Here is a 144179-nt window from a genome sequence, read left to right on the forward strand (position 1 = left end):
CTGCAATCCTGTGGATAATTCTGATTTTGTCTGCATACCTCTTTCTTTCTGCTTTATTTGTAACACTTGCCTGCTGAAGAATCATCTTCCTTACTATTTGTTTACTCATGACAGGCTTTTCTGAAATCTAACAAAACTGCAATCAAACTAACCACATAATTAATAAAATACCCTTTGCTCCGTGTAAAGACAGCATTATTTTGTTAATACTAAAGCATTTTCTGGAAAACTTAACCAACTTTATCAGGAACAGTTGCTCATATTATTCTCCTCTATTTCCATAATCTTGTCAATAAATTGCTTTTAACAGTTCAAGAAAAAAAAATCTCTCTTCAAATTTAACTTATTTTCAAACAAGGAAAAAAATTTCAAATGCTTAACATGAAAACTTGTTTCTTTTAAAATTAGAAAGCAATTAGAGAATCTTCTAAAAGAGTCAATTGTCATGTAGCAGCCCAATGTTTTGCCATAGACTGCATTTTTCTTTTTTCTTGAGAAGGAGTACAGTGTTGCTATTGTTCAGTTTCATGTTAGTTCTGGCTGCTATTCTACAAATCCCAGGGACAATAGGGTAATTTAGAGGCCCCTTTGCAGCTGGGTGGGAAAGGAATTGCAACAATAACGTTTTAAATATTCTTAAAAAGTACTTGATAGTTTTTTAACTTGTTCTGGTGAACTGATCCCATGAATAAAGACATGTTAAAAAAGTCTAAGGGATGCATTTGAATCTTATCTCACTTCCTAAAATACTTAAGAACCAATTTTCCTTACATCTGGAATGTCTTTAGTCAGTCTGGCTGTTTTAATCTGGGTGAAATCTGAATGAGAGCAAGTAATCTAGAGACCTGCAAATGAACCTTTCTGAAATCTTTAAACCACTGCTGAAGTCATCAGAAATACATGATCATTATACACTGTTATGCATCCAAACTCTCTTCCAAGTCTTAAGGGGCGAATGTAGCCAGAAAGTCAGCTTCCCTTGGGGCCACCTGCTAAAGTGACAAAAAAAAGTCACACAAAACATTTCCTTGCCCTGGGAACTGCTGAGAATTAATTTTGTCCTCTAATATTCTTAAGAAAATGTAAAATTTGTCTCTAAAGAAAAAGATTATTAAAATCTCTTCAGAAAATGAAGTGTAGACTAAAGATTTTTTTTTCTGTAGCAGAGTAAGGTTTTCTTAATTTGGTTTTTCACATTACAATGTCCTGTGGGTCTGAGTTGCTTTTAAAAAAGAACAGAGTAAATTTGTTTTGTTTTATTTCATGATGCAGAGAAACATAAAGGGATTTATTAATTTATTAGTTCATTTATTAATTAAATTTTGAATAATAATTATTTAATAATTAATTAAGAAAATGTATTAATTTTCACATGTGAGAAGTCAAGGTCAGTGTAAGCAAATGAATATCCATTGATGTTGTTTTTCAAGGATGCAGATTTTATCTGGAATTGAGTTTCATCTGATATTAATTTAAAAATGTTTTCTTCCCTAGAGACTTATTGTGCAAAGAGGAAGGAAAATTACTGGGAATGTCTGTCTGGATGTGACTGACCAGAAGCATGAGCCTTCTTCCATGATGTCAGAACTCCAGGCCTCGTGGGTGTCTGGTTCCCAGTGGGAGTGGAGAAAAATGTAGCCGCAAAAACCAGGTGAACTGAAGCATGAGGCCTCATTTTTCATGAGAGGAGAGGATAACAGCAAGGAAAAGCTGAAAAGAATTGAACCCAAATGTTTAGGAAGGAGACACTACTGGGCCTTGCTGAAACTTGGGAAACAAAAGCAAATGAAATGTTGCAGGGAATGGTTATGAGCGCTGGAAAACTAACTGTAGTCACAATCAGAGGTATCGTTACAATCAAAGTATCATTTAAAACTTTGATATTTATGAAGTATCAAGTGAAAAATGAAAAAATTAATACAGCACTAGGTGCAGTTTTGTATTAGTAACAACATCACCATTGGCAGCTGATCTGCACGTGCCTTGGTTTGCAATAGTGGCAGGAGTTCTAGAAGCTCATTAATTCATTGGCACAGATTAGAAAAATGGATATATTCTTTTTCTGTCAAAACACAATGTGACCCAAAGCAAAAGGAGTCTCTGTGCTTTCACAACTCATGATGAAGTGCAAACTGAGTTTTCAAAAGCTCCTTTCAGATGTACTTAAGGACTTGCTGGGGGAGAAGTGGGGACATCTACTGGAATTTTAAAACACTTCATCATATGTTTCCAAGGCTGCTAGTGAGACATATTTGGTTTAGGTCTAAAGTTGGATGAATAATGCAGAAACAATTTCTACTTATATTTGTGCAAATTTGCAAGCAAATCTTCAGCCATCTTGGGGTTGCTTTTGGTGTCATTTCCTGCACACACTCAGAGTTATTAAACTTTAATCGCATAACTGTTGGCAGAAAATAAATGTTAAACTCACACAGGAATACTATGAAAAGTGAATTTCTAATGTGCTTTCTGTAAGCCTGTGTACCACAAAGCTGATTCCATGAGTTATGTTCATTAGACTGGAGGATGGAAACAATATTAAGTGATTTATGGGATTAACTGCAATTGAACAGTGAGTTTGTGCTTGGAGTAGCAACTCCTTACTTTAAAAGAATTAAAAAAGAATTCAATGAGGAAGGAATAATGTGAAGGAAATTGCAACCCACTCCCCACATTTCATGGTAAGAAGGAAGGAAACTCATCCATCATTAAATGCATTCATTAAAAATTATTCACTCAGATCCATTTAAAGCATGTTCTAACTTTAATCTCCTAATTTCTTGGGGCTAGATTGAGATGTGTCCTGCATGCCCAATAAGAGTGTGAAGGCTCTTCCTGCATCCTGATGTAAGTTGCTTGGACCTTGGGACAGGGCCTGCAGGAGCAGCAGTGTTATGGATGTGCTCCCTTCCTCTCCCCAGAGAAAGCCTGGGGAAGGGAGGGAAAGGGGAATAAGGTTGCAGAAGGGGAAGCTGTTCCTCTTGATACAGAAATTCTGATTGCTTGGTTTGAATGGAGGTCAGGGTTTCCCAAAATTTTACTGCTATGACCAGAGAATAAATAATTCCTGCTTGGACAAGGAAGGTGTAGGTGAAATTGGCCTGAAGGGATATTTTCCAGTGTTATCTGTGTGCCACTGCAATTTGCCTGTCCCATGCCCTTCAGTCTATGCCTTATTTTAACCTTTAAAGTTCAAAGACCTTTTATGTCTTTACAAAGTTTAGGACCTGATTGTGTGATGTGATTGTGTCATGAAGTTAAAAGTTGTTGAAAATGAGAAGCAGGAGTTTCCCCACTCACCTTAAACTAAAAGCCAATTGACCAATGTTTGAACTACACTGGTACTTCACAGACTCGTCCATAGAGTTTCACAAACTCTCTATTTTACTGGGCTCTGTGTTTTCAACCTTTGCATATGATGGACTAAATAAATTGTGTGATTTGTGGTGGGTAATGTGAAATGATTGCTCAGCAATATTTAGAGTAACAGGCACAAGAAATGCCATGTGCAAAATGGAGGATGTTGTTCCTCTAAGTCCCACCACCATTTTTCTTTCTTACTAAGAATTGCTTTAAATATTAAACATAGCTGGTTCACATTATTGTGCTGTGTTTTTTTACTCATTATATATTTTGTTAAAAATTGTCAGATCTGTGAGAAACTTTCTGTAAGACTTTCCACCAAGCTGTTCTTAAGGATTTTCTGCTGGAATGATAAAAGAGAACCATTTGCTACCTGTGGGATCTCAGCACCTCAGGATGGAGGTGCAGAGTGGCCGAGACCACCCTTGGGGGGCTCGGGAGTCCTGGAATGCTGCCAGAAGTGTCTGGTGGCAGGGCTTTGATCCTACACAGGAGACGAGACCTGTATGAGGACTGGGAGGAATTCACTGGGTGAATGGTGAAGGGATAAGTTAGTTAAAGTGTAAAACACAGGGTTTAGGATTTTGGTACAGGGGGGTCTAAAGAAGTAAGATGGAGGAATTGGGGCGTGTCCTGTCCTTCTTCTTCTTCTTGGCCTCCATCTTCTGTGGTGGTGGTGGCACTTTGGGATTGGTTATTACTAAAAGTGCACCGGTTAATAAGGGTAGAAGGTATTGGGGAGAAATGATAAATATTGTACACATAACTTAGGGTATAAAGATAAGTGACCGCCCGGGGGCTTCGGCAGTGTGCCCATGGCTGGCTTGCTGTGCAGACCTCTGTCGGGCTGAAAGAAAATCTTTTAGATAAACAATTAATAAACACCAAGACCGAAACAAGATCAGAAGTCTCTCCTCGTCCTTTGAAGCGCCGGGCTCTTCAAGGCCATCTCTGGGCCTTTCCAGGCCACCTAAACAGCTCACAGAAAACCTTACAAACCTAAACAGCTGAAAACTTTACAAGCGGCGTCCCTGAGATATCGCCGAACATAAATCAGCCGGGAGAAAAATGAAATTTACAGCTACCCATCAAAACATACATTTACCACCAGTCTTATCCTTGGTATTCTATTCTTTCAGCCTTCAGTTGGGTCCTGGGAATCAAAGGAGATCTCAGTCACCACAGCTTTCTCAGTAGTGGAGTTTGTTTTGCACACTATTTGCAGTGTGCTCTGGTTATGAGACTGTTTAAAGAGATCACAAGTGACAATCTCACCTGCTGCTCATTGGGGACAGTTTGGGTGTCAGCATTATGGTGAGAAAGGCTCACATGACTGTTTTCTGACTTTAATAATAAGTTTAATCCTCCAGATTTGTTAGTAAGTGTTAACTTTCCTGCACTGTGCCTCTGATTTACTAAACTGGCACATTTCTTTCAATATATCAGTCTCATTTGGTTGGCCTGCTGCTCCCAAGTTTTTCTAAATTTATCCCAAATAACACGTTTTTAATTGAAAAGAGATTCCCTGAGTCTGTATGCATATCCACATCTATTTCTAACCTTTTTGAGGCTTAAACCAACTCCTATTGCAGACCCTCCAATATCCAGGATCTGTGGACAAAGTTCTTGTATATTTTCAATTAGTACTTTTCATAATTACACTTTAGTGGATCAGGACATTGCTAGGGAAATGTATCTGTATGTTAGAAATGCCAGAAGCTGCCTGCACAATGGTGCTGGCAAAACTTCTGGCACATTTTCAGAGTACACTTTAGTAATACATGCACTTACACAAGCTGAAGGCATTAAAGTAAAAATACTTATATGTTAAGCTAGTAAGACAATAAATGATTGAGGATGCAAGTACTAAAATCTTCCCCAGACAATAGCACATAATATCCAATTAATAGTTGTGGTAAATCTGTCTGAAATGTACTCCATATAATTTCTGGCAAGAGTTGCTTTCAATAGGAGATTACAGAAAACATTTAAAATAGCTGTGAAAAGTACCCTGAATAACAAGCTCGTTATTTACTATATTCATTATTTACTATATTTGTACTTTGTTGAGTTTATTTGTTGTACTGCCTGTTTAGATTTTGTGGATCCTTTTCTGTCCTTCCTGCACAAAAGCCCAACTATGGAAGGTTTCTGAGAGCAACAATTGTGATTTTATAATGAACCACAAGAGGGGGGAGAATGAACATAAATGAAAGAACTTGATTTTAGTGAACAACTGTTACATTTATGTCAATGCTGTATCAATGCTTAATTTAGGAATCTCAGCCAGGTGTTGGCTGTGGAATGAAGAGTTTGAACTAATAGTGAGATGTTCTCCCTAAGATTCATCTTTTCTGGTCTGCTGATTTATTGCTGAGCTTCTCTGAAAGCTGTGGGCAAACCACACTCTCAAATGTTTCTTGCTATGCTGAGTGTGCTTGTCCCTTTTCTTATTGCCTTGATCAAACACAAACAAATGCTAATGAAATGATAAAAATAGAGATCTCTGTGACCTGAATAATCACTTTTATAACTTCCTACCCTGCCTTTTAATTTCTTCCCCACATTTATACAAAGGAGCTCTCTAATTCAAGTAATCAAGGAATTCCTCCCTGGTGCATTGATGAGTTTTTGGTGTCAATATTAAAAATAAATCAGCTTAGTCTGGTGATTATGGACTGATAAAGGACTGGTGAACTTCCATGTGGTTTCAGCCTGCTCTTTAAAGACGGCTCATAGTGCCCTGGTCATTGTGTGCAGAAGCAGCTGTACTGATGGCAAAGTTGGGAACTCCTGGAGATGGTACCCTGGGACTGCTGGGACCACACGTCCCTGGATCAGCCCTTGGGAGAGGATGCACAAGCAGCTTTGGTAAGGAATCAGCTTCCTAATCCCAGGACTCTGGTGGCAGCTGAAGGGTAAAGAAGGAAAACAGATTTTTAGAAGTCACCCACTCCACTGTCCACTTTTTTTATTTCAAAGTGTATACAAGGGACAAATATTATCCCAGTATTTGGTCCTCTGTATCTCATGTTCCTCCTGGCATAGGCTGTCAGTCCTCTGGGAGAGGGATAGGAAAACAAAGATTCTTACTTCCCCCTAGATTAAGAAAGAAGCAAAGCAACAATTATAACAGTAATATGAGGATGGTATTGCAGCAGGTGTTTGCAGCATGGCAAAAAAAAAAAAAAAAAAAAAAAAAAGTAGAATAGTCAGAAAACCTCAGCTTTTCACTGCAAGTAATTACAAGTAGCTCACTAGACTGTAACTCTGAGAGAACACCATGTAATGTTATTAGGCAAAATGATAATGTCCTTAATTTCATGTTCAAAAGCTGAATGGTTCTGAAGGAGGCTTGCAGAAAGAAATTAAGATAGTTGTACTAGAAGAAGACAGAATGTTGATTACCAGCAGTGAGGTATCCAGATTTGACTAATGGCACAGTTATTGTATGCATAAGCCCTAATGGTGTTTAAGTGGTTGCTAGAATGAATGCAATTAATGTAATTTATTTGTCAACATCCAAACACTGCAATACTCAGAATAGGATTGGAGGTTCCTTGCCTAGCACATAACCCTATGAATATTTTTCAGTGTCTCTTTTCACAAGTACACAAAAACAGTGACTATGTGGGTTTTTGTGTTGCTCTCTTTTTTTTTCTTTAATGATTCTCATGTTTTAAGGGGCTTCATGTACATAACTCCACCGATTTAAACTGATTTTGTTATTCTTGGTTTCGGGGATTTTGGAGGGATATTTTAGAATGTTTTGATCTGTCTTGCCACTTGAGGACAATCAATTTCATCTATTCTACATCATGTCCTGAACTGTTTAGAGAGGGATCCTCCTAGATAGTCTGAACTACTGTAGGGTTAACAGTAAATTGATTACTTTCCTAAATTGGTTCATTGATTGATGGTGATCGATGCTCAAAAAAAAAAAAAAAAAGAAACCCCGTGTATTTCTAATGTGACTTTCTTTCAGCTAAAAGCTGGAGTTAATCATCTTTGAGGTCTTGTCATGCTGCATCAGAGAACCTTGTGTTAGTGGAGAACTTTCCCTAAGTGTGACTGGGCTGTAATCGAAATCTTTGAATGACACAGGTAAAGCTTCTGGTGTTTCTCATTGTGTGTCTTTTGCTTTTGATTTCACCTTTTTATAACTTTCTAACCATTTCAATATTTTCACTCTGCATTTTTTGGGGATTTTTTTTTTTTGTGGGGTTTTTTTGTTTGCTGTTTTTAGATCTAAATACCTCACTAATTTCAGGTCTGAGAACAAAGCACCAGTGGTCTTCTTTCTTGGTATTTCCTACTTACCCAAGGAGACAGGAGCATCAGTCCTGTTGAGAGATGTTCCTCTCCATGGTCCTTCCAAGTGTGCAGAGCAGCTGTGCTGCAATGCTCTCCCCTCTCCCTGCACTAATGTGGAAATCCCCCAAGCTTTGGCATTGTTCCTTGCTGACTCAGGGAGAAAGCAGAGTCATTATTCTCCTCCAGATGAAAATTGATTGATATATTAGGGTTAACAGCAAAACTTTATCAGCCTACACTTCAAGTAAGTTATTCAAAAATATTGACAGTCTCTCTGAGCTACTGCTGCCCTCTGCACTGAGGACTGACACGGCAGGGCTGGGATGAGACACAGTTGCCTTTCAGTCTGGATCCACATCAATCACCTTATTGTGGAGCCACCAGTAAGAGACCTGGGCTGTATATCAAACTTCAACATAAGCAGCAGCTGTCAAAGCCATCAGATTAATTATTGCTCATTCATCATTTCTTGTTCAAGGTGGAAAGCCTTTCCAAACCAAGGCATAGAGAACTTGAAATTGCTGTTTAGAGCAGTGGACATGGATTTTGAAGAAGGTTTATAGATTTTACAAATGTTTGTTATTTACATGCTAAATAATTTTTAGTGTAGTGTCTCCCTGCCATACCCAACAACACAGGTAAAGGGATATACCAATGCAGTTCCCATATTAAGAGGGGAGCTATATAAATTTATATAATTGCTTCCTCTTCATTCCCCCTGACTTGTATGGCTTGTTTGGAGGGACTATCATGTTTAGGAGAGCTTAAAGTAGCATGAAAATATTTCTCTTAAGACTTATTACTAGAAATGGAAGGACTTTCTTCCTTGTCTTTTTCTTTTTTTTTCTTTGTGTTTTTTTACTTCTTTGTCCTCTTTGGCTAGAGAAATGTAGAGAGAGAGGAGCACAGATAGTAGAGAAACTCCTTGTAGTGGAACAAACAAACTGCTACTTTCAACTCTGTTGTGAAAAAATGGAAGACTAAAATTTAGCTCTGATTCAGAAACACTAAATTACTAATGGTTTTTTTAAACAATCTGCTGTATTGAAAGAATGTATCCTCGTGCCTATGTGCCTCTGAGTTCCTCATGGCATCTCACAATTTTTGAATTGCTTCTTTTTGGTAGCTTGATCCTAGGAAAGCCTGTAAGAAGCTTTACTTAGCATAGTGGTCAATCTCTACTGTGCATTATTTCCCATGCCTGCAGTCAATACAATGATAAACCTGAGGTGCTCGAGTTTTTGCCTCCAATAATCACAACTAGAAAACCACAAATGGGCTTTTCATTTCTCCCTTGCAAGAGCTATAAAAACCAAGGTAAACCACCCTGCCAAATCACTTTTATAGGGACCTCACTTTCCTGTTCACTAGTTTTACTCCAAATAATTAAAAGCAGCACTTCTGCCCTTCACTGTGGTTTCCAAGGAATTCACAAGGTGCACATGCTCCATCCAAAGTCCTGAGTGAGACCAAACTGGAGGTCCTTGGTGAGTTCATAGCCCAGGGCTCCTGCACCTGGGGATTTGAGCTACAGTGTCCACAAAGTCCCCTTCTCCAAAAGATGGAGGCTTTACAATGCTGAAATGAGCAGCCCACATAAAATTTAATACAGTGACGAAGATGAATTTAGTCCTGATATTTTTTTTTGTTTGCTTCAAATAGGTTGGGTTGTTTTTTTTTGTTTGTTTGTTTGTTTTTTTTGTTTTGTTTTTTTTTGTTTTTTTCTAAGAACATATTTCTGTCTGTAAAAGGTCCTTAAGCATTCTGCATTCTCCTTGCTTTCCAATTAAGTTTCCTGGTGTTTCTAATGTGGTCCTCTGGAGTGCTGGAAAGTAATAGGAACAAGAATGCATTTAATACCTGGCCTGGTGTCTTGGCAGCAAAGCTTAGCACTCCAGTGTGGGGAGTAGCAGGTTCAGGACCAACCCCAGGAGTCTCAGTACTTGGACTGGCAGAGGGCTGGTGTAATGCACAGACAGTGAGCTCATTCTGCAGGTGGAGTGTTCAGCTGCATTGATCTTGTGGCAAACCCAGCCTGCTAAGGTTTTGGAGAAACATTGGCTCTGATCTGAAAGGAAATTGTGCTGCCTTTCCCTGTCTTTCCACTAGTTTAGCTTGCAAGCTCTAATAACATTGAGACATACTTTGAGCAAGGAGGCTGACGCAGCTACAGAGACAAAAAGTAATTTCCTATAAATAGTAAATACAATAAGCAAAACTCGAATCTCTCATTAGGTAATTGTATTTTCATGGGGTCAGCTAGCCTCCCTGGCCAGGCTGAGGTCAATTCTAAAATATGTGCATTATATACATTAGGCATTTGTTAATGAGCCATAAATTTCATCAGCAAGTTGGGTGCCAAAATCAACTCATTTGAGTACATGGTTTGTATCTACAGTGGTGTCTTATGGATTTGTTCCATGGCTGAAACAGCAAGTTTGTGTAGATGCCACGAATGGCATACAATAAGGGGAAAAAAAGGAATACCACAAGCATCATAGATGAGCATAAATCTTCTGAATTTTGGTTACATGAAACCCAGAATGCAGTGGGTTCCAGGATAACAGTAAATAAAGGGGAAGGAAAAAATTCATATTTCCAGAACCAGGAAAGCGTGCTCAGTTATTATTCCATGTGATAATATCTGGTCAGTGCTACTAATTATTTCCTTTGACAAAGGATGAAATGAAAAAGCTAATAAAAAAACTAAATACAAAGTAAACACTTCATTTTAGAGCACCATTTCCTAGGAGGGGCTCAGTGGGGCTTCACTCTAAAAATTCACCAGTATTTTGGTCAGATCCATCACAGGAGCCCTGGTAGAGCAGCAGCAAGATGACTCCTCTCAATAATTAAGCAAGAAGTCCTCATGCTTACTTCTCCTGCCAGCCTAGTGTGTCAAATGTAGGATTTTGTTCCCAAGAATGGTGAGCCTAAAAATGAGAACAGGCTGAACAAACTTTAAACCAAACCTTCTGATGATGGTACCATAACACTCTTCCCTTGCAAGCACGTAAGCAAAATTACTTCTCTGCTTTGGAAGTAAGGCTTGTGTGTCCTTTCAACATGTAGGCTGAAATACTGCTTTGCTTTATTTAACCAACACAGGTCTATGGACAGCAGGATTTTGGCCATTTTTTATTGCCCATTAAATTGGAAGAAGTGTTTCAGAGTAGCCAATTTGAAAAGGAATATGAAATAAAATAAATTCTTCAGATTTCAGGAGTGTTCTCCTTTCATTCATTAAGTTTCCATAGCTGAGCACTGGATCATTGCGTGCTTTGGCAGTGGAAAATAAAATTTCAGAAAGAGAAAACTTTCCCAGTAGCACATGTTGGATCAACACTATAGGCTCCAAGTTGGGTTAAGCCAATTGTAAGTTTGACAGCAGAATTATATCAATCTCTTTGAACGAGTAGTCCAAGGAATTTATGTAGAACCTTGTGAGCTGTTCTCTTAGTTTCGATTCAGTAACTTTCATGTAAAGCAAAGGTGAGGTTTTAGTAGGCAATAGAATGAACAAATTATTGGGAAAAAGATTACACTGTGCCAAGAAATGTCCTGCAAGACATTGAATCCAAGTAAGGCTGGCAAATGAGTGAGGGGAAAAAGTGATCCCCTAATTCTTCATTCCTCTTTTCCAGTGGAGCAGAGGATGGGTGAGTAAAGGAAGCTAGTCCTTGCTCCTGTGTACCCAAAATTCAGGCAGCAAGGAACTGAATAATTGATATATGGAGAAAGGAAGGATATAGGTATAAATTGACAGTTCATTAGTAGAAATTAAAAACATGAATTCTTTTCTACATGTATCTACTAGTGAGACCCACAGAACCCCATCCATCTACATCAGTGGGCTTTGGGACAGTGCAGACATCACCCTGTTGAAATGAGCCTAAAGGAACCTTCAGAGAGGCTGTTTCTCTTCTGCTGCAGGTAATAGTGTTACAGTCTAAGAGTTGAGAGGCTTTTTATGAATACAACTTGAGAAGAAGCAGATCCTGATTGCCTCTGCAAATGAAAGCAGTGAGACAACATAGGTTTTCAATACTGTTAGCTTCCAGGTTAAACAAGACTGATTCCCTTTTTGAAAATCTCTGTACTGTTCAAATTAGTGCAAACAGTATCATGGGTTTCTTGGGGGGGAAAAAAGTCAATGACATATTTCCCCCTTTATCCATCTAGCTCTGGGGAATGTAATGCTGCGGAATATGCTGGCTTTTGTAAGAGATGTAAAACAGAGTCTGTGATCATTTGTGGTCATTAAGGATAACTTTTTTTTCCTTTTTCATGAATAGAGGTGTTAGTGAAGGTGTTCTGGCCTAATTCCAGTGCCAGTAATTGGATTTTTTTTTAAATTTTTTTTAACTTACACACATTCCTTCAGCAGTTTCATTTAGTTCTGTGTGCTGGGCTCAGTTCAGTGCTGCCACATTGGCCCCCCTCTTTTTTTTTTAGCTAGACTGATGCAAACTGACACTAGGACAACTGTAAGCTCTCTTTCCTCTCCCATATAGCCCTTTGTCACAAGAGCACAATTACTGCTTAAAAAAGTTTTTTCAGATGTGCTTTCAATAGTGTGTCTCTACCACCTCTCCAACAATATTTGATAGGGGGACATTTCTAGAAGGCAATATTCAGTAGGAACTCAGAAGGTGAATGGATTATCTTTTAGGCACTGGACATGGGTGGCTGACCCATTCTTCTGACACTGATTTTTAGCCCTGTACACAGAGACACTCTCAAGTCAGCTTCGGCAGGAGGTGTAACCCACTGTGTGCTGGATTTGTAGTGATGGGTGGTATCAGCAAGAAATAAAGATAATTCTGTCTCTCTGTGTAATCTAGTAAAACACTTCCAAAATTCATCAGAGAGGAGATAGGAGATAAGCAAACTGAAGGTAAAGGTACAGTGTTAGGTGGGAGAAAGGAAGAGACACGAGGCACATGAAATCATGAAATGCATTAGAAGCTGAATCAAAATCTTATACTCTGACAGATATGAGGACATAATGGAAAACAAGGTTGTTGCCTTTTTGCTGCTATGCCTAATTGAAGTCACAAAGGATGAAAAAAGGTCAGACACTGTGTAAACCTCTCATTTTTATCTACACTGAATAGTTTCCAGTGTGCTGTATGGAACCAGCTTTAGCTCTTCTACCCTACTTTATGGAGGGGCTCTTCAGCCAGGCATGAGATACCTCAGAATGCTTAAACTGCCTGGGAGTGGCTCAAGTTTGATGAATTTCTAAAAATGGGTGTTTTGGTCTCTCCACAGAGATCAGCAGAGCTAATATACAGCAATGCAACCAGGCTCAGGGATTTCCTCAGGCATTCCTTGTCCCGTGTGACTTCAGGCACATCACAGTCTAAAATCCACAGGTAGACCCTTGCTTCTACACCAGAAAAAGTCCATTTGCTCATGGGGGAGGGATTAGGGATTGCCATGTGTTTAACTAGCCTGGAAATTCCCCAGTCCGTCTTGGAATTTGTTATTAAACAGGAGAAAACCCAAATTAGAGCACAGTCCAAACCCCAGCGTTAAAGGCCTGCAATGAAAACTTTGTCAGGTACACCCTCACACCTTGGATGACAGAGAGTGCCTCTGTCCCCAGGCTGGGACCATCAGCAGGACTGGAGATCACAGAGGGGCTGTACTGAGAACAGGTATCCAGGATAAGCAAAACCAAAATATATTGGAAAAAGAAGTGTGTAATTCTTATACAGATTACTCTTTCCAGGAAAATAAGTGTGCTTGCTACTAGAAATTTCCATTGTAGGCTATCAAGGGTTAAAAAGCATTTGAGAATCAGCTTCTATTGGACTATTTTGTTTGGCCAATATCTGACATGGGTTGTACTGAGCACGTTTTGCCACCTGGCCAATTTTTTTTCCTGCCAAGCTATTCACTCAGGCTTGTGGTGTGAAAAATAGATGTTTAATAGTCAATGAAGTACTATAGTGGGTAATAGTTTATAAATTTCCATGACTTATTATGCTCAGCCTAAGTGACTGTTTATTAAGTGTATTTAAAGCCCCCCATCTCATTAACTTACAGTACTGGTGATTCCCTCCTCCCACCACTGGTGTTTTTAATGGAAAATATTCACACGTCTTTCTCCTAGGGCATGTGAAATGACCCTGTGGAAAAGAGACTGCCTGGATAAGAGCAGGACATCATCCTTGGCTAGGTACAATGTGTTTATAATTTTTGGAAATAAAGTGGATCTGAAATATGAGATATATATGTTGTGGACCAAGAAAAATCTATAAATATCCTTTGTAAAAAGTACAGCTGCCAATATCCCACCCTTCTCTGCTTTGGGTTCACAGTGAATGACACGGGCAGTTTTATCAATAAAGCATGTCTCATGTAAAAAAAATATTAAACCAGCAACTTAATTATGAAATACTGCCTTTATTTTCTTAATGGATTCCACGGTACTTCGGGGAAATATTACATACTAAGATTAAATAAATTCTCTGCTAACAAAAACCAGGCCCAGTCTTAACTTTAGGGATCTACTATTAGCTGTGCAATGGGAAGGTGAGTTTCTGTAGCAGGGAAAGACTGCTAATTATAAAATAACATGTTTTGTTCCCCTGTATTAACCTCTAGAATGAAAAAGGTCATCGTTGCTCTTGATAAATTCTGTGAAATCTCTCAAAAGGATCCTGCTGACATCAATGAGATAAGCTGCTTTTGTCATATATAATATTTTAGTAATGCTGTGTAAGTGAAACTCCAGATTAATCCCTGAGGTGATTCCAATGAAGCTACTGGGAACCTGATAACAGTAAAGTTTGGTCATCTAACACTTGTCTTCATGCTGCTTACATCAGTTTCCTGAAGGTCACTTGGAAGCTGAAGACAAACACGAGATAATGGAAACATGAAAACATAAAAATGGGTAAATATTATGATAATGTGAAGAGATGGCTCTAATAAAGGTAAAGGAAGTTGTGCATAAAATCCCCTCCACTAGAAAGCATCTGAGAATACAGTTTTTCTAAGCTGGGATGTTAAGCTGACACAGATGTTACAGAGGAGCCCTTTCCATGCAATCTCAGATGCCACATCTGGAAACAGCCACGAACATCAGCTCAACCTGTGACAGCAACGAGTGGAGCAAGAGCAGGGCCACCTGTGCTGCAGGGAGTGAGCAGCTCTCTGCTGGCCTGCTCCCAGGTACTTCCAAACAGCAGATATAAAATACGTGCCCCCAGTGTTGAAGGAGTTAATGTGACATTGCAAAATGAGCTTTGCTATTTGCTGTTTTGTTTGGCCAATAGCTGACACAAGCACATTTTGCCACCTGGCTAATTTTGTGCTGCCAAGTTATTCATTCAGGCCAGTGGTGTGAAAAAGGAGGCATTTAATAGTCAACAGAGCACTACATAGGGTAATAGTTTATGATTTTCCATGACTACTTAGATGCTCCTCAAATTATTCTTGATTGAGCAAATTATTCTTTTTTAAAATCATCCCATTCATTTATTTACTAATGACTCTATCCCTTCTCTCCTGTGCACCATTTTTTTAAAGTGGGAACTATCAGCCATTTCCATGTTTGAGAGGATTTAGCCAAAGGAAAACTATGAGCATATTATAGCTCAGATCACAACTTTGAAAGGCCTTTTGCCAAGATAATAGAGGTTGCATAAAACTGCTTTCTGAGCTTTCCAGGGAGCCCTGCATAGGGGTCAGATGAGCTGGAGAGAAACCCTGACACCCTGGTTCAGCAGATGAATATATTAATCCTCTCTGCCTCCCCGTTATTTTATTTTTTCAGCAGGTGGTTGCTTCGTTGGTTGGTTTTCAAGATGAACCACAGGCTGATGGGCCCATTCCAGCAGGGTCAGCAGCTAGCTGAAAACCCTTCAAGGTTTAGACAGGGAATCCTTGGCAAGGCCATCCAAGATTAGTGTTGGAACAGCAAACCCCTTCCTCAGAAGAGCCTACCTGTTAATAATTGAGTTATTTATCCTGCAAGGTGCTGGTAAAGGTGCTTAGATGTGTGCCAGAAACAGCAGTTTTGCTTTTGTGTGTATTTCCTAGGGTGCTGGAAGCAAGCAGGAGAGGCAATCCTCTGCCTGTCACAGCAAACACACAATGGCACTGTGTGTAAATTGATTTTCCAGACTTTGGCTAACCTGTGTTAAACCAAAGAGAGGAGAGCAGACCAAAGCATCCTGCTCTACAGATGTTTTAAGTTTATTAAGCCACAATGCCAGAAGCTGTCAGAGCAAAATAATGCACGTTTTTGTGAGTTTACCTGATGTCACATCCTTTAGACAAACACTGGTGTTAATGTTTATTGTATGGCTTAATTGGTTGGATATAGGATAGCAACACAAGGGTAGAGAGATGCTTGTTATGTAGGTCTTCGTGTTGTTTCAAAGTCTTTATTATTATGACAGCAAAGTCTTGTTCATTAAAGTTTCACAATCCATTTTCATTAGGATGAAACTGATTCTGTAAATGAACAGTTGCTCTGAAAAATCAAACCCTTGCAGCTATCACAGGGGAGGTACAAAGTCTGTATTAATTATCAGGAATATGGTGTCGATCGAAGATGTTAATTGCCCTGATGGTTAGTTATTTGGGGAATTGCCATGCATTTCATGCAGGGATAATAAAAATGAATTTTTAAACAAAGAGATCTTAAAATAATATATAATCTGTAGAGAATACCAACATCAAAGGCTTATCTCAAAGCTTTGAATTTTATCTTTGTGGTCCAAAATGTTAAAGATGAACTGAGCAATATTTCAGCTGGTTCAAGTTTGTGAGAGGAAAACAAAACAAGAGTTAATTAACTGTTATTACAAACCTTTTCAACTTTAATTTGACTTTCAAATATTAGCATTTATCTATGAACTATGCTTCTGGGTTTGACAAATTAGCTTTCACAGAACAAGTTTAATTAGGCTTCATTGTGCTTTTATGTCACTTTGCACAGTTCCAGACAATGAATGGATTAACTTACTAAAAGTCATATGTTTAAAAGAATTTGTTGAATGCTAAAAAGGTTGACAAAGTTGCAAAGCTTTACCAGCCAAATGCAGAAAAGATGCATCCTGTTTAGCATGATAACACGCATTCTTTGCAGAGAACAGCTGGTGCTGACACACACAACCCTGCCTGGCTGCTCTCAGCACCCACAGGCTATGTCACCACCCCCTCCCCATCCCTACCACCCTGGGAAAGTCTGGAGTGTGGGTTTACAACCACAGCCTGATACCTGTGAAAGACAGGAAAGGGGAGAGCTACAGGTGCACATGGCATGACTAAGCATGCTTGCTCTCTAGCTGGAATAAAATAATCTCAGTGTGAACCTGTATTTCTGTTTTAATTTTTGATTTCTTTCTTTTTTTTTTTTTTTTTGCCAGTGGTATTAGGACTGCTCCATATTTATGTCATGCTTATGAGAGATTAAAAAATAAAAAAGGGGAGAAAAAGCAGTATAGCAAACTGATTTGTCTCAACATAATCAAAGGTGAGAGTGGAGAGCATTGTAGAAGAGTATAAATAAATGTGAAATTCAGAAATATTGTTCTCCTTCAGAAAGGGATGTGTCACTGTAGAACTCACTAAATAGAGATTTGGTATGACAGTAGGTGCTGTCTAGAGGAAAGCTTGTTTTGTAGCTGGGTTATTAGACCTTTTCTGTTTTTTTCTGACTTCTCATCCTCCTCTCTAGCCACACATGCTTCTCTGTCCTGTGGTGTTCAGCTGCTTTTGTCTAGACAAGCTAGAACAGTCAGGAGACCCTGAAGAGATCTAAGAGGTGATCTAGTGAAAATTGTGCTTGAGAACAGAAAGCCAGGGCAATCTGTTTTGTGGAGAGAAAGAAGAACAGAATTCTGGGGAGAGAGCGCTGTATCAGATTAAATAATCAGATTTGTGGTGGCTGCATGTGGGGAGGCAGAAGTAAATGCTTTTAGAAGGTGGCAGTGCTGAAGCAGCAGTGGGTTTGTGTGTGTTTGCCCATCCTAAATCACATAGGCCTTTCCTGGTGGCCAGTATAATTTAGGATAACATCAGACTGTTCTAACTCATGGCTGGCTGGCTGCCTGCAGATTCTTCCAGGAGTGATGCTGCACCAGGATTATCCAGTCAGGACATTTACACTAAACATATTCTGAATTCCATGGTCAAGAAACCCAGTGTTTAGGTATTGATGTAGTAGCTTTATGCCAGTTAAGGATTTTCCCCATGCAGGAGCATTGCCTGGGAGGCCCTCATGGTTTCTTCACTGCTGAGAGTGTGTCCTGTTAGATTTTGTGTAAGAGTGCTGCTGGACACTTTAGCATGCACACTTTGCAAGAAGAAAGGTCTAATGTGAGAAAGTGACAAGAAAGGAGTTTAGGATTATAAGGAAGACAAAATAGAGGAGCTGTGTGGTGGACAGAGCCAGAGGCAACAAGGAAGCCATATTAAGCAGCAGTGAAAACAAACAAACAAAAAAACTAGAGACATTGCAGAGGGGAAAAAAAATGAGTGAAAAATATATTGCAGTGCAGTGGTAGCAAGCTCAAATGAAAGCTAAGAAACAAACAACAAGCATCAGGCTCCACTTAAACCCCACTAGGCAGCAAGATGAAATATGCTGTAGTGACCATTTTGTAAAGGGTCCTTTAGATTTAGGACAGAGAAGCAGTTCTAGCACTACGGCACACTATAAATTGCACATTTCCTTCCCTCCCTTTTGTCTGGCAAGTGCCAGTTACTCTGTTTTTCTGTATGCTCATTATTGGAATTTTCCAGTAACTGTGCACAATTCATATAAAGCAGAACTCTGGCTGAAACCAAGGTAGAAAGAAAGTAGTGGGAATATACAATATGCTCTTATACTTAAAGCCCCCATTCTCCTTATCAGGATTTATGAGTGTTCAAGAAGGAAAGGCCCACACTAAACACCTTTAACATTATCTTATGTTTTCCTAAAGTTTTACTAAAAGTAAAGATAAAATCTATATGGTTATATGTGTAAGATCTGGTTGGAAAGTAGAAGAGCAGTTTATGGAATACTACAAAACATTTGACATAATTTCTGTTTTATAAGGTTGAAAAATGCATACTGTTTTCAAAACACAGTCACTGTTTTACAAATCAGTTTTTTTTCCCTGTTGCTCATATTTTTCCCTTTTTGTACTGAGTCCATTAAAATCCATACTGTCTACACATGCTTCCAACTTTTCTCCTGCTTTCAGTCTCTCTTCTCTGCTTCACCTACATTGAGAAAGTGATAAATAATAATAATAAAAAATCCCCTTCTTCTGTAAGCCCAAGTAATAAAAAATACTTTATTTCCAGAGTACAAATTTACATGAGACTAAGCACCTTATTCTGCTAAAGATCTTTGACATGCAAGAATCTTATATGTACTATCTTGGTCTGAAAATACCTTTAAGTGCTCTGTTTGTTACTTATCCTGATGGACTCCAATGAGAGTTTTCTGAATAAAAGTAGTTTAAAATATGAAGTAAGGATTTCAGGATTTGGTGTGCTTACATGGAAATCCCCAGTGCTGGAAAGGTTTATACATTTCCTTTAAATGTGTGCACTGTAAGTGTGTCCTTTGAAGTCAGTGGGACAAATCCTCAGCTGATATCGATTGCTATTCTTCCACTGATTTCAGTGAAGTGATAACATTTATTCTAGCTGAAGACATATCCCATAGAGACTGAATGCTATTGTAAAGTTGCATGCTTAGAAGCTTTTTCCACATTTACCCCAAGACTATTTCCTCTCTGTTCCCAGAACCTTCAAGCAGCCTTTTATAGTATTTCATTTCACTGGAGTGCTGACACAAGTTCCATTTCAGTGATGGAAGAGAATCCTATACTTCTGTGGAGCATAAAATGTTATAAACAAAAGGCAAGTGATAAATTGGACCCACACACTATGCTTTACTTATATATTTTCTGTGTATACAGTGTGCTGCCTGTACTGGCATGGCATTCGTTCAGGTATGGGTTTCATATGTGAAAAGCCTGTACTTGTGTCATTTTTCACTCTCCTGAATTGTACATGGGTTCTGCAAAAATGTGGTCATTGAATTCTTTTATTTTTGTGTCCTGTTCAAATGTGAAATCAAGCAGGACTTTTTGTCCATGCTGTCTGACAAAAGGCTTACAGGGACAATTCATGCTCTCAGTTTATGGCTGTGCTGCCCTTTCTCTTCCTTCAAGTCTCAGGCTGATTTTAGAGCGTGTTGATCTGAAACTGCCCTCTGACACTTCTCCATATTTTCTCTTGCATCTTCTTGTATGCTCATACTGTGCCCAGTGGTGCAGGGGGACACAGTATGGGTCAATGAATGTGGTATAGAATGTAATCTTTTTCCCCAATGAGTTGCAGCTGGGCCAATTACTGAGATTAGGAGCAGGCCTGATGTTAACAGGCCACACCTGCAGCCAATAAGAGCAAGTGGTATAAAAGAGTGGAATGATGTGATCTGGAATCAGATGGCTCCTGCAAGGACTAGGAATAGTCAGTGCTTAGAGGAGCTGCCTGTGAGAAACATTGAGGAGGTATGAAATTCTGGTGGTATAGAATACTTGCACTGTAATGATAATGGAACTGTTGTAATATATAAGACAACACAGTGGAGCTTGATTGTGCCGCAGCCTACAGGTTTTTATGGCTTATTCTCTAAGTTTCTCCAGTCCTCTGGATTCTGTGCCTATGCTGGCATCAAAATGACTCTTTAGGCTGATGCTTGTAGATAGACCCTAGAAATGCCTTGGAGGGAAACAAAAAGAAAGACATTAAGCTGTTTTTCCAGATAAGCTCTTTCAGATGATAGGATGAAGCATAAGGGTTGGTACTGGGGACAGTTTTTGAGTTTTTTAAAGATAGCCATCTCCCTAATAAAAATACAAAAACCTGAATTTAAACGCTTCCGTACTGAAAATCTTGACAGAAAACTTCAGAGCAAAAAACTAAAAACTTTAGCTGTGTGTGAGGTGATTGGGAAAAGGCAAGATCATCAGACTTAGCCAAATCATTTTGACATGGCAGTCCTTGCATAACCAGAACATGAACCCAAGGGTCAGAATAAGTCTTTTACTGCTGAACCAGGGAGTATAAGTATTTTCACACTTCTTTTCTGGAAAACACCAAACAATCTTGGGTAATTAGAAACAGTAGCCTTACTTGTGGACTCAGCAGTGCATGAACTCTACAGCTACCTTTCTGTCCAAAGCATGGTTCCCAGAACCCAGAAGGTGTGGCCCAGGGCCAAAACCCCCAACCACCCTTACTCAAGGTCTTGAGCTGAGGGAAGAATGTGTGCCTCTTGCTTCTGAGGTAGCAACAAATGGGACTGTATTTAATCCAGGGGGGAAATCTTCATTTTTTTAATGGAAACTTCTCCTGTTAGCTTCAAATACCAAGTGAGGTCCAGTTATCTTCATCCAGAAAGTGATCTGCTGGATGAAAATGGGCACGATAAAAGGGGGTAAATACAGATTCTCATATTTTATGTGGAGAAGGGTGAATTACTCCCCCAGTTTGTGTGAAAGTATGAAAAATGGAAAGATGCATCCTTTGGAGATATTAATTCCTAACAAATGTGCCACTGCAAGAAGTTTGGGAGGTATTTATTCTACAGAGACAATCTGTTGTTAGCAAATTGTGCACTTTGCTCACCGTAACCCATTGTTACTGCAGATTTCACAGGTAGATTGTCACCCATTTGCTGAGTGGTTTTGTGCAATCTCTAAATCATTGCAGGCCATCTATTTGAAAAGTGTTAGTGGAGGAAGCATAATGTGCTTTCATGGTAATGTAAAATGCATTAGAAATGAATTGCATGATGCTTACCTCTCAAATTACAGAAAAGACAATGACACCCATATATGAGAATGCAAATTATATATAAAAATATCACAGATGAATCCCTGAGCTGTAACACTTGTTCATTTCTATAAATATTAACACATCAGGATTTATTTTGACATACCACTAAGATAAGTGCTAGAACTGACAATAATAATGTATAATTTATGTCCTCCATATTACCTTAACATCACTGTGCTTACATTATTGCATAAATTAATTTAATGTTTCTGACATGCAGCAGATTATTCAAGCATTTGTTCTTTTGTTTTCTACTGGTTTTTGTTGCTGTTTTCCAAATTACAGAATATTATTATACTCTAATGTTTATTTTATGGTACATACAATTCATAAAGTCACTTTAAAGTTCTGAAAGCTTTTATTTAGCACTCAGATAAACATGTGTTGTTATATGATGTGGAAAGAGCATTAAAGCTTTTGTATATTAAATAACTTTATGCTTGTGATGCAAATTGACAATAGCTGAGAAGTGCAAAGCTCAGGAGAAATTGAATCTGCAGCCTGTACTTTTAAGATACTTGGGGAATATAGGGTTGCTACTGCCCGTGTCTCTCATGTGAGACTCTCTCACAAATGCATCTAAAAAGTCCTAGATTTATCAAAAAATCTTTTGGTATTTGTTGCTCTGAACTACAGGTCTGTCCTTACCTGTCCCATGTGATAAGCTATATGTAATCAAGTGTGCATTTTCACGTGGCCAAACAAACATAAATTGATGAACTGGTGAACTTTAGGCTAGAATTCAACTTCTTATTTTACCCCCCAAAAAGGCAGAATATCCTCTCTGGACATGCAGTATTTTTTTCTTTAATTTAGAAATAAATATCTAAGAATTGATAAAACATTGCCTTCTTTTCTTTGCAATTAATATAAATGAAAACTTTCCTAAGGAAAAAAAAAAACCAACAAAACAAACCAAATCAGACAACATTATAATATGTTTAATTTCCTCAAACGGTTTTGACAATGCGTAATGGAAAGCATTTAAAACACTGAATAACTGTTACTTGGTAGCAGTTGTGCATCGTCACTAAATTTGGAGAAGAGAAAGTGTGATAAAGCCAAGCTGTTCACAGGCCAGGCCAGTAGCCTGGAGAACTCTGAGTGGAGGATTCCCAAGCTGAGCCTCTGTGACTCTCCCAGTGCCCTTTTCCTGGGGCTAAAGGAAACACAGCACCACATTGTGCTCTGAGAGCTCCGGGGTGTGGAGGGCAAGATACACATAGCACACAGTGTTTTTCCTGGTAGTTTTTTTTCGGTGGTTTCCATCGGTTTTTAAGTCTTCAAGGCTACATAATCACTGCTTGGTAGCATTAAAAAAAAATAAAATAAAAGGTAAAAAAAATCAAATAGGGGAACTGGCTTTGTTCTAACTCCATTGTGCATGTGCTCTGAAAAGCACATGCACAATGGCATTAGAATAAACTCCACTGTTTGCAAAAAAAGGAAGAAGAAAATAGATTTACATTTTAAAGGCCAGATTTACCTGTGCAGTGTGGTAGTCTTATATGCTTGCTGTAATATCTAAAAGTGCTATAAGCCTTATCGATAACCAACTAGCTGTTGGTGTGTTTAGCAAATTAGTTAATAACCTCCAAAATTAATAAAATTTTTTCAGTGCCAATACTAAATAGCAAATAACTGAAAGCACTGCAGGCTTGTTCCTTGTGCTTGTTTACTGCTTTTGTTTGGATGTTAAATAACTGTGGGGCTTCTCTGAAAAAAACACTGCAGAACAGCAGAGCTAAGGTCAAGATTATATGGCAGCAATTTGAAAGAGGCAGATGTAATATATGAATATTTTAATAAATAAGAATCAAACAATGCAATCACTGGAAAGACCCACTGAAGAGTTGGACATGTGAAATTCCATTGCAGCAATCAATTTGTAGGCACCTGATCTTCAAGGTGGAATCCGTAACCCTAAATTATACCTCTGGGTAATGACTAAGGAAAGTCAATTTTCTCAAAAAAATACGGTCTTCAAAATAACTGCCATTGTGCAGGGAGCTGCTGAGGCCAGGGAAGGGCGTTTGCTCCCATTCTGCAGCTGTTCCAGTGCCAGGTCCCAGGGGATGGGGAGAGGCTTCCATCTTCCATCCATGGGGACCCCCATTGCAGAGTGGTGCCTCCAGCTGCCTTTCAGGATCGGGGCTGGCTCTCCTTGCCAGCTCACATCCAGATGATGTGCAAACACATTGCTCATCTCCTGGGAGATTATCCCAGTCATGGTGATAAAAATTGCAAGGTCAGGGCAAGCACTATTCCGTCATCTCTGTACCCCTGTGCCAAAACCGATGCAAGGTGCTTGGCATCAGAGCTGAATTCTTTATGTTTTATGCATTAACTTCTTTTTGTTTTTTATACTTTATTTCTGAGGAAAATAATTTCTGATTAAATTCTTTATGAGATTTCTGAAGTTTAGTTTAGTCTCTTAAGGAACAATTTTGTAAATTACCTACGATGACATATCTGGGATAGGAGGAAAAAAATATTTTTCTGAATTGCCTTTTATTAACTACTTGATGTATTTTCAAATCTTGCTCAAGACTTTTACTCTTTATCAATGCAACTTGTTGATTTTGTTTGTTTGAGGACATCAGCAACCAAGGCATTTGTTTGCTGTGCTGAGGGACTTCAACAAAGCAACCTTTGAGCAGGTTTGCAGAGCAGCTCTGAAGCTGCTGATATGGGAGCTCTTTGGAGATGCTGGCTATGCCACTCTCAGTGGTGGCTGACACAGAGCAAAGTGCCCTGCTGGAATTTAATTGTTGCCTGTGTGTTTGTGCATGACACCAAACCCAAGAGCAGGCATCCTCAACGGATGCTAGGAATTATAGTTTCCCACTTCTCTGATTATTAAAACTTAAAGTTAAATGACGCATCTAAAACTGGTCAGTTTAAATCACAAGAAAGAGCCAACAATTTTTAAAAGGTGGTGTATTTTCTGGTTGCTTAAATCAGATAAATAATATGGAAGCCTTAAAAACAGTATTTCAAGGAAAAACATTCAATATTTTAACAGTGTAATTGTTTTCCTGCTGCCAACTGCTTAAGATGCTGAAATCTCTTTTTAAGACAGCTTCCCGTTTTCACTAGTCTGCTCTTAGTAGTGGTAGAAAACAGAACATTCCCACTTTTTTGGACTTATTTTGGTGTAAAATAATCCTTTACTTTACAATTGGTCTTTCTCCTGTATCAGCAGGAATAGTACCATGGTGGTTTTTTTTTAACTGAAGGTTAAGGACAGAGGAATAATTGAAAAATCAAAATACTGTTCTGCAGACACTGATGTGGAGCAACTTCTTCAGATTTTTAGTGATGAAGAGGCCCAGGGGAAATTATATTCTGTGTCATCCAACTACAAAAGTTGCCCTCTGACTAGAGCAGAATTTAACTGTGTTATATGTGCAGGGGGAGCAGTCCTGCCTGATATCTGATGCAGGAGCCCCAGTTGTTTCCCACAGAAAAAGGAGAGATCCCAGTTTGAAAGAGGACTACAAGCTGGTAGCAATAATGCTTGAGAAAGACAGAAAAGCTGAATAAGGGCGTGTAGGTGGTAGTAGATCAGCACTTTCAGCAGCACATAAGAAATGCCATGCTGCAGAAGTCCTTTAGGATGAGAGACGGGCAGCTGTGCAAGGACCATAACAGGTGATGGAACTGCAGCTGATAGCAGTTTTTATCACAGGCATCAGCTGAAATCAGAGCTGAGCTGAGGAACACAAAGGGTTCATGGAGGATTGAGGGAATGGGGAGAAGGTGATGTGCTTGGGGTTGCCAGAGAGGGAGGTGGTAACAGGATAATTTAACTTCTAAATTAGTTATTTGGTGTTGCCCCTACAGCAAGAAGTCAGGACAAGAAAGAAAGGAGAGACAAAAGGAGTGAGTTTTGTGGCCCTGGAAGCAGCATTGGAGGAGCCAGGTAAGTCTTTTGTTTGGTTGGCTGTTTCCTTGTTAGACAGCCCAAGGTGTTGACAAACCAGTGTTCTGCTGAGACTGAGAGCGTGCCCATGCTTGGAAGGCAGCTCTGAAAATGTCTCTAACTCAGTGATCCTGAGTCTGGACGCAGCTGTACTGGCAAAACTAACTCCCAAGAGAGAAATTAGCTGTGCTGGCAAAAGTTCAATTTTGCCAGTAAAACCACATCTATGTTAGGGCCTTTTGCCAGCACAGCTGTGCTGGTTGCAAATCCCATGTCCTTACACCCCTGACTTTCTGCTAGCAAAACTTTAGTGTAAGATTTGCCTCAGAAAGAAAATAATAGGGAGATTCACTTGTATTGATTCAAAGCTACTTGTTTTAATATAGAAAGTAAGGCAAAATCTCCATAATGGTATAGTTTATACGGTCTCCCTTTAGAGCTTTTCTCACTTGCATTTCTTAAATGTTGATTTTTTTTTGTGTGTGTGTATGTTGAGCACTTTAATACCAAATCATCAAAAATGCAATCTGGTAACCTGAACCACATTACAGCTTCAATGCATCTCTGCCTCATTCTGTGCTAAACCACAGTTCTTTGATAAAAAACATGATAAAGAGCTACATTGTACAAAACACAGTACAGCCAGCTGCAAATATTCCAGGGCTATCCGGTAGTAAATGGCATAAAGTACAGAATGTGTGGAAGCTAATGCTCTCATTCATTTCTGGATATATATATATATATATATAGTTAAAGTAAGAATCAGATGAAGAAAACCATGTAAAATCTGCCTACCATCAGCTGAAAGCATGAAGAAAACTGAGTTTTTATCACTTATCTGCAAAACCAGAACTCAGTGCAAATATAGATGTATTTTCAGAGCTCTAAACTGGATTTAAGAGTGAATTAAGGCTCTTGATTTTTTTCCCCTCTATGCTATAAAACACTGGTGTTGGGCCCTGCTTTTTGGAAGTCAAGTCATACTGATTTTACCACGTTGAGAAAGAAGAAAGGTCATAGAATCATAAAATATACTGAGCTGGAAGGGATCCATCAGCGTTTGAACCCAACTTGTGGCCCTGCACAGGACTCCCCAAAAATCTCATCCCATGCCTGGGAGTGTTGCCCAGCTGTAGTGTCACTAAACAAATCTTCAGAAAATGTTCATGCATACAGGAACTAGATGTGGGCTGTCTCCTTCAGGCCTGTGTAATAAATGAGGTTGATGCACAGGACCTGTCTGCCCAGATTGCTTCTTGGTGGATCTGGTGCAAATTCTCTTTCCAAATCGGGGAAAAAACCAAAAATCAAAACAATGAAGTAGCTTTGCAAATGCACAGACATACCCAAGTACACCAAGAACAGGCTGTTCCTGAGCTCTAATATTGCTGTGCTACTCTGATACAAAAGAACAACATGAAAGCTAAAATCAAATAATTTCAGTACAGGAATGATTGTGAACTGGTTTGCAGTGGAACTGCAAAAAGTGCTTGTCAGTGAAATCTGACATTTTCCCATGGCTTGGAAGGATCCCCTGTTTTTACTCTAGGGTTATCATCCATATTTTTTTAACAGGAGAAAATTATTTTGGTCTCCTGAGTGTAAACTTTTCTAGGGACCAGTGCACAAGCCCAGCCTGGAACTTTTCCTTCTATTGACAGCCTGTTTTCACTCAACATATCTTTGATACTAGTTCTACTTGCAAATGTGCTGATGTGGGAAGCTTTGCTGAAAAACAGATAAACAAATGTGATTGCATCAGCCTTGTTTTCTGGAGAAACTAGGATTAAAAATCTATTTGCATATCTCTATATACACAGAAGAGTGCTTTGGATGACCCCTTCCTAAAAAAAAAATAAATTGCTCAGTAGGTAGAATATCCTTTTACAAAATGTTACCTGAGTCTAATATGATGGTTGTAGGAAAACTCTCTCTTGCCAGGAATATCCTGAAGTAGTGCCAGAGGCTTGCTGGCTTTGAGACATGTTGGGAGTTATTCATAACTCAGTGTGGGTACCTACGAGCACTGGAATGTGCAAAGTGATTTTTCGAAACCCACACAGAATCTTCAGAAGATGGTCATATTTGATGTAGGCTTTTTCATGCTATAGAGACTGTGCATAAGAAATCACAGCATGCATAAATAGTGCCAGGACTTGAAATTCCAGCCTTTTCCCAAGGAGACAGATCCCACAACGGGGTTTTGTTCCTTGTTTTTCCTTTTTTTTTTCTTTTTTCCCTTTCTTCTTTTTCATTTGTGGTCATGCTGTGGCCAGAAGATGAGTAGGAAGTTCAATATTGTATTTTTGATACGGTGAAAATTAAATTTGTGTTGCTGTAAATCTGAGTGAACATCTGTGATGTTTAATTATGGTGGTAGCACCAAAGCATTAAAAAGATCTTTCTGCACAGTCACAATTTGTCAGGAAGAAAGCATAAATTCAGGTTTAACTGGTTTTTGGTTTGTTCTCCTAGAGCTGATAACAAAGTTTAGGCCTAAGACCAACTCTCCTGAGAAACAGCACATCTTCTGAAATTCCATTACAGTCGTTGACAACAGTGGTTGTTCCATGGAATTTTAATGGATGACCATTTTTTCTGTAAAAATTGGAAGCTTTATGAGTACATGCAAATGTAGAAATTTACCTGCTTGAAATTAATTTTTGTTTGTTGCTTGTCACATTGATGTTTCTTAGGCCAACAGAGGGAACAAACTTAAAGAAAAATACCAAGTAACAGTGTGAATGGGATGCCAAAAACCTCTGCAGCACAGTCAGAAAGGATATAAGAGACTTGACTTGACTCTGTGTGACAAATTATGCAGCAGAATACATAGATGTGACACTCAATATTTTATATATGTGTAATGAGCCCATCTACAATGGGGATCCCCATGGATGGAAGCCTCTCCCCTGGGACCTTACACTGCAGTAGCTGCAGAATGGGAGCAAACACCCCTTTCCATGGCTTTAGCAGCTCCCTGCACAGTGACAGTTGTTTTGAAGGCTGTCTTTTTGATAAGATTGCCTTTCCTTAGTCCCTGCCCAGAGGTATAATTTAGGGTTATGGATTCCACCTTGAAGATCAGGTGCCTACAAATTGATTGCTGCAATGGAATTTCACATGTCCAACTCTTCAGTGGGTCTTTCCAGTGATTGCATTGTTTGATTTTTATTTATTACAATATTCATATATTGTATTCTATACTTTTATTTTATTTTTATTACAATATTCTTATATTTTCAGTAATGGTTACTGAAAAAGAGTGGCAGCTGTGAAGGATTAAGGTCTCTGATGTGCAATGGGCATGGTATAAAGACTGCAGAGCAAAGATGAGAGAGTGCTGTCAGTATTCCTGCCATGGAGTCTTGGACTGCTAGTTAGAGAAACATCTATTTTTTAAAAAATTGAAATTCTTTTTCTCTAGAAATTTTCAAGTAGGAAAATGGATTCTGAGAAGCTGTACTTTTGAGTTCCATTTGATTCTAATTTCCTGAAGATGGTTGTAACTTGACACTTCTCCTAAGTCTCAGGGCAACAGATCTCTGAATACATTTCTTTCCATGGTGATAAAATAATCTCTTAACAAAAGCCTGAGTTTTTTGGGGACATTTAAGTCACAGAATGCTTCCAGCCTCTGATAACATTAAATAAATTAAGAATTTGTCTGCTCTTCTCACCACGGAGATACATCCCATATGTTTGTTGTGCTTATTGTCAGTAGAGAGAGAGGTCAAACAGCTATTCCTTCCTGTGCTGTTTTGTCTCAGTGTGCAGGAGATATGTCAAGGAAGTTTGGGGTCCTGCATTCCAGAAGTGAGGAAGTTGTCTGCTCTGTGACCAGGGAAAGGATTGCTTGCTTGGTTTTTTCTTCTGCCTGTGGAAGGTCCATTGAGGCAGCCTCTGTGTTAGGAAATAAATAAACAGTATCTTGGCAGCTTTTTCAGATTTCAACAGAAAATGTGAAGTTTGCAGGAGATCATTGAGATAAACAACTCATTTTTTGTGGTTGATTGCATGTTGTAGATGTGATAGAGCAATTTGAGCTGGCCTTGATTAGAGGTTAAACAGTTGGTTATTCCCTTACTTGCCTTGGGGCAGATGTATGTTTCCATGCTGTAATTTTTTGTTTGAAGTACCAGGTATAAACCAACAGGTGATGTAAAGAAAGGTTCATCTGCCTTTTACTCTTTTTTTTTCTTATCTGAAAGAGCATGGTCCTGATTTACAGAAATTCCCTTACATGTGACCTTTCTCTTTGCTTTTCCACTTTAACCAGGGTGGGTTTCTGGCCCAGGCCTTGGCTCCTTTCTGTGCAAAGGCACCAACTCTGCCCTACGGGCTGGGGTGTGCCCAGTCCATGAGGCCACAGCCTGCAGCCTCCCAGCCCTTGGGCAGGGCATGAGTGCAAAAAGAGCTTTCTTGCTCTAATGGCTGTGAAAGGCAAGCACAAGTGGAACATACTCTGCAGATCGATTCTGAATTGCTGAGCAAATGCTTTCAAAAAATGTTTGCTTTGTTGCCAGTTTCCTATGCCGTGGCTTCGAACCCTTCTGGCTTGAAAGGCAAAGGCGTTATTTCAAAACCTTTAGGGTTCTGGAAATCAATAAATGGGGAAGATTCTTTGCTTTGTTTTCAAGCAGCAGAAAGGGACGAAAGCCACCCCATCTGGATGCAGACGCAGAGAGAGCATAGAGGGGTTTTATTCTGTGTAAGCTCCAGTGCACAGAGCATCTCCTGGTGAGAAGAGGGGATATGAGAAGAGAGAATGAGCAGTTTAGTCTGTGTTTGCTCAATATCTCTAGGGGCATCAAACATGATAGCCTGAGACTGAAATCTGTTCTCACTTCAGTGGAGCAGAATTTGAGGTTTGATGGAAGGGTGTTGGGTTTTCCTTCTCTTTCTTGGGTGACCCTCTGTGGAAAAATTCCTACATTTAGAAAATACACTCCAAAACTCCTACTGAGCAGGGTGACTTGGGACCCATTCTGTGGGCTGCAAGACCTCTGGTTGAAGAGCACAATTGGGGTTTTTTTCTGGCTCCATATGCGGGGAATCTGGTGAATCAAAGCAGCAGTGACATAATATCATGTATATAATACCATGTGCTCTTACTTGCCCTCCATCCCGGCAGAGAAGGACCTGGCCTGTAGAAGAAATGTCTTTCTGATACTTTCACACTGCATGGGACACCCCAGTGCTGGTTGAATCCAGAGACCTGGCATGGACAAGGTCAGAGTGAAATCCAGAGGGTTCTTTGTGCTGTGTGTGTCATGAAAGGTGGCTGTTGGGCTGGAAGCCCTTCCCTGCATGGTGGGAAGGAGATGCTCCTGGAAGGAGGACTCACTTGTGTGGGAATCACTTGAAAGAGAGAGAAGGGCAGGAAAATGAGTGTCTCCAGTGAGACAGCACGTGGCAGGGAGGAAGGGGGACTATACAGAGTGCACAGAGTCAGGAGAAGAGTACTGCATTAGAAGAGAGGAAGGGAAGCAGAAGAAAGAACAAAAAAAGGAAAAGCAACTGTAATGGGAGAATTGAAGCCATTCTAAAATGTAAAATATACATTTTTCTAATCAGATGGAGCTGTCAGATTAACTCCTTTCTCCCAAATTACCAGGATAATCTCTTTATTCTGTTGCATCCCATCTGCTAGTCTAGCTGGCATGAGTTGTATCCCTTACAAAATGGGCATGTGTGGTAAGCAGAGCTGACCTGTAAAATAAGAGCTTTCTCAAATGGGATATGAGGAAATTGGCTCCACAGGCAAGCTTGCAGTCTCCTTTAATGAAAGTTTTGTTTTAGACTTTCCAAAACAGATAGAGGGAGGCCTTGCAGCAATTGCATAATTTTAAATATTAAGGGTGTAAATTTCATAAAGCCTCAAACCATGCACAGGGCTTAATTTTTCCATATTTTCAAGATGGCTTGTACATCGGCTAATGAAGTTCAACTTCGCTTCTGATGTTTTAGAGTTGAGTTTACTTTCTAGTACATCTTTCATGTCCTACCAGTTAGTTTCCAGGGTTACAAGCAGGGACCATAATAGAGAAATGGTTACATCCTGTTATAGATGCTTCTTTGAACCTTTGCCACTTTATGGATGTTCTTGTTTCCTTGTAATGATTTTTCAGTATTTAGAGAGAGAAGAATGTACAGTCAGTCTCTGCTAATTTTATTAAAGGTAGTTCTCAAAATGAAGGATGGTGTGGGACTGACACTTGTGTCAGGAACTTATGCACAGATCTGAGCATTGGCCCAGGACTGACACTGCAGTAAGAGCTGCCTGCATGACACTTGCTGGGGCAAATGAATAGTGTGTTATTTCAGAGTATTTTCTTTGACAATTGCCAGAAGCAGAGATAATTCAGAGAAGAGTCTTTGTTTCTGTGACTCCACTGTGGTAGGAAACCACCCTGAAGTCAGACTTTGCCATAAACAGAACAAAGACCAAAAAAAAATTTTCTCATTTTAGTGAGCGTGAGTGTTCTTACTGACACAAAAATAAAGTCTCTATTTTGGCTTGTGTCATGTTGAGCTGTTTGATAATTCAGTAACTAGTAACAATTGTGTGTGTTATATGTACACACATTCAACAGGATCCTTAAATAAATTACTTGCATAATTGTGCAAAATGGAAATGAATAATTTGTTGTCAAGTAGGTCCTTGCAAACAGTAATTTACCCAAGAAACTCTCAGGGACAGCAGGGAAACAGGAAGGAAAGAAGAGGGAGAAAAATTTAACAGCAGAGGAAGTGAAGCTACAAGAACACTGAACACTTGGGAACAAATGGGATGAGTTGGCCATGAGTGAATTCAGGTTTAAAATCAGGAACTAAACCATCAGAGCAGTGGGAAATTAGAACCTCCTCCCACGAGCCCTGTGGACCAAAGGTGCAGTTTCCAAGATGGAGATTTAGCCCCTTCTGGAAGGATTTTGTAGAGTGTACACCTGTGAGGGCAGGAGCTGATAGTCCAGGTAGCACTCTCACATTCTGTGTTTCTGCAGGAGGTTTGTGCATATGGTTATCGTGTGTCTAGCTTGGAACTGAACAGAAAATGACCATATTTTACTTATTTTCCCATGTTAAACAGCAAACTTGAGTATGAACTGTAGACAGGTGAGGGTTAGACTGAATGTTTCCCCAAAACCCCCTCAAAATAGTAATTTATTTCCAAAAATATGCGATTAATAATAAATGTCATAGCAATCATTATGAGGCTACAGCTCATCTTGCATTCAGAAATTGGAAACCTCCTTTGCTAAGATTTCTGGGTTTTTGTTATTAGCAATTGCTATTTTATATGCAGTCACATAGTAACTCTAGACAGTAAGTGGTAGTAGTCAAGCAGATTTAATTAGGTTTTTTTAAGAACTTTTCATGTGAGACCCAGTCCTCACCTCTGGTGGCAGAGGTACATGGACAGAATCTTTATTAAGGTTGTTAAAGTTCAGCGTGCAAAGTTGGTGACATTCCATTTTGAGCCTTTGTGTAGATCCACACATGAAAATTATGCTGTTTTTTTTTTTTTTTTAATAATGGACAAGTTTGTGCACAAGCCAATTGATTCCTAAATCCATCTGCTCAAACCAGTGTGTTATGCACTGTAAATCAGGAAACTCATGAAAAATGAAAAGTGCTGTTATCATATTAGAGAATTTTGCTCTCTTTGGCCATACATGCATAATGCCAGTTCCCATAATGGACCAGACTTTTCCCTGTACTTTCAGAAGCCTGCAGGCTAAATGGAAGTGAATGCTGTGGGCATTATGGTCTTGATTACATGGTGTATCCATTTTCATATCCTAGATGTCTGACCATAGCCTCTGGGCATCTGTAACAGAGGAGCAGGTCCTACTAACTCATGCACTTGTTACTTGTACCTGCAGCTGCACTTTATATTGGTTTGGAGCACTTCTGCTGTTAAGCCTGCTCTAAGAACTATTTTGAGTAAGTCCCCCTGAATGGCCAATTCTGTTCGGGCCATTAGGTTTCACAGGTACAGCTCCTCATTAGATCCCAACTATTGTTCCCTGAGAATGCCATGCTTTCCAAGTTCTATTTTCATTCCTGTTTCTCTAATAATCAGTGCCCCCATGGGCACCTAAAAGTCTACACAAGCTTAAATCACTCAGAACAATGTCTCGGTATTAGGTTCCTATCATGAGACTCTGAGGTGTCATGCAGAAAAATAATAAAATGTGTTTTTATAGAGACAGAATTGGAGGGTAAAGGGCCAAGGGAAAGGGATAGAGAAAGTGTAGTTTACTTTTTCAGTCCTCTGCAAAATGGTACCTTGCTTTTCATCCTAAACTCAATGTTTCTATTGTTGGGAGGAAAAAAGTAATAGAAAGGAAAAGTTTAGTTTTTCTACTAAATGTACTAGTTTCAGTTTCTGGAATTTTGACTTTTTGCTGACTGTTTAATTTTACCCACATTAATGTATGTCATTCAGATTTCAAGAGGAGATATTTTTCTCTAAGTTTTGGGGGGAAATCTTGATGGTGTTAATAGAAGCTAACCAAAGAAGCTGAAAAGTGGTTTTTGGTGGATTTGTTTTTTTTTTTTTAGTGATGTGGTTCTCTTTCCCATCTTGAAAGTCCCATTTGCTTACTTTCTTCTCCTGTACCTTGTCACTGAAATAATTATTTTTCTTCTTAGTACAATGTTTTCCTCAAAAGCCTAGTGAAGCTCAGTTATTGATAGTGTCCCTACTGTACACATAGCAAAATGTTGTCTTTGATCATGTCTGGTTGAAATTTTCATAAAGAGTTTTGTCCCAAGAAGTCTGTTTCTTGAGTCCTTGGGTATAAAACAATATTTAAACAACAATTGTGGGGAACGGGAGGATGTTGGTGTGAAGTTTTATGTTTTTAATTTGTGGGATATTTTTGAAGTAATTTCTCTTCAACTGTAGTATTTTTAAACAAATGCATTTCTATGTGGAGACCTGAGGCTATTTCCCCTGGCTGGCTTGCTTTATCTAGTTTGGTGTGCTGTTCTCCTGCATGGAAGCAGGCTGTGGTATTTCCATTTGCAGAAGCTGAAGAGCCAGTCCTCTTGGCTGGCTGTGCAGAGGAGTAATTTTCTGCTCCTGGCATTCATCAGTGGTGGTGCTGCTTGGTGTGTGCTGCCCCAGACAATTTGATTCCTCTTAAAAAGACTTTCTGACAGTCCCTGCTTAGTGTCCTGCCACATTCTTAACCAGGCTACTGCAAAGGATGAGGCTCAAGACATTCTTTCCCTATCCTTGAAGAAAACTGCTCTGTGTGACTAACCTACCTACCTCATTTTCCTACAAGGCTGTGGGGGCTTGGCAAACTCATGAAAAGTCCCAAGTGAATAGGCTGATTGGGTAAGGATGAGAGATGAAACGTTGTTGTGCTGAAAGTATCCCAGGCAGGCTTTGCATTGGAGTACTCTTTGTTTCCAAAGGCAGAAAAACCCAAAGGAAATATTCTGCTACCCCATTTTACTGACAAGTGCAAGTGAGATAGGAGATGCTCAGCTCAGAAATGCTCAGGAATCCCATGATAAAGTAGGAGACAGAGCTTGAAGCCTTTGTGTCCCAGTCAGCCTTCTAAAGAAGGACCAGCTTTTTAGAGGCACATGTCCTGAATACTCTGTTATTAATAGTGATTTACATAACAGCTTGTAGACCCATTTCAATATTACAGAATAGGACTCACTTTTTTTTTTTTTGTGAAAATGACCTGGATTTATATAAGCAGTAATAAAAAACTGTGGCAGAGAAGGGCTGTGAAAAGGGGGGGAGGGAGTATGAAACTAAAAATAAGAAATATGTACAGTACATAATTCTAACAATGTTATCTGAAAGACAGTAAAAATAGACTCAATTAGATATTGTCAGAGCTTTTTTCTCCATGCAGCTGCCTAGCCAAATATGACAATTTTTCAACAATATAAAAGTTCTAACACAATGCACGATACATTGTACTGAATTCATTAACACTTTGCTACCTTAAACATCATTGTAAAGAAGGAAAATAATGTAAGAGAAGCTTGTCATTTTTTGTTGTTGCTCCTTTTGTTTCTGTGACATGTTTGGAATTGCATGCCTGCGAGAGTTTTGTGATCTAAATTTAATGATCCTAAAAGGGATTTAGTAAGATATTGTTCTTTTCTCCTGCAGACATCCCTAGGCTGAGTGCTACATGAAAAGTGCGACTCAATTATACAAAAAAAATTTAATTTATCTTTAAAAATGAAAAGCCTTTTCATGCCGTATTTCCACAGGGATGTAGCCTTAGTGTAGAGCTTTCCTAGCTCTGCTTTGCAACAATGTAATTCCTATAGAGAGTTTGCATGCAGTGCATAGAATATCTGTGCGCACAAATGTGCCCCCTTTTCTGTGAATAAAGACATTATCATGACAGCTGATATATTTGGGTTCGATTTGGCAATGGAATCTGCAGATCTCTGCTCTCATTCAAAGTTGTAAATTCACAAAATTACTGGAGCAGACAGTTGGTTACAGTGCAGAAATCAAAACCTTAAAACCCAAATCTTCCGCATTAGACTGAAACTTTTGGTCCAGTTCTAACCCAAGTTTTTTAGCTACCATTCTCTTACAAGTATTACATTTGAGATAGACAGGCAGACAGATAAAAATTTGCAAAATTATTGGGGGTTAATTTGTAGTCAAAAGCAGGAATAACATGTTGAACATATAAAGTAAAATAATCATTGGCTTGGGAATGCTGTTGGACTTTAAAATATTTTTTGTGGATATAATGTTTTCTGTCATTTCCCTATGGCTTGACCATCCCACTTGAGCTACAGAGAAAGAAAACCCCCAGGAATGAAGAAGAATCTGATGCATTTTTGAGAGGAAATAAGGCTGATGGCTGAGAAGACATCACTTAATGGGCAATATAATAAATGTATAAAACTCTTATTTCCTCTTTTTTCCAGTTTAGTACAATGTGTACTTCTGGAAAATTATATGGAATAATGCATCCCAGGTTGGACCAAACTTAGCCAGGGTTCTTTTGCCTCACTCTTTAACCCTTATCCCTGGGCACCAGGAAAGATATTTATTCTGTGTGCTTAGAGTATGAGCAAAGAGGATTGCTGTGATTACTTAATCAGTATATGGGAGGTCTCTTCACTCCCAACAAGGAATTCATAGCTGTCTAGCTCCAATTTTCCTGTTGCTGAACTGTTGAGTGTCAGATTGATGTGGAGTTTGCATTGCTGTAGATAGATGTGTGAGCAAGTACTGGGTTCTCTCTGCTTCTCCTTTCCAAAGTGAACTTGAGAAAACTGCTGCTACTTTCTGACACTGGTCACCACCTCTCAAGGTATTTAGAAGTCCTGCAGATGTGGCACCTGGGGACTTGGTTTAGTGGTGGCCTTGGCAATGCTGAGTTAATGGTTGGACTCAATGATCTTCAAGGTCTTTTCCAACATAAAATATTCTATGACAACTGGGAAGGAGACATTGGAACACAAAAACTTGGAATTTATATACCTCTGGAGTGTTCTTCACAGCAATTAAGTAAAAGTTTCATCTTTAGTTGTGGCAGCTTTCCTTGAATTAAACTGGGTTTGACGTGGAAAGATACTGTACCAGTCAAATACTGAAGAGACTAGGCCAGCTGAAGAGAGAGTGGTGTGCACTGCCCACTGTATCATTAGTCTGAAAGAGCAGGACAATATCTATTAGGGAAGCATTAGACAGTGCAGGCAGTAAAAATGATGCTGGTAGATGGGAAACACCCTGTGCCAAGGCAGTGTTTTCATACTTCACCTTGTTACTGCCTACATGAATAAAACACCAGTTTGCACAAAGGAAAACAGTGGAATAAAAGGGGCAAAAATCCCAAATCAAATTCAAACCCAAACAACATAAAACCACCCCTAAACCAACTCCACCCACCTTCCCCCCCACTCCAAATTTGGCCTGGGCATCTACCTGAAAAACTAGAAACAACAACAAACTAGAAACCTGGCCAAACTAGAAGTATTTCAGTCACCACCATCATGGGGCCAAAATGACACACTGGCTGTTCTAATAGCACGTTACTTAGAAAACCAGATATTATGAAAAACATGTATTCCTGCATTGTAGAAAATACATGCTGCATTCAGCATTCATGCCTACAGATGTAAGAAAATTAACTCTATCCCAGCCAAACACAGTGTAGTGTGTGTCTCACTTTGGAAGAGGTCTATGTCATGGTGGAAAAACAGACAGTCAAAGAGCAAAATTTTTATTTTTTAAGATATAGAGGGACCCTTTAAACTCAGTCAATTTCTGCATAAGCTTACTGAGTTCATTCTTTGTACCAATCCCCACTGTGCAATGATTGCTTCAGTTCCAACTGAGCTGAAATTAAGCCTCTGTCTTCCCCTGAAGCTTTGTTTTCACAAAGCCTGTAATTACAATTAAGTTTAAACCACGTACATATGTATGTGTATCCTTGTGAAGCCTCCTATCTAGCATTGCTGTGTGGCCATGGCAGACACCTAGAATGTGCTGACATCTGCTGAGGATCTTGGCTGAGATAGCAGCCAGATTTTGGTTGTATTTTTGGTTATTACTTGCTAATAGTGAAGTAGTCCAGTGCTCTTCAGAGGGTAAAACAGCAACATGATTGAAGATGTGTGCTACAAAATTACGTAAAGTATGTGCAGCCATTTCTGACTGGGTAATGTGCAGTTTACAAATCCTTTATTTAGGGATACAAGGCCTGATATCCAACAGAACAAATAACCAATCAGCCTCAATAGTTGATTTATTTACCTTGTGAGTTTTATGGTAAGATTCAACAGAATTCAGTGGGTCTACGTTGCTCTAAATTCTGCTGATGTTCACTAAGGTGCTCTTTGCTGCTTTTCACATCGTTGCTGAGGAGTTTTGAACAGTTGAAGGATTTCTGTTCCAGGGAGGTTTGGGTTCTAATAGTGAACGAGTCCCTGATCGTAGTTACAAAAATGTCTGTTTGTTAGAGCTCTCCAAGTTCCTTCCAGATAAAAGATGCTAATAGATGTAAGATAATGTCTACATGCAAGAATGTCGTCATTAATAAATATTGAAGAACAAAAAAAGCTCTCTGTGAACGATGTAAAATAACACCAATGAGTATTTAATCTGCTTTTTAAATTGAATTTTCAGCTTAAAGAGGGAAACTTTTCTTCTTGCTTGAAAAATTAAAATAGAAAAATGAATATTGAAATGTATTGGCTTGGGATTTTCAACGCAGTTTAAATAACTAATTAAGAAAAAGTTGCAGGGAGGAAAAACATTAAAATATGCAATAATTTATTTTTAATAAGTGTAAAACAGATTATTTTAATTACCACATCTTTAAAAATATGGGGTAAATAAAATGCCTTAAATTGTCATTCATAGAGATCTGGAATTGAAGTGTAGAGATTAAAGCCTTTTATCAGTAGATGTAGACAAAAGACTTAATGAATAACGAACACAGAAATTAACTGAAATGACAGCTACATATTTTTTTGCTTGGTTTCCCATGTCCTCTGACATTTTTTCCCTTCTTTGGTTTTGCTTTTCAGAATAAGCTGTGAGCCAGGTGAGGTTTCATGGTATTTTCTGTACCAATAATTTCTTTATTCAAAACTTTCAAGCTGCATTCAAATTTACCTCCTTGCCTTTAGAGTAGCAGCTACCTGGTTGACCCCTTCTGCTGCACAAGGGCTTGAAGGTACATTCCAGTCTCTATAATTTTTTTACACTCAATTTTCAGCTGCCCAGGTTTCCACTGAAATCTTTATAAGCCACGGTGCCAAAATCACCTAACGCCAATCAAGCTTTGGCAAAGTCTGCATGCCCTGGCTGGAGTTAATATTTTATATTACTGCATAAATGTGGGGTCCAAGTGCTCCCTATTTATTGTGCAGCTTTTTCAGAGGGGTTTTGAGGAAGCATCGGGCTGTCTGTCAGTGCATGAACTCTGTTCCCTGAACCTGGGTGTCTCTTGGAGAGCTCTGTTTGGCAGTGAAAACTTCTCCCTTTTGATGCCACAAATTCCCTGCAGGAACAGAGCATGGCAGAGCCATGTTTGCTGTGTGGTGTCAAGTGGGGGTAAGGCTCCCTACTCTGTGCTTTTTGTGGGCTTGCTCAAAGCCATCTAAATGACATGCACTCTGTGCTGCTCGCCTCGTGTTTACCCAAAAGCAGAGTCTGACCCTGAAGTGCTGTATTTGTCCTGGTTGTTACAAGGTTGTAGGTTCAATGTGCATAAATGAGTAATTGTCCTTTAGAGGCCTGGGCTTTAGTTCACCCTCTTAGGGCTGCTGAGCCAACAAGCACAGAAAGAGCTGTACTTTGGCATCGTCCCAAAAAGTTAGAGGTCGTGAGCCAAAAACCCCGGGAAAGGCTTTCAGCTTTCCCGTCAGCCCAGTGTGCTGGGGTTCGGAGCTGCTGATCTCACCTGGAGCAGGGCAGCAGCACGAGGATGGGGGAGGGACAGCTCTTTCCAGGGAAGCAAGGTCTCCAAGTCTTCCAGCAGCCAGGGAAGCTGTCCTCCCAGCTAGCAGGGAAACAAGACATCTTTTGCCTTGGCTTTTTATGAGAAATGTTTGTTCTCCTGTTGGCTTGTTCTATTAAGCGTCTGACTTTCCTGCTTTTTAAGGGGAAGAAGATATGCCAAGAAACCTCTGTCACTAAGCCAGAATAGTTCTGTCATATCTTCCTCTCATTTTAGCACTCCAGCTATTCTTCTAAGTAGGGAAAAATAATTTGGGAGTCCCTGGCAGTTTTGCTGTTTTTTAAGGAAACATGAAAGACGGGAGGATTTGGCCCGATGGCAGCTGAAAAGCACTCAGCTCTGCCAGGATTTAATTCCATGTGAACTCTGACCTGGAATGAACACAACATATGTGCTACTGTTCCTCTATAATTTAGCATCCCTTTTTCCTGTGTGGGTTTTTCTGCCTGCCCTGTTTGTTACGGTTAAACCTGGCTGAGGGGTTTATCCTTTATGACTGGAATCCCTGCAAGGGAGAGACTCTCACTGCTTTTACAGCCCTCTCAGGACTCCCTTTGCCTTTGCTGGCATTGATAATGCTGCTGCTTTTGGATCCCAAAGCCTCCAGTTCAACCCCCCAGCAGACTTAGGTTCCACACAAAGTCAAAGGGCACTGCTCAGACTGAAGGGACTGGTTGGATGCTGCTGTGCAGACCCTGACGTGTTACAGGGGTGCTCAGTTCTTCAGCAGGAGCTCTGCTGTGCTGCTAGGGGACTGCTCAGGCACTGCTACTTAGAAATTACGTGGTGCTACACCAGCTCTGGGACTTGTAGATTTGCATTCACTCGGCAGCTTCATTAAAAATTTTAACTGGGACATATTTAGACTACTCAAGCTGCTTCTATAGAGTTGATTATTTTGTCTTGTCCTTAGAAAACAGCTTATCCTTGTGAAAATAACATATAAATTGTACTATTATATTTAGTGTTGCAAGCTTTGCTCTTGCTGTTTAGTTTTTTTTTTCCTTCTGAAGCTGTGGAATTTCTGTCAAATAATGTCTTATGAGTTAAAATTCACCATAGAAGGAACATGTTCTGTGTCTTTTCCATTTTTCTCAGTGAACCTCTGTCATTAGTGTGTTTATTGCCTAGAGAATAGAGAAAAGAGAGGAAGGATGTTTCTGTGAGTAAGACACACAGTAGTTCAGATCTGCCATTTCATCCAGAGGAAGTATTAAATCCCTGTGCACCTCCATTCTGTCCATGACAGGCATGTAGTAGGATCTGCTCATTCTGGAGCGTTGTTTGTGTCTTAATTTGTTGAAGAAAACTGATTCTGTCCTAAGAAAGCTTTTCTAGAAATACAAATGCTACTCTCATGAGCACAGGTGGTTTTGTGGTTTTCTGAATTCTTTTGCAAAACACTCTACTTATGGGAAATTGTGGTCAAGAATCTATGGTTTAATTGTGAGCATTGAATGGCAGAAAAAAATATATTGTGTAAATATTTCCTTTTCTAGCACTTAAATGTCCAGAAAAATCTCTCTAAATACAGGAACAGGAGCAAGTAAATTTTACACATTATTCCATTCACTTCATTTTACATTTGAAAAATCCAGTTTGTCTGAAATTGGATAAAGCTGCCACAGCATTTTTAGTCTATGATGGCATTTGAGACTTAATTCCTCCTGTGAGAGCACTGTTAGTTTCTGTGGAATCCTGCAGGTGCTCTGTGTTTGTGAAATCCAGGAGGTCTTAAATTTAGAGATGCTTGTTACAGTCAGTTTCATGCAAAGCCTCTAGTAAAGCAATCTGTCAATTAAAGAAAATGCCTCACCAGTTCATCCTTTTCAAGTTTCCTATGTATGTGTTAAAACAAACAAACAAAAAAAAGAGTGTAAGCCCAAATGCCGTTTGCTCTCTTTTATAATTTTCTGGGAGCAGCAGGAAATTATTTTCACACTTGATAAAGCTCAACCTTCATGATGAAGGCAATGAAGAGCAAACTATGCAGCAGAGCATAAGACAGCTTAAACTTGCAATACCAAGTAGTTTTCTGGAAGAACCTTCTCCGAGAAAAAGAACCTGACTTGTTTCAAAGGATTTTTGAGCAAGCTTTTCTGGCTTCTTATATTGCCTTTACATTTTGTTGTAACTCTGTGCACTGGAAATCTAATTTGGGGTTGCACAAAGGCTGTGACTGAGTGGGATGTCTGGGGGTGAAGTTGTGACTTCACCTCCTCTCTGGGAATGGCCAGCTTTCCTGATAGCGCAGTAAAGTTTGTTATTCTGTCTGAGGAATGGTGGAGGAGCCATGGGACTTGTTTACCCTCTTCCATCTGATTGAGGAGTCGGTGCATTGGGGTTTTTTTTTGCAGGAGGAGGGAGTTTGGCATTTTGTTGTGTCTTTTTTAAAATTATCCATAATATATGTCATGGAGCAAGTAAGGATTGAATAAATTTGCTGTGGCTAAGAAATCACTAAAGACTTTTTATTTCTTGACTGCTTTGAAGCCACTTATTTCTCTTTTCCTAGTTGCTAGAATTAATTAACTTTTACCCTTTACTCTGTAGTTACACACTGTAGGTCAGCCTTCCTGTCACAGGACACCCGACAATAATTCCCATCTGGTTCCGAGCTTTGATATCACAAGAACTGTGATTATTTAATGATTTTTTTAAAAAAGCAAACAAAGCAACCAAATACAGCATTCACTAACAATTTTGCTTTGCTACGGATTTTAGGCAGCACTAAACTCTTAGCAAGAATCGCACTTGTTGAACCACTTTGAAACATATTTAAGAGAAGCTAGTTAGTTTTGAATGAATAACTGTCGATTATTTTTGAGAAAACACTCGCTGCTTCTTTTCCCTAATATGTTTATGTGTTGCTAATGTCTCTCCATGCATCTGGAAGAGCTTCCATCTGCATTTCTGACGGCTGCCATAGGGTGGTGCCAGGCCATCAGTATATCCAGGACGAGACAATGGTCTGGGCTCTGAGCAGATCAGAAACCAAACGAGCTTTAAAATCTGATCTCAAATAATTCACAGTGCAAATAAACGAAGCAGCCAGTGCAAATAGTTACTTTGATGCCTTTTTTTTTTAATACTTAGCATAAAGGAAGGGTCTGTCTGGTATAGACTTCTTTATGTGTGCCTGATTGGGGGAGTGTATATATCTATATCTATTTTTATATATGTATGTGTGTGCATGTGTGTAAAGTTTGACCTGAAATGTGTTTTTGCCCTAAGGATACTGACGCCTTGTTTTTGATCACATTGTACTAATGTGGCTTAATTAATAGCCCTCTTAGCATCTCTGCTAATGTTCAGGCTTTTGTTGCTTGTGTGTGTATTTATTACAGACCTGCTAAGTGTTAAAACTGACTGGAGAGGAATGATAGATTTCCAGCTTTAAAGAAACAATATATATCTAATGCATGTTTAAGAAAGACTAATTTATTGCCTTAAACTAAGCTCACAATTGAGTGCCCAGTGAAAGCAATGAAATATTAATATTTTAGAGTAATGTTTGAAATATCTCCCATCTATCTGGTTCAAAAATCTATATTATATTAATTATACAGACATACCAATTTATTCTTTGAGCTATCTAAATCAGTTTCTAAAGTATTTGGTTTATAATAACGGAGGAGAAGAAATTAGGCCTGTGGTTAGTGAGAGGGATGTACAAATATTTATCAAATATCGCATTTGAAAAGGCTGCTGTCTGTGCAAGATAAAATAATAATAGTTGGAAATAAAAAAAAAATTATTGGCAATAGATTTCATAGATCAAGTCTAAAATTCTTGATTTCACATTTCTGTTTGTGTTCACATTTAATAAAGAGGTTAAAGGTTTATATTTATAGAAGTAGATCTTTAGTGAGGAAAACATTGACATTCACAACTCATTTGCTCTTGAACACCTTTTGTTAATGTATGAAATGAAATGCAGCATGTGGCCTGGCAACTGAACAAGCTAAAATTAAAAATGATTTAGCTTACATGCATTTGTAGAGCTTTTGGAGTTACATGGAGACAAACACAGTAATTTTTCTGACAAATCCTGGATGATACTGTATTCTTTGCCAGGTAGTGGTAACTTAAAAAACACAAATAAATAAGCAAAGCCCCCACTCCCCCCAAAACTTCAAATCCAAAGCAAATTAAAAAATACCTCCAAAACCCTACACCACAATTCTTCTTTCTCTCTAATTTAAAAATTGAACTAACTTAAACATAACCTACTGAGTTTAATGATCTCAAATTTGTGTGAATAACTTTGGAGAATTGACATAAATAACCAACAACAGCCAAACATAAATCCTTTGTCAATCAGAGTTTTTACCACGCTAATTTTCCCCTCAGTGAATGGGAATAAGACCCACTTGTATCCGAGATGATGCTGTGAGTGACATTTTGAGGCTAAAAGCCTCTAAATAATATTTGTAATAATTTAGATAGTGATTATCCTGTCTAGACCTTGTACTCTTTACTAGACTTTCATTTAAATGTGCAGATTTGGGCTTTCTGAAGTTTTACTTTGAGAATGTTTTCTTAAAGCATTCCAAAACACTGAAATCCTGGAATGGCAAGGGAAAAAAAATTCAAGCCAAAGGTAAAATCAAAAATTATTTATGGAGCGTTTTGTGTCTAATCCTAAAACTGAAAAGTGGCAGCAGGGATGAGCTTAGCTGCTTCTTGTGCCTAATGCTTGTCGTGAAGTCAAATTTGATTGACATTTCATCATAAATTTCTATTCCACATAACAAATATTTCTTTTTCTCTGTTTGCAAGAGCCTTTTAAAGATGCTTCCTTAAAACAATGTAACAGTCATTTGCAGCTTTTATGGCATCTAAATCTCTGCCTTTCTGCTGGTTTGGTTCTACTGACGTTTTAACATTGTTAATAATCGCTGGCCATTTGCGTGTGCTGGGTAAAGGCATAATGTGCTTTTATATAAAACACTGTTATGAGGGCTCATTATCTCGTGAGGCAGCAGTTGTAATGAAAATTAAACAATGGCAAACTTGCTTTGCCAAGTGTTTTTCAAATAAATTTAGCTGGGCTGCTTCCCAGCTCGTACCTGATTCTGCGGGGTTTATAGCAGAGCTGCACGCAGAAATTCCCTGGTGCAGTGGTGGGAGCTGGAGCAGCCTGCTCCTCACAGGGCTCTGCTGAGGCTGGGCAGGGGATGCTCCCTTCACAGGGCATGAAATAAGCGTAAACCTCTGAAAGGAGCCTCCGTGGCCCCGATAGCTAAAGGGGTGTTACAAGCGACCCTCTGCTCGCAGATCTGCAAGCTGCTCCTGCTGGTCTGGAAACCACTGGCTGCCTGCAGCCCTGTGGTTAAAAATCACCAGAATAGCTGCACTTCTCAGGCTAGGAAAGGGTTGAGAATGTGAATATGGGCTAGTCAGTGTTTTGTTTATAGACTGAAAAGTTTTACTAAATGCTCTACATAACGGACATATTTTTTTATAACTTGTTCAGTGTTTCTACATGAAATTCAAATGGCAAGTACTTTATTATTTAAGTGTATGATGAGAAGTCCAGGTTAGGCTTCTCCATGGTGCCTGCCTTTTAGCTGAGGATCTGGACATCTGAAATTCATGTTTAAAATGACTGTTGCTTAGCTAGCCAGGGCAGTTTGTGTCATTTCTGACACACTTCCCTTCTGTTATGTGTGCAACCAGATTTGTCCTAACAGGACTTGTATTCAACTCCTCTTTTATTTTAAAGCAACACTTAGAGGCAGATTGTTCCAGTACTACAGTAGTAAGGGAAACCACATTTCCATTTTCTTTTTTTTTTTCTTTTTGCCCATGTTTAATTTTGAAAGCCACCTTGGCGTGAAACAATAATTCAGAGAGGCTCTGTTTCAAATGACCTGTCTTCATTAAAAAATAAAATAACCAGGAGGTCTAGCACGTTATGTCACTAAGTCACACAGTAAGAGGGACCATCAAAGAATGGTGGGAATTATCACAGCAGCTTGCTCCTTGTTAGAAGCATTTACCTCATGACCCTTTCATTTGCCTACTGCCACTTTAGTTTAAGAGTGACAACACCGTATAGCACTCTGCACTTTCCTCCTCTCCCCCCCCTCGTCCTTTCCCTTAGCACCAGATGCCTTTGTAAAGCAGCCTGGTGAAGGAGTGAACAAAACCTTGTGGGATAAGTCTGACACTGGAAGTTAATGATTATCAGTCGAAACAAAACACTTGTTTACATGTTGTAGTCATTAGAGGTTCCAGTCAGTCATACCTCGGCTGGGATTCCTGCCAAATGTTTTGAGGGTTCTTTCACAAGCTGTGCAGTTTTGTAAATACAAAAGCACTCTTATTAAGCCTTTTTAGTATTAGACTGTGCAATTAAGACTACGGGTAATTAGATTCCTTTATTGGGAGTAGAATGGTCCAAGATACACACACGCAACTTTCTTAGCCACAGGATAGCATCGTATCTCTATTTGGGTGTTCCATTACAGATCAATGACTAAGAGAAACTCTTTTGTATTGCACACATTTTTTCTTTATTAAAAATTGTGCTCCAAACTTGGGGTGGTGTGGATTTTTCCTCACCTTATTGTCATCACCTCTGTTGGAGCCATAAAACTTTCCTTTTTGATTAGCTTGTCTCAATTTGCTGGAAACCCTTTTCTTGCTTCTCTTTTAGTATTGCTGGCTTTTCATTTCAGCCTTATTACAGCTAGGATTAAGGAGGTGATTTGACTATGAAGGAATTTAGGAAAATTTCCAGTAAGCTAAGGATGATTTTAAGTTAACTGCAGGATAACAGAGTTGTAGAAATGAATGTTTCTTTTAACACCTGTGAATTAGTCCATACCTGAATAAATAAATGATCCCTTTGGTATTTGAAGTTGATATAAACCAGCTCAAATTTCAACATTTTCTTTTAAACAGTCTAATCATGCAGAAATGCATCTAATACAAATAATCGTGTGAGTTGATGAACCTGTTTCACATACCCTTCTGCTCAGGGAGTATTCTCTGCATTGAGCAGGATGGTAAATTATTTAAGATTTGGGAGGCCATTTTTTGTAACTGTGAATTGTAAGACAACTGAATCATCCATACATATTTTATCTCTATTTTTTTCTTTGCCAGAGAAGATATCCGTTTTAGTTGCTCCAGTGCAGGACTGCTCGCTTTGACATTTCCCGGTTGTCTGTAGTGCTAGGCAATAATTAAATATCAGGTGCATAAGCTGCTCTTTAATTTGACATGTGTGCTCCAGGCAATAAACACATGCAGTGCAACGTGGGAGTGTAATTGCTAAGGAATAAAATCTTGTACCAAGTGAGATCATTGTATCAGGTACTGTGTGACAGCTCATTTGATCATTATGCCCAGGCTAAAGAGGTTGCCTAATTAGTTTCCATTAAAACTCACCCTTTAATCAGGAATTATTCTTGCATAAAGAATGTCACTTGGTCCAGATGAATGAACAATGGTTCCCCCTTGAGATTCAACTATCTGTTACACTTGGGATGCCATATGTCTTTTCAAACAATTCAGCTACCCCAGTACTCTGTGAATCTGGATCTTGCAGCGCTATGTGGTATTTGCATTTCCTCAGTACCAGCCCTACAGTGTTCTGTAGGAAAATCACAATGGTGTTCTGCATATACTTCATCAAGTCAGAGGAGCTACGTTCAAGCAGCAGGAGCTGTGCTGTAAACACACAAATGACTAATGGGCCTCTCTTAACTAATGTGTCTTAGTCGTTGTGTATATTTCATTAGTGACATACATGGTATACATGCTGTTACCTGGAGCTAGACTTTGGTTTCTCACCTAGAAACGTCAAGGTTCATCTAAATTTAATATTTTGAAGTGAAACAACTCCCTAGCTTTTTTTCTTCTTCCGACAATAGCTTTGTCATCTGAAGCTGATCACAGAAGTAGCTGCTCTTTCTTTTTTTCTCTCCTCCCAAAAAATATCTTTCAAGTGCCTTCCTCTTGCTCCCACAAGACATGTGAGGTTTGGCACATACTGGGTTCATGCACAGAAGTGGAAATCAGTTGGGTATGTTTCAATCTGAGCCGTTTCTGCAAGTTCCAAGTTGTCCAGTGGAGCTGACTCTTCTGCCACATGGAACCTGAAGTGAGTTTGAGTTCACTTGAGCTGTCCAGAAACTGCTCCTCAGGAGAGGCTTCTCCTGTGGCTGTACGGACTGTGGTAGGTCAGGTGGAGAGAAAGAGATTAGCAAGTCAAAGCTCAGCCCTTGCAGTCAGTGGCCTCATTGAACTCCCTTTATAACCTGCTGCACAGATGTGAACTGATTTAGTGATGTTTGAAAAATGCTGTGGGCTGGTCTGGCGGTTTGGAGTCCAGCGACAGCAGGAACTGCTTGGTGCTCATCCTTTCCCCAGAGGTGTCCCAGGACTGTCAGCTGAGCTTCCCTTCTGTAGTGGAGGGATGATCCTACAGCATGTTGATGTCCTCACTGACTATCTGCCAGTGTGGTGTCCAACCTTCTCCTAATCAAATGGTTTGTGAGGCACTCACATTTACAGGTCTCAAAACTACTTCCCTAGTTTGTTTGGTTTGTTTGTTTGTTTGTTGTTTTGTTTTGGTTTTTTTTGCATCTCAGATTGCTGCCGACCCCTTGCTGTGCTGGGAGGAAGGTAAAAATATTTTGTGAGTTTTGTGCACCCGAGGACAATGCCTTTTACAGAAACAAGAACAACCCAAGGTTTTGTGAAAGATCGCGACAAACACTAAGCAAGTATTGTGCAGGATACCTGCTCCAGGTTCATACATGGTAAATCTAAATGCTCTAACCTTTGTAAACCTGAGGCATACTTGCTTTTACACTGCAAGAGTAGTCAAGGCACTGGAAGGATGTTGGTGCAAGATAGAATTCAAATCCTTAAAGTTTCTTGCTGCTTCTGCTCTGAGTGCCCCTACTCCCCATACCCAATATATGATGTGTCACAGCCACAGTGAATGAAGCAGACAGGAAAGTGGCTAAATTTCATTATTAACATCTAGAATCAGGAGAAGAGAAATGGTTTGATGATCTAACGTGACTCTCTAAGTAGCAGAGGCTTTTAATTTATTGGTTTTTATACCTTGAGCTATGTGTCTAGGAAAATTAGTATTCTGTGTAGTCTAAGACCTGTCCACCTTTACCTAAGATGTTCTTTGTAGCTGTGGCCAATCTCTGATGCATCAGAGGAAGATGGAGAAGAAAGACTAAAAGCTTCTTTGAGCACAGAAACTGAATTCTGATCTCTTCTGGCTTCCTCTGGTTAATCCAAACTATTTTGGCATTCTTGCATACATTTTACACTCCCTGCTAGTATTTTCAGCAAACATTTTCTTACTTCTCTTCCATGTTCCCAGTGCCATTCCTGATTTCTTTCCACGTCCCCAGATTGTATTTGCCCGGGCTTCTGGAGAAATCTGTTGCACCTGATTCAGTTTCAGACATTGACTGGTGTCAGTTGCTGTCTCTTGACTATTAGTCAAAGAGGATTTTTTGCCTCTTAGTCACTTCAAACCCAACAGATGCCTAGAGGCGGCTCCATGCTGATGATTTATGCAAATACTTTAGTGAAGCTCCTAGATGGTATCCAGACTGCTCTGGTGGTATGCAGTGATAAAGATCAATTATTGCGAGAATGACATGAATTATCTGGCTATGATATCTTTATTTTTAAGGAGGTTATTGATAGCTTCAAAGCAAGGAGATATATAATGTAATCATGAATGAAGTGCCTTCTTAAGTTCTGCAGGCCTCTCTTGGAAACTTGTGTGCTGAAGAACACACACAAGCTCTCCATATTATTAACCTCAGAGCAATCCTTTGTCAACAAAAATTAAAATGAAAAATTAAATTAAAAATCTTAAATCAATTGGAAGTTTAGTAACATAATAGGGAAATAAAAATGCTGAGTTAATAATGGAAAAGTTTACATTAGTAATAGTATTATTTGGTACAAAGGGCAACCTGTCCAAGAGGTAAGTTTTGTTTTGTCTTGAATCAGGTTCACTTCTTTAGCCAATCAGTTTTTGTGCTAATCATTGTGGTTTATGTTATTGAAATTTTCGACCTAATCACTTGGATTTTCCCCAACCAACTAAACTTTTTCATTATAACAATGAATTCTAAAGGTTACTCACAATATGCTATTAAAAAAAACAACTTTAGAAAGAGCAACTTGAACTTACAGTTTAAAAAGAATGTTACATTTTAAGAGGAGTATTTTTGCAGTCTTTGTTCTCATACTCTGATAGTGGACATGGAAACATCTGAAATCCCTCAGACTGTGTTCAGTGCAGTAGCTCTCAGACTGTGTTCAGTGCAGTAGCTCTAGCATGTTCCCTCCTGCTTCCTCCTGTGTTTCCTCTCAAAACAAAATTTTTAATATTTCAAGCTCTCCTTCTGCAGATGTATTTTTATGACTGCAGTCTTGACTGTTGCCTGGTTTTTAGTCCTGTCATTGGGCCAGGTCTTTCTCTGTGTTCTTTCCAAAGCTGAATAGACAGAACATGGTAAGTAAGTTATTTCATAAGAGGGCATCCCATTGATTTATAATATTGAGACTATTATTTAATTTTTGAACTTTCTGAAGATAACAAGGTGCTTCCTTTTTAAATGCAATGCTATAAATCAATCTGAGCTCACTCTAGACTTGGCCCAGTTTTACCAAAAGGTTTATGAACTTTGCAAACTTGGCTCAAATATGGCTGAGAAGCTGCACTGAGAGGCATCACATTATGATTAAAATGTTGCTGTAGCCCTACTCTAAGTATTATCTAAATATCTTCAGCAACAATTTTAAACCAGAAATGACCCAAGAAAATGACTTCTGCTATAAGTAAATATAGAGGCTAAAACCAGTTTTTGGTGACCATTCAGGGCTACTTTTACTTTCTTTGAGCCAGGATTTAAATTTTACATCTTTTCCACAAATCACATTTTCCCGTTACAAATACATATGTTTATCTTAGTATTATAAAGTGGGGACTATTTTTATTACTCTCATTATTAATCCAAGTAATCTTTAGTGTTTCTATAAGAAATTCACTAGAGTGAAATCAAAACACTGTTCAGTGTAGAATTAACCTTTCCTATATGCAAAAAACAGACCAAGTTGCATTCAGTGTAAATAAAGACCATCAGCATTACTCTATGTAATATCCTGATACTTTACAGCCCTTTTGGACTTGAACATATCAGCCATACTTCAGAAGCCTCCATAAAATTGTATAAATGTTTTCTTTTGCAATGATTTTTCAAAGTTTCCAGTAACAATCATTTATTGGTCTCTTGTGAGTTGTACTGCATGGACTGAATATTATCAAGGAAAACAAACTGGTTTTCTTTTATTTCTCTGAAGTGCTTTCTAAAAGAATTCTATTCAGAATGTACGCATTGGATCATATTCTCCCCCTAGCTATGGTGTCTGATAAAATGCCTTTGACTTCATTCCCATCCACTTTGACTCTGGCCTATTTCCATGTACTCCAGGCTGCCTGTGAACTAAGGGGGGAAAGCTTGACCTGGGGGGGTGTGTTTTGCTTCAGAAAGAGCTGTATTATTTACCCTCAGTGAGAAAAGTACAGCAATTCACACCTTGCACACACTTAGAGTTTTAGGGTCCTGTTGTAAGAGTCCCCCCTGGAAAAGCTCCTCAGTGAGGAACTTCCCAGAACAGCCAGCACTGGCACGTGGACAACAGAGCTCAGCTGCAGCTCAGGAATGCTCAGGGGAGTGGCACAGAAATTGCTGTGCAGGTCAAGGACCAGGCTGAGTCCTGCTGTGGGAAGCACAGGAGCAGGGCAGGGACCCTGGGGCGCTGGACCCCCTGATTCTGCACTGATGGAAAGGACCAGGGCCGCAGAGGTCTTGCTGCAGTGGAGGACCACGTGTCCTGATCCACCCCAGAGTTCCTGCTGGGGCTCCTGTAGGACTCAAAGGAAAATGCAGAAAATAGGTTCAGGGACAGCAGCCATCCGTGACATGCAAGCGGATTGCCAGCCTCAAAACCAGCCAAAATTCTTTATACCTAGATCTGGCCAAAATTGTCCTCCACCTCTAAAAAAATCTTGATTTGGGAAAAAAAACCCCAAAACCCCTGTGAGTCTAGACAGGTTTCTCCATTATTTCCAGGTGTAGTCTGGAAGGCCTAGGCCAAATCTACATGATTAGAATAAAGAGCTGAAGGTATTTTGCAAAAAAAGTGGCATGCCATTTCCTAATTGCTGTCCCTGTGTGGCTGCTCTATCATGAAACAAACCCCATTCTGCTTTGGAAGAACTACTGTGGGAAAGATAATTTATTTCAATTGGAATATATTTCCGAAATTTTATCTGTGTGTTTAGTTAATGCTTTCCAGCCTTTCTCTCCTACCATGAATTTAGAGTTTCATGTTTTTGTTACTTTTGAAATGAATGCTGCTTTCAAAGTTTCAAAGATTCTGGAAAAAATAACAAGTATAATGAAATTCAAGATAACTGTTAGAATTGGGACCAATCTATGCTTGTTTTTTGAAATTTGCAGAATTTAAAGCATTGACAGATCATCCTTAAACACCAAATTAGTACAACTAGAAGTATACTGAAAAATCTCATTTTGAAAAGATTATGATGTATTCATTTTTGTATTTGCTCTAAAAATTTGGAAATTTTATATGTACTGTGCCTTCATTTTTAAAATACAGCTCTGTAACTGTTTAAAAGGCCAACTTTCAGGGGAGCTTACATCTTCAGTTCAAAGAACAGTATGCATTTACAGCTGACTACATTTTGAAAGCTTTTGCTGTTCATTCTTTCACATAGAACATTGAGCACGTAGTATTCACAGCCCTCATGATAATATGTTTGTTGGGACAAGGAAGGCATCTCTTTCTTGTTCCATCTGAGTTAATATGTCTGGTTTAGCCACTTGAGAAATAAAGTTGGCATCTGCAACCTCTTGCTTAGAAGATGTTTAGGTCCCATCTTCTGTGATCTGCCAAGAGTGGTCATGAAGGGGTCTCTTTTGAGCTTTGAAGAAAAAGTATTTTTATTCATGTCTTAAACTAAGTTTAAAACCATGTATCATATATTACTCTTATTTTTTTTCCTGTGTTTGCTGAAGATACCAACTGCTAAAATAGTTCAGATGTACATGTTAAATTGGATTGGGAAGTGAAGCAGAAGCACACAGATTTCACAAAGGAGATGTGGAAGATCTCTAATGATTTTCTTTAGGAAAAAAAGGCTCTAATATGGGTCTTAGAAAGTAGACTGTAAGCTTTCAATGGCAAATGACTGGAAACATATTTTTCATTTGGCCCAAAACATTGCAATAACTAATATCTGTAGGGAATAAAGGAAGGATCAATACATGCAAGTACTTAGGTTACTTCAGCATTTGGTAAAGTGGTACGTTCCTCTTAAACCACAACAAGACACTGCCATTATTCTACCTGGAAAATAATATAAATAAGAACTTATATGTAAAGATATATGCTTAAAGTAAACCACAAATTCATGCACATCACAGTTTTAATGCTTACTTACGCTGGCAAATTTTAAGAACTTGTTTGACATGCCTGCAGTTTGCACATTACAGCTTACAGACTGCTTGGCTGGAAAGTGGCACCAGGAATAGCGCCGAGGCTGGCTGGCTACTGCCACGGTGCAGGAAGCATTTGCGTGGGCACCCGGCGGCCCTGCTGCCACCCTGGCACTGGCAGGGGGGCCCAGGATGCTCTGAAGCTGCCAGGGAAGTTCAGAACACGATGTGCACTGTGGTTCTGGCTGGCAGCTGCACCGGCTCCTGGCAGCACATCTGGCACAAGGATGGGCTCTCCCCTGGGACAGCCAGGGCTCCTGGCCTCCTTCTCAGGAGTGGCTCAGTCCCTTCTTCTCAGGCTGGCTAATCTGCTGCTGGCTACTTGAAACAATTCCAGATTATTTTCACTATGTAACGTTTTAAAAATTTTATTAAGTTTTGTTGAGATGCGAACTGCCTGGATGTGCTCTGAGGTGGGTAAGAAACTGGCTGCACCAACAGGCTTGAAGGGTTGTTCATTCAGGGTCCAGCTAGTGGAATTCTTCAAGGGTCACTGCTTGGGTCAAGGTGCTGCAATGACCTTAGTTACTCAGCTGGAGGTGGGATGGAGTGTGCCTGCATTCAGCTCATGGGTGACACTGTGTCAGGCAGGCAAGACCAGAAATCCAGAGCTGCCTTGGCTTGCTGGAGCACTGGGCAGCAAGAATCTCATGGATTTCAACACAGCTTTATGCAGAGTGTCCTGTACCTGGGATTGCAGGCTGTTCAGGATGCACTTCTGTGGGAAAGAACTTGGGGCCTTGGCCAGTGACAGATCAAATCTGAGCCAGTTGTGTCAGCAAGCCTCTGCTATATCAGTCGGAGAGCAGACAGCAGGCTGAGGGAGGGGAGTGTTCCCTCTTGTGAAAGGGAGGGAGTATTTCAAGTGCTGTCTCCAGTTTGGGGCCTGCTGGGAGACAATGGTAGAGAGGCAGGTCCAGCAGAGTTCTGAAATATCATTGTGGAGGCTCATGAGGTGTGAGGAGTGTCTTGAGAGCTGGTTCAATCTGAGGAAGAGAAGGTGCATCATATTGCTGTCTCCAATTGCTTAACAAGTTTATGAACAAGACAGAGGACTCCTCAATATGCCCAGCAAAATAAAAATGGGCAATGGATGCAGGTTACAACATATGAAATTCTGCTTTGATATTAGGGAATTTTCCCACTGAAGGTGCTCAAACATTGGTGCAGGAGGGACAGGAAAATCTCTCTGGGGATAATCAAAACACCACTGAGCAACCTTGAAAAACATGTTGTAACTTTGAAATTGTCTCTAACCTTGTCTCTGCCCCTGCATTCAGTGGCATGTTTGGCCCACAGGTCCTTCTGAGCGCTCTTCCCAATTGTGTGCTTCTGTTTTATATCCATTTACATATTTCTAATAGCAGCCTCTGCAAATGGAAAGTGTCACAATAAGTTGTAAGCTTTAAAATGCAGATCTGATCTGAAGATTAGAGCATTATTTTAAAAAGTAATGTAACACGCACAGTGTAAAAGGCCTCCAGTGGATTAATTTTAGCTATGGATTATTTGTATTGATATATTACTATTGTATAGCAGCTTGAATTTTTTGTTAGATACCCTGTTGCAAGAAAGTCCCTTTTCCACACCTTTTTTTCTGTGGTGTAATTAACTTCTTGTTAGATGCTATGGTCACTACAATATACTCATCCAGGCTCCTGTCAGTGACTCCTGGTTCTTACCTGAACACATTATATGAAATTCAGAAGCTGCTTCAGTACTTCGGTGCAGGCCATTCTCCTTGAGAATGGGTCAGAGCAGTGTGTTTTTTCCTTTTCCCTAACAGGATGGAGGTAACCATGTCCTCTCTTTTTCTTACATTGTTTGGACTCAGAGGTGAGGAAATTGAATTTTCTAAAGCCTTCTCCTAGGAACACATTCCTCTCATTTTTTCCCCCATTCTGTCTTTAACTTGTGTCTCTTCATCCTGAGCTCTGAGATTTCCTTGCCTTCTTCCCATGTCTAGAGAAATGGAAGCAAACAGGAGTGATAAAGGGAAGGATGGATATTGTTCCTGGCGGTCTAGTTTGTATCCTGAGCTCTGCTGTCAGGGCAGCTCTGCATGGCACACTGCTATGTCAACAAGTTAACCCTGTGCACCTCCTCCTTGCTCCATTTGGGAGTAAGACAGGGAATAAAGGTTCAGGAAAGGAATAACAACATTAAAATAAGTAGAACTTATGCAGAGACCATGTCATTCCCCAAGGCTACAAGAGGCAAAAATCAGAATAGCTGGAAAGCAAGGTCATCAGAGGGGCTGATTGCAGAGCTGGAAACAGGCCCCAGGAGCTGTAACTTCCTTTGTGTTTTTCTTTGCTGAGAAATTTTGTGAGGAAGCTTATTAGAAACCTTCAAACTCATCAATGACAATAGCTGGCAGCTACAGAGAAACTTAAATTTTCACATTTCGGGATTCATGCAAATAGCTGTTTTTTCAATGAAAGAAGAGGAGTTAGCTCAGGTTTTTACAAAGCACCTCCTGAAGTGAAGATCACTAATGAGTCATTTGGAATTGTTGTCAGATCACTGGCCGGATAGGAATTTGCAGTCAGGCATTGATATTGCTGCCTGTTAACAGCAATCTCATTAGTAACAGCAGTTCTAGGCTTTATGTGTGTCATCCCCCAGTATAAAAAAAGTTTCTGGAATTATCAGGTGCTGATAATTATCATTATTATCAAACAGTTGATATATTTTTGAAATTAAAATATTTTCTGAAATTAAAATATTTTCTTTTTCAAAAACTGATTTAAAACACTTTTTTTTTAATGGTTCCATCTGTATTACTGTTAAAATTGACTAAGAAATTGTGGTACTCCTTTATCTTGAGCTATGAAGCTACAGGTCAGATCCTAGCGCATAAGACATGAAAGTGGGAGCTAAAGGGCAAGTGGATGAGCAAGCTGATATTATAATGGAGACTCATGGAACTAAAATTTTCAATTGTTGTTTTTCTAAAAAATATCATGAACCTTGCTACCTGTCCCTCAAAATATCTTTTTTCTGGTTGATCTTCTGTAATAAAATAGTTCCTTATGAACAGTCTGAAACGCTTTTCATTCGACTTCCAGAGGGAGTCAAATGCACAAATTTCAGGCTTTTACAAGCAAGCCTAGAGAATGGTTGAACAGCACTCAGGATATTCAGCTAAGACATGTGGCTTTAATCTTCAGGAATTTGATTTTTCTGGAGTGAATAACGATTGACCTCTCAGCCAGCTCTGAGTGCTGACTTTCAGGAGTGCTGTGCATCAAACCTGGCCTGGGAAACCCACAGTGGTTAACTTGCTGTTTAAAAAGATAAAGAGTCTATTCAATTTAGAAGACAATAATAGTAATTTAACATACTTGAGCTGAAGTAATTACCTTTCACCGTTTCCGCAGCCTGAAATTACAGTCTACAATAATTTTGAAATATTGATCCTTTCAGGCATCTGATGTTAGAAGTGTTTCTTGAATTGAGCATTGGGCTCACTGGAAGAAAGTGAAGTTTTTTGCATGCTGATCTGGGCTAATTTAGCTTTCTAAATACATTATCTACTGTGCTGTTTGAGCCTGTCTGGCAGCTGCAGAGAAGTTGCCACTGAAATTCCTCATACATACTTCTCAGGTGACATCAATTTTTTGGTTATATTTTATATTGTATTTGGTGTAAAGTGTGCATGTCCCCAAGAAAAGCTTTATTTCCTGGTTTTCCTGTGAGTTTTCTCTTGTTTCTGTATCTTATTGAAAGAAATCAGTTTTGCATGGAGAGCACCATTAATAATGAAATGCAGTCTGTGAGCTTTTTAAAAGTCTATTTCTTCCTTATAAATAAATGGTAATTTGTTTTAAAGCATCATTGCACACAGTGTTCAGCTGGCTCTCATGCATTCGATTATTTTAAATAAATGTACCATAAATGGAACAAGTTCTTTCTAATTTGCAAACGATATGCAACATTTTTCAAAAAAAAGGGAGAAAAAACTGTAAAATTTGTTCTTAACTACATCTCATTAATGTGAAGCTGTTCAATGACCTGTAAAGATTAAAGAATTAGTGAATTGGTAAAATTATCAGAATGAAAAATCTGTATAATTTTGATTTCAATTTAAAAATCTGCTAAACAGTCTGGGGGCTTTAGAAAAGTATATTACTTTTTAATATCGGTTCCACAAATGTCCTAATATCAGTGTTACAAATGGACTGAAATAAAGGCAACAAATAGTATGTTTAAATGTACAGTGTTACACTAAATCCTTTTTTTTTTTTTTTTTTTTTTTTGCTTTTCATTAAAACAACTGAAGACATTTAATTAAGTGACCACTCTGCTAAGTGGAGCAAAAATTAATATACATAAATGAATTTATGTGTGGGCAATGATGCATAATTAAAAATATGCTTCAAATAAGGAGTTGAGAAGAAAGAAAACAGTTTAACAAGAATCTTCAAGACTATTTCCTCCTGAATTTTTAAAGTCAGACATGCATAGGATTTACTTATTTGCAGCATTTCAGTTAAAACATATGACAAATGTGTCTTTAAAATGCTGGTGCCTTGGTATTATGGGACAACGATTTGCTGAAAGTTAGTTGTGACCAGAAAAAGCATCTCAATATCTTGTGACAGTGACGTGTTACTCAGCTTGCTGAAAAGGCTACCTTTAGGCAAATCTTATCTTTGACAGACTTTTATTCCAAAATTGCTGAAGCTCTCCTTGTGGCAAGATATGTCAAAGCTGGAGTGATAGAAGATATTTATATGTAAACTGAAAGATGATATGGATTATCAGTAACTTTAAAGAACGTTCCTTTTGACATGGGATAATTGTATTGATCATGTTATCTGAGTTATACCTGGGGTAGAAGTTCAGCTCAGTAGCTGGCAGAAGCTGGCCAAAAAAAAAGGCAAGTTTTCTTTCTTAAGTCAAAAAATTGAGTAATTTTATTTACAGATCCTTGAATGTTTCACATCAATTTATAGAGTCATCCTTTGTGGGACATAAGTTGTGGTTCCTTTTTTATGATGCAGAGGTCATGCTTTGAACAGCCATCATTCCATTCATCTGGGGTTTCAGGCAGATTCTCCATATTTTCTCTGTCTAGGGAGCAAATACCAGAATGGTGAATGCCGAGCTTCTTTGCATTGCCAACCTCAGATTTCTCTTAAGGAAATATATAAGGTATGTGGTAGTGCAAAATCAAGCTTGTTTTGCCTAAAAGTGGATTTGGAATTTGGCTTTGTGACCTTTGTGAGCGTGGCCTCTGCAGCCAGGAGGAAGTTTTCCTGCCCCTGTGTTTTTAATTATGCCATGTGTCAGTGGTACCCACTTGGGATTTGCATTCTGTCTGCCATAGTTCATTGGCATGGCCATTATTTGTGTTGATGCCATGTAGGACATAAGTTGTGGTTCAGTTTTTTATGATGCCATTGAAATCTCCTTCCTTTAATGCCTTTCTTCTAATCTCTGCCCAGTTGGTAGAATTTAGAAAAGTCTCATGCTTTTTTCTAACACTTCTTTTGGTAAGTCACAGCTGACTCCAGCCCTGTTTAGTGTTCTTGAGGAGAAACAAAGCAGGAGGAAAACTGCAGCATCCAGCCACACACCTGTGTCACAGTGAGGCTGCAACATGAAGGAGAATGGCACAGAGAACCCTCCCTGTAAGGATTGCCTCTCCCATTCCAACAAATCAGCAGCTGCTGTTCTGGTGATGTTCAGGTTCAGCTGAACTCCCACTCCACTGAAAAAAAAAATAAAATAAACTGCTTTATCCCCTATAGTATTTTATTGGCAATTTTAGTCAAGTAATGAGAGGGGACTTTGGGGACTACAAAGGTAGAGTCCCTAAGGCCACATATAAAGAGCAGAAAAGCAACAGTCCTTTACTATTTTTCACTAATAAACACATGTAACAGTAACTGCCATTACTTAATTACTGCAAAGCAGTTTTAAACAACTGGCTTAACACTGTATTAACACAACATAAAAACAACCTCACCAGGAGTATCACTCATCATTATTGGCTATGGCCCTATTGAAGCCAATGGCATGAAATTAATAGGTGCAGAGTTTGGGGTTTGGCCCCTTAGGCCCCCACTGGCCCAGGAATTCATTGCCTCATGCTCAGGTTTTCCATTGCCTTACAGCTCCAGCAGTCTTATTTTCATGAACTTTCATGGTGTTTCTATTTCTAAATAAGTGTGTGCAGCTTTTTTCAGGATACCTCTGGAGTAAGAGCTGAAATTCTTTAACTAGAGTGTTTGTCTACCTCAGACACCAGTTAACCCTGAGAGTGGGTAACTACAGAGCAACCTCTGCCTTCTATGTGTACAGCTATTCCCAGGGGGCAGATTAGATCTCACTGCTTGGATTTTCAGATACACTTAATCAGAGCCCTGTTAAAGCTGTACCTTTTCTGTGCCGTTCTGTGCTCTTCCAGGTGGTTTCAGTTTCTCTGTTTCTGTGATATTTTTCTGTCTGATTTCTTCTGATAGCTCACTCTGGAAGCATGCTGTGCCTCCCATGAATGTCTTTACCAAGATCCTTGGCTCCTGTGAGAGCAATGGAGATGAACTGAGCAGCCACCTCTCAGTTTCATCCTCTGTGCTCTTAAGAACAGTGAAATGAGGGTTCTTTTCCATGTAAGATGTTGCTTTCAGGGTTGTGAGTGATATGAGGGTGAAGAAGAAAGAGCTGGTAATAAGTGGCAGAAGGCGAGAGGTGCTTTAAGGCCATACAAAACTTGAGTAGGAGGCCATTTGTTCAGCGTGTGGCATTTCCATTGTTAAGAGATAGAAATAATAACACATTCTCCCCCATTGGCTGTCAAAAGCTCATGCAGCTTCCCCTGTTAAAAATTGCTGTATCATTTTTCATCCTGTAATGTTTTTAACATTCTTCTGTTTTAATTTCGTTTCTCAGTGTTTTGATACAGTGCTGCACAAAGGGCTTTTCTAATTACATGCAAGTTTTGTAAATATTGTGAAGGGATCTACTACATGACTGATGAGTTTTTTTTAAAGTGCATTAATACCAAAGGCAAAAAAGTAATTGTGAATTAAGTCACTTCAGGATATAAGGAGGTAGGGAAAAAAGGAAGTGCCACAAGGAACAGTTTTAGGATTAATTCAATTTACTTTATACCTTAATGGTCAAGACAAAAAAGCATTCAGCAAAGGATTTAAGATGCCAAAGGTGCAATAAAGTAAAAATAAAGAAAGTAGGCAGTTTAATTAAGAATTATTTAGATAAAATATTTTCTTTTTTTGTACCTATATTTCTGGATATTGAGCTGTATAAAGCTAGAGACACACATAGACAAAATATAGTAATGAGAAGTTATGCCTTTGTTTTGTGTTTTAAGGATAGAAAATACTGTAAATGAGAAGTATTTGGGAACATGCTAAATATTTCTAGCAGCATAATGCCTTGAAACAGGAAACTTGCTCCCTGGTGCTTTTTGTGCTGCTTGATTTACAGATGAAAATTGGCTCTATCCAGGTGTGAGCACTTCCTAATTACATGTTTTGTGATAGCAGCTTGAACCTGCCTGATGCCATTCTCCCTAAGCCTGTGCAAAAGAGAGAGGCAGAGAGTCCAAGGATTATGATAACTAAATTATTTGCTTTTGACTTTTTTCATAATACTAGAAAACATATTTTCCATTTCTAATGTGTTTAGAAGATCCCAGTCTCATGCTTGCCTTCCCTGACCACACTTGCACGTGCATTTTACAGAAGTAGAGAGTACAAGTAAAGCCCAGCAGAGTGGTTCTGTCAGTCTAGTTTGGATAGTAGATTTCTCACATGGAATCCTGAAATCCAGATAATGTCCCTCTTTCCTCATGAACAAGATCATTAGGAAATGGTCTCCTCTGAGTACCTCTCACAGCCAATACTCCTAAATATGGAGGGTCAGGCTCTTTTCTGACATTACACTGAAGATTTTATCCGCTGACTGAGTGGTGTGTTTTTCCTGTGGTTCTTTTTAAAATGGCCCAGTTAGAAGGGCAGGTGAGAATTATAAATACCAGCCATGGGAGTACCAGATAATGACACCCTCTGATGAGATAGCACAGATTCTGCGCTCCTCTTGAATCGCAGGTTTGATGGTAATGGGGGAAGGAGAAAGCCCTGGGCTCTCCAGGCTGATGAAGGGGTCACTGCAATCACCAGATCAGCTGGTGTCCAGCTGTGGCAGAGGGCTGACACTGTCAGCACAGCTTCTGTGTGACTCCACTTCTCTGCTGCACTCAAGTCTGGCCAGAGGGGAGCCCTGCCTGCATCTGAAGCGCTCCTGGGAGGTGCACTCTGGTCACCATCTGGCTGGTGCCACAAATTACTGTGGGGAGCAGGTTCTTAGGAGAGTGGGAAGGAGAAAGGTCAGAAAACATTTCCTGATCTGGGCATTCAGATGCATATCTCAGTTCAGACATCAGCTCTGCTTCGGCTTCAACCACATCAAGTCACTTTAGTTACTCTGGAAATGATTACTCAAGTCCTTCTTTGAAAAAGGCACTCTGATCTTTTCTACAGAGTTATGTGTGTAGATCTCAAGAGAAAGGTCCTATGAAAATGTTTACATTGGTTTTTAATGGGGCAATCTTACTTTTTTAGTCAGAATCACTTACTTGGAGACTTGCCTCCTTTGGGGATTGGGCCACTTTACCTGGTTTCAGGGTATTAACCAGCTTTAGGTGATTCTTGTTTGGATTATGAGATGAACAGATAAAATTTGAATAGCTCCCATTCTGTACTGGCTTAGCACACGATCCTTTTGGACTTGAGTTTCTCTCTTGCTTTCTGCATGTAAAACATTATAAATAAGACTTTAAAAAATAGGGTGGTGTTTTTTCCTCTTGGAATTTCACTGAAATTCCCCAGAAGTTTTTCTGATCTGGCAGCTGGAGGAAAGGGTATTAGTATTTCCCCAGAAAGGTGAAAATCTGTGAAGAGAATTAGCTGGAATCTCTATCGGAAATAATTTGGAAAATCATTTCCTCCTTGCCTAATGTAATTCCACCTAAGCTGCCTTTCAAGATGAAGGTTGCTGCAGGAAGGTAAACTTTTCATCTGTCATAAAGATTTGCTGCTGTATTACTCTGTTGAAATGTTCACATCAGATTCCAGCAATGAATATTTAGAGATCCAAACTCTGTAAGTCAGTTTGTATTGTAAATTCAGCATCAGTCTTCCAAAGCTGGCAAATGGAAACTCTCTTAATTATGAGAAATATTCGTGAATTTTAGATTTAGAAACAAAATTTGCATTTTTGACTTAGCTATTAAAACAAAGCATTCAGAGGAGACCAATTTTTGATTGCTAGTATTTTGAATGCTTTCTCTTCCCACCCCTCCCCTTCCCACACATATTTTGACAGTGCCTTTGGGAATGTGACTGCCCCCATAGGTGAAAATTGAGCAAAAAGAGAGAAGATAGCTGTTCAGCAGTATTCCAAATTGTAGAAAACAAAATGGAAATTGTATGCAAAATTGGATCTTCCTCTTTCCTCCCTCACAGAGAGAAAATTTCCCTTTCTACTCTTCAGTTTTTCACTCTCGTGAAAGACAAGTTTGTTCACCTATTACTGAAGTTGAAATGGTCTATTTAATCCAGAAGTAATCAACATTTTAGCTAATGGATCAATAGAACATATTTGGTGTAAAAACATTAGGGGTGGAGGAACGATTTGTTATAGTTCTGTACCAGAGTAGGAGGAAATTGTTTTGAGTAACTCATAACTAACAGGAAAAATTAACTTTTTTTTTTTCCCCCCAACCCCTGGTTTGCCTCAACTGTGTCTGTTCCCCTTGTAGTCACTTCTTCTGCAAGGGTGGGAATATGAGTGAGATCACAACCAATGCCAGACACAAAATTTTAATTTGCTAATATTTTCCTGCAGCACCTCACCGTTTCTATTTCTTCATGACACCCCTACTGCGGGAAATAAGGTCACACAACACAGTGGTACTTATTTCACAATACCTCCTGATGAGGAACATTTTACTATTCTCACATCTCTACCCTTTCTTCTCCGCCTTTCCCTGCCCTCCTCCCTCCTGCTCAGCCCCCGCTAATAGCCGGTCTAAATTTCCCAGATTAATCTGATGTGCAAGAAACACTGATACAAACTTGCAAATTTAATATACACAAAAGCAGAAAGGCTGCAGAATGGAAGATGCACATTCTACTCTACTTGCTCTGGGACAGACAGACTTATAAACAGATACACAGCTTTGCCCATAGCCACTGTATTCCACAAACCCTTTGAAATGTTTCGGTTTCATGTCTGTGATAATTAAAGAGCAATGACCTTCTCATTAGCGCCAAGAGGGCTGATGATGATTGTTCCCCATTTTTCTTAATGGATGCAAGCTACACGCATGATCTTAGAATATCAAAGCAATTCTCCAAGATATTTATTAGAGTCAAAATTATGAAAACACATAGCAAACCTTTAGTTTGAATTACAAGTGTTAATATATGCAGAACCAAATGAATAGCTCATCTTTCTTCCTCTCTTGTATCTTAAATTTTTCATTACAAATTTCCAGGGCTTCAAAGTAGTATCTCACAGTCGGTCCCCTTTTTTCTCTCTTGCATGACAAAGAGCTGTCAGAAATTGTTCCTGTGTTTGTTAGTATTTTTCTCTTTTTTCTCTCATCTAAATGTCAAACAACTTAGCTTAAATAAAGCACAGCATTCTTCATCTGGTGCTTCTCAAAAGAAAAACAACACCACAGAAGGCGTCTAAAAAGGCCCTAATTAATGTTTCTCATTGATTTTGTTTTAGTGTGATGTATTTTATGAAAAAAATATGAATCCAGAAGGCACTCTCATTAAAATCATTAGTGGCTCAATGTTAGCTGAAAACAGCTCATTCTTTGGTGCACTGTAGTGCTTAAAAGCACGTTCACACACAGAGTTTCTTATTTAACATCACAAGCTGGTGCTGGATGAAAACTGGCATTAGTTTTGTCAGGTACCATTGAACTGTGAGGAGCACAATGTGCAAAAGCTGTATCAAGGTGAATAATAAGAATGTACTGTTGCCAGAGCATGCATATCTCTCTAAGCCCTCTTTTATGCCCAAGAATTACAGAAACTTTCTGTAATTGATTTTTCTTTTACGCATTTGAAAAAAAAGCAACAGCCAAAAGAAGAGGAAATAATAACCCGGGGCCTGTTACAGCAGTGAGACCTAGAGTTGTTCTGTTTTTTAGCCAAATTCCTGCAAGCTGATTGCCAAGATAAACAGAGATGTGTTGCTGTCTGCAGAACAGTATTCACAGTTCTGCTGTAGTGCAACCACACAGGGACTGCGCCCATGTGCCTTCTCCTGCAATATTTTATTGCTAAAACTAAAAGAGGAAATTCTATGTGAATCTTCCAGAGGACTAAAAATAAGGAAAAAAAAAAAAAAAAAGAAGAAGAAAGAATTAAATGTGTAAGATGTTTTAACAGTTTTAAAAGAAAAGCCCCCCATCTAGCATTTTTTTACTCTAATTTGCTGCTATCATTATTATCTAAACAGGGAAAAATGAGCTTTCCACAGAAAATATGAGAGAATTCTTTCTAAGGCACTCTATGATGGGAAAACGCATTCAGAGCAACATTTCTTTGTTGTGAAATATGACTCTTTCAGACAGAATTATTTCCAGTGTAAGAAAGCAAGTGTAATGATTTAAATCCTCTGTGTTCAAGTAAAACTGACCATCTTCATAAATCAAGTGTTGTTTATCTGAGAATACTTCAGTAAGCTGGACAAATTCTGTGAAGTTCCAATAGAATAATGCAGTAGAAAGGGCTCAGAAATGGGAACTGTTGCTATTGCCACACTCTGACACAAGGCTTTAGAAATTGCCTTGGGAGTTTTTCAGATTTAGGATGTACAGAGCTACAAGTTAAAGCAGAAACACATTTTGGCATCAAACATATGAATCTCATTTTAAAAATAATGAAACAATAAGTAATGTTATTTTTTCTACCGTCTCCTTTGGATTTTTATAAGAACTGTTATAAGCTGCAATAGTACAGCTTGTAATAATATTTTTGTATTATGGAACCATACTAACAAATAGGACTAGTGAGCAGTAGTGTAAAAGGGAAATCAAAATCTCTGAATGGAACAGGATAGCAGTTTCAGCTGTTTAAGCTTTGTAACACATAGTGCAATGACTGAATTTTCATTAATTTGTGTCTTGCTTTTTAATGTGGCATTCATTATAAAACCACTGAGAGCTGAGTCGCTGTTGGATGTGTACTAATATATGGGATACTCTGCCAGGGAAGTCACATTTTTAGTAGAAGAGGTAACATTTATTCTGGTCTGATCACTGTTAATGAGGCTGTCAACAAAATTTTCTTAGAAAAATAATTACTCTGCAAGTAAGGCCATTTAGATCTAGATATGAGTAGTAAACCTGTATTAATTTAGGATTCAGACTATTTTAATGGTTTAATATTTTTTCTTTATGGAGAGCACAATAGTGAGGTCATCTGTAATAAAGATGATAATATTGAACCTTGGTAGTTTTCCTTCCTGTATCTATAGGACATTTATGGCTGAAATATGGTTGAGAGAGCCTTAAAACGTTGTTTTATGGCAACCTCTATGCAGTGCTATAAAGCACTTTTTGTTAATGGTAAATAAAGTATGGAAGATGTATGCCTTAGCATAGGGATGTGTTCTTCCCCTTGTGAGCAGCCTGACTTTTTAGCCATGTTTTGATTGCCATGATTACATGAGCTCCAATTCAACCCTGTGGCAAGGAGATGTAATTCCAGTGGTGCTGCTGGATGTATAGGCAGGCAAAGTGTTCCTGAGCTCAGCCCAAGAAACAAAGTACACATTAGAGTTTCCATGAGAGTTCTCTGACTCTTAAATGGCTTACTATCTCAAGAATTGCCTCATTAAAAATATATTTAAAATTCTCCAGTTTGCCTGCAAATAATTACTTTAGAGGCTGCTTCCAAAAGCTGTGAGGCTGTCACCAGTACAGTGCTGAGTTCCTTCAGAGGCCATGGATAAGAAGCATGATTGACTTTCATTATTTACTGAAGTATTGATTGAATTTATTAATGCTAATGAAGTTGTGGAGTATAATAGACACGGCACTGCATTGGAAAGATCAGATCAGGTTTTGAGTTAAAGTCTCTGCATGCTGTACTGATGGATGGGGATATCAGGCTGAGCAAGCTCAGAAGTAGTTAGACTGAACTACAGTTCACAACTTACTTTTGATCACACAACTGTAAAGCTGAAGTAATTCCATCAAATTCAGAGTGAATTTAGATCTTCTCTAAATGAGAATTTTCTAAGTTTGCAAAGTATTCATTTTTTTTTTCCCTTGCTTTTTTCCCTTTTCAAGGATGATCGGTCACTGCAATCCTCATATCCATTCAGTGGTAATAGTGAGCTCCCTGATGTCAGCTTTTGAATGGAGAAATATCCTTTCAACCTTAATGTCACAGACTGGAGAATACTGTTCTTATTTCACAGCTTGATTACTCTTACTAAATGCTGTTTACCATTCTTTTTTTTTTTTTTTAAGCTGAGCCTCTGGTTAGGTCCTCATGCATTTTGACCGTCTCACAATACAAGCCTATTACTGACTTTAAAAGTTTGCAATTACAAACAGCTAACACAGCACAGAAAAGAGAATAAAGAGACAGAAAGAGGGGTTAAATACATTGGTTAGAGATAATAAAGGCAATCCAAGGAGAGCCCATACTCTTGCCAATAGCTCTGTTATAACCTTTATCCCATGTTTTTGCTAAGGTGTGAACTATTACTTCTATTCCTAATATTTGCTACAGAAGTTACACAAGCTGCTTCTTGCTAAAGGAAAACCTCCAGGGACATGCATTTTGACTGATAATTGTCTCAGGTATTTTGGATGAGCCAAGAATCCATTGCCTCTGGGAAGGTGAAAAATTCTAACATTAAGAAGTTCCTGGCTCAGGTGAGTATAACTCAGTGTATATTTTCCCCTTCTGCACATTATGTCTGCATGCAATATGTGGTTCCTGTCAAAGTGCTGTGTGCTTTGACAGAACCAGAATATGTTTTTTATGTCTTTTGACTTAAAAAGCTTTACTCTGATGCACAATCATCAGGCATCCTTCAATAACTGATAGATAATATTTTGGCAGCTGTAATTTTCTCCAGCTGCATCAGAAAGCTGACTGATGGATGGAGAGGAGTCAGAATGAAGAAGTTTGCCTCAGATCTAAACCTAATCAATGCTTGGAAAGTTCTTGTGCGCAAGCAGCATCCCTTCTGTGGATTGTGTCTTGCACCAGTTGCACTAAAGTTATTAGATCCCTTGGAAAACATTTAGGAAAACATTTTCCCAACACAGTAAACCAGTTCTCACTGCAACCAGCAAATAGCTGAAACAATCAAGTGAATGTGCCCACCTAAGATTGAAGGGAGCACACAGCAATCTTTCTGGATTATTGCAAATCCCAATCAGAAGAAAAAATCTAACACATTAAGTAGGTATTTTGAGCCTTACTTGATAAATTACTTGAATTCCTCTTAGAATAGACTTTGCAATTTTAAAAATTGTAATTGTTTTATTTTGTCAGTCTTCTGACACTAGAAAAAAACTTTTTATAAAACATCTGTCTCAGATGATAACCTGCACTTATCTGATTTATATATGGATGCTATCCATTAAAAAATAGATTTCTTTACAAATCAAGATTTTTTTTCCCATTTTTACAAAGCCACTCCTTTTTTTTAGTCACAGCAGTACATTTGTTTTATTTTTTTATTTTTACTCTGAGAATTCCCTCAAATTCACATTCTCATTTCTTTTTTTGTTGCATTTGCAGCGCCGAATACGTGTCCTGTATTGTGCAATTCTTTATTAAGTGTATCAACAGTGAGCAAAGGGAATGTATTAAGCAACATACTTCAAACCCATGGTGTTAATTAGCTAGGGACAGGATTTAGCAAGTCACAGCATTTATTTAAACAGTCTTGACATAGCTCAAGACAGCAACAGCAAATTTAACACTTAAGGCCATATTAACAAACACAGATGGATTCAGATTCTCTCTTTAGAGCAATATTGTTGCTTAGATGATGCAGAGCAGTTGGTAACTTTTTGAAATAGCTTCTAGTTGCAAGTTGCAGGATTTAGCTGTGAGTTGTGTCCACTATATGCTATCCATGCAAATGCCTTGATTTGTTTTATATATCACTGTGGCACATCACTGATTATTTGGTGTCCAGATTTTTTTCTGCTGGCCTGATTTGTCTTTATGTAGCAGTTTATGCTGCCTGTAACAACTGCACTATAATATTTTTTTTTCACTCAGTGAAAAGATCTAAAAGTGAACCTTTATGCCTTTAAGAATGGAGGGTTTTTTCCTTACTTTAAAGCTGTGGGCTAAGAAGTACATTTTTAGCAATATGTGTAGCTGAATGAACATACAGCTCCTATTAGTGTTAATTGGAGCTGCACATTCTACTTTGGTCCTGAAGTGGTTAAATAGTTATGCCTAGCTGTTTAAGAGACAGTAGGAACCTGCCATTTGGAGCTGCAGAGCAGTGCCAGAACTTTTGGAACAGAATAAAACCTTAATGTTGAAGCAGTTTTAGGCTTATCTCTAACTTACCCTTACAGACTTCCGTTTTTTCTGTGCACATGCTGCTTTACTTGTACCTATTTGTGATGTTGTTCACTGCTTAATTAATTTACTAGCTTGAATCACCTGCCCATGAGGAGATATTCAGTGAGATGTGCTTTGCTCTTGAGACTTTTGCTTTATTATACTCTATATCTATACTGTGGCTTTAGTTTAGGCCTGATGAAGAGTGGGGTTAAAAACCAGCTGTGAACACTGTTTCTGTCAGATGCCTAGGGAGATTTGACTGTGTGTTACCTCAAGAATAGCTCCTTAATTAAATGGCAACTCTTTATTATGTGTAGGTTTGTTCTGTATCCCAGATACCTCCAGAAACATTTAAAGCTGTGCATATTTAGGAGATAGAGCTGTGGAGTCTCTGTTATAGCTTTAATGACACCACTAAATAAAGAGCAAGAGATGATATCAAAAGTGTCTTTCATTAAATAAAAGTTGGAAGTGAAATATTTGAGTAAGAGTGTGTATAAAAGTATCCCAAAGCAGAGTGATTTTTAAAAATCACTCTAATTTAATCCTTTATTGTGTGCCTATGACGTGCTTTTCAAATCTCTGTGGTTGCTTCTTGGTAAGGAGACAGAATAATTTGAGGTTTCTTCTTAGGTACCTGAGCAGTGAGTTTTTCATTTCTGAAACTTGAAAGGATTTCAAATATTGTTTTATACTTTGAATTTTATAGCCTTAGTAATGTATGTCTATGTATAAATATGCACAAACATACACATGTATGGGTAAAATTCCCCAAATACTAATCTCCTTTAATTTTCTTTTGAAATTACTTATGTCTGAAAATGCATTTGGATCTGTAGCTGGTTTTATTCATGCTGAGAAGTTAATTCCTGTCTTTTTATTCAGATTCTCTTCTCTCTTTTCCATCACTCTTTTCTTATTTCATCACTAAACCAAACATGTTGAAAATATCTCTAAGTGCAGAACCAATTTACTCAAGGATCCATTATGATCAGCAAAGGCAAACAGAGGAATTTATAGGGAATAAAATGTACCTGGGGACACATTGTAGTTGTGTCTAGGGAGTGGAGGGGACAAGGAAGAAATGAACTACCAGCTGGAGAATATGAAAGAGAAGATTGCCTAAAAAAGCCCTGGAAGCTCCTACATGACAAACAGGAGGAGAAGATTCTCCTGTTGGCATTGTGGTGCTCTGTCAAGTGAGCAGTGAATGAATTGGCTTAGATCTGGGACCCCAACTGATGTTTACTCTGCAGAGAGCAACCCAGTTGGGCATCTAAAAATAGCTCTTTCAGACTGCAAATATGCACATTGCACCAACCCAGGAGAACATATGAGATCAAGACGTTGAAGAAATGATGAAAAGCCTATGTAACACTTTATTTTTTTTTCCCCTCCATAATTTGATTCCTGCTAAAATTTCAATTACTGTTTGGTGATGTTTTTGGAGCTGCCACACAATTTCAGTCTCATTTTTCCCTTCTCTTTGCCTATTTCCCTCCTGTATAAGCCACTGTTCATTTTCATTCAGAGTCCTGCATGGGGGAGTCCATTTATTCTGTCTCTTCCCCACGGTGTTTCTTGTTTCCCATTCCCTGTTTGCTGTTTTAGAAATGTCTACCAGTTTGCTTTCTAGTAGTGTTTGTGGGCTTTGGCTCTCTGTGCTCTGGGTCTGTGTACTCAAATGGAAGAAAACCAACAAAAAAGCAAGCTTTGCCTTGAAAACAAAGTGCTTGGAGATGGATTTATCATCTGCTGAATGGTTATGTGAAATGGAACAGGGAGATCTGTCATGTTTTAGTTGCATGTTGAAAACCAGGAGTGAGAAATGAGTTTTTCTTTGCCACAGTTAGGAACCTGTACCATTGCTATGCATCCCATGTACTGTGGAAGTGCCAGCAGTCTCTCAAGTTTGATGGGTTCTTCAGTGCATGTTAGGTTGTTTTTCTTTGGCTTCTTGCTGACTTTTTTATTTTTTCTTGAAGGAAACAAATATACCTCTTGGCATTTTGGTTTAGGCTTCACTTGAGTTTTTCCCTTTCAATATGAAACTTTTGTCTTTCCATGTCCACTTGCTGTAATGGTTAAACACAGAACCATGGTGTGCAAACTAGACTGAGCGTTCAGGAATGCAAAACTGGTTAGCCTGAGATTCTGCCCAACAAAAGGCACTGCAACAGGTAGTCAGCTAAGGCCAGCAGTGGGGAGGAGTATGTAGTTACATGCTGGTTTTGACACATACAACTATGCTTTGGGGTAAAGAGTACTTTGTTTCTGATGAACAGAAAATAGAAATTCAAAAAACATGGTTGTAAGAGACTTACTAGAGGAAGAAGAAAAGAAGCACAAAGTAGCTGTGAAAATCAGCTTGCAATAGTTTATTTAAGGAAATAATTTTTGTCACTCTGATGTATTGAATTACTTTGTTCTCAAACTAATCAGTGCTGGGTGACATTATTTTCCTCCACAGATCTTATATTTTTCTGTTTTTCTCTGTTATCCCCTTCCACCAAACTGTCCTGCAGAGAGCTGCTCAAGTCAGGTCAGGCACTTGTTAGCCCTCATATCGGTATCTGAAATGCCTTTTTCTCTTCCCCTGCTTTTGCTGCTGTGCCCCTGTGATCACAGCTGCCTTTTGTTATCAAAGTTAACCTGCCCTTTGCTGAAAGGGAACTGAATTATAAGAGCTTTCTGTGCACAACTACAGAACCCAACTGGTAAGGCAGGTGCTCCTCAGGCTGATTTAAGTGTCCTCTTTCCAAGGATTTGAGAGATTATTCTGCATGGGCATTAGCTGTTGGATGGCAGCTTTCTGCCTGATTTGGTGAGAGGCAGTTGAGAAGGAAATAGGTAGGTGATACTTCAGCTCTGGCATTAAAAGGTCATCATTGCCAACATGGCAACAGAAATACCTACAAGATTATTTATTGGTTTGCTTCCTTTCCAAATCCAGCCTACACGTGCCCAGCTCTGTTTTGAAATTACAGTATGAAAGTGATTCCCTTAATGGTTCCTAAAGTTTCTCCAAGTTGTGACAAAGTCAGCAGCAGAGGCAGAGGGATTATTCTCCTCTTGGCATTCCTTTCATGTCAGCAGTAAACATTTGTAAAACTCATATGTACTCTGCCTTTTATTTTGCATTATGCTCTCTGTTTCTGACTGAGGCTGGCAAAACTTCCTGACAGGACTGCCATAAAGTAATAGAACCAAAAAGATGAAAAATCAGAATGATGATATTCAGTTACAAAGTAAGCTCTCCTATGATTATTCAAGTCTCAAAAAATCTGCCTGTTAGCAAAGTTTTCTGAGTCAGACCTTTGCTCAGTCTTTGTTGTACCAGAGCTCAAAACTGGTAATTGTTGGTGATAAAATGCATGGTTTGTGGTGTAACAATTTGGGCTGTAGGAACTAAGGACTGAGTGCCCAGAGTTCCTGTATCACTGGGGCCCCACTTATGACTAGGAATTAAATCCTCTTAAAATTCTGGGGACTTGAGCCCAGCAAGAACATTATTCTGTTTTACATAGGCAGCATAAGACCCTTCAATAACCTTTCACTGCAGTTTCTCCCTGAAAGTTCCAAGTTTCTAATTTGCTTGGGTCCTGTGCTGCAGGACAAATAAATGGCACACACAAGGACTGCAAGATTTGATCATAGAATTACTTTACACTCTAGAAAAAAGGAAAAAAAGATAGTGATTGGCTTGGGGAAACATAGCCAAGTACTGCTGTGACTTGTTGGATGCACAAACTGTTGCTCATATTTATACTCTGTAGCAAAACCAAAATGAAACAAAATATCTATGGTTGTAGTAGGAAGAATTGGTAGTCATCACATTATAATTAGAGTGGCAGGAAAGAATTTATACTCATTATTCACTAAAACAAAATAGATAAGTAGTTATTGATTAAAGGGTTGCATTCTTAATAGCAATTTATAAATCCAGGACTCAAAAGATAATGTTTGTTTTACTGCTTTTAATTATTTAACACGCAGTGACATTTCTGTTTTGCCAACAGCAGCACAATAGGTCCCTAATGAACTGAACTGAGTTACTAATAATTAAACCATCAGGCAGAAGTAAGGGGTGCAGCATGTTATTAGATTAACATTCTTAAATAGTCATTCTTCTGTTTTTTAAGAAGAAAACTCTGTCAGTCTCCTACCCTGCCCCAAACCAACAAGACATCAGCCTGCTTGAAAAAGCAAAGTTTATTTTTGGCTGACACTCATAGACTACTTGGAATACTGATAAAAAAAGCACCCTGAAGTTATTCATAGGACTATGATGAAAGTTTGGTTTCAGTACTTCCAAATCTAGCCTATAAACAAATAGAAATTGATTGTTTGATAAGAATGTTTGTCAAGATTTTTCCTTTCTCTAGTTGACTTCTCACTCTGTGATTATGGTCATTTTAAGTGAAAAAGGCTTGGAGTGCAATAAAAAATTGGTTTACATGGTTTCTTGAAGGGCAGTGTTGGAAGGCAGTGGACTTGTTGGAGAATTTTGTTCACCAGGGAACAGAGTACATTAGGCTGTGTAAAGAATAAGATGATAATAAAAGAAACCCCCAGTCTAATACCTTCAAGTAAAATAGTAAAATCTGGTGTTTTTTTTTTTTTGTTTTTTTTTTTTTTTTTTTTTTTAGTAGAACTGAATATTTATTCTTGCACTGTAGCTTCACAAATATATGGAAGAAATAAACAGGCTGTTGAAAGGGAAAATAAGAATAATTGGAGTTATGGAACAAGAGTAATATGAAAAGAGATGGAAAATACTTAGCCTTTTTATTTCAGAGCCTTTATTTCAGAATGAATAAGAAGAGATAAGATAAAGGGATCAGAAGAGATGACTGTTCTAGAGAAGGTAGATCAGGAAAACTACTCACTCTTTTTCTTAGTACTAAAAAACGAAAATATTCAACAGAATAGAAAGAATGCAAACTCAAAACTAAAAAAAAAATTAGTTTCAGCTTTGTTCCCTGGAAGAATTCCTTGATGAAAGGTGCCTCTGACTTGCAGAAGTTTGTAAGATTAATTTTTTTTAAAAAATTGACTGTTAACCTTAAGAAATATTCAAAACTTGCTGAAAATATCACTTCCAAAGTTCCTATTTTCATTTAAAGTTCATCTTGCTATTGGCAAGAACTTGATTTTTAGTCAGATTACTTAATATGAAGGCTTCACAGGAAGGGCCTATGTCAGAAGCTGGCGAGGGGCAGAGAGGGCGCACTGCTTTCTCTCTCATCCCACACAAGATGTTTTTGACGTCTCCTGCCTTCTCCATCAAGTTGGGAAATTCAGATGAGCCTGGCTGAGCAGTTAGACAAGTGCTGTTCGTCCCCAAAAGCTGTGATGTGACGTGTCTGAGGAGTGGACTGCTCCTGTTGGTGTTGGTAAGATGCTGTAAATGAGCCGAATGTGGCATAAAACTCTGGTAATAAAGTTGGCAATATCTTTTGTTTTTAAAGAAAACTCTTTAAAATTTCTTTGATCTCTTATATTGCTGAGAAACTTTCACAGCTAAGCAAAAGAGGGCTTTGTTTGTATTTAAAATTAATCTAGATTCAGTAAATGAGTTTGAGAAGTTTATGTAGCAAGCAAAATTTGACTAGGGGGCAAGAATCTGCTTGAAGTTGTGAGGAGAAATCAAATATGCCTTGAACCAGGACAAGTATTTCTTGCTTTATCAAATTTTGCCCCACTTGTAAGAAATAAATATTTATAATTTGTCCTTTTTTTGTGTCAAATGCTAGGGTAGACAAATGTTTCTGTCTACCCCTACAATGGAAGACTCCCTGGTCGTTATTCTTAGATTAAATGCTATTTGATCTACTGCAGACTGAAGTCCTCCACTGGTAAGCATTAGAAATTACTTTAGGTCAGTATTTTTGAGTGTTCACATTCTTTTGGAGGGAAAGAATCTTAAATTTGCCATTCAGGCTACAATATCTTCCATGGTTATTTCAAAAAATTGAAAAAATTGAAATTGAGTTCTCCAAGTCGGTACCTTCATTTGTAGGGCTGTTAGCTTGTCATCAAACATGGCAATTTTTTGTTTTCCATTATTCCTATAAAATAGGAATTCCTAAATTCCTTCCCATTATTGCTGTTTTAACCTGCTGAGGTCTGTATGTGAAACATCTCACCACTCTGAGGCTGTTAGAACTGTATATTAATCCTTACTGTGTTTCCTCTCTGGTTTTTGGCAGCAGACAGATCATGTTCTGAAGAGGCTCCAGGTAGTGGTGCTTCCCATCTGTGTTAATATGAAATTAATGAAAGTTTCTTATAATGCAGGTGAAAACTTTTGTTGTACCCCATATGCAAGTCTGGGTAAACTTTGACTTCTCCCCAAATACATTGTCTTTGAATACTTGCTTTAAGTAGCCTGAAGTCACTCACAGGTGCTCATTTAATGCTGCTTTAGTTTGGATCCGTTTGGATTTACCTTAATTCTAACATTACTGGGCAGTTTCCGTGGTGGAAGTGCTTTCCTCTGTGTGTTCCCTGGCAAACAGGCTGAGGAGCTGCCTGCAGAACAATCCTGTTACTGTGAATATGCACAGACTGCCTTTGCATCAAAGACAAACCAGATAAAGGCATTTTACTCTGCATTTCACACTATAAAAATCCATATTTTATTAGGGGAAACATGAAAATCAAGGTGGTTGTTTTTGCAACATTAGTAGTTGATAACAATGCTGGTTTGAACTTTTCGCTGCAAAGTGTTTTTAAATGTGATTACTAGGGGTTTAATTTTGTTCCCAATAAAGCAGATGTTGCTAACTTGCAGTTTTCCTGGTCTAGGAGATTGGGGAAACTCACCCTAAAAATTATCTTTAAATGGTCCTTCAGGCTCGGTCCAAATCAGAGAGTAGCAATTACGCTGTCCTTGAGTGGCCTGCAGTGGCCTGCACCAGATGTTTCACAAAAACTGCGACATAATTTTAGAACACAGCACACACTAAGGATAATCCATTTCCAGGTTTCTGTCTGTTTTTTTTCAAGCAGTCAAATTCCTTCCAAAATGTTTGCATTTACTCATGAATGTTCTGGATGTCCTTGAAAGTGGTATTGGTGGCTCCCCCAGTCTGGTGTTTGTGTTGCTGAGAGCGAGTTTGTGCAGGCCGTGCTTGTGGTGGTGTTTGAGGGTCCCCAGGATAAGGGAAGAGATGAGAATCTTGACTCCATGTTTCAGAAGGCTGATTTATTATTTTATTATGTATATTATATTAAAAGAAAATGATGTATTAAAACTACACCAAAGAGAGAGAAAGGCGACATCGGAAGGCTAGAAAGGAATGAATAATAAAATCTCATGACAGACTCAGAGAGTCTGACGTAGGTGGCTGTCATTGGCCATTAATTAAAAACAATTCACATGCTGGTTAAACTATTCTCCAAATCACATTCCAAAGTAGCAAAACATGGAGAAGTTGAAGCTTCTCAGCTTCTCAGGAGAAAAGATCCTGGCAAAGGGATTTTTTGTAAAATATGCCAGTGGCACATGCTGCTGTAAACCTGACCAGAGCATGTGCAGAAGGAAGCTGTGTGAGAAAATGCATTGTGCAAAAAGCTCTTTCTTTTGCAGGTTTTTTCTTTGTGAAATGCAGAGTGATGAGGGCTATTATTTCCTACTGCTGTCAGACACAAAATGCAGAATATTTCCATGGCTGCTACATGCATGTGATTGCTGCCAGTTTCCTACCAGCACTATGGGGATGGGACAACCAAGGGAATTCCTAGATCATAGAATGGTCTGGGTTGGGAGGAACCATAAAGCTCATCTCATTCCAACCCCTTGCCATGAGCAGAGACACCTTCCACTAGACCAGGCAGCTCAGAGTCCCATCCAGCCTGGCCCTGAACACTTCCAGGAATGGAAGGTCCACAACCTTTCTGAGCAACCTGTGCCTTACCATCCTCAAAGCAAGGAATTTCTTCCTAAGGTCTCAGATCAGAATCTGCATCAACTTAGACTGAATTGTTGAGGAGGTATTTTTTTCAAATCTTCATGTGATTCACTTCTCCCTATTTATATATTATGTTGCTTCTGAAAATCTGGGGGATCTGAAGAGAAGCAGTGCATGGGAGAACTTCAACCCACTTCTGCAAATTTGTGAAACTCAGCTGGTACGTGAGTTACTCAAACTGAATCTCAACATAGAATCTTTTGAAATTTTCTCGTCTGTCAAGAATATGCTATTTCATTTAAACTATGAAAAGACTAAATAGATTCCATAATTTAGTAAATATTTTGTCTTCTGACAGCTCCTCTTTTTCGTCTACTCTTTACATTTTTAAGAATATTTTTCCCCTCCTTGATGTGATATTTTGATGAGATTTAAAGGTGGCAAAAGAAGTAATTTGGGGAAAAAGTTAGAGTTTCTTACAGTGATAAGTTCCCAAATCCATTTTTCTTTTTTCCTTCCTTTATGTTTGTCATGTAGGTATTTCTGTTCATTTTAGGAAACTAATCTGAATATTTGGTAGTGACTGGTTGGACTAGGGCTCTTGGATTTGGGCCCCTTCTGAATATGAATGCAAAGCTGAAAAAAGTCATGTTGAATCTTTTAGTTATGTGCTGAATCAGAAGGTTCAGGAAAAGTTCATTTTATTTTTACTTTGTTGATATGTGATTAGCCAGAAACTATGCTTTCAGAACCTGCAAACAGTCCATTTATTTGCCAGCACCAGGATGAGGCTCGGAGTTCCAATGAAAACATCTTTTTGTCTGCTAATGTAATGGGCACTTATTTTCTGCATCTTCATGTTCCTTGGAAAAGCATCAGGGTTTCATTGTAAATCCATTATGTCTCCCTTGGTCAGAAATTATAAATGACAACTAGTCCCAAGGTAAAGAAAAGAAAGTATTATTTTGTCGAGTAAAAAGGGGTTAAATCACTTTTTATCATGACTGTCCTCCTGGTTATGACATATTCAATGTATTATTTAGTTTAAGTGCATGATTAAGATAGAACTGGGGTTCTTCTGGGGAGCATTTTCACACACGTTGTACTTACAGTACCTCATTCTGTGCTACAGAAGAAAGAAAAATGACATGTCCCTTTGTGAACCTATCCTTTTAAAATTAGGTTATAGATTATATAGTGGTGTGAGATCCTCTAAGAATTTCTGGGTCAGAGGTACTTTGTTTTCTTTCTTTTATACAGCAAAACCCTTGTATCTTTATTAAAAATTTATTTGCTGTCAATAATTAAATGCTTATTATTTGATCTTTAATGGGGTCATGATTCCCATATTCCCATATTAATGAAATAATGCAAAAAGTAAAAAATGCCTTTCAGTCAGAAAAAGTACTTATTATTCTTTCTTTGTTCTGAGTAAAATAGTTTATCTTAAATTAAAAATTAAAAAAATGAATTTTCTTTAATCTTAGAATTAAATTAGTGCTAATTAGTTCTATTTTCTCTACAACATTCAAATGCTAAAGTCTTAGTCATTTCTTCAGAGTATTAATAGTGCCCTTTGGCTGTAATCAAGATAATCTTCAATTAAAAGCAATACAGTTAACTGAGTTACATTAACAGTTATTGTTCTCAAATCACAGGGTTAAGAACACAAATGCTGTGTGTTTTCAGCACGGGAGCATTGCAGGGGTGTGTGATGGTGCAGGGACCTGTGATTCACATGTTAAATACAGAAAAGCACTAACCCAGAATGTTCACTGATGGGGCCCTTCAAACAAAGCCTTTCCTCAAGGTGGTGATGTAAACAGAATTCAAAGATGCTGCAGCAAGCTAACACACTTTTTGGATTTGGCCAATGTCCACATGGTCTCCCCCTGTCCCTGCACACCCCTCCCCTGCCCTTTTTGCTGTAAAATCTGTAAACTATGGGGCATTTTCAGTGAGTGAGTTCTGCTTGATATTCACAGCTGTTATTCGTCTTTGTGAGAGTTAAAGAGCATTTGCCAGTCTGCAATAATTCATCTTATTTTATTAATTATTTTTTTTTTAGTTCAGAAAATTTATAATATGCCGTAATAGGGGATTTTAGTTGAAAATAGGAGTATTTCTTTCAAATTTATTAGTGTAGCCAATGTGAAGAAATTGTGGTCCCATAGAAACAAGGAAAAAAAGTGTTTTCATCCATGCTCAAAGAACAGCTCTTTCTGGTTTCAAAAGCTAAGACAGAATATGGGAAAAATTCTGTTAATGTTGCTGTGTTTGCAAACAAAAAAACACAAACATCTTGAGCAAACATAACTAATGAGGGAAACCATGCTGCTTGCTAGCAGATTACCACTCCAATAGTAAAAATAGACCCTGGCTCTGTCTCAGTAAAAGTTAATAACAGTTGGTGAGACAAAAAAAAAGTTGAGTTGCAAAAATATTCCTACTGTATTTCCATATGCACCTGCCAATAGCACTTCTGCAAATTCCAGCCAGAGCAGAAAGCTCTGGGCACTTAGAGTGGGCTCCAGTACCTGGGCTCTTAGGTCAGTTTTTAATACTTAAGATGACCTACCAAATTAAAAATCTCTGTTTATTATGTTGTTGCTTTGGGGGTTTTTTAAGATTCACGTTGCTAATTTGCAGAGTATGATGGTGATTCTTCTATGTTGCTGCCCTTCAGGAGCTAAAGAGGTCAATGTCATAACTGGGCAGATATTGCCGGTAAACCAAATTTAAGCAGGTTTCCAGGATTTTAAAATCTGTTTTCTCAAAGCATAAATGCAAGCAAAGATTTTCTTTGAACTAGCATTTGTATTCTGTGGAGCAAATACTCCTTTTTGAGTTTCAAAATGCTGGCACAGACATTGTGTATTGACACTGAGGCAATAAATCAAAGGGGATGGACAAAGATATGAAACTGTACCTTTCAGAAAGAACAGTGTGTCTGTACTTGCAAAAATAATTGCTTTCTTGGAATGTGACAAAAGAAAATTGAATATAAAATAGGGTGTTAACAGACAACAAATCTAATTTTTAGAGTATCCTTTTTTCTGCCTCAGTCAGGAGGATTTCCTGAGGAGTCATATATCTTTGGTACAAAATGTAGTTAGGTAGGTAAGTTGGTAGTTTAGTGCTTTCTTCCTCAGAGGAAAATTAAAATCTGCTAAACTTTTCCAGTATTTTGCAATGTTCATCCCATAATGTGGCTGGGACAAAAAAAGCCCAAAACACCAAGTCTCACTATCAGATCATTCTGTAATTCAAATGAGGCCGAATAATTATGTGGAAAACTTCTGTAGGGTTTTATGTTTGTAGAACTCTTTTGTGGAATTAAGGATACAGGAATGAGGTACCCTAATTTTACTCTATGGCCAGTATGTTTCTTTTCTCTTTCTTCTGTTTGTATGGTAGGTACAAATTTTAGCAGCCAGACTTCATGAACCCCCTCTGTACTTAGAGGAAATGGCATGGAGAGATTTTATGCAATTTCTGAGGGTTTATATAAATTTTTAGATGTTTCTGTAGGACAGGGTACCTATATATTTGTAGGGTGGAGGGACAGAGGTAATTTGTGGGTGTGATTTTTTTTTTTTTTAGAAAGAGGGAACCTGATTTCCTCTCCTGATTTATGAAACCTCTTAATTTAGGGGGAAAAAATTAGATTGAACTTGGAGACAGGAGTATAGCAGGCTGTATTGTCATCCCAGCCATTGGGAATCCTTCACAGTGCATTTAAGACTGGTCTGTGTATCTCAGTGAACCTTAGATCATTCTTCTTTGTGATATATTTCATATATGGTGCTTAGTCCCATCTCTTTTTATGAATTATTGTCGTGCATAGAACAAAGAATTACCACATATCTCTGTTCATTTATCAAGATACATTAGGTAAAAATTACCTTTAGTATCATTGGATTTATCTAAAAAAGATTGCCAGGATTCCTCCAACCCTTTTTGGAAAATTGTTTAAAATGTGATTAAGTTTTGGGGGTTTTTTTTCCCTTTCTCCAGCCTTATGGTTTTTAATGTCTCCCTGCACAAACAACTGCTCAGATACATGTTTTATATGAGTACTTATTTGCCAGTTTTCCTTATTAGCCAGAAGGAAATATTAAAATGAATATAAATGTCAGCCTGAAAGCTGTGACATGGCAAGGGTAGTCAGACTGAGTAGCTGATCTGAGTCATTATATGTAAAAAAAAGAGAAAGACAGCCAAAAAAAGCCTTTTTTCCCTAATCACGTTGTGACAAGGATGAGGAAAAAGTGTTTTGTGTCACAATCTACAGGACCTGAAAATACAAAATTCAAAGTTCATTCTCTACAAAGAAATGAGGAAAAGAACCAAAGAGCTCCACCAACCCCTGAAGCTCTACTTTCAATTAATAGAGCTGTACATTAACTCCTCTGATGTTATTACATTATGAAATTCACAGCAAATTAAAGCAAAACCTGCTCTTTGTTGAATTTTTAGTCTAATTTGAAACCAGAAATGAATTAGGAATGTTTATGTGTGTTTGCAGAGAAGGTAATTTGGTTTTGGTAGCTGACAAAGGAGGGTCCTGAGCCCTGTCGCCAGGTGTGGGCTGCTGCGGCTGTCCCTGGCTGGCGAGGAGGGCAGCGAGGAATTCACGGCAATTCAGGCTCTGCCAAAAGCAGCTCAAAAACCTCCTCGGAGTGCAGCATCATTCTCCATCTCTACTTTCAGTGAAGGATCTCTCCCTAAGCAAGCTCCTTATCTTTTTTTGATGTTGCAGGGTGTAGTTTAAGTGAGAGTGAAACAATAATTTCCCAGGTACAGTTAGTGATGTGCAAGAATTTGTCTCAAAACATTTCAGGGGTTTGATTGACGAAATGAAATATGGTCCTGACGTCAATTTACCGAGATTACTTTTTAATGAATACTACTTTAAAAGCATATGCAAAATTAAGATCAGTCACTAAAAATGCATTTGGATCTGACATTTAAAGAATGATATACATAATGTATTGGAAATTAACTTTTATAATCTACAGAAAATTATTCTTGTTGCTGGCTCTCTCAATTTCTGAGAACTTTGGCAATGAAATTATTAATTACAAGCCAAAGAAAACTGAATTTTGTATTTTTTTATTAATATTGCCTGTGTGCCAGATAATGACCTTTTAAAATAGTGTGCATGGTTAGTGAGTTATTTTACAGTCAAATCCTACTTATCTCGTACATGCAACTTTTTTCTGAAGTTAAGGAAAGGGTGTGTCTTGCAAAAATAGATTTTTCCAGAATTTTCCCATGTGCTGTGCATAAAGATTATCCTGGATTTGTACTCTGTTGCCTTTCTTTAGAATAATGCTATTCCTAGTGAAGACAATGAAAAAGTTCACAGTGGCTGTAATGAAAAAGTGAGAAGTCCTTTGACTATAATTTTATATATTTATATATAAAAAACTTAATTCAGGATATATTAATTTACATTATATTTATCTGCTTTGAGTCTTTTGATGATAAAGCAGTCTTTTGATAAAACACTGAATGTAAAGCTTAAATCAACTGCTGAAAAAACTGTTTTATTTTTCTGCTTTTGAAAAATGGAGGAAGCTTGACAGTAGCATTTCAGTGTCTAAGCAGTTATCAGGAGTGTCCTGAACTGCTCCCTGTAAGTGTCAGGTGAAGGACAAGAAGAAATTGGCTTAGTTTGTAGAAGGAGAATATCTCCATTCATGAAAAATAAAAAAAAATCTCATTGCACTGATAGCTAAGCAGGTAAATAAGTTTTCCAAAAGGAAAAAATGTACCTGAAGATTTTAAAGAACTGTTAGCTTTTCCTGGTAAATGTTTATTTAAGTACAAATAACTTTATCTCAGATCATGGTCTTAGACAAAGTGATCCTCTGAGCTCCTTTTCAGCCCTGCAATTGTTTGACTTAATGATTGCAGGAATTTATCAACAAAAAGCTTATCTCTTCTTGTTCTGTTAACGAGGTTTGTGGTTTGATGGCAAAAATATTCCTTCTCTTTTGCTCTCTTCTCCCCTATTTATATTTTGAAAGTGATGGCAACAGTTTCACAGCTTTCTTTTGATGATGATTTGTCATTTAAAGAAATATCACAGTGCGTGTTTGACTTTCTGATATTCCATGAGTCACTGTGCTCAAGAAGTCATTGTGCACACAGAGTTGTACTCTGCTAGCCTTTATCTCATCTACCAGCTCTGATTGCCCTTAAAGGGAAGAAATGCCAAAAATGCCTTGTGTTTCATGAGACAGGACATATGGACTGCAGAGAGTTTAATTTTCTCATTGGCAAGAGGAGTAGGTGGAGATATGGGGACTTCCAGGACAGTCTGTGTTATTGCAACCTGTTTTTCTTCAGAATAAAAGCAAGGTGGAGATTTTCCTGCGCAAATCTTAGCTGAAAAACTGCTCCTAATATAAACTTGACACTTTTTCCACAAAGAAAGAATGGGAGAAGGAAGGAAATGTTCTCTAGCCCACATCTTGTTCTTTTTCCCCACACCAAGAATGAGGTTTGTTTCCAAACAGGTATAGTTCTTTCAAAGATATTGAAAGAACTGGGGATGCTGTAAAAAGTTATATGCTTTTAGATATGCTATTCTTTAGGTTGCCTACTTTTTGCAATAAGAAAAAGTATACTCACATGAACAGAAGAGCTCTGCATAGCTTGATAAAAGTGACTTTATCTGAGAGCTTTTGAGAGCTCTGTGTCTGCTCAAGCCATGTTGAATAAAATGGGGAAAATCTAATTTTTTATGTAAAAGTAGAATGCTTTCCAGAGGAAAAATAAATGAGGGGGTGGGTGAGCCAGTAACCTTAGCATAAAGCAACTCATGCATTATTAATCTAATTTCCTATGAAGTTTGAACAAAAAGCATGTTGAGACATTACTCTGTGTTCCTTGTTAGGCTGTGTTCATAATGCCCTCTCCCATTTTATGTAATATATTCTTCAGCTTAAATAAGATATTCTTGAAGCCTCAGGATTTTCACGCCTTCAAAGATCTCTGTTTTATTTCTAAATATTATAGATTTTGATGCACAAGAGGCTTTAAGTTTGGTACCTCAAAGGCTGTTCACCCTTTTAGGTAACCCCCAAGTTGGCTTTCATATTTGCTTATTACCCGAAATTCTTCACAAGAAGCTTCAGCCTGTTTTACAATTAAAGGCTTTGATCATATTTACTGTAGCTACGTAAAATATTTCTGCATGAATGTTGCATGAGTTCAATTTCCGTATTAGACGAGGAGCTTACCTGATATCGAGTGTCTACGTGAATCCTTCCCTAACATAATTATTAAACCTCAACATTGCCCTTCTCCTCAGCACCCACAGGCAAGAGGGAGCTGCTCCTGTGAGCTATCCCCCTTTGAACAAGTTTCAGAGCTGGAGCCCAAGACTCTGGGGTCAGATGTTGTAGTGTTTCCATTTCTAGATAATCAAGAATTTTTATGGTCTTAGTTTTTTCACTTTAGATATAATGTGTGTCTGGAACTCTTTGGAAGATTTTTCAAATGAGCTCTAAGTTCTGGCGCTGTGAGTAGCAGGACATACTGACCAACATAGTCATGAACAGGTTTGGGTACGCTGTGTTCAATCATAGCACATATATTTGTTAAAAATTGCTACATGCCATGTTGCATTCTAGTTTCCAATTCCTCTTTTTAACATGCTTTCAAATTTTTTGTTAAACTTAAGTTTATTTACTTGTTCAGAAGAAACTTCAAAAGAGATACCTTGAGAAATACTGAGGTATTAGATTACTCTATTAGATTACTGAAGTAATCTAACTCCATGTTTTTGCTTTGTTTGCATAAGAAAATTCCTGGATGCACAATGTACCACATACAGCACCGTTCTGGCACAGAAAACTCTTGAAAGCATTGGGCCATTTTTTGTAAGAGATATACTTGGCCAAAACTTTAATTGATTCCTGCTTTAAAATTCAATAAGCAGTACTTTAATGACAGCTCCTAAGAGCCCACCTTTTTTATTCTCAGCGTAGTTGTTTTGTTATTTTTTGTTCACTCTGTCTTCCTAGATTTTAAGATATAAGTTAGTTTTTGAAACTGCATTAACCAATGGGATACATCATGAACTTTATGTAGCTAAAAATTTCGGAGCTACTTTGTCTGTTTCACTTGGAAATATGCTGACTTTGATTAGAGTATCAAACCCAAGTGATGCACTGCGAAATTTCTCACCACCCACCTGCTAATCCCTGAGCCAGCTTTGCTCCTAGGGCACACACTGACCATGACACCGTATGGAATATCCCTTTGGCCACTTTGGCTGTCCCAGCTGTGCCCCCTCCCAGCTCCTTGTGCCTCCTCTTCACTGGCTGAAGCTGAAAAAAAGTCTTGGTGTAAGCAGCAACTCATACCTCTGTGTGTTGTCAACATTATTGTTATCCTAAATCCAAAACTCTGCACTGTGCCAACTGCTGGGAAGAAAAGTGACTGTGTCCCAGATGAAACAAGGACACCATACTGGGATTTTAATACTTACCTTTGAATTCAAAAATGCAACAGCTTTTCAACACTAGCAAATTAGTGTTATCAGAAGTAAGAATCTTTCAATTTTCCTAATTTTCATGTGATTTTCTTGCATCAGTCCTTTCACTGACTTCACCAGCTCCTTCGTTATATGAGTTATACTTAAGGAGTTAACAAGACTGGCCTTAAATTTGATCTCATCTTTATTCCTGTGACTGATATTCTCATTTATTTTTTGCCAATTAGTTTTTTTTTTCCTTTTTTTAAATGCAGCGTCCACGGAGCATTTCTCCTCATCTCCTACACTGTATCTTGTAACCAGACTCAGTCTTTCAATTTGGAATTCTCCCAGAAGCAGATGACATTGGTCTTCTGTATCATACAATTCTTGCTCATATTACTGGTCATATTTCTCCTATGAAAAGTCTTCTGATTAATTCTTCTCATTAGTCAACTTGGTAAACAAATTACTGCAGGAAGCTTAAAAGCTTGGGTTGAAAGCCAGAAGAGAAGAAAAAGACATCTTGTTTGCAAGTCACTATTTTCCCTTGGAAATATCTGCTCTTCTATCAGGTTGTCATTTGAGGCTGCTAGAAGTTTTTATTACTCAGGGTTAATTGCCTCTGGCACAATAATCTCAGATTTCTCTGGAGAATTACTGATAGCACATATTTTCCCTCTGAAATAAAATTACTTTCCTGTCATGAGAAATGTGTCGACTTTTTAGCACTTCTTTAAAAAAGTAGGATAAATGGCATTAGGACCAGTATTCCTTTGCCTCCTAGTTCTGTTTTTTTCACCTCTGCTAAAGATACTGTTTTCTGTTTCTAGGTAAAACTCCTCCAGTTTGACATGTGTCATGCATTAGTCCAGTAAGTATAACTAGCTGCTTTCTTGTGTCTTCAGCTTGTATGTGTATGTGAACATTGCGCTGCAAAAAGGCCTTGGATTTCTTTTAATTAATCTGTTTGCCCAGCTCAGACATAGATCACCTTTCTGGATAGTCAGGAGTGCTTTTTAGGTATATGTCTGCATCTCACAGTGTTTTCTTGTAGTGCATTAGGTCACTGAAAGCCTCTTGGAAGTAGAAATCCATATCCCTGTGTAACTGCTTGCAAATCTTTCCAAATAGTGTATCTTAAATAAATTACTGTGATGTGACAGGTAAGGATAATATATCAGTGTAAGCAAGTTTTGTTTTGGAAATGCTCTTCCAGAAAGGTGATATTTTTGTCAGTCTGTGACTCTTCCATCAGTTGGGATGTAATTCTGAGATTTCCAGTCCTGCGCTGCTCCACGGAAAGGAAATGTGAGGCTGTCACGATCCCAGGGCTGGCAGCAGGAAGGAGGACACATCTTTTGCTTGACTGTGGTGTCTGCCAAAGCCCTGTGTTCACAGCCCCGGAGCATGTGGAGGGCAGGATAGAGTTGTCACTGACATCCCCATCATATTTGCAATTAGTAAACATGCTTCTTGTGCGTTCCAATGATTTAGGAATGGGAAAATATATTTTGCCTTTGAACAAAAGCCGCTGAAGATTTTCTGAAAAATGCTTGATTGGAAGTGTGACAAATTGAAGACATTTGGAATTTTTCCAAAGAGATTTTCAGATGTTGGGCAGATGTTATTGTTTGCTGACCTAGGACTTTGCAGAATGACAGAAAATAATTTGATGCTCTAACAAAGCATTGATTACACACACTAAATAGCCCTGGTAGAGTATTTCCCTTATGGCTTGCACTTCCAGGGTTATGGTTAAACGAGCGCCCCATGTCATCAAACACACAGAAGGTGCCTTTGCCACTCTGAGGGGATGATCCCAGCATGTAAATAATGATTTACTGATGCTTTTATTAGAACAATTATTGGTTATTTCAGACTTGAAATGGGCAGATTAAGCTCTGTGAACCTCACAGCTGAAACCTCACAACACTGGCAATTTTCAGTGATTAAAGTAATTTACTTTATCTATAAAATGTAAAGATATTTCATAATAGCCATACAGCAAGTACAGGGAGGTGTAGCTTTCCTGGAGATAATCAGACCTCTGGGGATAAAGGGTCCTGGCTGCACCTCATGCATTGCGAGACCCAGAGGGCTTTATTATCTGATGATTACCACACCCCCATTTCCATGTCTTTTTGCTTAATTAATCACAGTAAAATTATTGCCCAACTTCAGACAACAAAAATAATGAGAGGGGCTTTAAAAGATTCAAAGACTAGAGGAAAAACAAGAGATCCCATAGGAAAGTACCCATAGTGAATCTGGGGTTTACAAATCACTGAAATCTATTAGAAATGATGCTTACATTTTGTAAAGTGCCTTCTTTAATATAAATATAATTATGTTTTAAATATTGTAAATGTGTATATACAATATAAAACATATACTTGTTTTGATCAGAGGAGATGAGGTTTTATCTTTAGGACCAAAAAACCCTTTAAAATATTGCAGCCATACCATGGAAGGTTATAGCCATTTGCTATTTTCTTGGGAAAGCTTGCCATATCCTATATGTTGCTCCTTATTTGGTCTAAGTGCAGTCTAATGTACATTTTTATGTCTTCTCTGCCTTTCTAAATGACCAAATAATTATGCAGTTTACAGAGATAAATACAGAGTAAAATCTTCAGGTGTTATGTGTCAGAACTGACTTCTGAAGAAGCTCATATGGTTACATTTCTACTAAATTCTGATCATTTCTCCTTTTAGGATATCCTTCTCTGCCACAATTGACAGTTGTTCTTAGTATAATCAGTATAATTATCTGTAAAACTGGTGCCTGACTTATAAAAAGTTGAGTGAAACATAATTAGTTTATGTGTTATGCCTTTCCTTACACTTTGTAACATTAGACAGTGGGCAGAATCTTTTATTGTAGCTCCAGTCCTGTCAGAGAAGGTTTTATCTCAAACTGCATGTCACTGATTTCCTCTTGACTCTGCATTTTAAAAACTCATTGGTTTTCATAGGACTCATCAAGTATTTCTGCTAATTTGGGTGAAATTTGAGCAACCTTTTAGTAGACACAAAGCAGTCTTTTTGAGGTCACAAAAGAATCCTAGACAAGGAAACAAGGTTTTCTTGACCTTTGAGTCAAGAATTTCTTCCAGAATTTCTTGTCTGTAAGTCAAAATACAATAGATCTGCACAGCCACTGCAGTTGTGTTTTTTGAAATGGAGGCTAATAAGGTAGGTTATGTTTCAGTCAGCAGTGTCTGAGGCACAGAGAGCCTAAACTAAATCCATGCACTAAACTGAAATACACATATAGCATTTTCAATGCTAAATATTCAATATTAAATTCTTATATTATCCCCATCTCTTTCAATTTGCTTTAATTTCTGACTTAATACTTTGTTATGTTTATACCACTCAACTCTAGAGCAAAACCTCTTTTCTTTTTTTCTTTTTCCATTATATCCGCACCTAAAGTGTTAATTTTGAAATGTGATTAAAAATTTTTAATATATTTATGCAGATTTTTTGTAGTGCAACTTTCAGACAAGAAAATTGTTGATCTTGCACTGTCAGCCAGTGGTCTGTTAATACATAATATATTTTTGAATTTTCATATGGACTTTTTTCTCAAGTGATTGCTGAGCTGATGTTGAATATTTTGGGCATTTTCTGAAACTCCATTTTTTTGGTCTCAAATGTTTGAGACCTTTCTTATTCCCAAACTGTCTCATGTAGGATACTCATTCAAAACCATGGTAGAGCATATACCACAGCTAAAGGTCCTGTAGTCACTCCCAAAGCCTAGACACTGCCTTTGGAATTCTCTCAATGGAAATGGTTCCTCCTGGCATTTGGCTGCATGTGGAAAAAATACAGATTTTTTTCTTAGCAGAAAACAGCAAACACAACAAGTTTTTGCCATAAACAAAGCCACAAGTCAGTGTTCTGGGAAGGCCACTATGCTCCTACATCCTGCTGTCTGTAGCTCAGTCTTGGGGTTTAATCAAGGTGTGATAATAGACCAAATTCATTTAGAGAGCAGGAAATGTGTTCAGAAGTGGAAAATTGGTGGAATTTGGGTGGGAGGAAAATGGGAAGAAAGTATTTATCCAGGTAAATTTACAGGTGTGGAACCTTTGTGAATGAAGCTCTTTCAGAAGTGTTAGTTGGATATGAGCTATGCATAGAACCAAACTGACCTGAACCTCTTTTTTTCCCCTCTGAATATATAATTGAAAGAACCACATGTCCACTTCAATTTGATAATTTAAAGCCTAGTATCAGAAAGCAGAGCAATGGATAGAAATTCATGCAATCACTGTTCCTGAACCCTTTTACAAAAGACAGAGCCATGAAAGATATGCAAATTGTCCATAATTATACTTTTAGATGGTTACTTAAATACCTGTCTTTTCCATACTACAGGCACAAAGTTAGTGTACCTCAGATATGCTAATAAAAACAAATGTCTGTGGTTTCTGGTAAAATAAAAGCTCCAGTAGCTGGCTGTGTGTGCTCTATGCAACTGTTAGGCAATGTCATGATGCTTACTGAGAAGCTCAGATAAAGCTGCTACAGTATAAAGATTAAGGCTATTTTATATTCTTTGATTTTTATTTAAATGCTCCCTGCATTTAAATTACTGTATTGCTAATTTTAGCTAATGTATTAATACATGTGTCTCAGCTATTTATACACACAATATGAAACCCAAGTGAGATGGCAAGCAGGGTGTATGGTTCCCTAAGTTTGGAACATGTACTGTTCTATGTAGCGGGTTTGCTCACAGGACTCAATAGGATTTGCAAAGTGTTTACACTATGAACTGAGTTTAAAGATATCTTTACAGAATCTCCTTAAATAATGGTGATGATTAATGAGAGTCTAAAATTCTCTGTCCCTTTAATTTCAGATGTTGTCACTTAAATCCAGAGAGACTGCTGCTCCTTATATATCTCCCTACTACTTTTATTAGCACTACTGAGAAATCAGTTTCAGCTCTATGTTCATGGTGATAGAACCTGACCCTCTGTAAATGAGACAGGAATTTTCATCAAGACCAACAGATGCCAAGGATGTGAGGATTGCTGCCTTTTTGCCAGCTGTTCCTGTGAAAGTGCATAGGAGAATCATGCCTCTGAGTACAGGGTATTCCATCACTGATGTGTAACAAGTGGGGATTACTGAATTCAGGATAGGAGACTGAGCCTGTTCTCCCTCACTCTCCAGAGACCTGAAAAGATCAGAATTAGGCTTTCAGTTTTTATCTAACTTGTAATTGATCCTCTAGCAAATAGAACTTATTTCTAAAATATTATGCCTATATTGTGTCTTTGATTTCATTCTTCTGAAAGTACTTTTTATACACATTTCTCTTCCTAATCAGACACTCATCTTGTGTATTCCATGTGTGTCTCTCAATCTCCACCTTCCTCAAATGAATCACAGATCAGATTAATTGTACTTGGCAATTGAACACTCTTTATGTTAAATATCTTACCATTAAACCTAGTGACCTGAGAGAAAGTTTGCCACCAGGTTTTAAGCCTTCCTTGTATTTTGCAGAATAATTCAGTCATCAAGGCTATTGCTTTAATTTTAAAAAAATTAATTTTTTTTTCTAAGTGTATTCTGCTCATAGATGAGTATTATATCTTTAACCTCCCAGGCCTGTTGTCCTTGGATAAGGAATAAATTGGATAGTGGGTAAAACTGGACTTTTTAACTGTCTTGATATGTGGCTGAGTTATGCTATGATTGGTATATAAGTACTTATTACTGTTTGTTTATATATCTATGATTATTTACTTTAGTTTTCATATAGATAATTTTTATTAGTCTAAAGAGGTGTATCAGTGTGATGCCAAATAATTACCCAGGCTTGGTTACTTTGGAAGTTTTTATAAGACTGATTGTCAATTCTTTGATAATAATCAGAAGTGGATTCCTGTTTAGATTCTCATACGATGCACAAAGTCCCTTTCCAGTCTTCCAATGTTAGAGAAGGGAAATGACTTTTTAGAGGGTGAATGTATTTTGCTACTTCTGAGCAGAATATCTGATGTCTTCTTCATTATCTTGTTATTAGTTAGAACTACTTGTGCAAGTTCAGGTTTGTGTTACCCATAAAGATGAAACTGTGGTTATTTTACTGCAGCTCATTTCAGCAGCCCTGCTCAAATCCTAAAAGTGCCAAGGAATTCATTTTCTGTAGTAAGTTCAGAAGAGATCCTGTGACAGATGCACTTTACAGAAGTGTTGAAATGGGAGTGTAGGTCCTTCGAAACACAATAAAGGTAGTTCCTCTCCCTGCCATGTGTGGTTTTGGGTGATACAAAAAATTATCTGACCCTTGAGATGTCTGAACAGATAGCCAGGTTTGTAAAGGGTTTTTTCCGAGCAAAGTTACAAAACCTTTAGACATGTCCTAAGCATTAGTAATATACACAAAAGGAACCCACTCTGGACAGTCTGAGTGCAAGGAAGACAATTTGGCAGGTGAGCCATTCTTTGGTAGAAGTACAGAATGCTGAACTGCAATACTTAGCTGGGTCTCTGTGGGCCATCAAGAACACATAAAGACTGCCAACATCTCTTATAGATCTTTTCACAGATCCTATTACAATTCACAGTAAAGGGATCCTCTACCTGTCTTTCCTGAGGGGTCCAATTAAGGTAAGGATTTATTCAAGACTCATACAGACCTGGGGCTTGCACAGTGCAAATGTGAGAAGAACACGATGTTTCTTCCCTTTTATCTCAAGAGCACTCCCTGTGCAAGATCTCGTGCTAGCAGTCAATCTGAAAAAAGGATTTTCTAGTTGGGAATTCTCCCATTCACAGCTTTATAACTTGTTATACTTCACATAATTATAGAGAGAGGGAAACGAACTTATTTCTTTCATCTCCTAATGGCTATCCAGAGCAGCGTCCTCAGAACCTGCAAAGGCATTTGAACCAGGATCCTTTGCATGTCAGATGAATTTTCCAAATGCTGCTCTATAAGGAGAATGTCTCTTTTGCTATCTCCTAACAATAATTTATCCACCTGCTCTTCCTGTGTGAGACAACATTTAGGATGTGGATTTCATGAGATGCCAAAGGGTGGAATCTATCCTAAAGTAACCCTGTGTATAAATGCCTACCCATCTCATGTTTACCTCAAAGATGTCATTTCTTTCTTGTGCGCTTTTTGGCTGTGATTGTTCCATAATACGCCTGCCTGAGCTACAGAAGGCGCAAGGAAGATTTGCTGTGAGCAGCCCCTCAGTCTGCAGGGCACATAAAATAGCAGTGCTGTGACTGAGCCTAGGCAGAGGTGGAGCAGAGATTCACACCAGAGCTGCCAGCGCAGGTTCCTGAGCAGAGCACAAACAGGGCATGGGATTCTGGTCATCCTTTTGTGGCAGCACAGCAGGCACAGGGTTTCCTCTATTAGATATTGTCAGGCCTTCATGAGCACTAGAAGTTAAACATTAAGAAGGTGGATGCTGGCTGGTAATGCAAGACCATTTTGTTTTATTAATAATAGGATTGTAATGGAAGAGTGAGTAATGTCAGAGTATAAAAAACAAAAAAACAGAGTGTACCAGGATGGATAAACATAACTGAATTGTTGTGATAAATTTATTTCTCCCACTGAATATTCAAGTAAAATGTAGAGTTTGCAGTTTTAGTTTGTTTCTGTCAGTTAAACAAAGATTTATATAACTCTACTTATAATGCCTTAGTATTCATATCCTTATTTTTACATTGTTAGATTTAAAAAATGAAGAGAGAACTTTGCAATTTGCAATTAATGACATTTGGTTTTATTAAAAGTAAGTAGAGAACTATATCAATAAATAATAGACATTAAAATTATGAAGAAAATAATTTGTCAAAATCCTTGCCTGTAAGCAGGCTCTGCTTGGAGGTTTTATTGGCCATATTATCTTGGTTATTTAGGGAAAGACATATGATCTGCTCAAGGTAAATAGCTTGAAAGCATTTCCACCTGCAGCTGAATGTGTTTATGTGTGGGTGTAGCTGGGGCCTGCCTTGGGCCTTCAGGGCTCCTTGTAGAGCCTGAGGCAGTGTCTTACATAGCACAATGTTACTGCAGCTACTCATTAGCTACCACTGCCAGAACAGTGGGATAAACACATACTAGCGAGGGGACGCTAATAAGGGAGCTGTCTGCACCATTAATTTACTGAACACCGAGTTGTTCAGCTATTTGGGAAGACTTGAGCGTTCTTATACATTTTTCATTTCTGCAAATGAAAATTTGGGGAGAAATAAGGCATTGCAGAATGCAAATGCATCCAACCTATTAGACAGGAGTGACTGATCCTGGCAGCAGAAAATCACTGGACTGCACTTTGCACCCAGATGTGGGCACCTGAGCATCAAGGGAGGCCAGCAGGGATGCAGAGGGATGTCACCCCACAGATATGGAGAGGTTGTTGGACATTAGATGTCATGGAATCAATTTTCCACTGGCATTATAAATCACAATAAACTTCCTTACCCTGCTCTGTAAATACGGCTTGACACCACCATGATACTATGAACTGTTAATAAAAGTCCATGCATGCTTTGCCAGCAGGTAGTATACCAAAGTAAAATTACCAAATTAAATCCATGTTTTGAGTATACTTTTAATTGTAATTTAAGCAAAGAGGTGTTAGACAAAACCTACATCTTTCTAATTTTACATCTAGTTGGTTATATGTGTCAATGGTACTGAATTTTTTAAGAACCCCCCATCTCTCACGTCCAAAGTTAATTTTTAAAGTTCACCCTTTTGCTAATAAGTAAATACATGTAACAAATACCCTCATGCTTCTCATGCTTACTTATTTGCTTCCTAGAACAGCTTTTCTGTCTTTCTACTTCAGGCATTCTGGGGAAACTTCCACACTCTGATGGTGTGACCATAAGAAATGAAATGCAATGGAGTCATTCTCTAAGCCTACAGTTCCTGGGTGTTATGATAAAGCATATGCTAATAGAGTGTGTGAGCTTATTGGGAGTTCTTAAAAAATGCCATCTGCTACAATTTTTGCAGCTGAAAGTTATATTCAATCAGAGGTAAATTTTTATATGCTCAGTCTAGTGCATGGAAATCTATGCCAGGAATTAAAGTTTACCCAAACTATGAGAAACATTTTTTGCATGTAGTTACTTTTGAAGGTTTAACCTAAGATTTCAAAGATGAGACTGATACCAGAAAGGGATCTGATCTACATATGCAAGTCCACTCTTAAAGTACTCTGTGGTTCATGAAAATGCCTCCTTTTCACTTGAATGCTTGGAAACAGTCTTTAAGTATGAAAACTAAATGAACTGAAGAGCAACCCTATATTTTGCATCTGACTACTCAGTGAATCTATATTCCTCATCTGTAGCAGATAGTGTTAATGCTTAAAATCAGCATGACTGCTAAAACCCACCTCCACAAAAATTATTTAAAGATTTAAAGCAATAGTAGATGGAAAAAAGCATTGCAGTTTCACCACAATCCAAATCAGGCTTTCTGCATTAATTTTCTTATATTTAGATAAAATCTGTCAACAGATCTTTTAGCTGCTTTTGGGGAAACTAAAACAATTAGCTCAATTTGTCAATAAAAACGAGAAATGAACTAGCTTTGCTGCTAATTTATTGAAAGAGAGACACTTATCTATTCTTCCTTTTTAACAAACTTTGACCACACTCGGTCTGGGGAGCTCCATACAAAAGATATACAGGACTGGAAAAAAATAACTGATTAAATTTTAACCAGCTGCTGGGCAGATAGTTTGCCTGAGGCACTTTTGTCAGTTTCAAAGGGTCCTTTTATTAATTTTGCATTTTGTATTTTGTTAGTGGAAAGAGCTGGCTCTGTTGGGACTGCCAAAAGCTATAGGCAGCGAATCTTACAGCAGCAAAGAGGAAGCTGTAGAGCATGCCAAGTAGATTTAACACACTGAGCACTCTAAATTACATTTGTTTTATCTGTTCTAAAAATATATTAACTTCAGGTGTAAGTTCTTTGAATAAAGCCTTAAAGCTAGTATATTCAGTTCCTCTTCTGTTTATATAAGGCTTTCACTTTGTCTGTAAAAACAAACTGTAGTCTTTGCCTCATAACTACCCATGTAATTTAAATCTTTCCTTCCTATGGTTGTTGGTGAATTCTTTGTTTTCTGTTTTCTTACTCACATTGAACTTATGTTCTTACTGAAAATAAAATACTCAGAGTTTTATCTAGATCCTCCTCACTTTCCACAACATTCAGATGCAGCTTTTATAGCAAAGATATTGATGTCTAAGTGGAGTCAATATTTAAATAAACATGTTCTGCTTTCATGTGAATGGAGCCCAGCATCTGTACCAGCATGTGGAAAGTGCTGCATGTGTAGCATATTGCTCAGACAATTTGTGAACAGAAGTTAGAACTCAGGGGTTAAATGGAAAACACAAGCCTCTCTTATGATGCTGGGAATTTCACAAGTTCCACTCAGGCAGCTTCAAACAGCATTAAACACAAAGGAAAAAAAGTATACCCTCAGGCTAGAATTTGCAGAAGACTTACCTGCACTAGAATGGAGCTAAAATTAAGCCCTAAGACAAAGCATTTGGGCTTACATTTAGAAAACTGAATGGCAAAGTATATAATTTTAGAATGCATATCACACTGTTTCTCTAGTTTAATTGTATCTTTTAAGATAGTCTTTTTTCCCTCCCCTCTCCCCAAAAAATTTAGCCCAAATCAATATATGATAGTGTTGCTGCTGCATTATTTAATGTGTTCTACAAGTTTTTTTTTGTGTGTGATCCTGTGATGGCAAACCTCATTGGTATCACGTATACATAAAGGAGCATGTTCTTGTTGTTCCTGAAGGTAACAGTAAATTTGATAGTAGCAAAATTAACTTCACAGGAGAAAACTGAGCCCAGAGTAATTAAAAATCTCAATAATTTACCAGTAATCCTGAACTTTTGCAACAAAATGTATTGTCAGGTTTTGAGTAGTATTTAAAAAAAATTGTGATTTATACTCTGATTTACCTAAGTTTAACTAATATGTGTAAGAGCAAAATAACCCTCCAAAAAACTCAAAACAACAGAAAACCAAAACCAACCTGCAATTAAATTGTATCAGGAAATCTTTAAATTGTGCCAGTTCCTCCTCCTGTGTTTCAATGAAGTTCTATTCAGGGATGTAGAACATGAGAAGAGAAAAAAGATGATTTGGGACTGCTGAGACTGTCAGCTCAGCTGTGCTGTGTGACAACATTGAAATTACTTATCTTTCAAGGTTCATCTGAAGGTTCAACTCTGGGCATAAATAAATGCTTAGCTTATGAGTACAATATTTCTGTGAAAGTCTAAGCTCTTGCTTAAGTATTTTATGGAACTGGTGGCAGAAAACTGAGCATTTCCATTGTGCTCATCACATGGAGCAATGCTGAGCTGGAAGTGCTGGCTGGAAACACCAAGGGGGGCTTGGATTCTGGGTGACATCAAACTGCCATAGCACAGCCTCTGCTATGCAGGTAACAGCTAATTCTCCTATAAAATTAGGCACCAGATTGTCAAGAAGCCATGCAAATTTGCTCTGTAATCAGAATGGCTTCTTTCTTTGACTTTGTTACAATCCAGTACTTAAACAGGCAATTTTATCAATGCAACGACGTAAAGGAAAACAGAAGTCTCTTCTTTCTGTCATTACTGCATGTCTCTGTATTGCTTACAAAAATGACAGCAGTTGCTGATGAGAAGAGCTAATTCTGTAGTCCCTGTGGAACACTGGGAATGTCAAGGAATAGAGTCTGCTGGCTTTTGAGTCAGCAGGGATTTATGTACTGTGCTTAACTTTGTGCTTTAGCTGAGTAATGTGTACATCTTGCAGGTTCAGTGTCATAATTTCTGCCACAAAGGAAACCTGACAGACTCTTGCAGTTCCATTTAAAATCATGAGGGGTCATTTCCCCATTTCTAACTGAGCAAGGAGGTTGGTAGAATTTCAGACTGGCAATTTTGGAAGGCAAGTTGTTTTTTCATGTCTTGTGTCCTTCCTCTTTCTTGAGCGTTGAGCAATAGAAGTTTGATATTGGAATAGAATTTGCTATTTCAATTAAGCAAAATGATTTTTTTCTGGGTTGATTAATTATCTGAGTTAAGTGTTATATTTTGAGGCAGTGTTAGTATTATGGAAACAATTCTGCAGATTTTCAGTCATATACTCACTTGTTTTCTGTCTGCAGCATTCTTTAGTAATGGATGCCAGATCATGGTCAAATTAATATCAATTAAAACCATCACAAGTGCACAATTTCATTAACTTGGAGTCCATGTTACTGAAAGTGATTCGTGAGCTTGGACCTGCTGTTTTGCATATTCCAGATTCACCTGAGGGTGATGTATGATGTACTCTATGACAACAGAAGGAGATATATTCAAATAAAAATTACTTCTTTTAAATATTAAAGAAATATTTTAAATATTTCTTAAAAATCTAAAAAAATTATAAAAATTTTATAAAACTGGTGTTGCTGGTCAGCCATCCTCCCTACCTCTCTGGTGGTGTCTGAAGGAATGCTGGACCAGGTTGCAAATACTTTCCACTTTTTTGAAAGCATTGCTTTGGGCTGCCCATATTGCTTCTGACTATCATAGCTGTCACACTTGTATTGAAAAGAACCCAAGTTACTCTGCTTAAAACAATATTTCACAACCAGAAAGCTGTATTAGAAATAATTGGCATATGATTTTAAGAATGAAAATTGGGACTGATATGAAACTCTACCACTTGTGGCTGACATGCTTCTTGCCTCAGACATCTCTCCAAAGTTTTCCTGAACTTCAAAACGTTAGTTGGGTAAAGAGTTCGATATTCTCTCATTTTGTTCTCATTAAATGATGAGATGCATTGTCTTACTGCTGTGAAGTCAGATCTTGGCATGATTCTTTCAATTTACCTCTGTGTTAGGTTATTAATGAGGATTTTTTCCTCCCTTCAGTTCCCTTTCATGTACAGTGACATGCAGGTACACAAGCATTCAAGACTCTTAACATTTTCCTATGATGTCCCATTTAAATTAGGGAAAATCACTCTAATGATTAAGGGGAGGGAACACAAAAGCAGCGTGAGCTTATCTGAAATGAATTCTTCTTTAGGTTTCAGTGACTACCTCCTGAAAAGTAGTTACAGTGTTTTATCTGACTCTACATGCAGAATAACATGGCTCATTGATATTTTATCACAGAAGAAATGCATGCCTCCTATTGTGTCTCAGGAATAAGCAGGCAGCTGGCTATACCTACCCTACTACTCTTCTTGCCCCACTTCTGAACCTGAATGTGCTGCAGTGCTCAAAATGTTCCCACGGCACCAGGGTGGTGATAAAAAGGCAATTTTACCTGTCTTTGATTGCATTATCTTACCGCGTGTTAGCCGATGTGAGAGAACCCCACAGGTGAGACAAATGCTAAGGTTTTACTAATTTTGCATTATTTCACTCTGAATGGCCAACACAGAGGTTTTTGCAGTAGCCAGATGCCCCTTTGAATTAACACTGTCCAGTGGCAGAATGTGGATTCTTGCTTCTCTTTTGCTAAGGCTGGAATTAAATGCACAAGGCAGTATTTCTTGTTTAGACTCAGATGTATATTAGTTCTTATCTATATTACACTTTCACAAACTGTGAATTCTACAGCATTTCACTCTAACAAACTAGAAATGGAGCTGTATTTCTCAGACAAGGCCTTTTAATGATGAACTGTCTAATTAAGAAATGATAGCTAAATTATTTTTACTTTTAACCCAATAACCAGCCACCTGTGGCCCTCAATGAGGACTTTTTTCATCCAGTTACACAAAACCACCCAAACCCATGAACAAGAAAGTGAAGAAGGACTAGCTTCCACTCTAAAACCTCCATCTTTCTTTATATATATTACTACATTCTAAAACTTTAAACTCTAGGTTTTCTTCCATGTGATATTCCACACTTCTATTCAAACTCCACATCCATAATCTCAGTTTTATCAATCAATTTTGGAAGCCTTCTCCATGGCCTCAGGTCACATGCAGTGTTCTCTTGGGGTTCAGCACAGAAAGTCTAAAATTCTCAACAGGAGGGTTCTAACATCAGAACACTGCAATGCTTCCCCATCATTTTTCAGTTGCTCCAGATAAAGGTTCTGAGCCCCCTGTATAATGCCAAATACTCTCCTTTGTCACACAGCAGATCCAGATATCTAGAAGATTAATGAAGTGCGGTAAGATTTTTCAGTGTTAAAGCTATATTCTGCGTGTTTTGGCTGGTTGTGATATCCATATATTTAAAGCTGATGATTTAATATAAATAATGTTAAATTGAAAGTGCAAGGTTAAAATTTTAGAAAGGAAATAATTACCTTGTGCACACAGTAGTCAAATCATTCCCTCCCTAATCCTGAGTGCTGGATTTACTTTGAACTAGGGATAGAGAACTCATTACAGAAAATTTCAAACCAGCTAGCAAATTGTGGGTTCAAAAGTAGCTCTAAAGTGAACTGATGAACGAGATCATCAGAAGATAAGAGGTGTGTAAGAGACATTGATTTTTTTTATGGCTGGCTGCAGAATATTAGGAAAATTCACAATGCTCTGCCTTAGAAAGTACCTTCAATCCAAAAAATTTGATCAACACCTGTGGCTGCTGAACATCTTATTTTACATTTATTTTATAATCTCTCTATCAAAACATAACTTTGAGGTTATAACAGTGGTCAATTGAGTAGAAAGATTTTCTTTCATCAGTAGCAGTTAAAACATAAAAAACTTTGGGGTTCATTTTAGTGGCACCAAGCAAAGCATGATGGCTATTTACAGGTATGTTTTACTTTTCCTTTTCTTTTTGTCTAATACAGGATCAGGCCTTGTTTTGATATTATAAATCACAGTACTTTTTCTTTTTATTGAGTATGTATAGATGGTTTGGATTTAAAATAATACAGTTTGACTTCCAATGAACAATGTGAATTCCCTGACTTAATATATTAACAGCATAAAGAGTAAGAGGTAATAGCAGTGTCTTCATTTTATACTTAGGCACAGGCTGAGTTTATCACTCTTACCTTTACATCACAGTTCATCTACCTTTCCTAAATTTACAGAATTTTTATTAATTTTAATAACTGACATATATAATACGGCTTTCAGGAAGTTTCTTCAAACTCATTTCTGCTTCATGAAGTAATTACAATTGCTTGGCCAAGTTCTACACTTGTTTGCAGTCTGTCTAGTCCTTATGAGTTAAATGGAGCTTTTATATCTGTTTTGTACGTATGTTTATAGAATCTTATGTAGATTATATATCTTATATATTGTATATATATAGATTATATATCTTATAGAATCTAGGTGTGTTTATACAGAATCTTCATATGAGGAAACATAGTAACTATTTTCAGTAATTATTTTGTTGTAAAATATTTTGTTTCTCTTTGATTTACTGGCCAAGCAATGGTAATCAGTGTGAAATTTAACATAGGTATAGTATTTATGGAACTTAGGTTTTCAGCCTAGTTTGGGACTTTGTTTCAGGTTCTTTTATTTTCTGTTTAATAGCACCAGTTTGAAATTTTTCTTGGCTGAGACTTTTATATGGCAGTTCAGGTTGCCAGTGTTGGTTGATTTTCCCAGTCTGCATCATGATCACAGAGTGGCCTGGGTGGAAGGGACCTCACAGATCATCTTGTTCCAAGCTCCCTGTCATGGGCAGGGACAATTTCCGCCTTTCTTTTCTTTTTTTTTTTTTTTTTTTTTTTTTTTTTTTTTTTTTTTTTTTAATATTTTTGGTTGTTTTTGATGATCAGCTCTTCTTTGTGAAAGTAATAAAAATTGACAGGAAGGGATCAAAATAGGACATATAAAGTTTTAGAATACAATGCTGAAGGTTTTTCCTTACTTGAAGTTCTGAGATAAGGTTGTTTGGTTTTTTTGTTGTTGTTGTTGTTTGTTTGTTTGTTTGTTTCTTGTGTTTTTTTAAATAAGAAATTGTGGTAAAGAGGAAAGTACTGGAAATTGAATCTTGATTTGTAAATTACAGTCACATTGCCTACTGATGTATAACTACTATTACTCTAATTTCCTTCTGGGTATACTAAGGAATTTATGTTAAAAAACCCCAAACCCATAAGTCTCAAAATTATAATAAAAACATAAGAGCAGCCATTACCAACTCCAGGCCTGTTGCTAGTGCAATTCCACTTTTCCACTACTGTTTTCCAAAGATTGCCTCCTTTATTGATACACTGGTGTTACTTTGGTCTTACCATTGACAATGAGAGTCGAAATACAGACAGAAATATTGCATTAAGAACTAAATTTTAGTAGTTTTAGATTTTTCTTATTTATAAAAATCTTCTGTTTGTGAGCTATTAACATCCTATCAGTGCCAGAAATTTGCCTTTCTGGAACAGTGAGAATAAAATCAGTGTGAAGTCTATGAGACGTTAAAAAGGCATTTTCAATCTAGATGAATTAAGTGTATACAGTAGAAGAAATATTAGGAAGAGAAGACCAAACCTGGGGAAACAAAAAGGCAAAGGGTAGGTGAAAAAAAGTCAAGATGTAAAAAAGATATTATCCAGGTAATAATGAAACAGGAACCATTGAGATAAAATTAAATAGGTGTTAATTAACAAATTAGCCTGGCGTTGCACTTGGGCATTTGGGGTACAGTCAGTATGTAATTTTAAAAAATGATCTAATTTAATTAATATTAGACAGCGAGATGCAATATGGTCCCCTAATTAAGTGTTACAGCTCAAAATTCTTGAAAGCATATTAATCCTGTTTTTTTGTTTGTTTAGAGTTTAGGAAGTCTTAAACAGATGCAGACTGTCTAGTAGGTCTGAAAAATCCAAGGATGGATTGTTATTGTTTAAACTTGTTTCCTGTGGGGAAAAGGTGAATCCCTACTTCTTGGTTTGTATCAAGGACTAGAATAAAAAAAAAATTCTTGTGAAGTTGGCAGCTGAATGAAATGGAATATTAAATCATAGCACAGATAAATCTGCTTTACAGTCTAGTCTGAGTGCTCCTGCTAAGTGAGTTCATTTGGCCTGTGTGTGTTGAACACAGCTGAACACAAGGTCTCATGTCTAGGAATTCAGGCATATTAGTCACACTTAGGAAACAAGAGACCTTGTTATAAGGTAATAATATTGCCTGAAGTAGCAATACTGAACTTTTGGGCAGTAATTGCCCAAGATTTGGGGTTTTTTATAGTTCATTCAATATTTTCATAAATACATTTTCATTAGGATTTAAATACCCCTAGCAGCCCAGTAGAAAGGGATACTGCAAACTGGATCCATACTCAGAAAAACAGAGGTCTGTGGGTGGGACAAGTGGGAAACACAGATTTCAAATGTTACTCCACAAAAAGGTGTTTCAACTCCACATCTTTTTCTTGCTGCCTCACAGACCCAGTGTGGGTCACAGTGACAAAATTTGGTGACTTGGATGGTGTCAACACCTAAAATTCCAATCTTTGCTGTCAAATTGGCTTTGTGTAAGCATGGAAAGCACAACACATACAGACTCTGAGTGTACAGGCTGCCTTTCAATTATATGTGTTTTAATTATAGCTTTAATACACCACTCTTTGCAGTTCCTGAACAAGAAAAAGGCTACAAATCTATGTTTTTATGTATTTCAGCTGTACACACGTGCACTTCTCCTTCTGCATATGATTTCCATGTAAACAAAGATAGAAATATGTGAATGTCATTTAAATATATTGGGGTTTATAAAATCAATATGAAAACTTAAAATTAAAGAGTTAAAAAAACAAGCATCTTTGTGAGTTAAATTTATTTTGGGTTAATCTTATAATTTTCTAGTTGAGTAAGTAGAATAATGTTCATCTTAAGTTGTCCATAATCAAATTCTGATTTTCACCTTTTATTCTTGAGGTGTCCTGTTCAGCAGTACTGATATTCTGTAAATACAGAGGTGTTCTGGCTCCACTTCTTGTTCATTTTACAGATTTCAAATAGAATTTTTGTGTCATGCTGCATGTGGGATAAAATCTCATGCAGGTTGGATCGATATTGGGAAAAGGAAAGGTGAAAAGTGTTTTAGAAAGAAAGGTGTACCCAGGCAGGTCACTCCAAGTGAGTCAGCTCTTGAAGTGGATAATTATAAAAATGACCTACTCTTTCAGGTATTAAAATGGTTGTCCAGAAAGTGCAGGGAAAAAGAGTGGAAATAGGGAATGGTTGCCAGGAACAAAAAACATTTTTTTTTTTCAAAATTAACTATGAGATGAGATGCTGTGTTTGAATAGGAGTTAATCACACCTAATGCTGGTGCTTGGATACTTGGTGAAGTCTCTTTTCTGTGTTGTAAATCCCATACATTAAAGAAAATGCCCACTGGAAAACAGAAACCAGCCAGATGTCTAAAACTAAGATCAGAACAAAACCAGAAGAAAAAAGACTGTGCTGGTTCTTCACAAAATTGAGCAATTGAACAACTTGAGGAGTGGAGTTATGGACTTTTTAGTTTTATTTTCTGTTTCACAAAGAAACTCACCCATAATGAATAGCACTGATTTGACAAAAGTTAATGAGTGGAGTGGATAAAAGCTAGAGATGTCTATTTTGCATTACAAAACATTTTAATGTTGTTTTTTTTTCTGATTTGGAGCAAAACCAAATTAAACATTTAATGTTTCAGAACTTTTCATTATATGAGGATATCATGTAGAAGAAAGGCTGCTTTTTTGAAAATGAAATTTTCCCCTCTGTGTGTATTTTTCAGTTGTGCCTAACTTTTATTATGCCTACAATATTTTACACCATCAAGAATCAAAATATTAAATTAATTTGCTATATTTACATATAGCTCATTTAAGGACAGCTGCTTTTCATTGAATGCTATTTGAAACATCCCTGCTATTTAGATTTCTGCATCTTGTGGCACATTGGAAAATTTTGAGTATGAATTAATCTTTATGGATGTAAAGTTTCCGGAATAACTGAAAAAAGTTTGACATGATAACATATGCTTAGATATTTCAGACTTTTTAAATGTCAAAAAGTTCATGTTTCTGTGGGGTTTTTTGGTGGTGTTTTATTTTAAATACAGAAAAATAAAACATTTCCCCTGGGAAAGATCACTTACGTATATGGGAAAATGAATCTAAGTCAAAACCTGTAAAAACGTTGTCGGGGAGAAAAGCTTTAGTTGGCATTAGTGGAATTTCCTGACTGAAACTTTCAGTACATAATTAGGACAAAAGTAACTTATATTTGGATGCTTATAGTGTCAATAGATGTTCTTCTCTTTGGAATGTTCTCTGTAGAAAAATGTTTGAAATGTCTGCACAAGCTAGGAAAGTAGTGCTGTCTAGCTGTGGGTAAGTTACAGTCCTGGTGCAACTCTCAGTCACTAGAATACCATTTCTACATTACTCACTGAAATAGTTTCAGCTTTGAAAGATACCATCATTTCAACCTCTGTGTAGATAGCAAAAAGCTAATCACATGAGTTAAAAGTATTGGCAAATTAATATCTGGCTGCACAAATCATAAATATCTTGACATCATAGGTTTAAATGCTTTCTACAATCAATCCAATGGCTTAGATTATTTACCTTATGAGTCCCACAAGGAAAAGAGAGCTGAAATACCTGTATCATAATATTTCTCATAATTGATTAATGTTTGCCTTGGGAATTACATGATGTTCAGTGTATTTATTTTTTGCTGCTTCTAGTGCTAGGTAGAATTTTCCATAAAAGATAAATGTATTCTTGGTCCCTCAAGCAATACAGGAGTAGCTAATATGTGTGTGTTACAATAGACTACAGCCATCCAGATGTATGCTATGTTTTCTATTTTCCAAATGAATTTTCAGAGTCACTTGGGTTAACAGGAGAGCTAATATTTCAAGAAGAGTTTAAACAAACTGGTTTGTTAATTTTTCCCTGGGGACCAAAAGCGGGAAATAGGGAAATGGCTAATAAGAGCAACCTAGAGCTAGTGATATTGTGCTGATAGAAAGAACTGAATTAACTCAAATGTGTCACATTGATTTAAGATGCCTGTGATGTATTACAGAATGTGTTCTTGTCCTGCATATACCATTGGAAAGCAAACCATGCATTTTATTACTGTATATCTTAAGACCTTGGTAAAAACTTAGCCAAAGCAAACTTATCTTTAATGTCACGTGTGTGTTTGTTTTAAGATGAAAAGACATGAAAATATAAAAGAATTTGTTGGAAGATAGTAACATACATGAATGGCTGTATGTATGAAACTTTCAGGGTTTTCCAATGCTCCTTGCACATCTTTTTCTGATTGAGTGTTTGCAGAAGGAACCTGGGGAAGAGCTGTTTCTACAGAGGTTTGGTCCCCTCGGGAGGAAAAAGAAAAGGTGTGTGGCAGTATGGCTGGCCCAGCTGGACAGGGAGCTAGTTTATGGCAACTTCTCACAGAAGCCACCCCTGTAATCTTCCCACTACCAAAACCTGGTCATGTAAACCCAGTACAGTACAAAAGGTACAGTACAGAACGCTAAGATTAATGGGCACAGATTTCTTACCAATTGCAGGGGAAAAGTAGAAGGAAAAAAAAAATCCATACCATTGCTTTTCTACTTCAATTATAAAGCAACAACCTGATATTTAATTTACTTATAGATATTATAATCTATGTGCTAAAAGTATGAGTAAAATATTGCCAAGCCATGATTTAACCCTCATTTGTGTTCTATTTTGCATTATACTAAGAATAGGAAGGCAAAGCTAAGTAGCCATGTTCACCCTTGCTTCTCCCCATAACTTAAAATTTTATAGAACCCTTTTTTTGTAAGTCACTTTGTCTTTTCTGTCTTGTTTCACTAGTGACTTATTTACTGGGTGTTTTCTGTCTTTTTCAGCCCTTTGACAATAAAGTTTGTGTTTGTTTAGAGAAGAATAAAAACATCACAACAAATCCAGGCTAGTTTATTCCCAGACACTTCGGCATGACCTTGGAGTGAGTTGCCCACCAAGGAGGAAGGGCTGGCCAGTAGCTTATCCTGACTCATCTGATGGGCCAGGGTGAATCTGGAAGATAATACTGATACTGAGCAAGAGGAGAAGAAGGAGGGCATGAGAGAGTCATTGCTGGTCACTGAAAAATAGAGTCTTATTTGGATATCTTGCAAAACATAAAATATTTTTAAATAGGATCTAAGAGTCAGCAAGACTGATAATAATTAAAATTACAAGCAGGTATAAATTATTCTTGTTTTGTTATTGTCAGTGGCTGTGATTTTAACTGCAGGGGTGCTGTTACCTCGTTTATACTGTTCTTTGTCTCATTGTAATTTTGGCTAAATTAATGGAAGAAAAAGAGACAATCTTTGGCTTCTCTTTTTGAACCTGTATGCTGAAAGAAGGATGAGATTATAATTTTAGTAATGCAATATTTTGTATTTTCAAAGCTCTTGTTATACATAGGAAGGTGTCATTTCCATAAGGGCTTAATAACTCATCTAGCTAAAACATTCATTTCACTCATGTTCAACAAATTTCTCTGATACTTTTAATCCTATAGGTAATTCCTTAATAAAAGTTCTGCAAGTGAGTCTGAAACAAATACCTTTCCTGATATTAATATACGTGCCTTCAAGGCCCTTAGGAGTTATTGACATCAATCAATGATAGGGGCTTCTCTGTATAGCCTGAAAAAAAACAGAAAAAACCCCAAATATCCTATGCAGTATTTAGCCTATTTTCCATCTCACCACCTGGCTTACAGGGTTGTATATCTTTCAGCTGAATCATTTATGACAAGAGAAGCTGTTAAAGTTTCTTTTGCAGATTGTTTAGATGTGGCTGCCAATGAAAAGACATTAATAAGTTAGCTATTGCAGCTGTGCTTGGATGTACCCAAGGCACTTCCAATTTTGCTATTATTCAAAAAATCTGGCAATTCATTTTTTTTCCCTGTGTGTGCTCTCGAGCTGGGCTCTTCAGGTTTGTCTGGTTCCAGAGCTAGTTTGGGTTTCCATTTGTTTCAGAGACAGCATTTTGGGGAGGGTGCTGGGAGATGTTTGTGCAGGGTATATAGGGACAGGCTTGTCACACGTCATGCTGCAGCAGGGCAGGGGCAGCAAGGCTTCACCAGCCGGACCTGTACTGCCCAACCACCCAGACAGGGCTCAACAAACACTTGTGCTGCTTTTCTGCTGTAATTCTTAGGGTTTTCTGTCTTGTCCAGCTGAATAGTGCTTTTTCTGTTTGTGATGAAGAGCACAGGTTAAGCATATTCATTAGGTCACATTTCAGTGACAGAAAGTTAAGGTAAACTCTGTTGAAATCAGTGTAAAGTTTAACAACTTTTTGCAAGTTACCTAAGCAGCACTTTCATAAATTTTTTTTTTTGCGACTAAGTACTGCTTTAAATGTCCTGCTATAGAAAGCAGAGGTCCCTTGAAGTAAAAAGTTGGCACTGAGCATCATTATTTTATCATGAATGTTTATGGGAGTTTTTGTGGGTTTTGCCAGAATGAATGTTTATTAAGAGATACATTACTCACCTATATCTGGTAATACATCTGATAAAGGTAACAGAAAAATTATGAGAAATATGTCAGCATGATTTATCTGCAGAAAAAGTTCAGTGAAGCTTTTAAATGCATGCACCAGGAGCTTCTCTAGAGAGGATGTACTGTTTATTCATAATAATTTGACTAGAGAAATGCAAGCCACCCTTTACATCCTTTTCCCTGGCAGGGTTGTTTCCTACTTGTTATATTCTTGTACTCTGTCCAGTTTAATTCTGCCACCCTGATGACTCCTGGAAAAGGCATTGCAGTACCAAACAAACACAGCAGCTCTTGATAGCACAATTTCCACTAGTCAGTATGGGACAATATTTTCTGACCAATCTAATTTTGCCCAGTAAAACAAGGTTTTAATATCTTCCTTGTTGTTCTGCATCTCTCCCTTCTCCTGATTGCTCCACTTCTAGTATCACTATCTGAAATAAAAAGGAAATTATGGAATAGAAAGAAAAAAACCCAAAAAATTTAGAATTATCCAGCCATCACAGAAAAAGACAAAGCTCCTACAAGTTTACAAAAACCTCCCCAGTATTTCTATGCTATGAGGAATTAAATTTACAGACTAATAAATGCACACAGCAATCACAAAGTTTGAGCATCAGTACATGCACTGTAGAAGTTAATGATTTGTTTAAAAATGTACTGGTAATGACCTGATATCAGCTTTTTGAGTAATTCAGTTTCAGAAGGATGTAGGGGGTTTTTTTCTGCAAAATTCAGACTTAATTATTAGATGTGATTTACATCCCAGCACAGGCTGTGAGAAATGTTTATTATAAACTTGTAGCTGTAAAATTTTAATTATACACTGAAAAAAATCAGTTTAACTGCAAGCAAACATTTAAAAGCATTCACTGGTTTCTTTGTTTCTGGTCCCATTTTAAGACAAAACACTGAAATATTTGCATCTTGCTATCAAATCAAATCACTGATACAATAAAATGCTGAAGTGCAGGGGACAGTTCAGGAGCTTAGACTCAGGCTGAAGTGGGGTGTTCTCAGTTTGGGTCCTGGCAAATGATGCCAAGGGATCTGGAGATCACTCACAGAGATTCTCCCTGGCACTGTGGGGAAAAGAGAAAGGATTCTTGCACAATTCAATATGAATTAAGTAAAAGCTGTTAATTGTGTCTCTAAACATTGGTCATATTTATTTCTTATCCTGGGCTACATAGAAATGCACTGTTTGATGGGTTGCTCCATTTTTTATGCATCTCTTGAGTGGTACCTCGATTTTGTCTATGAGGTAAGCACATATCTTTTTCTTAATCTAATTGGTAGATGCTGCAAGTGTCATTTTACTGGGGTTGTCACCCTTTTGTTGTCACTAACTTTTCTGCTTCTTCTTCTTGCAACATCAGCTTTTTATCTAAAAATATGAATGTGGCTTTATTATAAAGATGACTTAGTACTTGAGTTCTAGAAGGTGAAGTTGGTTCATTCAGCACATGTTCATTTTCCTGTAAATATAACCCTACAGGCCACTGTGAGCAGCAGCCAATTCTTACTGCACAGCACTGTTGCTGTACCTAACAAAAATTCTCCCTGGGATTTTACCAGCTGAAAGTTCCAGGCATACCCCTGATGTTTCCCAAATCTACTTTCATAGGTTGATAAATATACCTGGTTTTCTTTACTTGGATATGCTTTTTACTTGATGGAGATTTTGGTTTTTTGATGTCTCCTTTACATTAGCCTAAATAGTCAAATTTTTCTTTTAAAGAATTCTGAGCACTGTATTTGATAGTGTTATCATTATTTTCAAGGGGAATATTAAAATAAGACAGGAAAAAACAGAAATATTCTCTTCCACCTCAGAAATAAAAGTAATAAATGTCTTCGGCATGCTAATACTCTGATAACAAAGATGAAGTCTTTTAAATATTGACTTCATCTGTGGTTATACTGCATTTGACATAATTATCTTGATAAATTACTATTAAATGGAACAGTTTTCTGTACAGATGTTTCTATCTTAGCTTGCCTGTTAGCCTGGCTGTTTATTTATCTATGCTGTGCATCTTTGTGATGGATTTCAAAATACTAAAATTGAATATTTTTGCTCAACTAGTCTAGTTTCTAGGAAATGTTATCTTATGGCTACTTGTCCTCAGTGTGTGTCAGATGATACAAATCACCACAGTATGCCCTCCATTAATTTGAAACATTTACCCTGATGTCTCCTGGAAAGACTTGGTGCATCAGAGAATTAATGTATAAAGATTGTACCTGTTGAAAACCTTTTTGTTCTTCACTTAGAAGTCTTTATAGGTCAAAAGAAAATAGATTAAAATGCGCCCTACTCAACTGTAGTACTTAAAGTGCTAGTCAGCCCCTGGTGGGTGCCTTTTACACCCTCCTGAGTGCTTTTCTTAAATTGATCTGGTACTGACTCTTCTTGGAAATTTTTCATGTCATTGTAGTTGGCAGTAGCAGCAGACTGCAATCATTGGTGATGTTTTGTGGTTAAAATTACCTGAAAAAAACCTGTTCAGAAAGGAGTATTTTTACAGAAAGTATAATTGGGTTGAACATAGTTTTCTGCTGAAGTTCACAAGGTTTGATTTCTGAATGCGATTATTTGATAAGACACATGAGAGAATAGGCAAATATCTAAAAATAAGTTCAAAGAAGTAAAGAAGCAGAAGAAAGTATGAAATATTAACTGATATTTTTACACAAATGGAATGAAAAATATTAATCAACATAGAGCATCCCAAATAAATACTCAAAAATGTTTGCAAGGAGATAATTTGTCACAAGAATCAGACAGATGATATGAAAAATTCCTGTTTGTTTTTATTCAAAGCCACCGTTTGCAGAATCATCTAATTACTTGAAGCAACTGCAGCACAGCACATTTGCACATTATTTTTCTCCATTTTCTTTTTTGCCAAAAAACATAAAAATCCTCTAGCTATACTTGCATTTCTTTTCTGTTGCCTTGTTGTTTGCATGCTTCCAACAAAGATCACAGTTCCTTTGTGTTAGGTTTATACAGACATAAAAAATGAATGTAATGTCTCTCCAAAGATGTTGCAATTTTATCACGTAATGAGAACAAGAGTAAAAGAAAATTTTGGAGACAGATGATTTTTAGGAGTCTTACTGGAAACCTGGGAATAAATATAGAAGCTGTAGAAGATAAACTAGAAGTAAAAACTAGGCACCTATTCTCATGTGCAAGTACTTGAGATAGTAAAGGCAACAACAGGAACCATCTAAACCAAATTAATTTGTGTCAGTATATTGTTATTCACCATAGAGTGTATTGAATAACAGCCTTAGAATCATACTGTATAAATAAAAATCCTGGTCCTAGTACAGCATCTGAATCATTGTTGACTGTCCTAAAGATTAATGTCACAAAAAGGAACAGAAGAATTTGAAGGAACACAATTATAACTGAAGGGAAAAAGAAAAAAAAAAAGAGTAGATTGGTTTTGGAGTCCCAACTTGAGATTTGCTGCTGCCAAATCATAGAAGGAGACATATTTTTCACTTGTAAACTGCGCAGATTTGAGCTGTAAGTGAATAGGAGACACATATAAACCCATGATGATATTTGAAAGTGCATAGCTTTGCTTTAATGGGAAATACTTGATATAGCTGGGAGAAAATATCCTCAGCAGTATTTCAAAGGTAGGGCTGAGAGAGAGTGCTCTCATGGCAAGAGTTATTGATCTGTGTTTTCTTCTTCTGCTCATTCTAATATTCTGGAGTTTGACTAAATTTATATGTACATTCATGTCCATATACCTCCACATATATATTATAATAAATGCATGTCAAACTTTATTGTCCTTTAAAAGAAAAGCAGAGCAGGAATACCACATTATGGTGGCTTTGTTAAGAGACAGGATATTTCAGTTCCAAGTCCTTAATTAACCTTATGTTCTTAGGCAGTACTTATTTGTGAATTGATGACAGCCCTGCTCAACACGGAGTCAAAACTTCTTTCCCTCCTGGAACTGATGTGATGAGAGAACCCAGGTCACTGTGACACAGCAGGGCCAGCCCTGGGTGTGCTTTGAACCTGGCACTTCACTCCTAAGTGGCCCTCACTGTCCAAGGTCAGGATTCCTGTCAGTCAGGACAAAGCAGAACATTCCTTCCACCTTTTCTTTTTCATCTTTTAAAACACTTTTCTACGCAGACTGCTTCAGAGCATCTCTTCCAGCACAGGGGGAACATAACTTCTTGCCCAGATCCTGTACAGACTTCACCATAGCAGAATTGTCACTCCTTATTGCAGTCATTTCTCTCTAGCCCAAACAAGAAGCAGCAAAATTAATTTTTACCTCCATTGCCCACCTCAGAGGAGAAATCGAGAAGATAAATCTTATAGGCTTAATAAGAAGTGCATAGGCTAAAAAAGAAACTGGGAGTTTTTCCAGGTGCTTCTTTCTGTGTACAGTTGCAGAATGTTTGTTTAAAGCACAAAGATAATTTTATAGCAGCCCTTAAAATAAGAAGTCATCCCATGTAAAGGCAGTTGTCTATGCTGTAGAGCAATATACAGCACAGCCATAATTTGGCTCGTCAGTACTGTATCAAAAAGTCTCCATAATTGCTACAATATGCACTTTGCACTATTTCAATGTGTTGAATTTTTGTCATTTATTCTAAAACTAATCCTCCTTTAAATGTTTCCTTTCTGCAGAAGTGATTTGAAGAATTCTTCAGTTAACACCATTAGCTTTTCATGGTGTCTAAATCTCTTCTGCCATGAGCATCAATACCACAGTGCTGCTGTCTCCAAGCAGTTCTGCCTCAGTGCTTTCAGATGGAACATGACAGATACAGTAATGTTCTCCACACAAATTGCTCCCTACATATAGGCAACAAGCAAAATAACATGGAACATTCATTGCTCTGTGACTGCAAAAATTACAACTGTATTCATTGTATGCAGGCTCAAATGCCTGAGCCAATCATAATATACAGCAGTCATAGGGAATTTTAAAAGCCATGTTCTAAGAAACAATGCGCTATCTTGTTCCCATGGGGGTCCTGGCAAAAAAAGGATTTCAGTTGTAGACAAATTTCTTTCTCTCTTTTTTTTTTTTTTTTTTTTTCTTAAAGCATGGAGGTGATAACTAGTTAAATATCTTTGTGTTACAAACTGGATTTTAGCCAATGATCTTGATTGTCACCAAAATGTTGGACTTGGTAGTCTTGGAGGCCTTTTCCAGCCTGGGAGATTTTGTGATTCTATTAAATGGGTAGTTTTGCTACATTTTTTAACAGCAGTATGATTCTCACCTTCCCTGGGTATTTTTAATGGTGTAATATCATCTACTATTCTTCTTTTTTTAATGAAAATCTGCAAAGAATACTCTGTGCTGCAATAGAAGATATGATTTAAAGATACCATTTAGGAAAAAGCTGTTCTATATATTGTGAGTTAAATATATTATAACAAGTGGTGTATTCTTGGTGTGCTTATGTGGTTTACTCCTTTATACAGATTTCTTTTTGTTACATATCAGTTTATCAGGAAAATGCCACTGAAGTTGCTATTATATTTGAGAAAATTAAGACAGTTTTGAAGCACAGAATTTAGAACTAATATTATTGAACAGAACAAAGTATTTTATAGAAACTTACTGAAACTCAGTGTAGTGTAAATCATGCAGTGTAAATCATGCGAAGTTTAAGTTACTGCCCATTAATAATCAAAGAGTTTAGTAGTGAATAGTGAAGTTCTTAGAATCTCAGTCTACAAACACATCATAAAAGAAAAGGTGTCCTTCAGTTTTTAGACAATTTTACAGTCTAACTTAGTGATATTTTTGTCTTGATGAAATTGTATTATTTTAAGGCAAAACCCCTTGTCTATAATGGATCAAGTTTCTTTGTGGGAACTCTGAACTCTTTGGCATGGAGCAACACAGGAGTCAAACCTGCTTGGCTCCAAGATATTTATTTTCTATCTGCAGAGGAATGGTGGGACATGAAAAGGAAGGAAAGAAGACTCATTGTAAAATTTTAAAAGCATTCATTAATGAATGGTGCACTTGTAACCCTGTCAATTACTTTTCCAATTTTCTTCCTCCCTAAGTCCTTCAAATCATCACTCTTTGGTTCCTCATGCTCTTTCAAATGTTTTCATGTGATTCCTCTGCACTGTGATTTTCAGTCTGCCCATTTCTCCTGTTTGGAACTAAACTAACACCCTTTCATTTTTCCCATTTCTATGACATTGTTTGATCCCAGAGTTTTGGCTGTCTCTGTAATGTAGAGAGTTCCAAATCATATACCAGACATTTTTGCAGCTCAAATCTTCCAGAGCTAATCATTTTGCAAATACGTTCTCTGGGACATCTGCCTGCATTTCAGATGAGCACTCTAGAAATGACTGTCACAGTTTAAAGTGTTGCTGCTATTCTAATCCAGAAAAGGATAAAGATACTTTAAAGATTTAAGTGATGGGAGGTAACAAGAGAATAGTCAGCCTTGTACTCAATCAGTGATGGCAATGGTGCTTTGTGAATATGAGAATAAATAGCTCCTCTTTGACATAGAAGAGAAGGGCAAATTGGTAGTGAGATGGAGGGTGCTGAAGATGATCTAATTTAAGCACAGATATACCAGCACAACATTTGTAGCCAATTCTTGAGCTCCCTTGATGAAGGAAGAAAAGTTTTTTGTTTAAGATGCTAAAAGCATAGCAGCCAAATTTGTGGAAGTCATATCCTAGCGGTCAATACCAAAGAAAGCAATCATTTTACCTGAAAAATGGATTGGAGATTACTTTCTTCCTGCTGCAGTTGAAAAAGGGTGTGAAATATTTAGGCGTTAGTTATCAAGGTGGATCTACAAAATTGTGGAGACCTGTCCTGGCTGTCTGGAGTGGTCACAGTGATCCATGGATTATATGGGGAGGATTAAGAGTCCCCTTGGATGTGCTGAACCTTCTCCATTGTATGAAATGTTGCTTGAAACAGAACTGTGGTCAAATCTACACCATTCTGCATGTGTGATGTCTTTAGGACATTGACTTTTGGAATTCTGCTGTTCAAAGTAAATCACAGAGCTACTGGAGAATTTCTGACAAGTCACAACTGGGATGAATTTTGGCTGTGGAGCAGTCATCACAGACATTGATAAGAATAGGTTCAATTACATGAAAAAGACTAAAATGGGGGTGAGAAAAATTTAGGTACTGTGAACAAGTCATTTGGTGAAAGAAAAGTCTGGCGGGAGAAGGAGAAATGACAGTAGTTACAGAGTACAAGTTTATTTTAAAAGAGGACAGGTCCCTCATCTGTATCACGAGAAACATGGCTGGAAGGAAGAATGGATTTCTTGTTGGGAGACATAATTTTCTAAATGCAAAAAATTGCAATCTAAATCTAACCTAAAATTCTCTGCTGCACCACAACTTTTAAATAAATATTTCTGCTCCAGTCAAAAGCCTGCTTTATGCAATCAGAGAAGCATTTACATTGTGTCTTAAGCCTTATTTTAGCTTGCCAAGTCAACAGGCTTTTTTGTCAGGCACAAACAGTGGGCGGAAGGTACCTGCCTAAGCCTAGCTGCCTTTTGGGAATGTCAGGGATGGGGATTGATGCTAAGATACTGAATGAAACAAAACTCAACAGTAGCTCTCCTTCTGAGCTCTGCTCCTTGGAGGTAAGCACAGCTACCAGAAATGGAAGGAAAAGGAAGAGCCAAACCCCAGCTGTCTGGTGTCATCTAAGCTGTTTGTGCAAGTGCATTTCCTCTTTGATGTTCTTGGCAATGGCAGCTAACCAGCTGGGACGTGTGTCAGCTTTTTCCCGGGAATGGAGGGGAGGAGGAACATTCATACACATACACTCTTGTCTCTGGTCTCTTTTGGGAAGCAGCAATTAACAGCTGAGAGGTTATTAAAAATTTCTTCCTAAATTGCATCTTATCTATGGCTTGCTCCTTTTTAAACAGTATAACAAATCTTGATGAGTGGCGGGGCTGGTTTTAAGACCACAAGACTAGAGGCAAAAATTTGATGAGGAAACAAATGAAGTCATAATTATAAACCTCTGGCCTAGGTCATGTAAATGTGGGCTACTTGGTTCAGATGGCAAACACCTTGAAACCCTAGTAACAGCTTCCACAGGTGTATTACCTAAATAATCGTTCAGCCTCATGGCTTCTGGGGCTGCTAGCTGTGCTGTTATCAGCCACCCAAACAAGCTCAGTTAACATACCTGCTCTGCTTGCCCAGGAAGCAGTCACAGCTCTGATGGCAGAATAAACAAGACTCTTGACTGAGGTAATTATTTTTATTTTATTTCTTTAAATTAAAAAAAAGGCTGTAGCTGTGAACATTTGAGGCTTGGACACTTCATTGAGATCTCTGTTAATGTGCAGCTTTTTGTTTCACGCTGTTTATAAGCTCATAAGGTTATGGCTCTTTATTTTTTTAATTCTTATTTTGGTAATATAAGTTTTATTACTCTCTGCAGCTCTGAGAATTTCAGAATAGGAATTACTTTCCCACTGAAAAGTTTTGTGCTAACTTTTTCTCAAAGTTTCTATAAGGCCACATAGTTCAGTAGCCTGCACTTGACACATCATCTTCTATTTCTAGGAAATAAACATTATCAATTGGGTGAACAAAATGTTTTCCTTTCCTTTCATCTTTTGAGTATTGAAATAGAAAATAAAATATAGGACTGTGTGAAAGAGTGGATACTGTAATTAATCTATTTGTACAGCTCCTCTCCTTCTCTCATTTCTTAAACCTAGTAAAGTTGTACTGTTGCATCTTATTCCTGTGTTGTGGAACACCTCCTAATCTATCAATTTAATCAGGCATCCTAAAGATTTTTGTCAATTTATCTGCCATGTCAGATAAGAAGCATTGGGCTAGCATACACCCATCACTGTGCACTAAAAATCAGTGGAAAATAACCCTGTTTACTGCAGCATTTTATGCTGAGTGTAGTTAACGCACTGTCGTTCAGTAAACAAAGTACTTTGTAATGTGGGATACATTATTTTGCTATAAGGTATTGCAAAATAAGGTGACATATTTCAACCCTTTTCTTAGTGGCAGCATTACAAGTACGAAGAGGATGGGTTTTGATAGATTGAGCAACACACAGCAAATCAGAAGTTACTTTTGGTGGTTGCTCCTTTAATGAGATGTATCATGCAGCTTGGATAAATTTTCTGCTGTGTGAAGCAACTTATCATGCCAGAATATACACTATATTGTCATGGGCTTTTTTTTTCTTTTTTCTTTTTAAAATCTTTTTGATTCTCTGGTATTCTGATGAATTATTTGCAGCATTTCCATTTCACTGCTGCTAGAATAATCAAGTTATATTTCTTGAACATCAGTCTATCATTTTCATTGATTTCCTCCGTTGTCAAAGATGGGGAGAAGGAAAAAAAGCCCCACTGCTTAATTTCACAAGACATTCTTCTATTTCCTTTGCTCCTTTGTTTCTTTGCTTCCTTTGCTTTCTTTGTTACAGCTTTTAACTTAGAGAAGACTTTTAAGTTTCTCCACTTCAGTGTAAGCTAATGAAGTCTCATTATTTATTTATTTTTTAAATGAACTGTAGTTTCACCACCATAGTCCTCTGAGCTTTAGATGCTTTCTCGTCCATAGCATCAATTAATCATTGTCAGGACTATACTTTTCTCTACATTCAGAATATGCTCAAGAATTTTTGTGGTTTTTATTCTTTGTTAAAAGGAAAAAAAATCCAAACAACTCACACTAAAAGAAAAAAATCAAAATCCTAATAACTTTTGCTAACCAGAAAGCAGCTGTTAAATTCTCATGTTGTCCCATTTAGCAGGACTTCAGGCATAATTGTTGGAGAGTTGATGACCTATTTCAGTCTCAGTTTCCTTGTTTAACTGTGGTAAACTTATTTCTTTATAACAAGCTGCCCCTGGAAGTGAACGTCTCTGCTTGAGCAGTTAATATTGTGATGCATATCCAAAATTTGCTTTATTTCACATAAATAATACATCAAATTCACAAAGACCAAACTATAAGAGATTTCCTTACAACACAGCATTTTAAAACTGTTGTTACTTTGGGGGTTTGTGGATTTTTTCCTGGTATGTTAATTTCAAAGACAATTCATTTATTTATATTTTAAATTGCTGAACTTATTCTCTGACCTCCTGCAACAGCTCTTACATCTAGCAGAAAAGACAAGTGGGTGTATCATTTTTCCTTGGAAATGTTTAGGACATGTCTATTTGGGGCATTTTTGAAGCTGGGTTGCTTCCATCATTTACAAGCCTCATAGAAGTGTCATGAAAACAGAAAGGTCACTTCTGTCTCCTTTGAGTGAGGTTTCTTAGAGTTCAGATAATGTTTGTATAATCCAACTTTAGCAGGAGATCTTTCATTGTACTCTAATAATATATTTACGGGTTTGGGGATATTATAGATGTTTTTCTATGTTTGCTTTCTACACCCCTAGGAAGGTTTATCTTTCTTTTTGAGAATCACCTTGTTATGTTCTGGCCAGATTAAAGTTTCACATTTTTATCTCAGTTATTTTAACATTCTTTCTTTTTAGATTTATCTATTAATATTTATCTCCATTTCAGGTTCATAGTATAGTCTCATGCATACATTGTCTCCCATTACAGAGGCATCAAATTTCAATCCACTCAAAACCACAGATACAGACCCCAAACACAGCCATGGCACTGTCATAATCATCTTTCCAACAGCTGAGGATATTTACTGATAGGCAAGCCAGACAAATATTGCTTTCATAGCCTTTCTGGCAACAAAGTCCAATTTTGCATCTTTTTTTTTGCATGGAGCAACAGAACCTCCAAAATGGGACAGAGCCTATTTCTGCCCAAATGTTTTAGACCATGCAGTCATGTCCACAGAAGTTTGTTAGTCCAGTAGCACAATAAAAACCCTGTGCCATTAAAGCATCAGCTGTGGAACTAGTGAGAGAACTTTTTTCTGTGGGGGTCTGGTCCATATAGCTGTTGTTTAAACTAAGGGAAGTCATCACTGTAGAAACAACAGTCAAAATTACATAGATTTGGACTGAAAATACCAGGTTTCCTTTCTCCTCATGCCACCTCAGTGACTCAGTATGTCCTGACATTCATTTCTGGAAAATCAGGAGCAAATTCATGGGAAGGATAGAGTGATTGTGTCTTTCATCCTCCTCTCTTTGTGATATTCTTTACAGAATATGGCTCATTTTCCCATGTTGTTAAGGTCAGTGTGGATCTTAGATACTGAAAGAAAAAGGTTTGATGGATGGAACCAACTGATGATTGGAACCTACTGTATAACTTCCTGTAGGTCTTTTATATTCCTTCAGGAAATTAGAGAGTTCATTTTCAACACTAGCTCCAAAAAATCAGGCTCAACTGAATAAATGCTTACAGATAGGGAATAAAGACTGTAACTATATTGAGATTGTGAGGGACACCCTTCTGACTGTACATTCAATATTTTGATATTAAAGTTCAAACAAAAGTTACGTTGTTATGATTCAGAATCCTCTCAAGTAAACTTCCAGTCATATATCTGTGTTGAGGTCTACTTGATAATTTGTATTTATGCAGTAGAAATCCTTGGTATGGCTTTAGCTTTGTAAAAAGCACAGAGGAAAGTCTCGTTTTTTGAGAGAGCGTGAAGTTAGCTAAATGATTTTGAACTGCTAGTAAAATATGTCTACAAAACCTCTAATTTACAATATAATCTGTAAATATACTTTTGATTAGAAAATCACATGTCTTACTTAATGATCTTTGATACATGAGCACCTTTTGGTGGCAGAAGAAGCAAAAATTTTATGGATTTGATGTAGCCAAAAATATTTTTATATTTTACTTAAAATATTCATAAGGCAGGAGGATTTAAAACATGTAGAATATAGCTTACAGTTAAAAAGCAGAAAAACACTTTTAGTATATACCTCAAATGATAAAATAATTGAGAAATTATGCAAATTTTATGATAGACCAGAAAAGCAAGTAGATTTTTATCTAATTGCCACCTTTTGCTGATTCAAGTATGTTAATCATAGGGAGTCCTAATAGTTTTATCAGGCTTTACTAATATATTCAGGTAAAATGAACAAAATAATTAAATGTCTAAATATTGATTTAAAGGGCTCCAGGTATTAATGAAGTTTTGCACTCTGCTTAACACAGGTTAAACTGTAGTTTAGACACCTTCATCCTTCTAGGTTGTTGAATGAGATTGAGATAGCAGGATCTAGACAGGATGCTGACAATTTCTTCCCTCCTGTGCAAGGAAACTGTATTCTTTGAGACTCTCAAAAAAATTCCTTACTTCTGTTTCCTCATAACCTCTGCAGAAGGATGTACTAAAATTTTCAAAAGATTCCATGTGTTGTGCAATGGTTTAGAAAAGCCTGGCAAAAATGTGCTGATGAAGAGTGGAAAAGGAGGTTCAGGTTTGCTAAAAGTTCAACACTTCCAGGTCTTCAGGAGAAGATTAAGGCAAGGACAGCTAACTCACCCTGCAGAGGAGTGGTTTATCTTTGTGTGATTGGGATCAGGGAGGCTCTGCATCCTTCCAGTTTAGCTCTCAGCAAAATCCCAACTTCATTCACACTTTTACTGTGAGAATTTAAGTAATAATAATTATTGTAGGATGTAGTGGGGGGACAGCTATTGAGAGCAAGAACTCTTAAATTCTTTCTGTCCTTCCCAGCTCATTTAAATTCATATTAAGGACAACACCTGCTCTCTGATGTCCCATCTCCAACTCCTGCACCTGACTGCAGTTTGTGATAGCACCATTGCCACTGCAGCCAGTGTTATTATTTTTTCCTGCCTTTACTCCTCTGTTAAAATTACTCTGCTATTCACAGGCCAGAGGATTTCATCATGATGCCATTTCTGGGGTTTGAGTTAGAGAAGATGTTGTCTGGACATTATGACAATTAGGTGATGAGGAATCTGTAGCCCCAGTGATATGCCTGCCATTTTGGATGTTCAACCTTTGGTTTTAGTGAGTTAATTGTTCAGGCATGGGGTGCACACAGTCTTTCACCAGTGTAATTGTGTTTATAAAAACACACCCACAAGCCTGAATTTGGAGCTCACTAGAACCATATTTAAAAACAATTGGAATTTTTATAGAAATATGAGTTACTGTTCAATTTTCCATCTCTTTTCTTCAAATTCTCTGAAAATAATGAAGTTTTTATTCTTCATGAGCATGGGTAAAAATAAAGCAGAAATACCTGTGGCTTAAGTCACTATGGGAGTTCTTTTTCGTCACTTGTCCCTGTGTTATAATTTTGGTTTTATAACATTTCAACAGTTCCTGAGTAAATAATACTCATTGTGGCTCTTGGGACTGCTCTTTGCCTTTTATTATTGTTTCTTTTGAATTTTGCTGTAGAAATTCAATAGAGAAATTCAGAAGAGATAGCTGTAGTTTTTGGTAATGACTTAGGAAGATGTTGCACAGAAACAGAACAAAAGCGTGACTTCAAATCGAAACAGTTAAAATTGTGGTAGAATATGGGCAGTACTAATAATGAAAACATTTCTCACAGAAGAGTGAGTCTGCAAAGTGGAGAGATGAGGGCCCACTCATTCTCATAATTATATCATAGAATGAATTAGAGAGATGAAACCAAAATTGGTTGAAAGTTACAGGAGACATGTGAACAGTGACCTTTGAAGAAGAGGAAAAAAGAAGTCCAGGTTCAAAATATAAGCTGGGGGAGAAGAGGTCACTTTCTCTTTACCCCTGAGCTTCACACTAGGCCAAATGTTCCTTATGATCAAAACAGCAACATTCATTATTCCTTTCCTTTACTTTTCAAGGATACATAGGTTCCAGCCAGCGCTGTTATTAGATAAATGTCATCATTTCAGTTTTATAAACAAGCAGGTTATTATAGAGTCCTGTGTTTTCCAACTTCCACTACACAATGTTCTTTTGTATGCCTCAGACAATGAGCTGACAGCTCCGTGGAAATCTCTCACAACGTTCTGTAGTCACAAGTGTTATGGAGTTCACTGGAAGTAGTAGAATGCATAATGCATTGAAGCAATGTTTTAGGCATTTATATTAGACTTTTAATGGAAAAATTAAAAAGTAATGCTGCTTTGCATTGCAGTAACTGTACATCAACTGTATGTCTTCATTTCTGGCACATGAAGGGTAGTTTCCATAGCAGCAGCATCTGTAGCACTGAGCAACACGGAAATTGGATTTTTTTTCGCTTGTATTTCACAGATTAGAAAGGTAAAATGTATGGAAATAAGGAAAAGTATGTACTGCAGAAATGTGATCTTTAAAACCTGCTTTTTCTTTCCAAAATTCTGAAATTGTAATAGGAAAAAACCCAATTCTTGCACTTCATTCCTACTTCCTTAATCTTCATATATGGCTTAATAAATGTGTATGGCAGCTATTTTTGGTTTTGACTGACAGAACTAGAAAACTGCAGAACTCTCTCTGTCCATCTTCTGGTATCGTTTATTATCTGGCAATTCCTTTACTATTGGCCAAAAGTGACTAATAATTAAGGCCTCTTGCACTGAGACTGGATTTTTATATTTCATTAATTTCTGTCGAAACAGCATTTGAGGTATGCTACAAATAAGAAATACCACATATGAAAAATCTGCTATTTACTCAAATTAATGATCATTTTTCTTTAAAATTCTTTAATCTGAGAAGAAACATTTGCCTTTTTTATGTGCACAGGACTTAAAAATGCAACTACCTATTCTAAGGTATACATTCTCTTAGATAGAATCATGATAGAAATATCTTCAGAACAAAAAAAAAAAGACTGAAAGGTATTGCAAAGCTAGCACAGTTTGGTGAATTTGGTACAGGAAAGCTTAAATCAGAACAAAAGAATTGTAGTCTCAGAGTTGCTTCTTTCTAATTTAGCAGGAAGTGGCTCAATTATTTTTCTTAATATGTAAGTCAGATTTTTATTTGCATTGTTCTTTTAAAAGGAGGGAAATTTTCATCATTGGTTAAAAATCTTCTGAAGCTCCTACCTGGTGAAAGAGCATGAAACAACTTTATATGAATTATATGTTGAAAATATTATTTAAAGAAAAACTTAGTTTCTAAACATTTTACCATAAATTCCAGGAGAAGCTGTGCAGTATTGAGGGCTGACAAATTCACCAGGGAGAAATTCTTTTCAGATACTTTTGGTTTTTATGTTTGGTCCTAGTACCCTGTGATACTCCTCCATGATGGTTGTTACTTTAGTAGGGAATAGAAATTTAAAAATTATCTTTTTACTGGGGCTTTTCTCCCTTACTCCTTTAGGCACTCTGAAAGCTGTTCTTAGTCACATTTTTAAATTTTGTTTTGCATTTTGCAGTCCATCCTACTGACTGAATGTTTAAGCAGCATCAAGTCTACAACTCTCTTTTAACAGCATTTCCTTGAGGTGTTTAAGGATTTTAAGAAATAAGACACCTACTGAAGGATTCATCTATAAACAATAGCTATTAGCTGCTTAAAGAAGAAATATTCTTTATTTGTTTCATGTAGATGATTTAATTTTCTTAAAATACAACTGCATTCATGAGCCTGGACTGAAGGACTCGGCCTACTGATCACAACCCATGGTGTTCTTCAAAAATCTTGAAAAATTATATACAGATTTGAAATATAAGAAAATATGCACCATGGTGCATGGATACAAATTGTAAAATTTCATGTTTGCTTTTAAAACTATCAGCATTCCCATAGTTTTCAGCCTCCTGAGCAAGGATGTTTGCTGGGTTGCATAGTGTCAAGAAAACATGAGTTTTCAGCACTAGGTAGTCCTGATATTTTTTCTCCGTTTAGTTTATTTCAGACTTTCTACTTAGCCTTTGTTTTATACAAATGACTTATCATCCAGAAGAGAATAAAGAAATACTGTTCTTAGGTAGCCTGAATTCCTGCTATGATTTATAGTCTCCTGCCCAAGCCTAATATGAAGCTTGGCTGACTTTTCATTTGAATAAAATTATTTTTTGACACATCAGCTGTAGCTGACAAAACTAATAGTTCAGTGCCTCATGGAACAAACCTCAAAGTTTGCCTTCCTCTTTTAAAGAGAGGAGACTTCTTTGGAGATAATTAGTGCATATTGATATATATATATATACATATATAAAATTGAGCATCTCAGTAAGTTAAGAACATACAGTCTACCTGAGGCATGGAAGAAAAGGCTTTACACATTTGATGAGGATTTATATTTATATTTATCATTTTTATAGGAGTTAATGGAGGAAGAGGAGAGAATGAGTTTTAATTCCATTTTAGAGAACATGGCTTGAACCCTAGATTACTTTAAGAATGTTTAAGTAAGATTAAATTAAATAGCTCTATTGTTACTATCTTCTTTCCTCTCCCACCTTTTTTCCAAGATCACTTCACTTGTGAATCTTATAACTGAATATGTGAAAAGATATTTGCATCCATTTTTCTGCTTGTAATGCTTTCAGGTAACTGCTAAATTCTAGAATCACTAGAACAGTCTTACTAGAACAGAATCTGAATATATTATGGCAACATTGGGCTATGACTATTTTTTTTTCTTCATGCTTTGTCTTCCACACACTTTCATGAATACACACTTAGGTCATAATGTGACAGCATTATCCATAATTATTACATCAATAACTTACCAAAACAATGAAAGATAAGGAATGAAGTTTAATGGGTTATCAGGTTATTAGTCCTTGGCTTTTTATGACATACCTAAGATAATACTTCAGTTTTCCAGTAAATTGCTCTTCTGGTGGACAGTCATGGCTCCAGGAAGCAAATATGTCAGTGAAACAGTGGCTGTGTGAAATCTGACTTTTCTTCCATCTTCATTCCTTCCTGGTTTTGGCAATATCCACATGAAGAAGAGGGAAGATCGCCTGGCAGAGATGCCTCTAAGGACAGAGGAATTATCACAAAAGTGATAATTATCACAGAAGTGATAATTCCCCACTTTTTCCATCTCAGCTTCTGGCAAACTATAGAGCAGCTCAGTATTGTGAGTGTATCTTTTTGTTTGGTACCCTTTAATAATTGCTTCTCTTGTGAATTTCCTAACAGCTTTTCAATACCATTTCATTTTCCAGTATCCTTCAGTGATGAATTTCACAGTTTAATTACATATTACATTTAAAAAAAAAGTGCTAACCTGGATTTGTTTAAAATTTTCAGCTGAAAATTCCATGGGATACTTGTCACTTCCTCATTGAGTGATAGTTTCCAATTCCCTTTTTGCATATCATTCGTACTTTCATGTGTCTATGGTATTCCCTCTGAGCCATTTCCATGCAAGCTAATTCATTTACTTTTTTTCAAATACAAATAATTTTTGATCTCTGATAATCCTTCCTACATCATGTTTAGTTCTGCTGTATCTTTCTTGAGATGGAGTGACCACAGTCACATGAATGTCAGGGATAGCAATAAGGAACTTCTTTAATAGCAATAAGGCTTTCTCTACTTAGCTCTTAATGCTCTCCAAATAATTCCTAATTTCTATTTGTCTTTTTAGCTGCTGCTAAGCAGAGCTGACATTTTCATAGAGCTACTATTGCAAGATGTGTAATGACTTGAAGATCTCTTTCCTGACAGCTTATAAGTAAATTACCATCCATCACAGGGTAGCCATAATAAGGATTTTTTTTTCCACTCTTTGTATCTACTGTTTGCATCACTTTGAATTTATCAAATTAAATTTTATCAAGAAGTTTATCTTGCAGTCAATCCATATTGTGAGTTACTTTTGCAATTCTTTGCTATCACTTATTTCTTTTTCTCCCTGGATTTTTTTTTTTTTATTGTTTGGGTTTTTTGTTTAGTTTTTGTGGTTTTCTTTTTTTATGTTGTTATATATAAATGTTCCACATTTAACTCTTGTACAATGGGAAAACTGGCCATTAATTTCTGTCCTTCCCAGTCTCTGAGATGTGGATACCTGGATACCTACTCTCCACTGGTTAATGTTTTCCTCTTTAGAAACACCTTTAAAACAGAGCCTTTGCCAGGAAGTTGCTAGGAGTTCAGGTGCAGAGTATATATCAACTGGATTGCTCCTAGCAGCACATTCATTGACTCTTTCAAAAAACTAATAGATTTGTGAGGCTTGACTTATCTACAAAAATGTCTAGATTGTTGTGCACTACACCTTATTTACCTGCTTGTTTTACTCTTCTTTATTATATTTCCACCAACGTGTCTGTTGTAGAAGTCAGACTTACTGCTCTTTAGCTCCTTAGAATCTCCTGGAACATTTCATGGAGATTTTGCATCAACTTTATTACCTTCCATTTCTTTGTTGTCTGATCTGATTTATGCTAACATCCAAAATGTGTGAAATTCATACTTGTATTACTTTAGACCTCTTGGGTGAATTCTGCCTGTTCAGAAGAATTTCCTGTTGCTCATTTCATGATTTTTGCCATTATTTCTTTGATTGGTTCTTCAGTATTGGACAATTCCTCTGAGGTGCTCCTCTTAAGAAAAGTTCCTCCAGGGCAACTTCTTCATCTCCCTCCTTTTGCATTTTTGGTACAAGTAGTTGGTTTCAGTCTCTTGCTCCAACGTAATATTTCTTAACTTACACTTATTACACTTCTCATGTATAAGTCTTGAAGGATATTTAAAATAATTTTGTTTGAGAGGAATTTGAAATAACTCTATTAACAATTCTTGTAGTTTATGTGCATTCTTTCCTATTTTTCTATGTTTGACCATTCCAGAAATTTCTGTGGATATTAGACTTTGATGAATCTCCATTTTTCCTTAAACCTCTATGATGATGGTACCTAAATAAATAGATTTTTCTGACAGCCTTAAAACTGCTGTCTTTTTCACTTCTCCTTTTAACAAAGTTTCATTTTAACAAACTTCTTCATTTTTACACAGCTTTCCTTTCTGAAATTAATAACTGCTGCAACAGAATTTTTGTTTAGATGTTTTGCTGTTCCCTGACATCAGAAAAGCTTTCACAGCCTTCTAGGCAACACATAGGAGACTGAAGTAAAGCAGATTCAGTCTCATGATCAGTTACAAAAAATATTCATAGTGATTCTCTTTGGAACATGTCATGACTTCTGGAGTATCTACCAACTCCTGATTTTGAATCTCCGCTGTGTTGCAAGTTCTTTATATCCATATAAATGAATGCATAACGGGAGCAATTAATTTGGCAATATTTGAGGCCAAATATTTTTGATGTGTAAAATGAGAGAGTGTCAGGGGGTAGACAACATAGAAAAGAAAGTCCAAAATTTTTTAGAAGGAAAATTTATTTCATATGGCTGGAAATGTGTTATATCAATAAAAAAGACCTTAATGGCTGGCAGCCTCACTGTTCATTTTACATCTTGCTCAGAGTCATTGCTGATTAACAGTCTGTACTCGGTTTGTATAATACTTCTATTTATTTTGAGGGGGAAAATATAACCATACTCCCTTTTCTAAGAATGGCTGTTTTATGAAATTCTGGACTTATCTAAAACGTAATTGATTTTTTTTTTTTAATAGAAAAATACTCTGATTTCTCATTCTTTTTGTACATAAATATGTGTCTTTCTGGAGGGATGGAATTTTGTGGGTCATGTCTGGGGTTTTATGGTATTTTTCTAAAGTAAGGTTTACAAAAGATTTTACTTTTTACTCATGTATTTATTCTATCTAAATATCTAATGTACCAGTTTCTTTCTATTTTTAATGGAGCTTATTCTGAGGACTATTTATTTGATCTTTGCTTTGCAGATGAAGGAGGAGTACTAGTATTAAAGATATTGTGCTATATAATTTTCTTTCATATTCTCAGAAAGAAAACGGTCTAAACTGGAAAAGGAACACAAACATAGACTGCTGAATTAATGAGAAGTGTTTTGGAAGCCTCTTAAAATGTACTGGCAATTTTTGCAGGTTCTCTTTTTATTTTCCAAGGGAGTTTAGCACATTTAGGAAGCATCAAAAAGATTTGTGGATATAATTGTAGTTGTTTATATTGTTTTTCCTCTTATCTAATTTAAATAAGACGCAGGTTTGCCAGGTACACGTGATCATATAATTCACTGATTTCTCTTCACACATCCCTCTCATCTCCTGTCCTTCCCCGTGTGTTAGGGATGGGAGGAAAAAAAGGGTGTTCGATAAGAGAAATTATGAGTCTGGAAAATGAAAGGGGTTATGGGATGGGGAAATTTCTATTGATTAGTTAATTCAGGGAAGATTGTTTATGTGATCAGGGAAAACAAATGAGTCCTATGAGCAGTAAGGGAAGGCAAAGGCAGCATCTGAAGGGTGGCCTGGAGAGTGGAGTGCTGAATAAGCAAATGAGTGTCTGACTAATCCCAGAGCTGGGAGCTGTGTCTGTCAGGATGTAGCTCTCTGTGCCTCTGACACTTTCTTTTGTGTGTTTTTTGTTTGTTAGTTTTTTGTGTTTTGCTAATGGTGAAATGGACATGGATACTCCAAATTGTGCACGTTCACACACACATTTGCAGTGAAGTAGGTAAAAGAGAGTGGAGGAATGTGCTTGCAGAAGTTTGTTTCTGTGTTCCCCACTCAAGAGTAGATAGAGCAGTGCTGGTGAAGTGCTTGTGTGGTTACAGGTACATATTGTGCCTGTCAGTGCTCATGCAAAGCAGCAAGAACTTCTCTGAACTGATTGGTAAACTCTCCTGACAGCTCTGAAGCGTTGACAGGCATTTTAAACTCTTGGAGAAAAATTAAAAGAGATTTAATGCAAAGTGTTCTTTCAAAGACTTTTCTAAAAACAAATCCCCAAAATAACCTACAAGTATCATATTTTTATTTTTGCCCCCACTCAAAATGACACTTCTTAATTTCCTGTTGGCAAGCCAGTTGTAATCTTTAGCTGGTAACTAATTTGGTCATAGAATACTGACCCAGATTTTTCTGGATAATTAACAAGTTGGGCAAATCAGCAGAAGCAGGTGTAGTATATTTTCAGTACCAGTGGAGAAAAGCAGTTAGCTGGTGTTTTAATTCTCATTTCCAGTAATGAACTATATAACATTCTGGCTGGCTAATGCAATTAGCATTGTCTCTTCCTCCCCTTACTTCCTCACTTAAAAAAAAAAAAAAAAGAAACTCAAACCAGGAATTTATTAAAGGCCAAGAATTACTGACCCTTTTTGCACTCGTCTTAAAATCACTCTATTAACCTGCTGGATTGAGCCTTGTGTAGAACAGTAATAAAAAATTTATACAAATATGTATCATGTTACAAGCTGAGACAGAAAACAATGTTTCCATTCTTCAAGCAATTAATTATTGTGATTAATGTATTCCCCCTTCTCTAAGCACAATTCTGCCAGACAGAGTCAGCCCACTGACATATTGTAGAATTATAATGCATATCTAATTAAAGGTGACCTGAAAAGGCAGGGTGTTTAGCCTTCCCTGTCAGGACCAAGAAACTGTTAATCAGAAAGTGCTTGCTTTCCACACCACCCCACCCCTCCCTTTTTTTATTTTTGTGCTAATTTCAAATCTTCTCCCTGCATCAGTGAGCAGATGAGATCTTCAGCCAGCTTTCATCTTTCAGAAAAATGAATAGTGCAGAAAGAACATTATCAAATGAGCTGTTGAAGAAGTCAGTGAATATGTCATTGAGTGTGACTGCTTCCAGAATGAATTTAGATTTATCTCTGTTATCTCCCCTCTCCCAGCTCACTCTCCACACTCTGTTGGCACTCAGTCCACATGTCAGGCAGGGTGGGTCATAATGAATCATAAGGGACAGTTACTTGTAGAATGGTGACAGGTCCAATTGTGATACAACTTGTTCTGGAATTAAGTTTGTTAACATTATAAATTGTCTCATTTGACCAGAGGTTTAAACACCTAGAAGCTTTTATGCATGCAATTTCTTAAAGGATTTCTTTTCCATTAGGCAGCTGCTGCTTTAAAATATTCCACAAATGAAATTGTTTTATCACATCAATAGCTGCACAAAACAACTGTGACAACAAGAAGACTGGTTTTGCCCCCATTTGGCTAACAAGTATCATTCAAATCCATAAACTCTGGCAACTGGATAACACCAAGAGAAGGTATTATTTAAACTCAATTTTTAACACATTTCCAAATCCATATGCTGATGCAAGCCATGGAATTTTCATACTGTCCTGTTTGGTTTCTGTAAAAATAATCCACTGAGTTAACAACATCTTAAGTAGAAAACCAATAAATATTTTAGCTTTTTACTGCCACTATATTTTTTCTACATATGATGCAGAGTTGTTGGTGTAAGATTTTTTTATTATTTTTGCATGTATTAGGAAATGGTATGATTAAATTGCAGTGTTTTACCCACAGGGAAAAAAAGACTAATATTTTTTCTTCAATTGTCAGTATTGTCATGTAACAGAATGTGATATCAAAAAACCTGCAAAGTCAGCACACCTTCTGAAACATTTGTTGTATTCTGTAAAGCCTTTTGGGTATTTCACTAGTTACTTCATAGTTGTGATCACGCTCCACTAGGCTAGACCTACACAAAAAATATATCTTACATGTTTTTCAGTTAAACAAAATTAATAAGTAGTGCCACACATGTTGAAAAATATCTTTTATCAAAAAAGTTTATCAAAATGATCAGAATAACTGTTTTGTGCTACTGATCTTTATTTATTTTAAGGTAATAAGCCTCTTTCATGTTCAGAAGTTAGGGAAGTTTTGGTTGTTTTCTTGTTGATTTTTCCATGACTCTGCTGTTTGTCAGGGGGGATTGGCATGCCTGTAGGATGGATATTTTCCCTTGGATATCTGTGAGGGCATTGGTGCACATGTGCTTTCCTCTGGATTTTTGGGTGACGCATATAAGAAGGGGAAGCAGTTAATTGCAGCAGCAATTGCAGCCAGAGAGGAGAGGAGCAGCCCTGTAGGAACCCAGGCCAGAGGAGGAGGAGAAGAGAAGGAGCAGGAGATGCTCCTCCAGGAGGTGCCAGAGACAAGATTCCTTCTCCTGCAGCCTCTGGAGGAGCCCAGCCAGAGCAGGTGGATCCTGAAGGAGGCTGTGATCCCATGGGAAGCTGTGCTGGAGCAGGCTCCTGGCAGGAGGGAGAGAGGCAACAGGAGATGAATTTACTGCAGCCCCAGTTTCCATCCCCATGAGCTGCTGTGAGGGAAAGAGGCAGAGAAACTGGGGGTAAAGTTAAGCCCAGGAAGAATGGAGAGGTGGACAGTAGGTGTTTTCAAGAGGAGGTTTTACTGTTCATTATCATAGCCTAATTTAAATGGTAATAGATTAAATTAATTTCCCCGAGTGGACCCTGCTTTGCCCATGACAGTGACTGGTGATTGATCTCTCCCTGTCTCTATCTGTGAGATTGAGATATATATTTTTCACTATATTTTTCCTCCCCTGAGGAGGGGGAATGATAAAATGGCTTTGGTGAGGACCTGATGCCTTGCCAGGGTATTTGCCTGAAAAGACGTAGTGAAAAAAAATTCAAATATTTTTAGCTTTGAATTTTTTGTTTTGTTATTATGTCTGGATCTCAGTGCTTACATAATGGTGTTATTAATTAAAGGGTTACAGACATATCAAAAGGTAATGAAAATTAAATACTAAACAGAGGATTAAAGAAGAGCAGAAATTAAAGCACATCTTAAAGCCAGTGCAAGTTTTGGTCCTAAAATCTGTCATGATGATGGGAAAAATAGAAGCTACTACAATTTGAAAATGTACCATTTTGTTCATGAAAAAGATGATGTATTTACAGTTCTCTATATTTTTAACCATTCCAAATTATATGAATACACTTTTTTATTCAAGGCTGTAGCTGCAAAAATTATTTACGACCTCTGAACAAGGAAGACATTAAGTGTTTGTTTAGGAAGTGTTATTTTGCAGAAGAGAAACTGAGGCTTGGGTCAGTTTTATTATAAAATAAGTAATTTTATAAAAGACTTGGATGAAATTCATGTCAGAATTGAGAGCTGAAATTCTTCCTCAACTGTATCCATTCCATTCATTAAAAAGAGATCTTTTCCTTCTGTCCTTCTTCTCCATGCTTCCAAGACTCGGAATAACTGAGATACACAATAAAATTAACTAGCAACTTAAAGATACTGAGCATTATTTGTCACAGTGTCTAGAGATATAAGATGTATGTGTACATATATATTGTATACATATATTGACTAGGCATTTCTGCCTGTTTTTTTGCTGGCTCTCTATTTGTCTGAGACATGTTACTAGTATTATTCTCCTTAAGGTTTTGAGGATCTCTCTATTTCTGTATTTCAATATCCTTTCTCCCCATAATAACTTCAAATGTGTTTGGGGGGGTTAAGTTTTCTGAAGTATAAAGCAGAGTATAACCCTTAAGTCTTCACTGAGTTTACACTCAAGTAAGATTCCTTTTAATTTCAGTGGGATTTCTGCTGATTAAGGAGTAAAGATTTCAGGATTCCATGGCCTCAGCCTCAGAAAATATTGAATGAAAAGAATTATATTAGAAATAAAGCTTGCAGGTAGCAACAAATCACAAGCATTGATAAATCACAGAATCACAGAACTGGAGTGATGCATTTGAATAGATCAGAGGACACCTAAATAGGATTAGGTGAGGCTGCAATTTTTTTGATGTTCTCCTGGTACAAACGATAAATTTTAGACAAATGATTTTGCCTGAAGTGTCACAGGACATGAAAATTCACCACTGAAGGATGGTGAATTTATTTTGTAAAAAATCTTTCTTGCAAAATAAGTATTGTAAAATGTCTTTCTTGCATAATTGATATGTAAAAACCAAATGTTTGCAGGTAAGGAAACTGTTTCCTTGTAAGAGTAAGTTATACCCCTGCTGAAGTAAAAAATGCAAGGGTTATTTAACTATAGAAATACTACAAGTTTTGTCCCGGAAGAAATTTTAAAAAATTTCCTTGTTGTGTGATGAAGAACCTTCAAAATACTAACATAAACACAATGAAATGCTGATATTTTGCATCGTGTTAAAAACCCACTACAGGGGAAGGAAATATGAAGCAAATTCTTGGTGAACTGTTCCAATGTGTGCATCCTGCACCCACAACAGCTTTTATCCAAGCTCTATTTGTCCTGTGCAGGAACTTGTTACCCAAATGATGGACCTGCACAGGTCAATGGGTGATTTCATGGAACATGAAACATGCTCAGCTCGGGCTGTGTAAAGCTGATTAAATCTGGGTTGGAGCCTCATTTCTTCCTGCAGTGTGTGTTACTTTCATCTATCATCACATACCTTAAAACAGCACGGAATTAATGCAGGAAAGTACCCTAGGCAAAGACCAAGCCTTCCCAATGCTCCAAGCCCGGGAATCATCCCTTTGAATGGTGCATGCCAGTGGATACTTCAGCTCAGGTGCAAGGCAGTGGCTGATGAGAGCCTGCAGAGGCACTCAGCCCTGAATCAGGCCCTCTGTTACTGGCAATGAAAACTGAGAAAACGGGAGTGGGCTTTGGTTTCAGTTGTGTGCAGAGATATCTCAGCAATTCCATCTAATTTAGAAAAGTCACTCCAGATTTACACCAGTGCTACTGAAAATCAAAATCTGGCCCATTGTTTTAGCAAAATACACCAAGTCAATATCAGTTCATTACAGAGAGGAAGAGAGAAAGGGAATGGGAGAGAAAACAAGGATTTCGTTAGCAATGCATTCTGTAGTATAAAAGATAAAAAGGAATATCCAATTAACACACCACTATAATTGCTTGCAGACATTCTTTTTTATTTAAAGATGAAATAGCTAAGAGTTCTCATCAAAACTGGGGTCACAGCCTACATATTAAATGAAAGAAATTGATTGGGCTTTATTACACCCTGACTACTGCAAATGTGCCTCAATCACTGATTGCTATAAATTTATTCTTATAAACTACTAATTGCCCAAGTCATAATGGTAACAATGGTATAATGAAATTATCTTGATCAAGCTGATGCACAAATTTTGCTTGACAACATGAGCAGTGTGAGAAAAAAGGAAAGAAGACATGCATACAAATACATAATGTTTCATTAAAATTAAAACCAATGTTAAAACAACTGTTCTCTGAAGTATACAAAGTTCTGTATTAGAAGGGCTTCCTTTAGAAAAATCATTTAAGAAGACAGGCATTTACATTTATAATAAAATGATCTTGCATTTTTTATTTGTCTTGAAAATTAATGACTTACTTAATCACATTTGATCAAAGGAGATAAGTTGATGTAGTCATGTGTTTCTGATTGCATTAAGCCTGATCCAGAGTGGCATGATGGATATTTAATAGTCTTGCTGTCCCTCTATATCTTGTCACCATTTCTTGATATGCATGGATACTGTAGAGTACACCACAGCACAAAACTGTGCTTTTAATAGAACAGAAAAAAATTAGAAAGAAGGAAATTCTGTTGGAGCTTTTAGAAGTAGGTTATCCACCATCACAATATATTTCTTTGAAAGACAAACATCTCAGGTAACTCTATATATAGATATATAGCTTGATGTATATTCTCCTTTTAAAAGTGCATTTGCTTCTGTGCTGTGACTGTTAAATATACTGCTATAATAGGTTTCAAGGACTAGGCAGAGTGAAAGTCTGTAGAAACAAAGATAGCCATCCAGAAAATGTAGGAAATTTCTAGAAGCTGGAATGCAGACCATTCTGTAAAATGCATAAATTGGTGCTATTTATATTGGTCTAATAGCTGTTTCTACAAGTGTCAGCTGAGCCATTCATAGGGAATATTGGTATGTATGAGAAATTATTTCTGAGTAGTTCAAATGTGGTTCCAACTCTTTCCAAATTAATCTCACCAAAAATTTTATTTAAATTGATGCCTAATTCTTTCTCACCAGAGTATTTCTTCAGTATGAAAACGTCTTGCTTTCCTCTCTCAAAAAACTTTTATACAGGGGTACAGTATTTTCATCCAGAATGAATTGCTCCTAAAATTGCTGTAGTTGAGGCAATGCTATAGGAAGGTAAAAAATTCAGAGACAACCAAGCTGAAAGGCCTTTAGCTTAGCTGGTACGCCCCACCCCACTTGGGCTGTGTGTTTGCTAGGCTGCCCCACATTTTAAGTTTCCAACTACTGCAGTCTCTGTTTGTCCTATTGCCAGAAAGCTTTTTGCCAGTGGCTAATCTAAATCCTTTTTGCTCCAAGTTATACTTAGTGACACTTGTTTCATGTGCAAGGACTGTGGAAAATGGTTTATCCCGCTAGTCTATGCAATATTTTTAGATAAGGGAGGTTTTGACTCTGCCTCTTCCCTCCTCTTTACACATTCCACTCTTCTCACTTCCTTACTATTGGTCTTTAAGCCCTAATATGATAAGAGCTGTTTTGAAAAGAAATCTATCTCTATTAAGGGAAACATACAGAAGTTTAGGGCAGAAATATCAGAAAAAATTCAGCCTTTATTCAGCCTGGGAATAAATTATCTCCAGGAGAGCACACCTACAGCACCTGGTAGGAGAGGGGTAGGGGAGTAACCCAGGCACAGACATTATTCACCCCTATGTTCATGATTCTGTGGCACCTATTCTATTTTAATTAACTGTGTGGTAGTAGGTAACAAGATTTTTCTGAGACATATTTGTGTATTTGGTGAAGTATTGGGATTCTGCTGTGGTGTTAGTAGAGTTGCAGACAGGGTTTGCTTGTTTTAGATTATAATGCTTTATTATTATTATTATTATCATTATTATTATTTAGAATTCAATTCAGTTAGCATTTTCTGCAATACTTAGATTCTGTGAAAAAAAAAAAGCATTTTTCACACCTGAAAGCATTTATTTTTTATTGCATTTTATTTTACCTCAATGGCATTTTTCCTTATGCTGTTGATTTTAGTTGCTGCCTTTGGGTGGACTTGTCCTATGACTGACTAGCTTTTGAAAAAGGTGTGTTTATAGATTCAGGCTATATATAAAAGAGAAACTGGCCTGGACAGGACAGCACTAAAAAAACAAATCCCCAAAAATGTGTCAGAGAAAAAGAAATAGTGTAACAATATGTACAAGAGAATAGTGCAGTTTTTAATATATTATCTAAGGTGAGGGAGTTCCTTAATATTATTAATGTAGTCAGTAAATGGTACCTGAAATGCTGTTTTGTGCAATATCCCTGTTATTTCTGGAATTTGCACAACAAGAATGCATAAGTTGAATTTTCAAAATGGCTTGTAACAAAATTGCTGTAACACTTGTTGTCTCTTGTACTCCTCCATTCCTTTATCCATCTGTCTTTGTATCTATCGTGAAATGACAATCCTAACTTACTTTAAACTCTCCAAAGGTATATTCTTAAATTTTAATGTTGGAAAAGCTTCATGAAGACTGGTACTTTGGCTTAATGTGGTATAGCTTCTGACAGCTGCCTCTGCAAGAAAAGCAAGGGATGACTGCATTACTGTCACTTTCTGTCACATTCTGGTTGCCAAACTCTTGCAGGGATGATGACAGTGAACCAAACAAGAGTGACAAAGGGAGTCAAAGCTGTGATTTTGAATAAGGAAGAGTGGACACTTGAATTGCATTTTGCTCGTGCCACTCATTCTGTTCTGCTTGTGGACTCTGTGGCATGGTGCTTGCTCCTGTTTTTTAAATTATTTGTTCTTTGAGACTTTCACCTGCTTTTGGCACTCTCAAAACCCCCAAAAAACAACTGTTCACAAGCCCAGAGTAGGTCAGAGTATGAACAGAAAAATAGCTGTAACTGTGGAATGTTGTTGAATGAGAAAGCAAACTCAGGGGCATGATGCCCACTCAGATTGTCTAGAAAGCAGCTTGCACTTGTAGGTGCAACAACAGAATGACCTTATTTTCAAGACAGAAAATGTGGATTACACATATTAAACTAACGCCTTTTTTTTTTTTTCCTCCAAACTAATTTTTATATCTTCATTTACCCAAAGACTGTTTGCTGGATGAGTTTCTAAATAAAAGAGTCAGTAACTTTTGCATGTTAGATTAAAAAATTGCTGTGAGCGCTATTTGAACACAGCACCATTATCCAAGCTTTCCCACTGTACGATGACAAAGCTGCCGAGCAGAGGCTCAGAACCCTTCCCACAGGGACAGGTTTTGCCCAGCAGCCTGGTGTCCTCTCTGGGGGTCTCCTGAGGAGCTGCTGTGGGAAGGGATTGATCCAGGACAGCCTCAGCCTTATTGCTCCAAATCCCTAGGGAGCAGCTCCCTGGCTGGATTTCCAGCAATGTCTCAGGCGGTGTCCTGCGATGATCCAGGGGCAGGAGGGTCACAGACTTCTGTGGAGTTTTCCAGGATTTTGCCTTCTAGAACTGGAAGGGAGCCAACAGAAATGAAGGGAAAAGATTATGTACCAAAGCATAATCTTTTAGGTAAGGGAGGTTTTGACTCTGCCTCTTCCCTCCTCTTTACACATTCCACTCTTCTCACTTCCTTACTATTGGTCTTTAAGCCCTAATATGATAAGAGCTGTTTTGAAAAGAAATCTATCTCTATTTGGGGAAACATTGGGGGTAATTTCTGATGTCATGGCTTCAAACTGAAAGAGAATAGGTTTAGATTAGATATTAGGAAAAAAAAATATCTTTATTGTGAAGGTGGTGAGGCACTGGAAGAGGTTGCCCAGAGACATTGTGGATGCCTCAACCATGGAAGTGTTCAAGGCCAGGCAGGATGGGCTCTGAGCAACCTGGTCTGGTGAAAGGTGTCCCTGCCCATGGCAGTGGGATTGGAACTGGATGATCTTTAAGGTCCCTACTAAACCAGACCATTCTATGATCTTTACTAACTGATAAGTAAAAACCTGGTTTTTCTTATTAGTTTATGTATTGAAGCTTAATAGTGTGACACTGCCTCAGTTTGAAACTAACTGCAAATTTCTCTAAGTGCCAGTAATGGCCAAGATTAAGGCCTGGATTCAGATGAAACAAGTCCAAAGGATGCAGTGAACTTCTCTTGCCTGGCTGCAGTTCTGGTTTTTTCCCTGTGGCTTCTACTCCCTGACTTTTACAGCAGTTCTTGACCCTACAGCAGTGATGATGGGGCTGGGTAGGCCATAATGACACACACACATACCTATATATATACACACACGCACACACACATATATATATGTACACACACACACACACACATATATATATATATATATATGTTTTGTTGACTGAGGTTCTAAACAATTTTGCTGTGCTCTAATAAGAAAGGAGGTTTTCTGCAACTGACAGACATTCAACTCAAGCTATAAGAAAGCTCTATGCATAGTGCTAACCATTTTATGGAGAAATAAGCCAGGAGGGACTAAGTGGGATTGAAAATAAATCAGTGGGAAAATACTGTGACTAGTAATAGGAAACAAAACTGTTTTGATAGTTATTTCCACATTAGCTGCACTAGGATAATATTACTTCAGTACTCCATCAAATGTTAGTGAGAGTTGTTACCTGTGGCTGATTTACTAAGTCTCTATGAGTCTCTACTAAATCCTCTGTATGTTTTGTATTTTGTGTCACTGTTCTTCAAAGAGGAGATTCCCTGTTTCCTGGATGTTCTCTGGTATCATCAGCTGAAATGTGCTGCAGCAGCCACAGGAGAGAATGCTGTGACAGATTGGAAAACAGTGTTGTTTACGTTTCAAGTTCCATTAGGAATGAGCTGTTTTAGAAAGCATACCAACTGTGGTATTTCAAATTCTGGGAAATGTTTTTCAAAGGGCCTTGCACTGGGAGGTAATGGAAGATTTGTTTAGTTTGCTTAGTTTTGAACTAGAGAGAATTTTATAAAATTTCAAGTGGAGCCTAGGTGAAGCACAAGCCTGATCCAGCTTGCTGCTGTCTGTGTTCCTAGTTCTTGAGAAGCCTTCAAATGTTTTTACAAACAGGTCTTTCCTGAGAATATTCCTTGTTATTTATTTTAGAAAAATAGTGCCTTTTTTCAGCAATGCAGATTCAGAGTATTGTTTTGTATTCCTGAGAAGGATACCTATAGTTCTGACAGAGTTCCATGGAAACCTTGTGCATGAGGGACTTTTTCCTTTTTTCTCTTTTTTTTTTTCCTTTTTTACCTTTCCCTCCCCCCCCTTTTTTTTTTTCCTTTTCCCCCCCTTTTTTCATTTTTTTCCCTTTTTTCCTTTTTTTCCTTTTTTCTTCCTTTTTCCTTTTTAAATTTTTTCCCTTTTCTTTCCCCCTTTTTTTCTTTCCCCCTTTTTTTCTTTCCCCCTTTTTTTCTTTCCCCCTTTTTTTTTCTTTCCCCTTTTCTTTCCCTCTTTCCCTTTCCCTTTCCCTCTTTCCCTTTCCTTTCCTTTCCCCTTTCCTTTCCCTCCCCTTTTCCTCTTTCCTCTTTCCTTTTCCCTTTTCCCCTTTCCCCTTTCCCCTTTCCTTCTTCCCTCTTCTTTTCAACATTTTTTAAAATTTTTAAAATTTCTTTAAGACTGACTTTCGTTCACCAGAGGTCAGAATTTGCAATGAAAATCTGACAGCATAGATCAGAAACTTATTCCATTTTCCTTAACCACTATATTTAGGCTTCTCTGTAACAACAAAAGCCTGTGTGTGATGAGTGATTAGTTTGTTTTATATTACTCTCTTTAACTGTTATAGTTAGAGAAGAACTGGCCAGAAGAACCATGCTTTAAACTCATGTAGAGTTTAGATATGTTCTCAGTGTTTTATGTTTTACAAATGTCTTTGTATGTTAGAGTTTTGACAAAGCTTTGTGATGTAGTTTTTTAAAATCAGACCACTAAATGCAGAAAACTGGCTGACTGGAAAGTATGCCATGGATATTATTTCAAAGACACATACTCTCACTTTTAAACTTTATTCTCACTAAAAATGGGTGCTTCTAGTCCTAAAACAAGAGCATGACTGAAGGTCACGTAGTAATTAACTCTTGGATGCAAGTCATTGCCATCAGAAGGGTATTCTTCACTTGTTTTGTGATGCAGAACAAATGCTCCATTAATTAGAAACCTACCTACCTGAGATTGAAAACTAATAAAATCAAGTGCTATGGTTTCGACATTGCTGGGGACACCTCTTAGTACACACATTTCTTCATGCCATTTTCAGCATAAGTTCTGCTTTTTTTTTCTTGATTGGGAAGATTTTAGAAGGCTTGTAATAACCCAGCTCTTGTGAGAATATAAAAGGACCAAAGCTTTCTTTTCATAAACAAGAAAAGAAGGGATGAAGATTTTTCTGTAAAACATCTAGACTCTTCATTTCTCACACAAATTGTGGCCATTAAAATGTCTTCAATACTATGGGAGGGAAAAAAAGACATTTATAAAAGGCCATAATGAGCTAGGAAAATGCTGGTTACATTTTTTGCTCTAGTGAAAAAAATCTCTGTGTACTCCAGCTCTGAATATTTTGTTTTCTCCTGAAATGAAGGATGAAAAAATGAGGGTGAGGCGTAACTCTGTACCTCATAGTGGAGTAGAATTTGAGGAGCAGTCGCTTGAGGAAATCAGCTCCTTGGTCACCTGGCTATTAGCCATGGGCTCTGAACGTATGGGGTTTAAGAGTGTGATGAAAAATCTTGAGTTTTGTGGGTTTTTTGGTTTTAATTCTTACTTTGAAGCCTGAGATTTTTCTGAGGGAAATGATTTTATTCAGTAAGTTTTGTGATTTCACTGTGTTTTATAATTTTAGCAAGCATCACAGGTTTAGAGAAAAAAAAGAGCATAGATAGTAAGAGGAAGAGTCTACATATTCTTCACTTGGAAAATTCTTGACATTGCTTTTTTATCTCTGTAAAAATCAGGTTATGAATATCTGGACCTCAAGCACTTGTTTTTCTTGTTATTTTTCTTTTAATAAATTGTTGATAACTAGGCCACTTTAAAATTAAAATTTTCCCAGCTCCACTACTAGCATTGAGAGAAAAATGCAGAGGCAGAACAGAAAGTTCAGCTATCATAAATAGGTGATAGAATAGCCCATTACAAAAATCATGTTATTTTATTTTATCTTTTATTGATTGCCATTTTAATGACTGTCTTTTGATAATGTTACCATTCAAATATATCACCACAGCACAGACCATCACTTGTGACCTCCCTTGATGTAACAATCTGACAAATTTCTGTGTTCCTTTACTGTAATCCAAGTACTTCCAAAGAACAGATTGTTATGGCTGTCACTGTCACATTGTTTTCCACTTTTTCCTGGCTAGAACAGTGGCAGAAACAGATCAAATTTTGTAGGTAGGTGCATGGTTAAGATATCTTATAAAAGAAATATTCAGGCTTCTATTTTGTTTCAAATATCTGTTTCTTTTGGTATTTGTTACCTGAGTTTAAAAGATTTTAAACTCTAAAATATAAGCAGGATCTTCCAGCAGTATCTAAAATTTAATTTTTAAAACTATATTTGACCTGGAAGAAAAAATCTTGGAAAGATAGTGACAGTAATTTTCTTTTCAAAGCTTATTTGTATTATACAGGCCAACTGTTGAAAAATAATGAATTGAAGGCAGAGCCAACCCAGGCTATAAGGACTTTTTTGGTTTTTTTTTTAATTCACAAGGTGTGATTTTTGGGGTGTCCTGTGCAGGGCCAGGAGTTGTACTCTGATGATCCTTTGGGTCCCTTCCAATTCAGGACATTTTATGTTTCTAAGCTTAGAGTAAAATTTATTTAAAATTGCAGCATGTATCTTTCCGACTCAACTGACTGATGCTCTGTACTTTCTCAGGAAAAGGTGAGATCACTCTTAAAAGGAAAATTTCAGTTGACTCAGAATCTAGATCTGTGATCTTCACTGTAAGTTCATTTACCTTTCTGAGAACAAAATACTCAGCTTTAAGGAGAGAGAGGGGCTTTTATTACTTTGTGAAGATTTTTAAAAAGTAGTGGAGTTCTTTTGGACTTGATAAGATGTCTGAAAAATTCCTTATGTAATAGATGGAATGGATAACTTTTAGATGAGATTTCAGACTTGGGAATTCCTAATAAGAGTTAAAGAGAACTCTGAAACACCAGAACAAAATGCTGTAAAAACTAGAAGAAAGGGTACTGGTTATGAAAGTTTGGGCGGGTGCTTCTCATAGAAGCCCACTGCAAGGAAGATATGGAAAGAAGTGAAGTGAAAAGTACATGACAAACACTAGAAAGGCACTTTTATTTTTGCCAAATATGTGGCATGATACATTATTTAAAACGTGGGAGAAGAGAAACAGAGTATTATATGACAAAATGAAATGTAAGAGGAGAAGGTTCCTTGATACAGAAGGGCTAAAAGGCAAGATTTGTTGATTTTATTGATGTATGCTGCAAATTGTAACAGCATTGACACCAGGATTATTCCCAATGATCATTCTTTTTTGCTGTCATGGTGTCTAGCAATCTTGGCACAAAAACACCTCATTCCTAAATGACAAATTCACTTCAGTCCATCAGGACAGAGTTACAGGATGAAACTGGACTCAATTATTAGAGAATCTTGGGCCTGAGTGAAATGTCAAGCTCTTGGAAGCCTGAACTCTGATTTGCTCCCAGCAGCTCATGAACCTGTAAATGCTGTTGGCAGGAGGAGCATCTGTTACATCCTTTGTCTTACAGAGCCAGTCCTTTGTGCAGAGAACTTCACAAGCAAGCAGTTTTCCCCTTTATACTGTGATCTGTCCCTTCATCCTCTTAATCTCTCTCTCAGTGCTGCACCCAGCCATCATGTGCTTCAATAGTTTTAACAGTCCATAAATTATAGACAATAAAACACCTTGCATTTTCCCACCCACACTTTTGCCCCCTTTGTGTCCTTCCTTGCCTTCATGTTCTGTTCTTTGCCTCCTCCTGCTCGGAGAACTCTGTCTTGGTGGGTTTTATTTCTGTTTTTCTGGCTTTGCCTCTTCAGAGTGCAAATTTCCCCGAGGCAAACCTTTGCAGGGCTGACTCAGCAGTCAGTGGCATTTGTCAATTCATTGATCACCCTCCACCAGCAGCAGGAAGGGGAAACTCGCCGAGTCAGCAGTGAGCAGCCGGCCTGCGTGAGGATTAGGCTCTGAGAACCTCCAAATTAAAAATAAAGAGCTTTCTGATTTCTCTGCAGTGGGACTTTCAGAATGAATTAAAAAATGTCTCTCAACCCTCTCGCTTCATTCAACTGTAATTTTTCTTATTAATTCCTTCTCATTTTCCAAAAGACGACTCTCCTGTGGAAAAGGAAATTGTGCTTCACATGTTTAAAGGATTTTACATTTTATTCTATTTCTTGTTATAACTCTGCATGCACTTAAGTCAAACAAGAAAGCACTTCACATACTAGAATGTGTCCCTGCTCCAATTGTCAGTGGGGCATGATCCAAGTTTAAAGATGTATTTTCACTACTGGCCCTCTCCCCCTTCCCCATCCCACTTTTACTTGCATCATCTCTGTAATCCTTATAGTAGAGTGCTGGTTTGGGAGAAAGAACAAATGGTTGAGTTAGGGATAAATAAGTTTCCTTCTTAAATCTCTGGGAAAAGAAGCCTTTATTTCAACTGAAGAAAAACTGTAACATTTCGACTGCTAAAAATTCTCCCTAGGCTAAATCTATTTTCTTGGAAGATCCAAATTTTTTTGAAGTGTAGTCTTTTCTAAATAGCTCTTCAGTGAGCACTTCCATGGGAGCTGGACTGAGCAGTTCTTTTCTTGCCTCCTCATCTTTTCTTTCTCTCCCTATATATATGCTCTAGACTCTTATCCCTTTGTCAGGAAACAGATATGCATATTCTCCTTAAAAGTGTCATCATTTTGTCATGGATAGAGGAGCTAAAGATTTACACAATAGGCACTCATCCAGCGGTATCTTGTATTTTCATTTCCTGAATATTACTGCACCAACTATTCCATGTGAAGCAAATGCAATTGTTTGTAGATAGGGCATAGACTGTGTGCATTCCATTCTCCCCCCCCCATTGCTCTCTTTTCCCTCTTTTGCTATTTAATGGCACTTGTACATGAAAAGGAGTGGAGTTCAGATTTGGGATTTAGTGAGCATTGTTTTTATGAGTACTTTTGTACAATGAAGTGATAAAACAAAAGAGTTCCATCCTTGGCAATGATATTTTGAATTCTTTAAAAGCTCACTTAGAGAGTATTTTCCAGGGTTCTCTCTCAAGATACCACAAGCCTCAAGCCTGCA

At 37.6% G+C, this 144179-nt stretch overlaps 1 long non-coding RNA gene across 1 annotated transcript; it reads left to right on the plus strand.

The window, feature by feature from the left end:
• The first annotated feature begins 25387 nt into the window (after window positions 1-25387).
• Window positions 25388-90751, plus strand: LOC132074041 (uncharacterized). Its single transcript, XR_009418576.1, has 3 exons — window positions 25388-25468; window positions 86377-86417; window positions 90423-90751. It is a non-coding gene; the product is annotated as an uncharacterized LOC132074041 (long non-coding RNA).
• The last annotated feature ends 53428 nt before the right edge of the window (window positions 90752-144179 follow it).

The sequence above is a fragment of the Ammospiza nelsoni genome, chromosome 6 (assembly GCF_027579445.1).
Source record: "Ammospiza nelsoni isolate bAmmNel1 chromosome 6, bAmmNel1.pri, whole genome shotgun sequence".
Classification (NCBI taxonomy): domain Eukaryota; kingdom Metazoa; phylum Chordata; class Aves; order Passeriformes; family Passerellidae; genus Ammospiza; species Ammospiza nelsoni.